This window comes from Symphalangus syndactylus, chromosome 10 (genome assembly GCF_028878055.3).
Source record: "Symphalangus syndactylus isolate Jambi chromosome 10, NHGRI_mSymSyn1-v2.1_pri, whole genome shotgun sequence".
Classification (NCBI taxonomy): domain Eukaryota; kingdom Metazoa; phylum Chordata; class Mammalia; order Primates; family Hylobatidae; genus Symphalangus; species Symphalangus syndactylus.
This window is the reverse complement of record NC_072432.2, coordinates 92696221-92840399: the sequence shown is the minus strand read 5'-3', so window position 1 is coordinate 92840399 and position 144179 is coordinate 92696221. Positions and strand designations below refer to the sequence as shown.

The window sequence follows — 144179 nt, the reverse complement described above, 5'->3', positions numbered from 1 at the left end:
ACCACCTTTACACTAACAATTCCTACATCTATCTCTTTTTAGGTATAACCTCTCTCCTGACCTTAAGCCTCACACATCTAACTGCCTCTAAGGCACCTCAAATTCACCATACCCAGATAAGCTTATCATCTTCCCCTGAACACAAACATGCTTTTATCACAGTAGTAGAACTACTATTCACCCAGTTTCCCAAGACATAAACCTAGTAAGTGTTGGCTCATCTCTCTCCCTCTCCATCTTCTCTCTATATTCAATCAATCATGCATTTCAGTTTTATTCAGCAATCTCATTTGCCTAAAATTTACCAGATTTTCTTCATACTCAAATTGGAGGACACCATATATTTCCTGGATTACTGTCATATCTTCTTAACTGAGATAGCTTCGCCATTTTCAACCCTACACAACGAATTTGTTTCTTAGGGAGACTGATCCTTAAAAAATGTAATGCTGATGACACTCACCTGGTAAAGCACTTCAATAACTCCCCATTGCTCTTGAGGTGAAGTCTAAGCCCTACGTGGTTTTCCCAGTTTAAGTGTTTCTACTGAGCCTTCAGCTTTGGCTTCCCATGGACTACTTCCTCATTTCACTCCATTTATTCTCTTCTCCCAACCTTAATTGTCTAATTTATTCATCAGAACTCAGCTTAGATATCACTTCCCTTGAAAGCTTTCTTTGATATTTCCTAAGTGCTTCACTGGCATAATGTATTTTCTGTATCTTGGCACTTATAGCACTATAATGCAATTACATGTTTCTTTATTCAACAAAGATTTATTGAGTGTCTATTATATATGCCAAGTGCTGTTTTAGATGCTGGAAGTATGGCAGTGAACAAAACAGACAAGTTGTCACTCTCATGGGCTTGTATTTCAACAAACACTATTGAATTAAGAAAGAAATACATGTTGGAGAGTAAGTGTCATGAAGAGGAGAGGGTAATGTGATAGAGTGTGACTGGGGCAAGAAGAAATCTTTAGTTCAAAGTAATGAGGGAAGGCTTCTCTGATAAGCCAACAGGGGAGCTGAGACATGAGAGTGATAAAACAAGTCACGTGAGTTTCTGAGGACGAGGATTCCAGGCAGTAGAATACACACAAACACACTAAGATGGAAATGATCTTGGCATAATCCTGGACATGGAAAGGACAAGCAAGAGAAAGACTGATGGAGTGAGGGCAAAGTGGTGAAGTGAGTGGCACAGTGGCACAATCATGGGGGACATGGATGCTCTGATGTAGACTGGGGGTTTAATTCTGCCTGGAATAGAAGCCATGGAGAGATGTGAATAGAGCTGTGATATGAACCAACTTAGAAGGATCACTCTGTCTGCTGTGTGGATAAAAGACTGTAAGAAATAAGGTAGGGAAAGAGACCATTTAGAAGACTGTAGCAGCCAATAGTTCTGACAAGAGATGATAGTCCCTGAGACTGCTGTGCAGTGTTAGATACTGCAGGAAGTAGATGTTTTTGGAACATATTTTAAAAGTAAAGTGCAGATGAACTGAATATAGGATATGAGAGGAAGAAAGTAGTCAAGGATCATACCATATTTTTTGTCTGAGCAAGTAGCAAGGTACAGTGATCATTATAGTAGTCCTCCCTTATCCACAGGTGATATGTTCCAAGACCCCCCAGTGAATATCTGAAAATGAATAGTACCAGAATCTATACTATGTTTTCTCCTGTACATATATAATGTATGATAAAGTTTAATTTATAAATTAAGGAAAGATATTAATAACAATAACTAATAATAAAAGAGAACAATTACAATAATATAGTGTAATGAAAGTTATATCAATGTGCTATCTCCCTCTCTCTCAACATATCTTATTTTGCTGTACTGACCCTTAGGATGATGATGATGATGATGATGTGAGATGATACAATGCCTATGTATGTGATGAGCTGAAGTGATGTGAATGACAGACACTATGATGGAGCATTAGGCTGCTATCAAGCTTCTAATAAGTCAGAAAGAAGATCATCTGCTTCTGGTGATCTTGGATCATTGAGCCATGATTGGATGGCTGGAGCAGAAAATGTGATGGTAGAGGATTCTATAATTGAAGTTTTTTGCCAAAATCTTTTGGAAGAACATTATAACCATAATAAAAATTTGTTGTCTCTTTCTTTATAACTCATCAAAGTGTTGCTGCCGAGGTTGTAATCCTTTGGTAGTCATAATCATGTAAGTGATTTTAATGCCGCATTTGATCCAAAGATTGTATTCCATAATTTTGTCCTTTAATGTCTTTGCAGCTGAAAACATGTCAGCAAATTGGTAATGTCCACATTGCTGATTCTGCTTCTGTTTTTTATTCTTCTTCATCTCCCTTTTCCTCTGTAGATGATTCAACAAGTTCTTCCAATTCCTTATTTGTTAATACTTCTTGATGGCCTTCAAAATGTTCTTCCACTTGAGCAAGTATGTTGGCAAATCCTTCTCCTTTGCTGCAGGAATTATTTTCCTAACTTCACCATCAATCTTCAGGAAGCTTTTAAAATCATTCGCAATTTAACTCCATATGTTCTTGCAGCAGACATTTGCAGTTTTTGGTTTTAATTCACCAATTACAACTTGATTAATATTATTGTGACAGCAATAGTGAGTGATTTTCAGCACTCCATAATGTCCAGATTAGAATCTGCATCAATTGCTAATTGAATTCAATCAAATACTGAGCAGGTTTATGTGGCCTTGACAGACTAGATGATACCCTGGTCAAGGGGCTAAAGCAATTAGGTTGTATTTGGAGGTAAAAATGCAACCTCAACATTTTCATTTTTGTAGCAAATATTCAGGATGGTTCAGTGCGTTCCCTATTATTAAAAAGACTTTAAATTCCAATCCTTTATCTTCCAAGTATTTTTCACTTCCAGGATGAAGCATTGGTGGAACCATTCCATAAACAATATGGCTATCATCCATGCGTTCTGATTATGTTACCATAACATGGGCAAATAATTTTTGGTTTTGGCATTGGTTTTGGATCTTTGCTCTGTACACTATGCTTGGCTTTATCACATGCCTTTCAGTATTGCCACACAGTACCCAGAGTTAATCTGTCCTTCCATGTTTTATCACCTGATGCCTTTTTTGTACTTTTATGAATGTAGGTACTATTGGTCATCTTCTTCCAGAAGAGCCAGGTTTCATCACAATTGAAGATTTGCTTTGGATGGTATCCCTTCTCCTTAATCAATTCCTTTAACTCTGCTGGAAATGTGCAGCTTCTTAATCTGCAGATGCAGCCTCTTCAGGAATTTTTATATTTTCAGGTTCAAACCTATTCCTGAATCTGTATAATTATCTCTTACTTGTAGTAAATGGCTTGGTGTCACTCATTTCAAAGAATCCCTTGCTGAAGTCTTTATATAGGCTGAATGAGCCCAAGTACAACAGGTTGCCTTCAATCAGTATATGTTTTATTTTTTGCTCATGACTTCTACCCACAATTTAAAGCCTTTTCCATCATAATTAAGCACTTATAGTGCACTGTGCCCATAAATTTTTCAGTTTGAGTAGCAAGAGCAAAACTGGCACAATTTTCTTTTTTCTATTGCATGATTTCATGTATAGAAAATGTATTATTACTGTATTAGTCAGTTCTCAGTCTGCTGATAAAGACATACCCAAGGCTGGGAAGTAAAAGAGGTTTTATGGACTTACAGTTCTACGGGGCTAGGGAGACCTCACAATCATGGCAGAAAGCAAGAAGGAGCAAGTCACATCTTACATGGATGGTGGCAGGCAAAGAGAGAGCTTGTGCAGGGAAACGCCCATTTTTAAAACCATCAGATCTCTTGAGATTCATTCACTATCACAAAAACAGTGCAAGAAAGGTCTGCTCCCATAATTCAATCACCTCCCACCAGATTCCTCCCATGACACATGGGAATTGTGGGAGTAACAATTCAAGATGAGATTTGGGTGGGAACACAGCCAAACCATATCATTCCACCACAGGCCCTCCCAAACCTCATGTACCCACGCTTCAAAACAAATCATGCCTTCCTAACAGCCTCCCAAAGTCTTCACTCATTCCAGCATTAACCCAAAAGTCCACAGTCCAGCATCTCATCTGAGACAAGGCAAGTCCCTCCCACCTATGAGACTGTAAAATCAAAAGCAAGTTAGTTACTTCCTAGTTACAATGTGGATACAGGCACTGGGTAAATAGAGCCATTCCAAATGGAAGAAATTGGCCAAAACAAAGGGGCTACAGGCCCCATGCAAGCCAAAAATCCAGAGGGACAGTCAAATATTAAAGCTCCAAAATGATCTCCTTTGACTCCATGTCTCATGTCCAGGTCACGCTGAGGCAAGAGGTGAGTTCCCATGGTCTTGGGCAGCTCTGCCCCTGTAGCTTTCTAGGATACAGGCTCCCTCCCAGCTGCTTTCACAGGGTGGAGTTGAATGTGTGTGGCTTCTCCAGGTGCATAGTGCAAGCTATCAGTGGATCTACCATTCTGGGGTCTGGAGGATAGTGGCCCTTCTCTCACAGCTCCACTAGTCAGTGCCCCAGTAGGGACTCTATGTGGAGGCTCCAAGCACATATTTTCCTTCTTCACTGCCCTAGCAGAGGTTCTCCAGGAGAGCCCTGCCCCTGCAGCAACCTTCTGTCTTTATATTCAGGCATTTCTATATATTCTCTGAAATCTAGGCAGAGGTTCCCAAACCTCAATTCTTGACCTCTGTCCACTCAGAGGCTCAACACCATGTGGAAGCTGCCAAGGCTTGAGACTTGCAGCCTCTGAAGCCATGGCAAAAGCTATACATTGGCTCCTTTCAGCCACGGCCAGAGTGACTGGGATGCAGGACACAAAGTTCCTAGGCTGCACACAGCATGGGGACTCTGGGCCTGGCCCATGAAACCACTTTTTCCTCCTAGGCTCTGGGCCTGTGATGGGAGGGGCTGCTGTGAAGACCTCTGACATACCCTGGAGACATTTCCTCCTTTGTCTTTGGGATTATCATTCATCTCGTTACTTCTGCAAATTTCTGCAGCTGGCTTGAATTTCTCTTCAGAAAATGGAATTTTCTCTTCTATTGCATTATAAGGTTACAAATTTTCCAAACTTTTATGCTCTGTTTCCCTTTTAAAACCAAATACCTTTAACAGCACCCAAGTAATATTTTGAATACATTGCTGCTTAGAAACTTCTTCCGCCAGACACCCTAAATCATCTTTCTCAAGCTCAAAGTTCCACAAATCTCTAGGGTAGGGACAAAATGCTGCCAGTCTCTTTGCTAAAACATAATGAGAATCACCTTTGTTCCAGTTCCAACAAGTTCCTCATTTCTATCTGAGACTACCTTAGCCTGGACTTTATTGTCCATATCACTGTCAGCATTTTGGGCAAAGCCATTCAACAAGACTCTAGGATGTTCCAAACATTCCCATATTTTTCTGTCTTCTTCTGAGCCCTCCAAACTCTTCCAACCTCTGCCTGTTACCCAGTTCCAAAGTCACTTCCACATTTTCACGTATCTTTACAGCAATGCCCCACTCTACTGGTACCAATTTACTGTATTAGTCTGTTCTCATGCTGCTGATAAAGACATTCCCAAGACTGGGAAGAAAAAGAGTTTTAATGGACTTAGGGTTCCACATGGCTGAAGAGGCCACACAATCATAGGGGAAAGCAGGGAGGAGCAAGTCACATCTTACGTGGTTGGCAGCAGGCAAAGAGAGAGCTTGTGCAGGGAAACTCCTCTATTTAAAACCATCAGATCTCATAAGACTCATTCACTTTCATGAGAACAGCTCAAGAAAGACCCACTCCGATAATTCAATCACCTCCCACCAGATTCCTCCCACAACATGTGAGAATTGTGGGAGTTACAATTCAAGATGAGATTTGGGTGGGGACACAGCCAAACCATGTCAATTACCTTCGATCTTACCAACTTCAGCATACAAATTTTTTCTTTTTTTTTTCTTTTTTGCTTTCCTTAATTCAACAGACTTCACCTTTTTACTTAAAGGAAGCACATTACAGTTTCTCTTTAGTGTATCCAAGTTGTCAGCATCATTACTCTTGTGCTTTGAGGCCATTATTAATTAAAATAAGGGCTACTTGAACAGAGCACAGTGATACAGTGATACTCAACAAGCTGGCTAGTAAGTGACTAATAGGCAGGTGGTGTGCACAGCAAGAATATGCTGAACAAAGCAATGATTCACATTCCAGTTACGACAGAGCGGGATGGTGTGAGATTTTATCACACTATGCAGAACTGTGTGCAATTTAAAACTTATGAATTGGTATTACTAGCATTTTCCATTTAATATTTTCAGACCACAGTTTGCTGAAGATATCTGAAACCACTGAAAGTGAGGCTATGGATAAGGCATACTACTGTATTATGAGACAAGGACGATTATGAAAAGGCCAGATTTAGAAGCAGAATATCAAGAATTCGATTGGGGATATGGTAGGTTTGAGATGCCCATTGTAGATCTAAGTGGAGATGTGGAGTAACAGTTGAGTATATAAATTGAAATTTGACCTAGGTGTAATCTCTTGCATTACTCCATTCTCAAATGGCTATAAAGAAATACCTGAGACTGGGTAGTTTATAAAGAAAAGAAGTTTAATTGACTTACAGTCCTGCAAATTGTAAAGGAGACATGGCTGGGAGACCTCAGGAAACTTAATAGTTACAGCAGAAGGAGAAGGAGAGGCAAGTATGTCTTACAATGGAAAAGCAGCAGAGAGAACAAAGGGGGAAAGGCTACACACTCTTAAACCACAAGATCTTGTGAAATCTCATTCAGTATCTTGAGAACAACAAGAGGAAAATCTGCCCCCATGATTCAGTCACCTCCCATGAGACCCCCTCCTCTAAAACATGAGAATGACAATTTGACATGAGAATTGTGTGGGGACACAGAACCAAACCATATCATTCCACCATGGCTCCTCTCAAATCTCATGTCCTTCTCACATTTCAAAACAGAATCATGCCTTCCCAATAGTCCCCCAGGTCTTAACTCATTTCAGCATTAACTCAAAATCCAAGTCCAAAGTCTCATCTGAGACAAAGCAAGTCTCTTCTGCCTACGAGCCTGTAAAATAAAAAACAAGTTAGTTACTTCAAAGATAAAATGGGGGTACAGGCATTGGGTAAATACTCCCATTCCAAAAGGGAGAAATTGGCCAAAACAAAGGGGCTACAGGCCCCATACAAGACCAAAACCAAGCAGGAAACTCACTAAATCTTAAGGATCCAAAATAATCTCCTTTCACTCCATGTCTTATATCCAGGGCATGCTTATGTAAGGGGTGGGCTCCTATGGCCTTGGGCAGCTCTTCCCCTATGGCTCTTCAGGGTACAGCCACCACAGCTGCTTTCACAGGATGGTGTTCAGTGTCTATGGCTTTTCCAGACACATAGTGCAAGCTGCTGGTTGAACCATTATTCAGGAATCTGAAGGACAGTGGCCCTCTTCTCACAGCTCTACTAGGCACTGCCCCAGTGGGGAGGCTCCAACCTCACATTTCCCCTCTGCACTGCCCTAGTAGAGGTTCTTCATGAGGTCTCCACCCTTGCAGCAGACTTCTACCTGGATATGCAGGTGTTTCTGTACATCCTATGAAACCTAGGCAAAGGTTCCCAAACTCCAGCTCTTGCCTTCTGCACACCCACATATCCAATACCATGTGGAAGCTGCCAAGGCTTGGGACTTGCACCCTCTGAAGTCATGACCCAAGCTGTAACTTGGTCCCTATTAGTCATGGTTGGAGTTGGAGTGGCTGGGACACAGGGTGTGCCATGTCCCAAGGCTGTACAGAGCAACGGGGCCTTGGGCCTGGCCCCAGAAAATGGGATTTTCTTGTCTACCACATGGTCAGGCTGCAAATTTTCCATAGTTTTATCCTCTGCTTCCCCTTTAAACATAACTTCCCATTTCAAACTATCTGTCTGTGAGCACATATAACTGAATGCTTTCAGCATCAACCAGGTCAACTCTTGAATGCTTTGCTGCTTAGAAATGTCTTCCAGCAGATACCCTAAATTATCTCTTTAAGTTCAAAGTTCCATAGATCCCTAAAGCAGGGGCACAATGCTGCCAGTCTCTTTGCTAAAGCATAGCAAGAGTGACCTTTACTCAAGTTCCCAATAAGTTCCCCATCTCCACCTAAGACCACCTCAGCCTAGACTTCACTGTCCATATCACTATTAGCATTTTGGTCACAGCCATTCAACAAGTCTCCAGGAAGTTCCAAACTTTTCCTCATCTTCCTGTCTTTTTCTTATCCCTCTGAACTGTTCCAACATTTCCCCATTATCCAGTTCCAACGTCACTTCTACATTTTCAGGTGTCTTTATGCTCCACTCGTGGTACAAATTTTCTGTAATAGTTCATACTCACCTTGCTAAAAGAACTGTCTGAGACTGGGTAGTTTATAAAGAAAAGAGGTTTAATTGACTCACAGTTCTGCAGGCTGTGCAAGAAGCATGGCTGGGAGGCCTCAGAAAACTTACAAGAAAAGAGAAGGGGAAGCAAGCATGTCTTCTCATGGCAGGGCAGGAGAGACAGCAAAGGGGAAAGTGCAACAGACTATTTATTTATTTATTTATTTGAGATGGAGTTTCACGCTTGTTGCCCAGGCTGGAGTGCAATGGCATGATCTCAGCTCACCACAACTTCTGCCTCCCGGGTTCAGTGATTCTCCTGCGTCAGCCTCCCAAGTAGCTGGGATTACAGGCATGCCCCACCATGCCCTGCTAACTTTGTATTTTTAGTAGAGATGGGGTTTCTCCATGTTGGTCAGGCTGGTCTCGAACTCTCAACCTCAGGTGATCCACCAGCCTCGGCCTCCCAAAGTGCTAGGATTACAGGCATGAGCCATCACATCTGGCGTGCAACACACTTTTAAACAAGCAGATCTCATGATAACTCACTCACTATCCCAAGTACAGCAAGGGGGAAATCTACCACCAAGATTCAATCACCTCTCATCAGACTCCTCCTCCAACACATGGGAATTACAATTTGACATGAGATTTGGGTGAGGACATAGAGCCAAACAATATCATCTCTTAATCACAACTTAAAAATCAATCTGTGTGATCACTGATCCTGTTTTTTGTTTTGGTTTTGCTTAACTGTTAAATGTCTATGCCTAGCATGTGCTCTGACACAGAGAAGGTATTCAATAATTGATATTTGGTGAATGAATGTACAAATTAATTTCTAGTTTCATGGTTTGAACAGAAATTGGGTATTTCTGATGATTTCTGAATTACCACCAATGACTCTATAATTTAAATTTTCAAACACAAATCAATGCGAATAGGGAATATGAGGAAATGTTGACTCTGGCCAAGTTATCTCTAAAACAACAACAAACCAAAAACAATTATTTTCTACTGGGAAAACCATTTGGATAACTGTTTAGTTAAACAAATTTTGTGTCCAGCTAAGATGTGGGTGTCTATAACCTTATATCCAAGACATACTTAACAGGCTTTGTTTCTAGAGTCCACCTTATGATGGCCTAATCATTTCTTCTTTGTAACCATAAGGAAATAGTGACAATTGCCTTGAGTCAATAGTCTAAGCAGAAATTTGAAAATTGCCCTCATAATATAAATCTGAGTTTCTTCAGTGTTGGCCTGAAGAAAGAAAAGTAACTGTCATCAAATAACGAAATAATTTTACTTGTATTTGAATTTCTGCTTCTTTAAAAAATAATAAAAAAATATAACATTAAGCAACGCTGCACCAGCCTTCAGGCAAGGCCCCAATTAGCTGACACTGAAGGGCTACTGTGACCTTAGGGTAACTGTGCACTCTCCTGCCACCATTGTTAAGTAATCTAATTAGTATTATGTTAGGCAAAGATTGCAGATAACCAAGAAATTCCTTCAGTAGTTAAAAAAAATCAGTAATTAAAAAAAATTATATGAGGAAAAAAATTTGCCTCCACCCATCCCTCACACCATACAGAAAAATTAATTTGGGATAGATTATAGATTTAAATGTAAAAAATAAATAAGACTATAGAGTTGCTAGTAGAAAGTATAACAGAATGTCTTGATAAACTTTGGGTAGGCAAAGATTTCTAAGACAAGATCTAGAATTAATTATCCTAAACTATTAAAAATTAACATTTTTAACTATTGACTATTAAGCATTAAAATAATTGATACAATTGATGTGATCAAGGTTCACATTTCTGTTCATTAAAAGGTACTACTGAGAAATTGAATGGGAAAGCCATAGAGTAGAAGAAAACATTTACACTACAGTCAGACCTCTTTATTCATGGGTTCTACATTCGTGGAATCAACCAACCACAAGCCAAAAGAATTTTTTAATTGTATGTTTACTAAACATGTACAGAATTTTTTCTTATCATTATTCCCTATAAAATACAGTATAACAACTATTTCACAGCATTTAATCTCTATTAGATATTGTAAGTAATCCTGAGATGATTTAAAGTATACATGAAGATGTACATAGGTTATATGCAAATACTGTGCCATTTTATTTGGAGGACTTGAGCATTTGTGGATTTTGGTCTCTGTGGAAGTCCTGGATCTATTCGTCCATGGATACTCAGAGACGACTGTATATATAAGCAATGGCAACAACTCAATAATAAGAAAAAACACCTAATTTAAAAATTGGCAAAAGACTTACATAGGCGCTTCACTGAGGAAGAAATACAAATGACTAATGAACACATTAAAGATGTTCAATACCATTTGTTTCCTGGTAAATGCCAATTAAAGTCACAATGAAATGCCATTACATACCCACTAGCATGGCTAAAATTAAAAAATAAAAAAACTGACAACACCAAATGTTGGCAAGGATGTGGAACAACTGGAAATCTCACACGTTACTGATATATAAATTGGTAAAGTTAGTTTGAAAATTGGTTTTGAAATGTTTTATAAAATTCAAGATGTGCTGACTTTATAACCCACAAAATTCATCCCTAGTTATTTGCTAAAGAGAAATGAAAAATATATGTTAACAAAAAAGTACGCAAGAATGTTCATCGTCACTTTATTCATAGTAGCCAAAAACTAAAATTAATCAAATGTTCATCAACTGTGAATGGATAAATTGTGTTTTATACAATGAAATAGTATTAGTAGTAAACAGACAAATAAAAAACCTGCTCATACATAGTAACAGCATGGAAGAATTTTAAAAATATTATGCTGCAAAAGAAAACAGGCACAAATGAGTATATCTTGTATGATTTTACTTATATAAAGTTCTAGAGCAAGATAACTAAGCAATGGAGAAGTAAATCATGAGTGGTTGCTTGAGTTAAAGGCAGTGACAAGGATTAACCTAAGAAGAATTTCTAGGATGCTGAGAATGTTTTATATCTTGATAGATTATGGATTATTTGGATGTATGCAAATATTCAAACTCTACAAACTTTGCATTTAAAATGTATGCATTTCACTGCATATTAGTTATTCCTGTATTAAAATATTTTTTATTGCCAAAAATATGCTATTAAAATCGCTAAATGCAATTAATTACCTTTGCCATGCACTAAATAAAACACGAATCCCAGTTAGAAAACTTTTAAAGAAAATAATGCAGTTTTTTTTCACTTTTTCTCATTGCCTTGGTTAGCAATTTATTTTAATAAACCTCAGCAAGTTTTCATTAAGCCATTATGTTGTTTTAATGAGCTTATACTTGTACATTTTAGCTGTGTGAGAAAATCAAACTGACAGGTCCAGGTATATAAGCCAGCAATACCAGGCTTCAAAGGAGCCCCAAGATGCAAGAGATATCACATACTTCTGCTAAACATCAGAAATTCTTCATTAGTATTTCCAGTTCTCAACTCCCATACCCTTTCTTCCCAACTGGCATAAAATGACAGAACAGATTAGGATCACTCAGTGGCCCTCTGTATAAAAAGCCAACAAAGTAAACTTCCCCCAGGTGTTTACTGTGTATTTTTTTGTCTGATTTCTTGTTTTTTGTTTGTTTGTTTTTTGTTGTTGCTGTTGCTGTTGCTGTTGTTTTTAGTGCCTAGGCTACCATAGCCTCAGATCTGATTTCTTAGGAAGCTTCTGAAATAAACGAAAGCTGAAGTGCAACAGCACTTTTTATCTACTGCCCTGCAGAGTGAATTTAACAACCTGCAACTCTTAACAGCTTGCTTTCTGATGCAGCCACTTTCTGAAACAGCTTGTGTCTCTTATCACAGATGATTACCTTTGAACAACAGTTTCAAACTAAAACTGAATTAGATTTCAAAAACTGATAAAAGTGGCTTTATAGTAAAAATTTTTGTTATATTTTTTACCTAAAAAATACAACTTTTTCTTGGTTGCTTTAATCTTGAGAATTAAAAACATCATATTCTCTTTTTTTCCATAGCACATCATCTAGGACATCTCTACAATCTTTTAAAATTCCATTTTTCAAAAATATAGACTTTAAATTCAGGGCTGATATGATGTCTTGCGCAGGGAAGATTGGAAATGGAATATTTTCACTTTTCAGCCTCAGTAGTGGAAGTAGGTTACACATTTAAACGGATTATAGGCAGCCAGAGGCCTACATCTGCCCATAAACTTTGACATTTAGATGACTTGATGAGGAGACAAACAATACGCCACAACTTATCTAGAAATAAAAATATTCTTTACAAATAGGGAGAATATTAGCCTTTTCTAATGCAGCCTTTCATAAATGTTTTGACCCCTGTTTACAATAAAAGAAAAAACACCAACTATGTAAACTGTTTAAATTAGGGGAAAAAACCTGGAGTGTTTGCACAGTGCCTTAATATACTGTCCATAAAATGTTGTTCTTCAGAAAGTACAGTTGATCTCTCAATAATACGGGACAGATGTTGGTCAGATGCTAGATATATCCAGACTTGACCCCAAATGTGACATGTTACTGTGGTTAAGCTTGAATTACTACTCTTTATGCTTTACTTAACCAAAATGTGTAAATTTGCAAGAAACGGTAGTCTGTACTCTCAAAAATGCATGAATGGAAAACCGTAGGACTGTCTGCGTGGCATAAGACCACAAGCATTTAGGGGCTGATAAGTTTCTCCAGGAAGAAGTAGTTGCAAATAAGGGTCACAATTAGAAATGGATTATAATGTGATTAAATTCATAATAATTATTTTTAAGTTGATTCTTGGTCAAAGTCCAGGACTTTTGTGAATGTAAATTCCTCTCTTTGCTTACCACCTTTTAGATCATACATATAATAGATCAACATGTTGACAATTCAGTGACTATTTTCCGTAATTATTTGTTTTACTTGGTGAATTTGAAATTTTAAACTGATTTATGAGATGTCAACACTTAATTTTCAAGATGTTAAATTCATTGTCTAAAGTTATACTGTCTTCATTTTCTTGTCTATGAAGTATAGATTCTACTCGCACTTTTTCTTAGTACAAACTTATTGACACAAATGTCTAGAAGAGATAAATTATTTTAAATGTTTCCCATTTTAACTCTTAAAGATAGGAAATAATTCGAAGTCCAACAAAGAAAGTGAGGTTACATTCATGAAACTTATTGTGTTATGCTTCTAAATTCTAAAAATTATTTTTAACTGAAAGAAGCAGGAAGTACAAATATATCAGGATTTAGATAAAACTTTTCTAAAGACATAAGTTTTATCTCTAGTATAAGAAATATACTGTAGTACAAGTGTGCGGCCTGGATTTTTATTGTAGTACCAAATTTTAAGAATATCTCTTAACTACTATCACACTAATAGGCCATGGTTTGAAAAATGAAGCCACAGAACATATTTATTTGAATGAAACATCAGGAAGATATGCAGATATATAATATTTTGCTTTGCATCTGTGTGTTTCTTTAAAACCCTATGTTACCCCCGAAATATCTTTTCTTTCTTTAGCCATATTTCTATCTATGAGCAAGGCTTGAAAGGTGACTTAAAGGGGGAGTAAAGTTCTGCCAAAGCTTATAACACTCTTATTGATGTTAAATATGAAGAATTTTCTAGAATGCTTACAAAATAATCATTCTGCATTTATTTCTGTTTAAGAGACCAATAGAAGATAAAACAGCTGAGAGATAAATTCTGAAATCTGTTCAATTATATCTTGGGAATTCAAAATGTACATTAACCTATCAGAGACTTCAAGAAGTTTTGCAGTAAGTGAATCTGTTTAGCTTTGTTTATGTTAGGGTTTCCCAACTTTTCAGACAACATAATGGAAGTTACATAACATGGCAGTTTCTACTTGGGAAATTGCCAAGAATGATAAAGTTGAAATGGAAAAAATATATTCAAACTATATGTATATTTATTAAAAGGTCAATATATTACCACTATCGCACAATCAATTTATGAGATACTTCCAAATATGCCATTTTATTTTACTTCCATAAATATGTTGTCAGTTAGAAAGGGCAAGTATTAATCACATTCATCTTGAAGATGAAGAAACTTCAACTTAAGTGACAGTTTCAGATCCAACGGAGATAAAGTAAGTGAATTCTGTCTCAACTGAATGGAATCAAGAGCCCTTCACAGAATGCATGAAGCAGCTACTTGAGAACTCTGAAAAGTAAATGATAGCAGGAGAATTGAGCAAGAAATCCAGAACCCAAAGTACAAGCAATCCAGTAGGCAGTTTTCTTGTTTTCCTGTTTTTTCACCCATATCTCTTTGCCTTAGAGGATAATATCCCAGAACAGATAATGTACCAGGCATAGACAGGAAGAGCTCCAAGATACACTTTTTTAAAATTATGATTTTATTTAATTTGGTTTTGTGCATGGGAAGTAGAGTCCCTATGAAGCAGAAAAACTTAGGGGAATTCCCTGACCTTCTCTTGTTTCCTCAACTTTGCCTACAGTAACCCTCACTCCTGAATCTCCAAATTTGTGGTGGTAGTCATGGCAACCAGGCAGGTACCTAAAACTTTGAGAGAGGAGAGTTCTTCTCTCTAACCAAAAAAAAAAAAAAAAAAAAGCTGTGGAAAAGAAAACCCTCCCTTTTCACCTCGTCTTCCTGCCACTTGGATCTGGAGACAGAATGAGTCAAACAATGTACAAAGCAGGGTGAGGAGACTTAGCCAGGCAACCAAGAAGGAAGGACTCTGGGAGTGAGGCAGTCTCGGGGAGATTGTGGAGATAAGGGGATTCAAGAAAGGAATCCCAAAAATTTTATATGAACCCTTGCTCTCACCTCTGAGTTGAATGGTGGATCTGATCCTAAACGGTATGCCTAAACTGCTTTGAGAACAAAAAATGTGAGGGAGACTACCACACACATCTGAGACCTGCCCCATTGGTGGCACACATGCAGAAGAGCTGAACAACATTGAAAAGGCTTTGAAAATATACTGATATTTGAACTACAGTACACATAAAGCATGTAAGAAATTGCAGCCAGCACCCAACTGAATAAATTCTCTACTAAAACAAACCTAACAACAATGAAATGTTATCCATATGATTTAATGTAGATCCAGACCCTAATTTAATACTCAAAATGTCCAGCATCCAATCCAAAATTACTCAACATATAAAAGAACTAGAAAACTCTGACAAATTACCAAGAGAAATTAAAACCAACAGACACCAACCCAATATGAAACAGATGTAGAATTATCAAAGTTTAAAAAGTTTTTTTAGCATGCTCAAATAAGTCACAACAAGCATTCTTTAAAAACTGGAAAGAAAAAAATGTCTTATCAGAGAGATGAACTTATAAAGGAGAACCAAATGGAAATTTTACAACTGAAAAATAAAACCACTAATGCTGTTTTAAATCCATTAATTTAAAAAAAATCAGTAGATGGGTTCAATAGCAGAAGGAAGACGATAGAGAAAAGTAATTTTGAAGATAAATTAATAGAAACTATTTAATTTGAATAATGGAATAAAAGTATTGAAAAAAAGAACAGTCTTGGGAACTTGAGGACAACATCAAAAAGTCTAACATTTGTATCATCGGAATTCCAGAAAGATAAGAGGAAGATGGTGGTACAGAAAAAAATTTTTGAAGAAATAATGCTGGAAAACTTCCCAAATTTGTGTAAAGACATAAACCTACAAATTAAAGTTTATCAAACCCAAAAGAGAATGAACTCAAAGAAATACATGCCCATACACATTATAATCAAACTGATGGAAACCAAAAATAAAGAAAAAATGTTTAAAGGAGCCAAAGCAAAATAATACATTCCATATAGGAGGATAACTATTCAAATTATTCTACATTTCTCATCAGAAAGAACACAGTGGAGGGAAAATTTTACTGTATTGAAAGAAGAGCTGTCAGCCTAGAATTATTATTCAGTAAAAATAACCTTCATTTACAAATGAAGATAAAAAATAAAGGGTACTCAAATTAGAAAGGAAGAAGTTGGTGAAGCCAAGATGGCCGAATAGGAACAGCTCCGGTCTACAGCTCTTAGCGTCAGTGACACAGAAGACAGGTGATTTCTGCATTTCCATTTGAGGTACCGGGTTCATCTCACTAGGGAGTGCCAAACAGTGGGTGCAGGACAGTCGGTGCCGTGCACCGTGCACCAGCCGAAGCAGGGCAAGGCATTGCCTCACTCGGGAAGCGCAAGGGGTCAGGGAGTTCCCTTTCCTAGTCAAAGAAAGGGGTGACAGACGGTACCTGGAAAATCGGGTCACTCCTACCCTAATACTGTGCTTTTCCAACAGGCTTGGAAAACGGCACACCAGGAGATTGTGTCCCGAACCTGGCTCGGAGGCTCCTATGCCCAGGGAGACTCGCTAATTGCCAGTACAGCAGTCTGAGATCAAACTGTAAGGTGGCAGCGAGACTGGGGGAGGGGCACCCACCATTGCCCAGGCTTGCTTAGGTAAACAAGGCAGCCAGGAAGCTCGAACTGGGTGGAGCTCACCACAGCTCAAGGAGGTCTGCTTGCCTCTGTAGGCTCCACCTCTGGGGGCAGGGCACAGACAAACCAAAAGTCAGCAGTAACCTCTGCAGACTTAAATGTCCCTGTCTGACAGCTTTGAAGGGAGTAGTGGTTCTCCCAGCACGCAGCTGGAGATCTGAGAACAGGCAGACTGCCTCCTACAGTGGGACCCTGACCCCAAGCAGCCTAACTGGGAGGCACCCCCCAGTAGGGACAGATTGACACCTCACTCGGCCAGGTATTCCTCTAAGACAAAACTTCCAGAGGAACGATCAGACAGCTGAATTTGTGGTTCACGAAAATCCACTGTTCTACAGCCACAGCTGCTGACACCCAGCCAAACAGGGTCTGGAGTGGACCTCTAGCAAACTTCAACAGACCTGCAGCTGAGGGTCCTGTCTGTTAGAAGAAAAACTAACAAACGGAAAGGACACCCACACCAAAAACCCATCTGTACATCACCATCATCAAAAACCAAAAGTAGAAAAAACTACAAAGATGGGGATAAAACAGAGCAGAAAAACTGGAAACTCTAAAAAGCAGAGCGCCTCTCCTCCTCCAAAGGAACGCAGTTCCTCACCAGCAATGGAACAAAGCTGGACGGAGAATGACTTTGACAAGTTGAGAGAAGAAGGCTTCAGACGATCAAACTACTCCGAGCTACAGGAGGAAATTCAAACCAATGGCAAAGAAGTTAAAAACTTTGAAAAAAAATTTGACGAATGTTTAACTAAAATAACCAATACAGAGAAGTGCTTAAAGGAGCTGATGGAGCGGAAAGCCAAGCTTCAAGAACTACGTGAAGAATGCAGAAGCCTCAGTAGCCGATGCGATCAACTGGAAGAAGGGGTATCAGTGATGGAAGATGAAATGAATGAAATGAAGTGAGAAGGGAAGTTTAGAGAAAAAAGAATAAAAAGAAGCAAACAAAGCCTCCAAGAAATATGGGACTATGTGAAAAGACCAAACCTACGTCTCATTGGTGTACCTGAAAGTGACAGGGAGAATGGAACCAAGTTGGAAAACACTCTGCAAGATATTATCCAGGAGAACTTCCCCAATCTAGCAAGGCAGGCCAACATTCAGATTCAGGAAATACAGAGAACACCACAAAGATAGTCCTTGAGAAGAGCAACTCCAAGACACATAATTGTCAGATTCGCCAAAGTTGAAATGAAGGAAAAAGTGTTAAGGGCGGCCAGAGAGAAAGTTCGGGTTACCCACAAAGGGAAGCCCATCAGACTAACAGCAGATCTCTCAGCAGAAACTCTACAAGCCAGAAGAGAGTGGGGGCCAATATTCAACATTCTTAAAGAAAAGAATTTTCAACACAGAATTCCATATCCAGCCAAACTAAGCTGCATAAGTGAAGGAGAAATAAAATACTTTACAGACAAGCAAATGCTGAGTGATTTTGTCACCACCAGGCCTGCCCTAAAAGAGCTCCTGAAGGAAGCACTAAACATGGAAAGGAACAACCAGTACCAGCCACTACAAAAACATGCCAAATTGTAAAGACCATCGAGGCTAGGAAGAAACTGCATCAACTAATGAGCAAAATAAACAGCTAACATCATAATGACAGGATCAAATTCACACATAACAATATTAACTTTAAATGTAAATGGGCTAAATGCTCCAATTAAAAGACACAGACTGGAAAACTGGATAAGGAGTCAAGACCCATCAGTGTGCTGTATTCAGGAAAACCATCTCACGTGCAGAGACACATATAGATTTAAAATAAAGGGATGGAGGAAGATCTACCAAGCAAATGGAAAACAAAAAAAGGCAGGGGTTGCAATCCTAGTCTCTGATAAAATAGACTTTAAACCAACAAAGAGCAAAAGAGACAAAGAAGGCCATTACATAATGGTAAAGGGATCAATTCAACCAAGAGCTAACTATCCTAAATACATATGCACCCAATACAGGAGCACCCAGATTCATAAAGCAAGTCCTGAGTGACCTACAAAGAGATTTAGACTCCCACACAATAATAATGGGAGATTTTAACACCACACTGTCAACATCAGACAGATCAACGAGACAGCGAGTTAACAAGGATACCCAGGAATTGAACTCAGCTCTGCACCAAGCGGACCTAATAGACATCTACAGAACTCTCCATCCCAAATCAACAGAATATACATTTTTTTCAGCACCACACCACACCTATTCCAAAATTGACCACATAGTTGGAAGTAAAGCTCTCCTCAGCAAATGTAAAAGAACAGAAATCATAACAGACTGTCTCTCAGACCACAGTGCAATCAAACTAGAACTCAGGATTAAGAAACTCACTCAAAACCGCTCAACTACATGGAAACTGAAAAACCTGCTCCTGAATGACTACTGAGTACATAACGAAATGAAGGCAGAAATAAACATGTTCTTTGAAACCAACGAGAACAAAGACAACATACCAGAATCTCTGGCACACATTCAAAGCAGTGTGTAGAGGGAAATTTATTGTACTAAATGCCCACAAGAGAAAGCAGGAAAGATCCTAAATTGACACCCTAACATCACAATTAAAAGAACTAGAAAAGCAAGGGTAAACACATTCAAAAGCTAGCAGAAGGCAAGAAATAACTAAAATCAGAGCAGAACTGAAGGAAATAGAGACACAAAAAACCCTTCAAAAAATTAATGAATCCAGGAGCTGGTTTTTTGAAAAGATCAACAAAATTGATAGACCACTAGCAAGAATAATAAAGAAGAAAAGAGAGAAGAATCAAATAGACGCAATAAAAAATGATAAAGGGGATGTCATCACCGATCCCACAGAAATACAATCTACCATCAGAGAATACTACAAACACCTCTACGCAAATAAACTAGAAAATCTAGTAGAAATGGATAAATTCCTCGACAAATACACCCTCCCAAGACTAAACCAGGAAGAAGTTGAATCTCTGAATAGACCAATAACAGGCTCTGAAATTGTGGCAATAATCAATAGCTTACCAACCAAAAAGAGTCCAGGACCTGATGGATTCACAGCTGAATTCTACCAGAGCTACAAGGAGGAACTGGTACCATTCCTTCTGAAACTATTCCAATCAATAGAAAAAGAGGGAATCCTCCCTAACACATTTTATGAGGCCAGCATCATCCTGATACCAAAGCCTGGCAGAGACACAACCAAAAAAGAGAATTTCGGACCAATATCCTTGATGAACATTGATGCAAAAATCCTCAATAAAATACTGGCAAACTGAATCCAGCAGCACATCAAAAAGCTTATCCACCATGATCAAGTGGGCTTCATCCCTGGGATGCAAGGCTGGTTCAACATATGCAAATCAATAAATGTAATCCAGCATATAAACAGAACCAAAGACAAAAACCACATGATTATCTCAATAGATGCAGAAAAGGCCTTTGACAAAATTCAACAACCCTTCATGCTAAAAACTCTCAATAAACTAGGTATTGATGTGACGTATCTCAAAATAATAAGAGCTACCTACGACAAACCCACAGCCAATATCATACTGAATGGGCAAAAACTGGAAGCATTTCCTTTGAAAACTGGCACAAGACAGGAATGCCCTCTCTCACCACTCCTATTCAACATAGTGTTGGAAGTTCTGGCCAGGGCAATCAGGCAGGAGAAGGAAATAAAGGGTATTCAATGAGGAAAAGAGGAAGTCAAATTGTCCCTGTTTGCATGCTAGAAAACCCCACTGTCACAGCCCAAAATCTCCTCAAGCTGATAAGCAACCTCAGCAAAGTCTCAGGATACAAAATCAATGTACAAAAATCACAAGCATTCTTGTACACCAATAATAGACACACAGAGAGACAAATCATGAGTGAACTCTCATTCACAATTGCTTCAAAGAGAATAAAATACCTAGGAATCCAACTTACAAGGGACGTGAAGGACCTCTTCAAGGAGAACTACAAACCACTGCTCAATGAAATAAAAGAGGATACAAACAAATGGAAGAACATTCCATGCTCACAGGCTGGAAGAATCAATATCGTGAAAATGGCCATACTGCCTAAGGTAATTTATAGATTCAATGCCATCCCTATGAAGCTACCAATGACTTTCTTCACAGAATTGGAAAAAACTACTTTAAAGTTCATATGGAACCAAAAGAGAGCTCCCATCGCCAAGTCAATCCTAAACCAAAAGAACAAAGCCGGAGGCATCACGCTACCTGACTTCAAACTATACTACAAGGCTACAGTAACCAAAACAACGTGGTACTGGTACCAAAACAGAGACATAGACCAATGGAACAGAACAGAGCCCTGAGAAATAATGCCACATATCTACACTATCTGATCTTTGACAAACCTGACAAAAACAAGCAATGGGGAAAGGAGTCCCTATTTAATAAATGGTGCTGGGAAATCTGGCTAGCCATATGTAGAAAGCTGAAACTGGATCCCTTCCTTAAACCTTATACAAAAATTAATTCAAGATGAATTAAAGACTTACATGTTAGACCTAAAACCATAAAAACCCTAGAAGAAAACCTAGACAACACCATTCAGGACATAGGCATGGGCAAGGACTTCATGACTAAAACATCAAAAGCAATGGCAACAAAAGCCAAAATTGACAAATGGGATCTAATTAAACTAAAGAGCTTCTGCACAGCAAAAGAAACTACCATCAGAGTGAACAGGCAACCTACAGAATGGGAGAAAATTTTCGCAACCTACTCATCTGACAAAGGGCTAATATCCAGAATCTACAAAGAACTCAAACAAATTTACAAGAAAAAAACAAACAACCCCATCAACAAGTGGGCAAAGGACATGAACAGACACTTCTCAAAAGAAGACATTTATGCAGCCAAAAAACACATGAAAAAATGCTCATCATCACTGGCCATCAGAGAAATGCAAATCAAAACCACAATGAGATACCATCTCACACCAGTTAGAATGGCCGTCATTAAAAAGTCAGGAAACAACAGGTGCTGGAGAGGATGTGGAGAAATAGGAACACTTTTACACTGTTGGTGGGACTGTAAACTAGTTCAACCATTGTGGAAGTCAGTGTGGCGATTCCTCAGGGATCTAAAACTAGAAGTACCATTTGACCCAGCCATCCCATTACTGGGTATATACCCAAAGGACAATAAATCATGCTGCTATAAAGACACATGCACACGTATGTTTATTGCGGCACTATTCACAATAGCAAAGACTTGGAACCAACCCAAATGTCCAACAACGATAGACTGGATTAAGAGAAATGTGGCACATATACACCATGGAATACTATGCAGCCATAAGAAATGATGAGTTCATGTCCTTTGTAGGGACATGGATGAAACTGGAAACCATCATTCTCAGTAAACTATCGCAAGAACAAAAAAACAAACACCGCATGTTCTCACACATAGGTGGGAATTGAACAATGAGAACACATGGACACAGGAAGAGGAACATCACACTCTGGGGACTGTTGTGGGGTGGGGGGATGGGGGAGGGACAGCATTAGGAGATATACATAATGCTAAATGATGAGTTAATGGGTGCAGCACACCAACATGGCACATGGATACGTATGTAACAAATCTGCACATTGTGCACATGTACCCTAAAACTTAAAATATAATAATAATTTTAAAAAAAGAAAGGAAGAAGTCAAATTATCCTTGTTTGCTGATGATATGATCTTACTTTTGGAAAAACCTAAAATCTCTACCAAAAACTATTAGAACTGATAAACAAATTCAGTAAAGTTGCAGGATACATAATCAACATACAAAAATCAGTAGCATCTCTATATCTCAACATTAAACAATCTGAAAAAGAAATTTAAAAAATCCAATTTACGATAGCTAAAAATAAGATAAAGAAATTAATTAAAGAAGTAAACGATCCTTACAATGAAAACTATAAAATATTGAAAGAAATTAAAGAGGACACCAAAAACCGAAAATATTTTCTTTTTCATGGATTGGAACAATCAGTATTGTTAAAATTTTTGTACTACTCAAAGCAATCTACAGATTCAACATAATCCCTGACAAAATACCAATAACATTCTTCACAGAAAAAAAAAGAATCTCAAAATTCATATGGAACCATTAAAGATCCAGAACAGCCAAAGCTATCCTTAGCAAAAAGTATAAAACTGGAGGAACCACATCACTTGTCTTCAAGTTATTGTACAGAGCTATAGTAACCAAAACAGCATGTTCATGGCATGTAAACAGGTACACAGACCAATAGAACAGAATAGAGAACCCAGAAATAAATCCATACATCTACAGTGAGCTCAGTTCCAACAAAGGTGCCAAGGACATAAGTTGAAGAAGAACAATATATTCTATAAATGGTACTGGGAAAACTGGATATTCATATGCAGAAGAATGAAAATAGACCCTTTGTCTTGCCATATATGACAATCAAATCAAAATGAACGAAATACTTTAACCTAAGATCTTCTACTATGAAACTACTACAAGGAAACATTGGGGAAACTCTCCAGGACACTGGCCTGGACAAAGATTTCTTGAGTAATATTTCACAAACACAGGTAACCAAAGCAAAAATGGACAAATGGGATCATGTAAAGTTAAAACACTTCTACACAGAGAAGAGAACAACCAACAAAGTGAAGAAACAGCACACAGAATGGGAGAAAATATTTGCGAACTATCTACCTGAAAAGGGATTAATAACCAGAATATATAAAGAGCTCAAACAAATCAATAGAAATAATCTAATAATCTGATTTTAAAATGGGCAGAGTATCTAAATAGACATTTCTTAAAAGAAGACATATAAACAGCAAAAAGTAATATGAAAAAGTGTTCAACATCACTGATCATCAGAAAAATCAAATCTACAATGAGCTATCATCTCACCACAGTTAAAATGACTTTTATCCAAAAGGCAGGCAATAACAAAATGCTGGTGAGGATGTGGAGAAAAGGAAACATTTGTACACCATTGGTAGAAATGTAAATTAGTACAACCGCTATGGAGAACAGTTTGGAGGTTCCTCAAAAAACTAAAAATAAAGCTACCCATATGATCCAGCCAGCTCACTACTAGAAATATACTCGAAAGAAAGGAAATTAGTATATTGAGGCAATATCTGCACTTCCACATTTATTGCAGCACTATTCACAATAGCCAAGATTTGGAAGTAACGTAAGTGTCCATCAGCAGATGAATGGATAAAGAAACTGTGGTACATATACACAATAAAATATTCAGCCATAAAAAAGAATGAGATCCTGTCATTAGCAACACTATAGATGGAAGTGTAGGTGATTATGTTAACTGAAATAAGCCAGACACAAAAAAACAAACTTCACATATTCTCACTTATTTTGTAGGAGCTAAACATTAAAACAATTGAATTCATAGACATAGGAAGTAGAATCACGGTTACCAGAAGCTGGGAAGGGTTATGGGGGCTCAGGGACATTAGTCAATGGGAACAAAAATATAGATAGATACAATAAATAAGATCCAGTGTGTCACAGCACAACAGTGTGACTATAGTCAACAAGAATTTACACAAATTTGTGCACTTTAAAATAAGAGTATAATTGGATTGTTTGTAGCACAAGTAAAGGATAAATGTTTGAGGTGATAGATACTCCATTTATCCTGATGTGATTATTATACATTGTATGTCTGTATAAAAATATCTCACATACCTCATAAATATATACATCTACTATGTACCCACAAAAATTAAAACAACAGCAACAATAAAAAACAAAGATGAAATAAAGGTGGTTTTGGATGAATGAAAACTAATAGAATTCATCACCAGCAAATCTACTATGAAAGAAATGCATAATTTTTTCAGGTGGAAGGGAAAAGGTACCAGAGGGAAACTTGAAAGAAGGGCAACACAAATGGTAACATCCACATGAACATTATAGACTGTTTTATGCCCAAGTTTTAAAAAGATGTATAATTGTTAAAAGCAAAAATTATAACATTTTGGATGGTTGTTTAATATACAGAGCTAATAAGTACTACAATTAAAACATGAAGGGGAATATTAATTCTAAGTAAACTGTGAAAAGTTAAGTATATATATATATAGAGAGAGAGAGAGAGAGAGAGTAATCGCTAGAGTAGCCACGGGGAAGATATACAAAAAGATATTCAAAAATCTAATAGATAAAATGGAATTCTTAGAACATTTGAATAATCCAAAAAGGCACAAACAGTGGAATTAAAAACAGAAGCTACTTACCATAGGATACTATATCATTCTTAGCTATCTATTTTAGAGTAATGAAAATCTATAGTCACAATAAACACGTACATGAATGTTTCTAAAAGTTTTGTTTGTAGTTAGTCAAAACTGGAAACAACTCAAATGTCCTTTAGTAGGTAAATGGGTTAAATCTGTAATTTATCCATGTAATGGATTACTACTCTGCAATAAAAAGGAAAAATTTATCTATGCAATAGCACTGTTGATTCCCAAAGGTATTATACTGAGTGAAAGAAGCATTTTCAAAAGGTTACATACTGTATGATTCCATTTATATGCCAATCTAGAAAAGGTAGAACTATATAGAAGATCAGTTTAGTTGGTGTTATGAGGAAGGGGAAGTTTTAACTACAAAGGGGCAACAAAAAAAATGTTTGGTGTGATTTGGCTGTTTATATTCTTATTATAGTGATTGTTACACAAATCTACCTTTATGTTAAAATTATGTTAAAACTGTACACCAAAAAAAAAAAGTTTTGTTGAGAAAAAAATCTTAATTGAATTGCCCAAGATTATGTGAGTTTTATGTCAGAAGAAAAGGTAAATAGTCTTCTGACTGAGCCCTCAAGCATTTCTTGAAAGAAATGAATTGATAAAGGAAAAATCATTTTACTAGTAGATGTCACAATGGTAATTTGGTAATACATTAACACATTAATTTTTATTTTTTATTTTTTTATTTTTTTTGGAACGGAGTCTTGCTCTGTTGCCAGGCTGGAGTACAGTGGTACCATCTCGGCTCACTGCAACCTCTGCTTCCTGGGTTCTAGCAGATCTCCTGCTTCAGCTTCCTGAGTAGCTGAGACTACAGGCGTGCACCACCATGCCCAACTAATTTTTGTATTTTTAGTAGAGACAGAGTTTCACCATGTTGGCCAGAATGTTCTTGATCTCATGACCTCATTATCCGCCCACTCAGCCTCCCAAAATGTTGGGATTATAGGCGTGAGCCACTGCACCCGGCCAACACATTAATTTTTAAATTGAAATCACAAATTTTAATGTATTTAAATAACACTTTATATCCAAAAACACTCCCAGGTTCAATATTTTCTGCCATATGACTTCACAGTTTCTCCTAGTAAAACTTCCAAGAGTATTTCTCCATCACTCAATTTGGGTTCAGCTATATAACTTGTTTTAGCAAAAGAATAAAGTAGAAGTGATCATGTGCCAGTTTCAAGCCTAGACCTTAAGAGGCCTTGTATGTTTCTATTTGCCCTCTTTTACCTCTGAGGTTGTCATGAGGAAAACATTGCTGGGGTTAGCCCACTTGCCCTGGGAGGGAGATGAGAGATGTGTAGTGGAGAAAATCCCGCTAAACTAAACCTAACTAACCCACAGATCAGTAAGATTAATTATCAGCATGTTAAAGCCCAACAGCTATGAGAATCAACATATCTAGGAAAGTGTTCCAACAAAAGGAACAAAACAAATCCAGTTCTAGTAAGTGGAGTACATAGTTTATCCATTGGCTCAAAACAGATGTTAACAGATGTGAAAGAAAAAGTCAAAGCAAGGCAGGCATCAGTGTTAACTTGTTACTTGACCTACTGGAGGCCCTTAAGCACAGATAAGATTAGAACTCAGAGTTGAAAGCAAGACTGAATCTCTTGGTGAAGTTCTAATGTATACATAGAATAGATGATGGTTAACTAAGAGGAATGCCTTTATGAAGATATAAGGAGGCGTCAAATACATAACCTATTGTGTTTCTTTTGAGCTGGCATCGGAAGAGCTTAATGACAGTTTGTGTGTGTGTGTGTGTGTGTGTGTGTGTGTGCAATTACAATCAGACTCTCACTCTTTGTCTCAGTGTTCTCTGACCTTTCTTGTCTTCATTTTAATAGTATTTACATTATTCCTTTGGACTACCTCTAATTCATTTTGAGTGTGACAGATAGTATAAATATCAATGTATGATACTGTAGCCTATGAACCAGTGCCTTTAGAATTGTACATCATGATCTCACCAACAATGTATGCAATATTTCAAGAATAATGGGGGATACCATAAAGGTTGCTACTTGCCTTTTATGTAAATGGCTAATAACACTGATTTTTATAAAATTCTATTCACTGTACTGAAATACTCAGGCAATCTTAAAAACTTTGGGGGGAAAATGCCTTTGCCAAATGATCCAGGGTCACAAATTTAAATCATTGCAGTTGTTCCAGGTAACTCTTATTCAATACCGTGATTAATTTCGGATGAGAGAGACTGAAAGTTTTCTGCCAGGCTTTATTAAACAACACTCCTTTTAACAGCTGAAAGATATCTAAAGTCAAAGGAATAAAAAGTAGTTTATTTTGGTTATGTCTTAAAACCCAATGTTTTTAATAAAAAGAGAAGCAATGAGCATAGCATTAAAATTTGTTTTACCAGTAAACTATCGCAAGGACAAAAAACCAAACACCGCATGTTCTCACTCATAGGTGGGAATTGAACAATGAGAACTCATGGACACAGGAAGGAGAACATCACATTCCGGGGACTGTTGTGGGTTGGGGGGAGGGGGGAAGGACAGCATTAGGAGATATACCTAATGCTAAATGACGAGTTAATGGGTGCAGCAAACCAACACGGCACATGGATACATATGTAACAAACCTGCACATTGTGCACATGTACCCTAAAACCCAAAGTATAATAAAAAAAAAAGAAAAAAAAAAGAAAATTTGTTTCACTTGGAAAGTCCTTAAATTTGGAAAACCAATTTTGGATCCCATGCTTGTGAGCTATGTCATTTGCTATCAGTGATGATACAAGTTCACAATGTAATCTTAAAATACTTTTATTTATGATACATATTAACCAAATTATATTATGCATAAACCCAACAATATAAGAAATATTAACACTAAGTTAATCTTTACTTTTTCAAAATCCTTTTCAAACTTTTCTAAACATTTTGTGGACATAAACAGTAACGTAAGTGTTCTAACTTTATTGCAATCTTAAAGAATTGCATTTGAAAATTCTGGGACTACTATTATCAGAAAATTAAACTAGAACAGATCAAAAGCCTGATATTTACATTCAAACAACAACAAAATATTGTATTTACCTACAAGTTGAGAGAAACCATATTTAGGGATAGAACTCACTTAGATGCATATTAGGGTCATCGAAGTACTTTTAAAAATCACTGTACCTGGGCCTTACCCCCAGAGATTCTGATTTAACTGATCAAGGGTAGAACAGGATATCGCTATATTTTTGCAAAGCTCTCCCAAGTGATTTTAATGTCCAGCCTGGCTGGAAAATCATTGATCTTTTAAATGAATGTGGTATGACCGCGGTAAAAGTTGATAAAATCTTGGGCTTCATTTCTAGAATACAATGACGAGATCAAAGGAGGCTTTCAGAACCACTATTATAGCCAGGTTGTTTGATCTGCTATCCAGGTGACACATTGTGAAAGGTGATGTTGACAAAGGAGAGAAACAGGTGTCACCGAGGACAGGATGATGATATGGTTTTGAAAACCTGAAATATTTTCTTGAAGAGCAGATTTAGGAAAATTACAATCCATCTGCATTGCTAACACAGGGAAAAGACAATCAACATAGTCTGTGTTCCTACAGGAGGCAGAGCCAGAATCAATGGATACAAGTTAGGATAGCAACTTTATCAGCTCAATAAAAGTAAGAGCATTTTGATAAGAGCTTTTCAGCCACAGATGAACAATCTGTAAAATACTCAAGCACAGGCCAGGTGATCTGTCATGAATATGGGAAAGTGGTTGAACTATAGATATTTTCTTCCCCATTGTACAAATAACCTGAAAGAACACCTTGAGGCTTCATGAAATTTCTCAAATCACGTCCTTGTGGTTTAGAGGCTAAAACAGAATGACTGAGGGGACTCAGACTATTGGGTAGAACCAAGCATGAGCTGCTTGTTCTTTGTGTGACCTCGGGAAGTCTACCACGCCCTCCTTAGCACTAGCCAAGTCTCTGGGTAGAGCATACCCTCAAAGGGAAGTTGGTTTTTCTTTTTGTCTTTACAAATAGAAATTTTAGTTACAGATTTCACTTAGATTGCTATTAAATGATTGATCAGACATTTTCCTCTTAAGATAGTTCCATTAATATACTGCAGTAAACTCAGTATAGAAGTGTTATGTAGTGGTAGCACTATAACCTTTAAGTGCTAAGCTAGATCAGATTCTCCCAACCTGTGCTGCACATTAGAAGCACTTGGAGAACTTTTAAAATAACTGATGGCCTGGCTTCACCCCAGAGAATGGAATTTAATAGGTCTAGGTAGGGTCACAACATTAAATGCTTTTAATAGTTCCCAGATGAATTTAATAGGAGGCTAAGGCTGACAACCACTAAAAATTTCTAAGGTCGTTCTCTAAAACTTCAGAATTCAATGCTTTATTTTCATTTAATTGCAAATAAGTATATTGTTTGTTGAAAAACAGAACAAGTTAAAAAAATACCCTGTAGCCATGATCAGACTTTCGATTATAAATTTATACAGAACACAGCAAGTCATTCGAATTTTGGTTTGTCTTTCTGAACAGTTTTGTAAATTACCAAGACTCAATTGTCGAAAGCCAGCTCATCATTTTGGGTGGCATGAGCCCAAGAGAAGAATAACTTAATTATGTTGAGTGATAGAATTAGCTTTCACAAAGATTGAAACAGGCTAAAACTATAATTTAAAAACAATAAAATTTAATTTAATAGCATTCTATTCTTGGCCCAAGAAAAATGTGAAAGTAAGTACTATAAACTGAAGTCATGGCTTAACAGTGTTTTTATGAGAAGGAAAACAAAATTGTTCCTGACTGCAAATTATCAGCAGTACAATACAGTTGCCCATCCCTCACCAAAAGTAATTTGATACTTAATTTTATTAACAAAAATACAAAATATAAATGAGTCTTCTCTTTGCTTCTATACCACTTATACCTAGTACTACCTGGCATATTAAGTTCAGATCTGGCCACCACCCTTCCACAGCTATGTTGATAAACCATTCCAAATGCAGAGGAGAATGATACTGATACTAGGACTTTGTAAAATCAGCAAGCCAGTCAGCTGGGAGGAGCAGTGAGGGTGGTCAGACAAAGACTAGTGAAGAATCTGGTATTTTTAAATGTGGAAAAGGTAACAAGGTGAGGCATAGAGGGGTGGTAGGTGGGAGGCAACTGTTGTGATTACTGCTGTTAAATATTTTATAAACCCATATTAAAAGGTATTAGGTTTTTCATATAATTTCCAAATGTACCCATACAAACATTACAAAGAAGTTACAAAAGACAGTCTTCATTACAGTTATGAAAAAAGCTTTGCTGTTTCTGTGTTAGAATGCAGTAAACTGCCTGTCACCAGATTGTAATGCAGGGTTGATATCTAAATCACGTTTGTAATTTCAGGTACATTGATGGGCTTATAACAGATACCCATAAGCATTCACTAAATGAAGTTTTCAAGTAAACCTGGGTGATCAACAACCAGGAAAGCTTGAAAGATGATTTGTTTAGGGTAGAGGTAGGACAGACCTTGGACTATATAGCTTTTAACACTACTTCCAGTCCTCAGATTCTATTGTTAGATGACACAAACTAAATCACAAAATCCTAAGATAACTCTAGATTTTTATTATTTGTAACTCAATACAAACCTAAATTCATCTTCTCCTAATAAAGTGTGTATCTTTTTCTCACACATGTGATTGTTGTTTTAGTCAGATTAAAATAAGCGGTCTTGCAAGCCTTGAAACTTCAGTGGCTTAACATAGGAAACTTCATTTCTCTCTCGCATAAATCTCTTGTGGTCCTGGCACCTATTAAGGACAACTTACTTCCAAATGGTGATTCAGAGATCCAGGCATCTCAATACATATGCTTCAAGGTCTCTAAAATGGGCTTATAAATGGGTGGCTTTGCAAGTAATCCACATAACTTCCATTCATTGGCCACTGGCCAAAAGCAGTTCCATAATCCCACGTAACTATTGGTGCGTAGGAAATCTGGGAAGCCCATGTATATTCAGCTAGCTATACATGTAACTGTCACAAAAGTAAACCATCAATGAAGATTAAGATTCAGAGCTACAAGCATCTGAGAGAGGACACAACTTAATTATGTCATACAGACAAGTACATGTTCTGTAATTCTTGTTCTGTCTTCATTGTAGAACTTAAAAAAATAATGTAACATTGGATTAAAAATTTGCAAGAAAATCTATTGGAGGATGAAACTGTCTAGAATACAATGTAGATGATATTCTGTCCAAAAATAATAGATTAGAAAATTTAATGTCAAAATAAATGTCCCAAATTAGATGAAACTCCTCTAATCAATGGCAAGTTAGATGGCAAGTTAGATGTGTGTTTATGTTCATTCTCCACATACCTACTTGAAATATAATTAATCATAACTCCTGAATCTCATTGCTCCCTCTTAATTCTTATTACTTTATGCACTTAAATTTGCTCTTTGGTACCTTTTAAATACCTCAGATTGGGCAATTCACTTACCAATTTTAAAAACAGCTCCTCTATATTGATTAAAAAATAGGACTTCACGAGAACCTCAAGAGAGGTTGTAAGTTCGATTTTTTCTCATATCATCCCAGTTATAACTTTCCTAAATAGTTCATATTTTGAACAGAGTCCTACAGGTCCATAATTCTGAAATTATAAAGTTTTCATTCTATTATTTATCACATTTGTAAGACCAGACTGGATAGATGTTAAAATGACATTTGGTCAAAACCAAGAGAGGCCACACCCAATGGGCAATCGAATCTGTAACTGGGGTAACAACACTAGTTCCAGAGTCAGTACATATCAAAGCTACACTTTCCTTGGCATTTGAAAATCCATTGTCTTCACATATTTCTATTTTAGAACTATTTTCTAGTTTAAAGTTAGAGGATAAAATATAGAGTTTGTAGTCACTATATAAAATAACACTTTTTAAAGCACCTTTTAGAAAACTGCTTTAAGATGTATAAAAGCAAATTCAATTTGAAACACTTACTGAATGTTTAATACAAATACACATAGTAAGCACATACTAAGCAAATTACTCATAAACTAAACCCTCCCTCTCTCAGTCCTTTAGCCCAGAATGCTGAGGATAACAGTGATAGCAGTTTCCTTTTATACTGTCTTAGTGCATCACTGTATCCAACTTGAGGCCACCTACATATTCCTTTATTCAGGGACAAACTGTACAATATTTCACACATCTTTACTTCACACAACTACAGTACACATAGGTTTATTTTTTGGCTACCTCTTAAATTCAAAACACCTATTCCCCCTCAGGGATCATTTTGATTCAAATACAATAAAATTTCAGACATAAAACCAACTTCCAGTTAACATACAAGTACCTACTATATGCCAGACTGCATGCTAAAACTGAAAAGATGGAATAAGACCCAGTCGTTGCCCTCAAGGAGCCCATGGCCTTATTGAGGAGAATGAAAGGTAAGTAAACAATCCAGTATGCAAAGTGCTCTGAGAAGGAAAGCCTATTAGAGATACACTATAGGCAATTAATCCTGTTTCAGTTATCCATTTCTGTGTAACAAACCATGTGGAAACTTAGTGACTCAATAAATTATCATCTTTTATAGTTCTGTATGGGTTTGCTTAGCTCAGCTGGGTGTTTCTTGGCTGAGGGGTCTCACATGTGGTTGCAGGCAGATGTTGACAGGAGCTATATTCATCTGAACTGGGATTTGTCTGAGACTGATGTCCAAATAATTCACTCATGTGGTAGAAGTGATGCAGGAGCTTGGTTTCAGCTGTTGGCCACAGTGCTTGCACATGGCCTTGCCATGTGGCATGGGCACAGCATGGTACCTGGATTCTACAGAGAATGCCCTAACAGTAAACATTCCAAGAGCTCAAAACCACAAAGCTTCTCATAACTCAATTTGGAAATTAGGCAGTCACTTCTACTGCATTCTATTCGTTATAGAGGACCCACCTGGGTTCACAATGGTATGAGTACTGGGAGGCATGGTTCACTGAGGACCATCTTTGTCGACTTGCTATCACAGGCACAAAATCATTTCAAAAATACATATTTTTAAAATTCCCTCTCTTCTTGACTCATAGGTCAATGGGAAAGCTGTCTGAGACAATATGAAAATCAATGATGCTACTCTAGCATGAGCTGAAGATCCCCTTGATTTCGTCCAGCAGCCAAGACACTAAGTGACCCAAAGGAAGAAAAGGGTGATCAAGGAGGCTGTGCGGTCAGTAAGTAAATGTGCAACAGCTGGAGTAAATTAGAACTACTTTAGTGCATAACTTCAGCAGGAATAAATTTTGTTAATCTTCAAAAAGTCAAAACAAAGATTATAACTTTCACAGTATCTGAATCACCCAGATTTTACTACCACAAGACACTTGTCCTCATTGTTGCACTTACCAGTTCCGTACTGATAATAAAGAAAAATTACGATTTACCTTTTCCTAACAAACAGCAATTTTTAAAATTTTGTTTTTACAATAGGACCCTATGGAACTGTTGTTTTAATATTACATAAATTAAGTAATTTTATCTACACTAAACAAATTGTTTTATCAGTTGTAGTCGAATCTGACTACTCTTAAGCTTATTTTATTATTAATCCAAGTAAATATTCTCTATTGGACATAGATTAGCAGTTTACAAATTAGATAAAAATAGAAAACAAATCACTTCAACAGTATTAACTGGAAATATGCTAGCTATCCCTTATTTCAGAATAAGGCGTCACAATTCTTCCTTTTAAAATGTTGTATAATACTTAAAAAAATATATAAATAATTCCTGAAAAAAAGCATCCAATATTTATCATTTTATTAGTATTAGCCTTTGGGAAAAAATTTGATAGCACGATTTTATAAAGCTCTTGCATTTGCTTCAAATTTAGGTTCTGTTAGCTAACTATTTTGACCACAAGGTGGAGCTGTGATGTCACAATTTGGCAAGATTTGTAAGCTACAAAAACTATGTAAATACAGACGAAAATAATTTAATAAAACAAATAGGATAATCTCATCTTGCAAATATGCACTATTTAAAATTAATCAATTATCCAAACATTAATTATCAGAAGAAAACTATCATTTAATTTGTCCAGTTCTCACTTAGCAGTTATTGAGTTTCATCATATATAAAATTGTCTTCAGTAGATGCAGAATTATTCTGTCATTTCACATCACGATCCCAAACAGATTTAGTGACTTTAAACCAGTGTTAAAATAATGTCTTTCAAAATTATCTTGTAATTAATCAGACTAATTCGTTAATCATTACAAAATGTACATTTTTTTCTCCTTCTCCATCCCTTATTTTATTATCTAATATTGACTTCAAGATCACCCATTATATCTTCTAAAATAATTCTTTCAGTTGATTATTTGTGTTTTGTATTTTTAAACAGGCTTAGAAATTTCTAACTTTCAAAAGAGAGTATTCAGATTTTGAGTCAACCAAATTTCAGTGAAGATAGAATAGCATGCTAAACTCATCAATTGTCTCTTGATTTATTAAATAAACAAACATTACCACCACTTCAATAATATCTGTCAGGAATGAAACCACTTTTCCAAATGAATGTTTCCTAACCTATTTTAATATATTAAGAATAAAACAAAAATATATCCATACATCTGTTGATGGACATTTAGGCTGTCTCCAAATCTTACCTATTGTGAACAGTGCTGCGATAAACACAGGAGTGCAGATATTGCTTCGGTAAACTGACTTCTTTTCCTTCTTGGTATATACCAAGCACTGGAATTGCTGTATCACATGGCAGCTCCATTTTTAGTTTTTTTGAGGAACCTCCAAACTGTACTCCATAGTGGTTGTAATTAATCACATTCTCAACAGCAGTGTGTGAGGGGTCCCTTTTCTCCGCATCCTCTCAAGCATTTGTTATCGCCTGTCTTTCGAATATAAGACATTCTAATTAGGGTGAGATAATATCTCATTGTAGTTTTGATTGGCATTTCTCTGATGAACAGTGATGTTAAGTTTTTAAATGCTATTGGAAAGATTTAAGACTTATAAAGTTCACAAATCCCTAGCCTGTTTACTTACCTTCCCAATCATTCTAATTTTTTATCAAAATAATGTAATTATGCAGTACTTCACATTTTTAAAGCATTTCTACATGTACAATTTTCTCTTCACATTATTTCTTAGTGTACTTCTCTTCCATTTTAATCCAAAACTCGTTGCATTAAAAAGTTTTATACATTTCCCTATTTTTCTTCCCAATGGCTTTTTCTTAATAATTATTCTTAAATAATGCTGTGGCTTGCTACTCTAAAAGACCACAAAACAAACAGTTCTGTTTGATACACTGCATTCATGAAGTCTTGAAGACTTCAATATTCCACAACAGTTAACATCTAGTCAGAGGGAATTATTTACACAGACTCAATTATGACTAAAAATTCTACTGGGCTCTTCTGCAACTTTAAGACATCTGTTAAATAACCATTCCAAATTCCGGATGAATGACAAGTTACCAGCATGTCATGTAAAATGGGCTTTAGGGCATAAAAAGCAAATAAGTCGAGACATACATATGTCAGACAGGAAAACAGAAGTGAGTATATAAAGAGATTCTGTGACGAGGATGGACCACTCAACTCATATGTTCATTGTTTTCCACTTTTCTATTCCATAGAAGGATATTTGACCTCTTAGTTGTTACCAATACAGATAAATTACTAGTGTTTTCAAAGATGAAGCAGAATGAAGATTAACGCACTGGACTACTACTGAAGTATTTATATTAAGGAAAATATTCATACTGATTCCTATGCACATTAAGAATTAGAAAAAATTCCACAACGGTGAGCATTTAAAGCACCTTGGTAATGTATGTATACACATACACACACATGCACACTTGTACACACACATGCGCACACACACACGGTACTATTGACATCCATATGCTTCCATTTATTCAAATTAGTTACGTGAATGTCTGCTGTTCCTTCTAGTCTTTTTTTCTTTAAATAATCAATACACAAATATATTTCTATAATATTTCGAAAACACAAGTGTAAAAGGAAAAAGGCATAAATCCCATTTGCTCCTCCATGATCTCATACCACTCTCCAGAGTTGTTCCTCTCTAGGAAATTTTCTGTCGGTTTATGAACACATATATAGTTTGTTTTTAACATAAATGGTATCGTACTCTGAATAGTGTGACTTTATCAGGTTCATCTGTCAGAGATATCTGATTGTTGGAGATACACAATAAGCCCTTGGACTACATGTTTTTGAACTATGCAGGCTCATGTATATGAGGGTTTTTTCTGTCTCTGCCACCCGAGATACCCTTCCTCTTCCCCTTCCTTCTCAGCCTACTCAGCGCGAAGACAACAAGGATGAAAACCTTTATGATGATCCACTTCCACTTAATGAATAGTAAGTACATTTTATCTTCCTTTATAATTTTTAAGTAACTTTAGCTCAGTGTAACAATACAGTGTATAATGCATATAACATATAAAATAAATGTTAATCAGCTGTTTATCAGTAAGGCTTCCAGTCAACAGTAGGTTATTAGTTGATAAATTTTGAGAGTCAAAAGGTACATGTGGATTTTCGACTGCTACAATCAGTGCCTCTAACGCCCACGTTATTCAGGGGATAATTGTTTATATATATGGGTATGTGTATTTTTTTCTTTTAAAAGCCTTTGCTATATTGCATAAAATGAATCAAACAATAGATGTACTTTCTGTATCTTCTACTCTGTGCGTTTCAAGCTGTATTTTTCTCCATCCTTCCAATTCTACTTGTTTTCTGTTTTTCAATTTTTTAAATCTACTTATGGGAACTTTTCTAATTTTCTCTCACTAATTATGAATCATCTTTTTAAAGCTACATTTTATATTATTTCATGGAATGTAGGATAGGAGGAAAGACAAAAAAAAATGTGCTCAATAGACTAACTGGATCCCATTTCTGAAAACATGGCATGAGACTGAAATAGTTATGCTAGGTAACCACCCATGGACACCAAAATGGAAAATAACTAGTACCTGGGAGATGTCTTTGAACTGTACCACAGGAGATACTAAGCTGGCTTTGCACTGGTAGGAACAGATCTGCTTTTATAACCAGAGTCTGTTCTGATGAGCTGGCATCTACATCATACCAGGTGTTACAAATTTTGAAAACCATTCCTGATGTACAGTAACATAATTCACAAATCATTACTAAAATGTCTCCTCATCCTAGTTGATGGATAGTAGAAATTTTCTTTGGTTATTAAGTGTCGCCAAAGAAGAGAACAGGAGTAGAACTCAATTTCCTTATCTTTTTAAGTCCATCTCCCAGTGACTATAATGTCTTCTTCATCAACATATCCTTGGTGCCTGGAACAGCACCTGGCCCATAATACAGACCCAGAAGATATTAATAAACAAATAAACCTATATTGAATAACGTTTGGCTTCTATTTTCTCACCTGTAAAACGAGTTAGATCAAATCCCTAGTCATCCTAAAATTGAAGATTTTCTAATTTCATTTATAATTTAATAGTTTCATATATCATTAAATCTACTAAGCAAAATGAAAAATCATAGGCTTCATTCTTTCAGACAATTCCATCATGTATTCACTTTGGAAGATAAACACCAATAATAAAGAGAACAACAAAACTTTCTAAAATTATTTTATTTTTTATAATTTTCTAACACATGGTGTTAGAAAATGAATTTTGGCCCCGTGATTAAGAATTTCTTTTCAAGTTTAACTTTTACATTAAAAACAGTAGCTACAATAAGGATATTTCAACCTTACTTAGAGAAATGATAAAACATCAAGTCAACAAATATTTTTGTTGGAGAATTTTTTTATAAGTGGGATAGAGGGAAGTTAACATAGACACTCAGAAGAATAAAATGGAAATTATGCTAGGAAGATAAAAAAGCAAGTAATCCTCCCCCAAAAAAAAAGGAGAGAGACAAAGGGCAAAAGGGAAGAAGCAAGGCTCAACAACTTTGTTTTCCTGATATAAAATTCAAGTACTTAAAAAGTTTTTTTAAAAAATAATTAAATGCACTACTCATCTCAATGAAATTTTTCGTTTTCCTCACTATTTTCTAGAACTTTCTAAAAAAAGGAAACAAAGCAAAAAAAAAAAATCTGTTTGACTTAAGGACACTTGCTGATCTTGACACTTGATAATACTTTCAGAAATGGAAAGGTTTTCCTAAATCTAATACCTGCTTAATATAATCCACTTTGGAAGATTCATCTGAAAGAAACATAGGGTTTGATTTTTAATACAAATATAAAATAATCTGCCTTACAATCAAAACAAAAATGTTTTCAACTGTATATGCTCCTCGGTTGTGTTTTATACTAATTTTCTTGAGGAAAACATTGTGTAATTTTTTGTGTGTTCCCTTTGTAACTACCATAAATAAGACCTGCATAGGTGTTCAGAAAAATACTTAGTTGCATACAAATCCAGTTAGAATCTGATTTTCAAGGTTTTAAAACATGGTAATTTATATCCATTTTGTCTACATTTCCTCTATATTTTGATAAATAAAAATCTTCCCATGCTTTTTTTAAATAAGAAAATATTATTAGTCTTGCCATTTGTACCTAAATATTTTATCAATTTGAAACACAAATTCATAAACTGTCATTATTCTCAGAGGCAACAAAGCATAGAAATAAATATTAAGTTTTTTCTTTCTTTTCTTCTTCAATCTGTGTTTTAAGGCTCAGAGCAGACATTAAGAAATATCAAACAATTTTTCATAAAAAGTTTTTCAAATGTTTGGCCCAAAGTGAAGTTGTTCTGTTGACATTATTTAAATATTCCTCTCATCTTCTCAGCCACAACTTCAAAGACGTGTTCATGCCAGTCATTCATCCAAAATAAATTTCAATTCGATGAAAAGTAAATAACTTAGGGATCTATAAATGACACTGCAATGTATCTTGTTCCATTTTTAACAGGAAGTCCTTCATGCAAGTGTGTGAGTCTCCCAGGATGCATGAAGCTCCAGCCTTTTCGTGGTGACTCAATAGAGCAATTGTACCTTAGAAATTTGCAACCACCTCCCTAAAAAAGTTAAAATGAAGAAATACATCAGATTATATTTAACCACTAGCAAAATTCAAATTATGTCATTTGAGCAAAATTTTAAAAAGAAACTAAGGCCTAAGGCAAAGTCCTTTTCATAATGATATATTTCTTTTGAAAAATCTAAAAACATAAGAGTCATAATTACCTGAAAGTCTTCTCCCACGTTATTAAGTGCAATGTTTATGGTAAATGTAGAAGCATCGTGATGAGGACGAAGAGAACGCTGTCTTTCAGGGGAGTATTTTACTACAAAATTCAGTAGCGCAAATCCCTGAAAAAGCAAAGTAATCCAGTGGATTTGCTTATTAATAAAAACATTAAAAAGAACACCTGTGTAAAAATGGGTAAGAAATAGGCTGGAGGGGTGGGAGGATAACCACCTTCGTATAATAGCCTGCAAAGACCTTCAGTGTAACTGGTGCAATGAACTCCCGGATAAAATGAAGCCATACATTCTCCAGATCAACTTGCTTCATGTGGATATCATCAGTTGGGACATTTTCATAACCACCAGATATACGGCTATCCTAGAAACAACATTAATGACATAATAAGCTGGACTCCACGTGCAATTCCCATTTATATTATAGTATTTTTTTCAACCACAGATCATAATAGACAATAAAAATAACAGTTGTTCCAATGTGGTATATCATCTGCTTTCACTGTAAAATTATCAAAATAACTTAAGTAACAGCTTTGTCAATGATACAATGACGAAACAGAGTAATGTAAGGTCAGTAGTCTCCTTTCCTACTTCTTAAATGTATATGGGAAGTTTAACTATAAAGTAAATAAAATTGACTTCCTAAGCCCTCACATCCCCTCTTAAAAATGAGTTTTTTCTTACAGTGACCCTTTAGGCAGTCTTAGCTGCTTGATGAGCATACACTTGGCATATCTGCTTTCTGTATTACCAAACACCGAAAACAAGCTTTCCCCGCCCTTCCTCACTTCTATTTGTAACACTCAAAAGTTTTTGAACGATTGCTTTTCATTATTTCACCACCTACTGACTGAAGTTCTTCCTTATACTTTAAGCTTCCCTCTCCCTTATCAGCTCATTACCTGGGGGACAAAACTGTGCAGAGGCAGTAATATTCTAGAGTATTCTGCTAAAATGGCATGTCTGTTCCCAAAGGAAAAGAAACAGATCTAACCACTGGCAGTAGTATTTCCTGCCAAGTCTTTGACACTGAATGCAAATGCAAAACTGAATTACACCTAAGGAACTCAGATCCCTCCTTCCTATCTTTACACACAATAACACAGTTTTGACAGCCAGATAACATTTGCCTTAGAATTTTCACCACAGCTCACTGAAAATGCAAGGAATAAAAAGTGGCCTTGGAAAAGAGTGATATCACTCTGTAAAGACATGTGTTACCTAACAAACTCTGGCCTGAGGACACAGACCCTTAGGGAACATCCAGTGTAATTACATGCATAAATGAGAAACCCGCCCAAACTGATGAAATTACTTAAGTGTTAAAAAATTGGTTGGTGGGAGAAGTAGACTGAAATCAGAGCCTTTGCTAGCCAATTTATCTAAGTCTAGAACTCAGAGACATATGAGAAAAAGTATATAACCCCTCCAAATTCTCTGAGTATCTACTTAGCCCCCACATACATTTTAGTTCCTAGTGTGAAATTACAACTTACATGATGTTTTCCCCCAGACCATTTGCCGTAATGTTCCATTTCTTCTACCAATTCATCACAGGCTTTTTCAGAAAATATGGGGAACCAAAAGACATCTGGACAGGGCTATAAAATATACATCATCGTTAGACAAAATAACTTCTGTGTCTTAATAGTCTAAAATAGTTATTTTAATATGTGTAAAATAAAAAATCCTGTATGACTAGGAAACATAGTTTTCTGTCATGGTTTATTGACAGTATTTTTTTTCTCATGGTACATAAATAATGGTGCACCTCAGAATTGATGACATCTTACATTCTCAAAAATTAGGTATTAACAATAGTTTTGAACACTAAGCTAAAAGAGAATTCATGTTTCGAAGATGTCTCTGAGAAGACTCTTTCAGAAACAGAGCCCAGTTTCTTCCAAAGATAAGCTTTCACTCCAAGAGTTCTACATCAGAGATCTGTCAACAGTTCCTATTTTTAGTGGCTTCAGAAAGCTATGACACATAGGATCACGCTTTTTAAAAAGGCATGCTTTTAAAATGTTAATTTCTATGTTCTACATTTTACAACTGTATGTTCCTTAAGGCTATTTAATCAGTAATTGAGTCATATAAATTTTACCTAAAAGGTAGTTTCTCCACTTTCACATCTTCTGTGAAAATAGTATTGTATTAATAATATTTCTTCTGGAAAATAACAGCAAAATTTTCTATACTTTGTAATCATTAATACAAACCTGTTCAACTATATTTTCAGTGAAAATCTTTGAATAATCACGGTTTATATACTTTTCCTTCCAGTCCTATAAAAAGAAGTACATATTAAAACAAATATCTTTATAAATACTTCACTGAAAAGTATAAAGCATATGCATTTTAGAAATTATTCAACTTATAAATGATTATGTATAGTGGACAAAATAGTAATTTTCAGAAACCACAGTATATAGCTTAATCTTTGCCTGGTTCTGAATATGCTTATGTCATTCTATGAAATACAAAATTTTTATTTATGAAATATTGTACCTCAGGATTTTAAAACTTAAGTAATCTTACGGTGAACAGATTTACACATTTTACAGACGCTCTTCGACTCACGATGGGGTTATGTCCCAATAAACCCATGGGAGGTTAAAAACACACAATACCCTGATAAATCCATCATAAAGTTGAAAATTCCTAAGTAAAGCCACCATAAGTTGGGGACCATCAGTATTTTAATATATACACAGAGTAGGTAAATAAATATGTGCTTAAAGGTAAAAGACAAGGAGCAAAATTCTACCAACAAATATTTGTAAAAATGAATTAGTGAATTAATTAACTAGGGTCTGTCTTATATGTCTATAGTAAATTATTCTAAATTTGATTTAAATAATACTTTAGAATTATTCTAAATTTTTTTAAATGAATTTTTAAAATTCCTGCCTTCACTTCAGTTATTAGGAATAATCATGAGTTTACTAGCACTTTCACTTCTTTCAGTTACTAAAATTAAGGGTTAGGGCTCTATATTGAAAAATGGTTTCTCTTTATTCTAATCCATGAATTTGATTCTTTTTGACCAATCTCTGGCATAAAATCCACACACAAAGATACCTAAACTTTTTTCAACAAAAGCTAAAGAATTATTTTATTGGGTCAAGTTCTTTATTCAAATATGGATATCTATTAAAATATTAATATATTAATATATGGAGTGATATAAATATTAATATATGGAGTGATATAAATATCCAAAAAGATCTCTTCTGAAATTTGGAATATTTCTAGAAATCATTAATTTTCTCTTTACAAAGTGCAAATACAGAGAGCCAGCAGGGAAGAAGTGAGACACAGACTCAAAATAATTCCAGTCAAAAGATGTTTCAAAAGATATTTGCCTTAAATACATCTTTTGAGGCTAGATTTTAGGGGCTGAATATTCATATCATAATTTATGTCACTGGTTTTGCATATCTGTTTATATGTAACTCAAACATTTTTTATGTGGAGGAAACAAAGGTATCTTCAAAATTTTAATAAATTTCATGTTTATATAGTATATATGGATCAGATTTCTATATTATCTCATTATTCCCTCTAATATTAATTAGCTTTCTGATTCTAAACTATGGGAAGAAATTCAATAATCATCCATAAGATTTAAGAATTTTTACCTATAGCATTTTTCCTGTGCATCAATACTGATTTTTCTTCAAGTAAAAAAAAAATCCCCTAAGATTTCATTTTAGGGCATTAGTATTAACATTTCATTTTAGATCACCTTTCAAATTACTGAGTAAACTGTGACTTTATTAATTTCTTAGAAATTCTGATAATGGGATAATCAGTAAGCATTTTGCTATGGGGTATCCCTCACGAGGCATATTAATCAGGCTGATTTAACAGAGAAGAAAGCAAGCCATGGAAAGAAAAGTTGTTCCTACTCAGTTCTTATATTTTCATTGCTTACTTTCCAAAGACTTGAATTCTTACACAAATATCTACAATTCAGGATATAATTCAGGATATCTTACCAGGAACCTAATGTCACCCAAGAAATCAAATAATTCTATCCCTCAAGACACCAAGAGATTCAATGGTGAAGTGAAATATGGAATTCTACCCTCACGACTAGAAAACACCTCTTTTCAACTTTACTTCTGTGAAAGAGGAAGGTATGTGGCTAAAATGGAACAAAAGTACTTTTAAAATAACAAAATGTCAAAAGATATTATTTTCCTATTTAGAATATTCAGCGACTACTACATTTACTATCCCCATATCTCAACTATTCCTACAAAATAAAGGACAATTCTCATCAGGTGGATTGAGTCTGCAATTTAAAACTTTACTATTGGCAAGAGGAAAATCATTACAGCAGTGTTACAGGTTTGATTGTTGAAGAGAGCATTTTCCCTTGAATAAGTGTGCCACTTGCCTAAAAAAAAGATGTCCCTGTAAAACACAAAAGGAGCTAATTACTGTACCATTCAAATGTTAAAAAAAAAAAAAAAAAAGAAGAAGAAAACAGATTTTAAAAGGAAATTGTTTCTTCAAGTTAAGACTCTTCATATGCTGAATCAGCTTTCTCTGTAATTCTCTGGCTATCTTTGATGTACATTCACAAAACTGTCAAAAAATAATTTTAAAAAAAGTATTTTCCTAAACAAAATTCTTGAATTTTCTTCTAAAAAATCAAACTATTATAATATGTGAGCTATTTGTAAACATGTTTCTAAAATTATGATTAAAACTGGATGGTGCTTTTGAATTTGCAAAACAAAAATATTAGAATATTGGAAGAGGACAAATTGATAATTCCCTTCCCCAAACCTAATAAGTGTCTTAATAAAAAAAAGTTATTGGTCAAGTTAGGATCTACTCTATAGATCATGAAATACAATTAATTATGTCATTTTTATTTTTTTCTTTTTATTTACTTTTTAAAAACAATTTCAGCTTTTGGATTCAGGGAGTATACTTGCAGGTTTGTTACAAGTGTATAATGCATGATGCTAAGGTTTAGGGTATGACTGATCTCATCACCAAGGTAGTGAGCACAGTACCCATTAGTTGGTTTCTCAACCCTTGTCCCCTTCCCTACTCCCTCACTCCTCTATAGTGATCCCCAGGGTCTATTGTTCCTATATTTATGTTCACAAGTACCCAATGTTTGGCTCCCACTCATAAGTGAGAACACGCAGTATTTGGTTTTCTGTTCCATTAATTCACTTAGGGTAATGGCCTCCAGCTCTCTCCATGTTGCTGAAAATGACATAATATTGTTCTTTTTTATGGCTGTATAGTATTCTATGGTGTGTATGTAACACATTTTCTTTATCCAATCCACCATTAATGAACACCTAGTTTGAGTCCATGTCTTTGCTACTGTGAATAGTGCTGCAATGAACAGATACAGGTTCATGTGTCTTTTTGGTCAAATGACTTACTTTCTTTTGGCTATAAACCCAGTAATGGAATTGCTGGGTCAAATGGTAGCTTTGTTTCAAGATCTTTGAGAAATCTTCAAACTGCTTTCCAAATTGCTAAACTAATTTACATTCTGACCAACAATGTATAAGCATTCCCTTTTCTCCATAGCCTCACCCATGTCTGTTGTTTTTGACTTTTTAATAATAGCAACTCTGACTGGTGTGAGACAGTATCTCATTGTGGTTTTGATGTGCATTTCACCTTATGTCATTTTTAAAAGCCTCTAACCACATTTCATATTATTAACCAACTGATTTATAACCACTTACAGTTATAGAAAAATAATAAAGTTGAGTATGAAATACATACCACAGGATTTTCAAAAATCTGCCAGAGGTCATTGTTATAATGAGAAGTATTGTAATTAGCAGTGGATAATAGCCTTCCAAATTCATGTCTATTAGAAATGTACATAAATACACCCTATATGCCAGAAAATAACAGTATTAATCTTAGAGGTAGGTACAAAAGTAAATTTTATCATAGGAAAAATATATAGAAGATATTAATTTCAATTTTTATATTTCATTTATGAACATGCATTTTTAGTGTTCATATAAAATGTGCATAGTTTAAAATAAAAAACTCAAATTTTGATTATGAATTCAGACACCACACAAAACTAGTAGATAGCACTGACACTCAACTGAAAAAAAGAAGAATGGACTGTTTTTGTCCCTTTCTCATTGATCCTAGATGTAGACATCGGGGAAAAAATTCCTGTTTGAAAGCAGAAATATTTTTGAGACACAGTGCAATGAATTATACCTCTTTTGGCTTCTTTCTCTTTCAAAGAAAGCACCACATTTTTAATCAAGAATTCACTGCCAGTCATATTTCACCAGTCTGTTTCATTCCTTTTTCTAATGTTTAAAGGCTAACATGCAAATGAGTCATACATTATAAAGGCAGATAAAACCAGTCTCATATTCTTGCCCCAAACCAGACAAATGTGGAAAACACCACGAGGTAATGTTGTTTCTTTTTGGACCTGTTTTAATAGTAAAAGAGTTAGTGATTAATAACTCAGTAAGGTGCACCTAAACCTTACTGTAATCAAATTCTATTTTATACCTACTTCTATCCTCTTCTCTCCCTTTAAAAAGAAATAAAAACCTAAAAAAAGAATGAAAGGGGCTTAGGTTTAACTTTCTCACCTGTCAACCATAAAATATAAATCAGCTCAAAGAACCAAGAGTTGACTATCGCACAAGACCCATGCCCAAGTCACACAAAACATGCACACACATACACAGATGACTGATGAATATCAACATTTTACCAAGCTAAATGCAAATAAGGCCCTTAAAGAAACTTTACTACTAGGCAATATACTATATCAAATATTAAATAAACAAAAATAAATAAAATAAGTAAAAATAACACCTTTGGGGGGCTGAGCATTTGGAATGTTTCCGGAGTAGGGGAGTCTTTTTCCCTTTGTAAAGTCTAAAATGAAGAGAAGCATTGGGTAAGTTGATCTGTACACCCGCTCTCTCAGGTATTCTTTGGTAAATAAAAATAATAGCAGCTGTTGATCAAAAGCTAACATTCTGAATGTCCTTCATAGACAACATGCAGAACAAGCAAAGCTTATAGCGCACACAAAGAAACATCTCCAGCTCTTTCAGCCCTTCTTTTCTTTTCTTTTTGGGAGGTGTGGTGGGGTCAAACATAAGTCTAAGCTCATTCCTTAGCAGAACTTTCATTAGACACATAAGACAATGGAAAAAATAAGTAAGAGAGGCCATTCCATGATGCGCTGTCGAGTCAAATTAGCCAAACATGAGCACAAAATACAATCACAAGTACTGAGGATATTCAATAATAATGCACATAGGTTTGTAGAGAAAACAAACATATTCAAACAATACATGCTTTGTTAAACTAAGAAGAAATACTTGCCAACTTTTCTGATTTTTCATCAAATCACAATTGCTTATATAAATTTGGAAATCGGAAATAAAATGGCCCCATCATTTCTAAAACCAAAAATCATATCAATATATTCTAAACCATATTTATGCATTTTGAAAAATTATTTTCTAGTCATTTTAAGTTTTATAATAAAAGTATATTTGTAGTGCGGCAAAGTATCATTAGTATTTTACTTAGAGTAAATACACTATGTATCTCAACCCTTCTACTAGTTTGGTGGTAATAATCCTGCTTTTTAAGAATGTGAAGTTAATAATAATTTTAAAATTTTACCTAGTTGGAGAAAATGTGGACATTAATTTTAGAACAAAAATATTCTTAAATCTGGAAATATTGTTTCATCGAAGCTTATCTAATTAATTTTAATTAGGTCAAGTTTTCACTATAGAATTTCAAATTAAAGATGTATTCTTAAAACAGCAAAGCTAATTTGTAACAAATACATCTTTATTACTGAAATCCAACTCTGTTGCCTATGAATTAGCCTGAGCACCAAAACTAACATTTTTCATACCATTTCTATAAGTAAATGTTAAATTATCTCCAAAATTGCTCCCAAATTTTTAACACAGAACCAAAAAAATTGGCTAGTACTTACAAATTAGCAAGACAAAGGGCATCAAAACACAGTGACACACCAACTGGTAAAGCAAGCCATCTTATAAGAACATTCAAGCAAGCCATCACTGCATATCTTACCATTTCTCTAGCATTTCGGCAAAGAGCCATATCAGGATCCAATTTATCACGAACAAAATAGTTCCTTTCATTCATCTCTGATCGGAGTGTCTTTCCTTTAATTAAGTACACATTAGCCATGTATGGGACATTCCATACTCCTCTGAAAGTAACGAGAAGACATTCTTACATACCACAAATACAAACAATTTTAAGTTTCATTTTTACCTTTTTAAAATAAATGCTTTGTGTTTAGATTTTGTATACATAAATTATTGAATCAATATACAAATATATTCAATGATATATATATGATTACATTGTATACACTATATTTAATGAGATTTAGGAGATAAACCACTGTCCCTTTGGATACATTTCAATTTTGGGTTGGTATCTGTTTGGCATTTGTATTATAGCTATCATATCTCAATCAGTTGTTACAATTAGACTATTATAATCTATTGTATAGAAGGTGTTTCTATTTAAAATTAAAGAATTTGATAGCATGAATCATAACATACAACCAGCGGTGCCCTAGACCCAGCTCATACTGGCTCCCCAAAGTTAACTTTTTCTGCCAAGTCCATGTTCAGTAATTTCACATTGGAAACTTGAAATCAGCCATGGTAGAAGTATTTACACCAAACAAATGGGCAAGCACTTTAAATCAGGGAATCCTCCACCTCCAAAAGCCAGTTGTTACACATTTACCAGCATACCACTGAATATAGCCTAAAATTCTCCAAAATTATATTCTCTTACCATTCATTAAGCCATCTTAAATATTTTATAGAAAAAGGAAAACATGAAGAAATACAGCTGGGAGCACATGAACGTTGCATCCTTTCCCACATCTATATTCTCACTCTGAACATGACTCATTTCATAAAAACTGCAAAACAAGTTTTGCCCCTAAGACTGTGTGCCTTTCTTTTAGAGAACATCAAGGCAAGATCTTGACCAAGAAATGCAGTTAGATATTAAAGGATATATGATATTGTGTCTTACTAGACTAGCCTCAAAGAAAAATGCCTTAAGGAGTACAGCAGTCCCCACCTTATGTGAGGGTGATACATTCCATGGACCCCAGTGGATGCTTGAAAGCAGATAGTAACAAACCCTACACATGCACTACTATGTTTTTTCCTACATATATATACTTATAATAAAGTTTAATTTATACATAAAGTACAGTAAGACTAACAACAATAGAACAACTATAACAATATGCTGTAATAAAAGTTACATGAATGTTTACACTTTCTCTATCTCAACATATCTTCGTATTTTCAATCCACAGTGGACTTGAAACCATGGAAAGCAAAACCATAGATAAGGGGGAATTACTGTATACAACGTGTCAGCTAAATTCAGAAATTAATCTCTGGGGAATTATTCAGTGTTTCAACTTACACACACACACACACACACACAGTTGTTCCTTCATGTAGCTTTTGGACATGAAGTGTATTCCAGATCAAAAGCCTCTGCCATATTTTTTTCCTTATACTTTAGACAACAATGACAGGAGGCTGGACAGAAAATCACCAACGCCTAAAGCAACTTGAAACAAATTTTCCATTCTACTTTCACAAACCGTCATTTCTGATGTGCCCAAAGATACAATCAGGTATACTGTCTATACAACTCACCCAGAGTCAATACAACTGCATAGAAACAACAGAATACGATCTTAATAGTCTTTTCTCCTCCACTGTGCATTTTAATTGCAGCTAACAAAAACCTTTATTGTATTTACATCATTCAGATTGAAGCTTTCCACACCAATTACTATTTCCACAAGCAACACATCTTTTTACCACTCAACTGTTTGAACAGAAACATGTGCCTTTTTTTTTTTCTAAATTTAGGGGCACATCCTTTCAGTCCTGAGGGTGTACTGCCCCTTTTTAATCAGGCTGACATGTTTCAGAACTAAGGCAAAGCATGTAATGTCTTAGTCACTCTGGTCCATCATATGTATGAAAAAAAGAATGACATTCTTCCCCAATATTACCTTAGCAAAACTACTTCAATTGTGATTATTTTTAGTAATCAACCATTGTCTCTGAAATAAATATAAATCATGCACACACTTTTCAGCAAATATATTCTTTTCAATCTCTAGAAGTTAAAATCTAATACTGGTGAAAAAAACTTGTATTTAAAGCAGAATAATAGCTATTTCACACAAAAAAAACTCATGCAATCAGGAATACTGGAATGTTCTGGCTGTTAGTGTTATTGTTGGCTTAATTATAAATTTTAAAACCTATCAAAACAACCCTTAATTATAACCATTAAAAAGTTAGTAAACTAAATCCCCTTTCCAAACTTTTAAATAAAGAGTATTACTCTTCTATCAACCATAATGTGAGTATGGTAAACATATATTATCTCTTAGTATTCCCCACAGCAATGAGCTTGTTCCTTTGAAGATTTGGGACTTCAAAAACATTTTTTTTAAATATTAGTTTTATACTGGTATTTCAGGATTCCAAGTGGTCTTGGGTTCTCAAATTCCCATTAACTATAAAGAAAAGAGATGAATGCAAAAGAAATTTCAAGTAATATTAACAAGACTACATCTTTAGATTATGGTATTTCACATTAAAATATTAAACCAAGTAACTTACACTCTATTCCCTTGAACAATATCCACATAATCTTCAGATCGTGCATAGTATCCATCAGGACTCAATGCTCCCCAAAAATTGGACCATAGCTTTCCATGACGAGTTACAAGAGGAGCAATGATCTTTCTAAAGACAGACAGAAAGTGTGAGAGAGAGAGAGAAACCTATACAATTATTTATTTTTAAATTACCACAGAATTATGTATTTTGGGCTTAGCATGACATATAACACAATAAAGCTCATTTAACAAACTGTAGTTAATAAAAATAAAATAAGGATCTTCTTTCCCAACATCTTTTCTTAAATACGTATATTGCTAATTTTCAATCATATTTCTTAAAAAGAGTAACAAAGAAGGAAAAAGTAATTGAAAATGCTAATGAATACATAAAATTACATCCAACAGAGGGAAACTACCTTAGTTATTTAATTATATTTAAGTTTAATTAAAGTATTTCAGAACCTATACTAAATGAAACCAAATATTTTCATTGTCACTGGGTGAACAACAGCCCCTGGTGCATTTAAGATATTCAATTGGCCGGGCGCTGTGGCTCACGCTTGTAATCCCAGCACTTTGGAAGGCCGAGGCAGTCGGATCAAAAGGTCAGGAGATCGAGACCACGGTGAAACCCCGTCTCTACTAAAAATACAAAAAATTAGCCGGGCGTGGTGGCGGGCGCCTGTAGTCCCAGCTACTCGGGGAGGCTGAGGCAGGAGAATGGCGTGAACCCAGGCGGCGGAGCTTGCAGTGAGCCAAGATTGAGCCACCGCACTCCAGCCTGGGTGAAAAAGCGAGACTCTGTCTCAAAAAAAAAAAAGATATTCAATTAATATTTGTTGAATTTGTAAAAAATGAATGAAGATGAACTGAGACGTTTGTAAATAGGCAACGTTTTCCTGTAATTAAGTCTCAAATTACTTACGTATGTTTCCAGTTTTCCATGACTTTAAAAAATGACTTGTGATTACAGTAAGCTAGTCCTGGCAACACTGAACTTTCCTTTAACTATTTTAGAAAGCAAATTTATGGGACAACTATTCTTTATAAGAAAAAAGAAAACATATTTCACCTCTATCTTGTGAAGACCAGCCAGGCCCTTTCTATTATATGCACAAAAGTGAAATAAATAAACACACATCGGGCCAGGCGCGGTGGCTCATGCCTGTAATACCAGCACTTTGGGAGGCCAAGGCAGGCGGACCACAAGGTCAGGAGTTTGAGACCAGCCTGACCAACATGGTGAAATCCCATCTCTACTAAAAATACCAAAAAAAGTTAGCCAGGCATGGTGGCGCGCACCTATAATCCCAGCTAAACAAGAGGCTGACGCAGGAGAATCGCTTGAACCCGGGAGGCAGATGTTGCAGTGAGCCAAGATCATGCCACTGCACTCCAGCCTGGGCGACAGAGCAAGACTCCGTCTCAAAAAAATAAATAAAAATAAACACACATCATGCAAAATAATAAATTTTGGTTTATTCTTCCAAATTCCTACAAAAATATTAATCAGAAACATATTTTGTTTTGTTTTGAATACCTACAATATTGGAAATAACATGAATTAGAATCTACATACATTAATTTGGGAAATAATTCAATATGAATAACTATCAAATATTTAATTTAAAAAGAACTTGTAATTTATAATCCAAGCTGCCTCCTGAAAAGGTTTAAACCAACAAATTTGGGAAACCAAAATTCATCTGCTGCATACCTCAATGTTCTTGTGAATGAAAACGTATGGATGGCAGCTGAGGAATGATTCATATTATTATACAATTTAAGGAGTAAAATTTAGAGCAAGGGAGCAAATAGAGACAGGAAGAGAAGAGGAATAAAGAGAGCTGATGAGAAGCTAGAAAGCCACATGCCCAAGATGTGTCAAATCTCTTTCTCTACCCTTCAGTCCCATCTAGTAAATCATCCAACATTCCCGGCATATGAGTAGACTATAGAAACCACATGTCTAGATACAGAAGCAAGAACCATAGGTATTACATAAACCTAAACCTTTGATTAACTAACCGAATTCCATGGAGACATAGCCTGAGTTTTACTCTTTAGGGGGCAAGGGCCCCAGATGGCAGGTAAGTTTTTTTTCTTTTTTCTTTTTTTTTTGAGACGGAGTCTCGCTGTGTCGCCCAGGCTAGAGTGCAGTGGCACAATCTTGGCTCACTGCCAGCTCCGCCTCCCAGGTTCACACTATTCTCCTGCCTCAGCCTCCCGAGTAACTGGGACTACAGGCGCCCGCCACCATGCCTGGCTAAATTTTTGTATTTTTAGTAGAGACGGGGTTTCACTGTGTTAGCCAGGATGATCTCGATCTCCTGACCTCGTGATCCGCCCACCTCGGCCTCCCAAAGTGCTGGGATTACAGGCGTGAGCCACCATACCTGGCCAGGAATTTTTCTTCTTTTAGAAGGTTTAAAATGTTTAATATTAAGAGGGATATATGTCAAATACATAGCGTAAATTCATTAAATAGTTCACTAAGAGAATAATTAATAAATATCTAAATTATAGTCATAAAATGAAAATATCTAAATATTATTTAAAAGCATATGTGCATTACACACTATAGCATTTCAATCAAATTAAGAGAAAACAATACAAATTCAAGAAAATAGTACTGAATTAAACTAGGTTTCAAGAGTTACAAATCATATACCATTTCATATCTCTAGGGTATCACAACTGATTTCCTTGCCAAATGATCAAAACCTGATTCATACGCTTTGGAAAATTACCTACAATGTATATAGATAGTTAACTTAGATATTGAGCATCTATAACACAGCTATACAGTTGGGTTGTATATACAGGTTGCTACAGAGAGGTCTTAGATTTTTGAAGTAAAAACTAAATTCTCAAATTTACAAATTCTAGTGATATATATATAGATAGATAGATAGATATTATATATAGGGTGGGTTAATAAAGCATACTAGATTTCCCATGTATCTTATTTAATAAAATAAAAACAATCATTCTAACATTTCATCTGCTAAACATTCTATTTATTGTGAGAAATAATTGTGTTAATACATGTACTTACAACAATACCTGGCACTTAATAAGCACTTGTTAAAGGTGAGTTCTTAGTAGGAGTACTAAAAATGGTATTATTAGTATTAGCAGTAGTATTGACAAACAAACATTAATATCATTGTAAGCTGATATACATGGTGTCTTTTTCCCATTTCAATTGAGTTAAATGAGCAAACAGACACTGTTAAGCAATAACTAGTTCAATAGTAAATAACGCTACACATATGACTGTGGGATGATTTGTACCTCTGAAATTTCTTTCTGATACTAAGGACTACAACTCTGTATGCAATAACTATTTTGGTCAGAAGTTTTGTGAAATTCTACTTTAAAATATCTATAGAGAATAAAACAACTCTAAATTTTAGTATCAGATGTATCATAATTTCACCTAGCTTTAAACAGAAAAATGGGCCAAGTAATTGTATTTGTGATTATAACTAATATTAAATAATTCCAGATGTATTCAGGTTGTTTTCTATGACTCCTTTAAATGAAAAATTATTAACTTGAATTGAAAGTTTATTAGCTGTAGAACATAACTAAGTTCCCTCAACTTACTAAACACACAATAACTACAGTATGTTCACATCAATATGAAAAATGATCATTTTAACAATAAATTGATACCGAATTTTAGAAAGTACCTGTTTTGTTCTATCAAAATTTTTAAAGTCCTTGGATTTGTCAAAACAACATCTGCATCCACACTGAAGTAATAATCACACTTTTCATCCTGACGGCAAAAGTCCCTAACATTGAAAAAGAAAATGAAATGGGCATGAGATAAAATAAATATCTGCTGACTGAAAAATGTTAACATAAATATTCTTATATGTAAAATATGGTTCTCTAGCATACTTTTCTGATCAAAATAGCGAAACAATGTCTGAAACGATATATATATTGTCTTAAATTTCAAAATGGTCAGTTTAACACAGATATTCACAGGGAGATCATCTCTAAAATTTTAGGCCAGTTAAAATATATTTTCAAGCCAGTAAATATTTTAAGGCATAAAACATCCATAAATCAAAATGTTTCTGCATACATACATACATACACATGCACACAAATGCAACTTATACCCCACAACTCAGTTTTAAATGAATGTTGGAGATATAAGTATATGACTTTTGAGGTATTAATATTTTACAAACTTGATTTGCATCAAGTTTTCTAAGATAGTTATTCCCCTGCCTTCTTACCAAGGGCAGCGACTATGTTTGCTTTCCCTGGTACAGTTTGTAACACTATCATCAGGAATATCAAGGAATGAACAACTGCAGATACCAGATGACATTTATTTGGGTTATCAACTTTCTACCTCTGGGCTCCCCTCCCTCACTGTCGGTCCCAGTCAGCACTTTTTGCTATTGTCAGTGTGTGTCTCCACACCATATTTGTTCCAAGCAACTATCAAACAAAATACCAGACAGGAGCATTTGGTACAATCATGAAAAATATTAAAGAAAATATGTTCCGAATGTGGACCCAGAGGATTCTCCAGTGAATAAACTACGGAATCACTAGTAATAACATCAGTTTGGTTTTTCAGAGGCCTCTTTTCTGTCTATCCCTACACCCCTAACCTAGTCAGAATCCATCCCTCTGGGACCTCAGCTTCTGCAGCACAGGCATGAGGGTTCGTAGTAGATAAGATTATTTCCTGATGAGAATGGATCATGTCTTCACCTTTTTATCAGCTACTCTTAACACAGTTCCTGGCATATTCTATTAACATTCATTGAATACATGATTTTTTTTTTTTACTATTACTAGAGTTTTATTAGTAGAATGAAGTATTAATAGGGCTAAACAAAAGGCCTACAATACCCCTTCTTGGGATTACAGTATTATCTAGCTCAGTGAGTAACTGGAGAGTAAGAGCACCTGTTTCCCCCACAGTCTAAAAACACACTTTTACTACACACAACCTTCAGAGTGTACATTTAAATTTAAGTCACTGCTATGAAAGTCATACTATTCATTTATCTGCATTTAAAAAAATATTGATCTTACTTTGATTCATCATTTCATTAAATATGTTGACTCATAGCCATTAAAAGAAAAACATAAGTAACTTCTACAGCCCTTTACGTATAAATACGTACAAACATAGACACAGTCTAAGTTGGCTACTGCATACACAAATAGTTTAAGACACCCAAATTTGGCATAACAATTTTAATTTAAAAGTTTATTTTTTCTTAAAGTTTCCTTAGTAAAATAATTTAATTTAATTTTAATTTATTAAAACATACATTCCCATGTTCCTGGCTTCCGCTTGACTTAGATTTTCTTCTGGTCCTACTATTTTTATAGTTTTGATTTCATGCTTAGCTTTATCAAAAAATACCTTGATGTCCTTTTCATGATAAACTTCCTGTAACATATTTTAAAAATCAAAAATTAGAGAATAAGACAACAAGATGACTGAAGTATTCAGATGTAGAGAGTGCTTCACATTCAAGGTCATGAATTCTACAATTCAGATATTCAATTATGTATAAAATAATAACCATATTAAACATGGTATATTTAAATATCACTTAAATGTCACACAAAGAATCTTAAATACATATATATCAATATTCTTAAAGAGAAGATGCTTCAAAATTCTGTCAATCTCTACTGCTAGACAAGTCTTTGTATAAATACTTAAATCTTTAATAGGTGTTTGCATAAATACTTAAATCCTTAGTAATATAAAATGTTTCCAATTAGAGAAGAAAAACATGGCCTGTAGCCTGGAAATCTTAGATGTATGTTGTAAAATATCTAGAAAAAATGTCTACTAAGCATAATAGCCATCAATCTGAGTTATAAATTCAAATAATCACATTTTACAAAATACTCTTTGAAACCAGAGAGTAAAATAAATGGTCATATATAATAAAATTTTTTATTTACCAAAAAAAGGAAAAATTTAAGAAAATTCTATGGACAGATTGATGGGAAAACCATCAACATAAAAGTTACCAATTTTAGTGTGATTCGGCTGTGCTAAAATTCGGATAAAATTATCTGTCTCCATCATTAGAGCATTTCAGAGATTTTTATTTGTCAAGTCTCTAAGTTTTCTGAAAAGCTGTTGCTTTTTGCAGATTTTTAAAATAACTTATCACATAAAAGCAACATAGAGTTAGTACTAAATAACTGAAGATAAGACAAAAACTTCTGCCATCAAGGATTTTAAGGCCCCATGAAAGCAGGGAAAATATAAATAAAAGACAATACATAAAAACAAAATACTTTAGTGAAAGTATATATATTACAACAGATTTTACAAAGCAAATGCTCAATTTTTCACCATTTTAAATCCATTTAAGCTAGTTTTCTGCAGTTAAAATATTCTCTGGACAATGTGAACGGTTAGCTGACATTTACATTAAGGAAAAAGAACAATGGTAAACAAACAGTATTAGGACAGAAGAGAGAAAATCCCACACTTCACAGCTATTGAGTTTTTCTAGACAATGTTAAATACCAGTGGTTTTAGTAGACAAGAAATAACTGTAAAAATACTGAGGAAAAACATCTTCAAGTTTAGATAATATGTGGGAGGTATGTAGGAGGTTCTGAATATTTTTGAAGAAAATGACAGTATCAAAATCCTTTGGGGAATGGCATGCCCTTGTGTGATTAATCAAAACAGTACTCTTTTTTTTTTTAATTATTATACTTTAGGTTTTAGGGTACATGTACACAATGTGCTGTTATCTGAAAACTGCTTCAAGTTCTTATGATATGTTATTGTCTTAAATCACAAACAGTTTAATGACCAATTCTATAGAAGAAAGTACCAGAACTAACCCAAAGGCAAAGGGATTTAAGGCCCTTTGAATCTCCTTGATTATATATTAATTTAAGCTATATGATGATGGCTAATATTCAGCCATTTTTGATCTACAGAAACTGGCAGTTTCATGTGGCTCATATCAATATTGTGGTGCTAGTCTCCAGACTCTAAAATCCTTAGGTCCTAAAAAGGCAGGGCTGTAATTACTCCAAAAATCCTCCACTGAACTTAACCCAATGAATTTTATTAGACATAAATAACAGTTCCAAAAAAGACCAAAAATAGTTTTGACGTAAAATATTCATTTCTCAAATACTTACTTTGTTATGAATAAAAAGTTTAAGTGCTTCTTTTGGGTAATCCAGTGCCAACAATATGTCCAGAAACCGAGGTAGGAAAGGGGTTGGTTGCTCAATAAAAACACCTATTGTTACGTTTGGATGGACCTTTGTTTTACAGCAAACATAAAAATAAAATTATCATTAGTATGGTTTTATTTTAAATTTTATTCAAATCTTAATCAGCATGACATAAAAAATACTAGAATACCAATTCAACATAATCTGCTAAATTTGAATCGCCCCATGGCAGTTCTCTAACACTTGAAACAAATTTTTGTGGGCCCCCCATCAAAGTGATTTTACTGAATCCCATCTTGGTTATGTTAGGTTTAAAGATGAAATTACCATATTTATTACATGAATGTAATTCATGGTACTGCCTACACTACTAGTCAATGCTTCCTTTAAAATAGCCCTTGCAGAAACTTCTTCACATCTGGAAGCTATTTTGAAAGCTTCGTCTAAGAAACCAAATACTAATTGTGTTTCTCTTTTTGTTTCCACAGCTTAAAGTTCAGGGCTTAATTTTGAGCACAAAAAAAGCAATCATGGGAGACCTGAGACTTTATCCTTTTATTTCCTTTCATTATTATATTATGTATAAGGAGAGCTATTTTCTTTCATTAATATTAATATATCTTATCTTAATGTATATATTTTAATATATTTTCTTAAGTTCTCTTTAGGTATGTTTTGGCGTGGAGTTTATCCTTCATTAATTGCACAAACAATTCTGAAACAGCCATTATACATTCCAATGCACATGATGGGCAATATTTAGCAAAATGAATGAAAGTTCCTGGCTTGAAAGACTTACAAGTATATGGGGAAGACAGAAACATAAGTAAACACCCATGTAACTGTGTCATGACCAGAAATCTATGGAAGACTTGTTTATAATGTCTTACTAAAGCCATGTCTTAAAGTCTGAACAAAAGAATTACAAATATTTTTAAATACCTTATACATTAAGTGCTGAATTAGCAACCTTCTTCCATTTTTTCACACATGGTACCTCACACATTCCTCCATTATCTGTATAATAACATATGCTTGCATAAAAGTACACCTTGTACACTATCATATTTCTTCATCTATTCTTTCACTTGCCCAAATATTTATTATTAAATGAATAAACAAATACAAAGAACACAACATATCTACTCTCTAGTAGTTCTCGATATAATAGGAAAAATAATTTTAAAAGTAGGTCATAACTCTCCGTTATCAAATGAGATGATGCATTTCACTTAATTTTCATAAAAGCCTTAGAGGTTATTTTCCCAAATATGCACATGAGGAAAATGAGATTTAGAGAAATTTAAGTAACCCTGAACGCATATATTTGAGGGTAAAGTGCTGGGTTTCAATCCACTACATCACCATGATTAACCTAAGTTCATGTTTATGTAACAACAACAGTGTAACAGTTAACATTTATTGAAGACTGACCACTTCGTATATGTATACTAAATTTATACAAATATCATTTATATATTTGTTATATATATTCATACATATATGTGTGTGCAAAATTTCATTTAACATTCCTACCAACACTCTTAGATAGTCACTATGACTTTACATATAAAGAAACTTGCCTATGGCCCACATCTAACATTATGATAGGCTTGGGATTTAATTACCTACACAATTTTAATTTTTATATTCCTATTGAAAAATAGCTGTATATAGCACGTAATTTTATTGTGCATAATGGAATGAATAGTTTTCCTTTCTATCGAATTTTTTTTTTTTTTTTTTTTTTTGAGACGGAGTCTCGCTCTGTCGCCCAGGCTGGAGTGCAGTGGCGCAATCTCGGCTCACTGCAAGCTCCGCCTCCCGGGTTCACGCCATTCTCCTGCCTCAGCCTCTCCGAGTAGCTGGGACTACAGGCGCCCGCCACCACGCCAGGCTAATTTTTTGTATTTTTAGTAGAGACGGGGTTTCACCGTGGTCTCGATCTCCTGACCTCGTGATCCACCTGCCTCGGCCTCCCAAAGTGCTGGGATTACAAGCGTGAGCCACCGCGCCCGGCTCTATCGAATTTTAACAAGCTGTAAGACAAAATAGCTTAAGTATTAAATTACATACTCCTACATGCAAAAAGAAAAAATGTCAATATAAATATTTTTCTATCTTTGCACCAGAAAGTTTATATAAAAGGAAACAAAACAGATAAAAAGTATTAACTCGCCCTCCAGAAGACAGCACTACTTTCAGCAAAAAAAGATCAGGATAAATTTTTAAACATCTTCATGATGCAGCTTCATTCAGAAATATTCTGGCATTCTTTCCAGATAGGAAACAGTTTGCTATCTGAAAGACTGGCCAAAAACCTTACTTTCAAGTAAAATAGGACTCTATTCATAAGCTCCTACATGTACACAAGTTACTCTTTATACTCCTTTCAGACAATGATAAGAATAGAAACTATTGCCGGGCGCGGTGGCTCACGCTTGTAATCCCAGCACTTTGGGAGGCCGAGGCGGGCGGATCACAAGGTCAGGAGATCGAGACCACGGTGAAACCCCGTCTCTACTAAAAAAATACAAAAAATTAGCCGGGCGTGGTGGCGGGCGCCTGCAGTCCCAGCTACTCGGAGAGGCTGAAGCAGGAGAATGGCGTGAACCCGGGAGGCGGAGCTTGCAGTGAGCCGAGATCGCGCCACTGCACTCCAGCCTGGGTGACAGAGCGAGACTCCGTCTCAAAAAAAAAAAAAAAAAAAAAAAAAAAAAAAGAATAGAAACTATTTAATTCAGGAGCTTGAACATATTACAGTAAAAGTATTTTGCATTTGCATGGGTTCAGGAGTTAGTAGTACTATATTCCTAAGAGCTTTATTTTTGCCTATATTGCTTCTACGTTTCTGGCTGCTGTAGGTACTCAATGAACTTACGGTGAATGAAGGAAAAAATCAGTCTTAATGGCAAAATAACTCCCTAGAATCAACGCTTCATACATATAATCTTCCAAGTTATGTGGGCAATTTTTTGGAGGAAAAATGTTATAGTAGGTATCAGCTCTGGCTGATGTTAGAACAAAGATACATAAAAATGTTTTATAGATTAATGATGAATATTTTCAACTCTTTGTTCACTCTCAAAACATGAATGATAAAATATAACTATAACTATCTATGAAATACATACAAGTAGCACCATGCCTAGAATATACACATCACACAGGTAAAAATGCACAGTGTCAAGAACATAGAGTAGTCTGGAGCCAGACTCCCTATATTCAAATCCCAACCCCAACACTTAAAATTGTGCACCCTTAAACACGTTACTTAAATTTATGCACCTCAGTTTTCTCGTCTGTAAAACTGAGTCAATTGTACTACCTGCTTTAGGAGTTTTGTGAAGTTTAAATGAGTTATTATATGTAAAGTAGTTAGAACAGTCATTTGTTATATAATCAAGTAGTATTAATGTTACATATCAATTTTGAAAATCCAGCACAGATAAAATTGGTCAATAAAAATGCTGCAGCCTTGTAATGATTTTTTCTCAATGCTTTGACTAAGCTAACAGACTAAACACAAGAGCATCCAATTGTAGTAAGCTATTAAATATTAACCACAGGACTCTTTCATTGGGTTCAATTATTAGCTTGTTTTTCTTTCGAAACACAATTCTGAAACACAAATCTAGCAAATGGCTGAAACATCATGTTTTAACACTATATCCCCGTTATCTATCATCAAATCAAAACTATAAAATAATTTGCCTTTTTTCCTATAAATCACAGTATTTCATGACAATGTACTTTCTATTACTACATTTCACACATAATCAATTCCACTTACATCTACTGCAGACAAGTCGACTGTATCGAATTCACAAAGAGTGCAGCCATTATCCTGTGTCCATGAATTGGGTACATAGTTTCCAAAATAATTTAGGAGAATCTTGTAAATGAAGGAAAAGGTTATTAATGAAAGCAGGCCTCTCATCAATGTGGTTTCATTCTATAATCATCTAATTTAAAAGCATGTTTTCTGCAGCAGGTATATTCCTTTAGTAATTCTACTAATATATCATCTGTAGGTGCACACTGAATAGTTTTCTCCAGAATACGAATTGTAAAGCAGGACAAAGTATGTCTAGAAATGTCAAGAAAAGTCATAAATCATAAAGGTCATTTTATTTCTTATTATATTAGATATAATACTGGAAAGGATGATCAAAAAAGAAAAAGCAAACAATGAAATAGAGTTTTAAATGGGCTAGTGAGACTTATTAGGAAAAATACAAATAGGAGTCACATGAATAGTAATTTAGTAATAAGATAAACCTGTTTAAAGGCTGAGCACAGACACCTACAGTAAATAGGGCAGTAGTAATGTGACCTCTAACTAACACAACGCCACACAAAATAAATACTAAGTAAGCTTTGTCACCAAAAGACACTAAGCTCTTCCAGGAAACTATGCTATCATAAGCTAAGCTTCAGGGCAGTGATTCAGGGGTACTGATTCAGGAAAAGACAGCTTGCAGATCAAAATAGATCTAGGGCAACCCCTAATAACAGTCACCTGACAAATCCTAGTGACAGTAAGCTAAAGTACAATATTATTTCTCTACCCATCTTCTTTCAGATCTCTCTGAGGATCCCCTTTGTGAGGTATCTGTCCTTAAACAGATATTGGCATTCATTTTAACTGTAAAAAAAAAAAAAAAAATCTGTGCTCTTCTGTTTTGGGGAGGGGTGGTGTGAGGGAAGAAAGATAGGTGACGGAGGTAGACACACTTAAGATTTGCTCTGAACCCTCAAACAAAATTTTTAATATCCTTAGAATTTGAACATGTTAGGGAAAATCCTGCTGAGTAAATAGTAAGTGAAATTACTACATCTTCTGCAATTTTAATACCCAGTAGTGGTATGAGCATTTATATTAATAGGTTTTTTAAATTTTCTTTCCACAAACTATAATTTTGCCTCATGCTATTAAAAAGCACCTAAAATCCCTATTATGATTATATGATCAATAATTTTTCATTGGAAAGGTAAAATGAAATCAAAAGAAAAAAATCCATGTTAAACATGGGGATCAAAAAATGTAAAAAAGTGTCAACCAGAGTTTTCTAGCTTCTTAAAGTCCTGAAGGGGATGTTAAAGTGTGGAATACATGAAGTAGTTGGGTACCATTTTGCTAGATTCCTCTCAAATATTTGGGATTCTGTTGAAATATTCTTATCGTATTGAAACACTGAAACAAATACTGCTGAAACAAGAACTTTAAAATGGGAAAAACTTTGTGTTGTACAGATATTATAGATATAGCTACATTTAAACTCTACAGCAAAATTAGAAGACATGGACAAGTAAGCCATTCACATTTCTGGACTACAGGATAATTCAGGAAACAAATTACAAGGCAGGAAAGATGTAGTCATAATATTAATGACATTTCAAGAGTCAATGTGGTCATTTTAATGTGTCTTGATAATAAAAACAGAAATAAATATTTTACTGTTGTCAAATGACAAAGGCAAACATTAATCATTTGTGTTCTACAAAATATCATGGTTTTGAAGGAAAAATATCTATGTGGAAATGTATCCCCTATTTAGCATTATTTCTTAAAAAGATAAAGAATATGCAAGGGTGAAAAGCATAGTTTTGTTTAAAATATCCTGAGAAAAAGTTCTTTTAAAAGACAGAAAAAATTTCCCAAATATTTGGCCATATCTAAAATCTCCACTATACATAAAGACTGGTATTTCCATCATCTCAGAAATCTTATTAAAAATGTAAAATTTATTTCATGAGTTACTGATCAGTCTACTAGAATCCCTATATGAATATTAAAATGATCACTAGTTTTAAAATGTTAGAGCATAGGCCGGGCGCGGTGGCTCACGCCTGTAATCCCAGCACTTTGGGAGGCCGAGGTGGGCGGATCACCTGAGGTCAAGAGTTCGAGACCAGCCTCAACATGGAGAAACCCCGTCTCTACTAAAAATACAAAATTAGCTGGGTGTGGTGGTGCATGCCTGTAATCCCAGCTATTCGGGAGGCTGAGGTAGGAGAATTGCTTGAACCTGGGAGGCGGAGGTTGCAGTGAGCCGAGATCGCGCCATTGCACTCCAGCCTGGGCAACAAGAGCGAAACTCCAGCTCCATAAAAAAAAAAAAAAAAAAAATGTTAGAGCATAAAAGACAGCACTTTTAGTTTTCAGAATTAAACCTGTCACTTTCCTACCTTCTTCTTTTTATCTCAATTTGTTTCCTAGATAACTAAGATATTTTAGAAACATTACTTTTGACTAGAAACTTCCCTCTTTTGGACCTCTCACCACACAGGCAGAGGTTTTCCACCATCACCACCCCCCATTTACATCTGTTTTCCTCATGAAAACTAGAGACATTTTTGCTGGCAGCTCTAGACGGTGCAGAAGGCTGTTTATGCAGTTAGGCTGCTCTGGGCACTCTTAGGCTACTAGGTGATAGTATTTTCCTGATTCTTCTTTCACAATATCAAAATGTTTCCAAGTATGATGTCATTTTCATTGACAGAGAAACTTTTCCACCCAAATCCTTTCTCTTTCTTCCTTTTAAAAATCATATCCAATTATTCCAGGTCACAGTGACCCAAGTACTACAGTTTTTATGCACAAAATTAACATCTCTATTTTTATTACAAATCAAATTAGTTTCAGAAATGAGTTATGTTCATGTGTAGATCAGGTGATTAGCTCTTCCCCTGTTTATCTTTTGTAATCAATGTGCAAAAATTGCAAGCATTCCTATACACCAATAATAGACAGCCAAATTATGAGTGAACTCCCATTCACAACTGCTACAAAGAAAATAAAATACCTAGGAATACAACATACAAGGGACGTGAAGGACCTCTTCAAGGAGAATTACAAACCACTGCTCAAGGAAATAAGAGAGAACACAAATGAATGGGAAAACATTCCATGCTCATAATATCGAGAAAATGGCCAAACTGTCCAAAGTAATTTATAGATTCAATGCTATTCCCATCAAGCTACCATTGACTTTATTTGCAGAACTAGAAAAAACTACTTTAAATTTCATATGGAACCAAAAAAGAGCCCGTATAGCCAAGACAATCCTAAGCAAAAAGAACAAAGCTGGAGGCATCACACTACCTGACTTCAAACTATACTACAAGGCTAGAGTAACCAAAACAGCATGGTACTGGTAACAAAACAGATATATAGACCAATGGAACAGAAAAGAGGCCTCAGAAATAACACCACACATCTACAACCATCTGATCTTCGACAAACCTGACAAAAACAAGCAATGGGGAAAGGATTCCCTATTTAATAAATAGTGCTGGGAAAACTGGCTAGCCATATGCAGAAAACAGAAACTGGACCTCTTCCTTACACCTTACAAAAAATCAACTCAAGATAGATTAAAGGCAAACCTAAAACCTACAACTATAAAAACCCTAAAATAAAACCTAGGCAATACCATTCAGGACATAGGCATGGGCAAAGACTTCATGACTAAAACACCAGAAGCAATTGCAACAAACGCCAAAATTGACAAATGGGATCTAATTAAACCACAGTACTTCCGCTCTGCAAAAGAAACTATCATCAGAGTGAACAGGCAACCTACAGAATGGGAAAAAATTTTTGCAATCTATCCATCCAATATCCAGAATCTACAAGGAACTTAAACAAATTTACAAGAAAAAAAAAAAACAAACCACTCCATCAAAAAGTGGGCAAAGGATATCAACAGATACTTCTCAAAAGAAGACATTTATGTGCCCAACAAACATATGAAAAAAAGCTCATCATCACTGGTCATCAGATAAATGCAAATCAAAACCACAATGAGATACCATCTCATGCCAGTTAGAATGGCAATCACTAAAGTCTGGAAATAACGGATGCGGGTGAGGATACGGAGAAATAGGAATGCTTTTACACTGCTTGTGGGGGTGTAAATTATTTCAACCATTGTGGAAGACAGTGTAGTGATTCCTCAAGGATCTAGAACCAGAAATACCATTTGACCCAGTAATCTCATTACAGGGTATATATCCAAAGGACTATAAGTCATTCTACTATAAAGACATATGCACGTGTATGTTTACTGCAGCACTATTTACAATAGCAAAGACTTGGAACCAACCCAAATGCCCATCAATGATAGACTGGATAAAGAAAATGTGGCATATATACACCATGAAATACTATGCAGCCATGGAAAAGAATGAGTTCATGTCCTTTGCAGGGACAAGGATGAAGCTGGAAACCATCATCCTCACCAAACTAACACAGAAACAGGAAAACAAACACTGCATGTTCTCACTCACAAGTGGGAGCTGAACAATGAGAACTCATGGACACAGGGAGGGGAACATCACACACTGGGGCCTGTTGGGGGGTGGAGGGAAAAGGGAGGGAGAGCATTAGGACAAATACATAATGCATGCAGAGTTAAAAACCTAGATGACGGATTGACAGGTGCAGCAAACCACCACAGCACATGCATACCTATGTACAACAAACCTGCACATTCAGCACATGTATCCGAGAACTTAAAGTAAAATTTTAAAAAGCTACCAAATTCATAATTAAGATGTATATTGTTTGATATTTAAAAGAAAAGGCTGAACATTAAAATACACATCTTATACATTACTAACGATAAATGGGTTTCAAGAATAAAAAGTAAAGCTTCAAATTAGAAACCAGTTTCTCTCTAAAAATTGATTCATATTAGATTTATACATACCAAGTATGAAAATAATTATTTAAAATACCTAAACATGTTTTAAATAAAATGTTAAGAAACACAAAATTGTTTACATACTACTATGAAAACAAATGAAAATATAAATGTTCGTAGATATATACTGAGGAGACATAAAAACTGAAAGTAGCTATGAATTAAAACCATATGGGAGGGCAGTATAAATGATTTTTAAAATTATTTAAAATTGTTAAAATTATTTTTCTAATGGCATAAAATTTGGAGAAAGTAGGAAATAAGCTCATTTTATATATTTTAGTATTATCAACATACTATAATCACTTCACCACTTATAGATTATAAATATTTTTAATGAAAAAATTGCTTAAATGTTTAGTTCAATATTATGACTCAAAACCACTGTCATTATAAACATCCATTACTAAACAAAATAATAAGTAAAACTAACTTACAAAAAAGTCATACCAAAAAATCCTTCCACCTTTTATAAAGGTTAAAAAATATTTGTAATAATCAGCTTTCTTTCCCCATCAGCCTGGATAAGAAGAATATGTGACATACTCATTTGAATTTATTTAACTTTAACCTAATATTATAAAGTATTAGTGTTCTGGCTAACACGGTGAAACCCCGTCTCTACTAAAAATACAAAAAAAAAATTAGCCGGGCGAGGTGGCAGGCACCTGTAGTCCCAGCTACGCGAGAGGCTGAGGCAGGAGAATGGCATGAACCCCAGGGGGCGGAGCCTGCAGTGAGCCGAGATCGCGCCACTGCACTCCAGCCTGGGTGAAAGAGCGAGACTCCATCTCAAAAAAAATAAAAAATAAAAAAAAATAAAAGTATTAGTGTTAGTTAAATGTTTACATATTCAAATTTTCTCAAGCTTTTGTATTATATCAAATATAATATTTATAACAAAACTTCATATTTTATTGTCTAATAGAATAACAAAATGAACTAGATACGATCATATCAGAGAAAACATAATAGGAGCATCACATAGCTTGAAATGCCAGAAACAGTGATAACGCAAACTGAAAATGTTTCCAAGAAGACTTAATATTTCTTAGTACACCTAGGTCTTTCTAAATGATTAAGGATTAGTGCTCCTTTTCTTGTGATATGTCCTTTAGTCACTTTTTAAAGCTCCAGTCAGCATCATCCTGGAAATTTGGAAGGAATTGGTGATCACGTTGAAATCACTGAACATAAGGCCTTATCCATAATCACTAAATTCTCAGGACCAAAATCACTCATCAAAAACATTTAAATTTTTGAGACACAATCTTGCTTTGTCGCCCAGGCTGGAGTGCAGTGGCCCGATCTTGGCTGACTGAAACCTCTGCCTCCCAGGTTTAAGCGATTCTCATGCCTCAGCCTGCCAAGTAGCTGAGATTACAAGCACCTGCCTAATTTTTCTTTTTTTCTTGTATTTTTAGTAGAGACAGGGTTTTGCCATGCTGGCCAGTCTCGAACTCCTGGCCTCAAGTGATCTGCCCGCCTCAGCCTCCTAAAGTGACAAGAGGCGTGAACCACCGCACTGGCCTAAATTTGATTAAAATATTATATTACCAAGGAGGAACAGAACACTATGTAGTTATGGGAAAAGTGGGGTTCTACCAGCTCTTGACTAACTGGCACTGACAGTATCACAGACAGCTAAAACAGTGAGTACACACACATAGTAAAGGGATTCATCTATCAAATTTGCCTAGGGAAAGTTACAGTGACCAAGAGTAATTTTTTTTTTTTGAGACAGAGTTTTGCTCTTGTTGCCCAGGCTGGAGGATAACAGCGTGATCTTGGCTCACTGCAACCTCTGTCTCCCAGGTTGAAGCAATTCTGCCTCAGCCCTCTAAAGTAGCTGTGATCAAAGGCATGTGCCACCACCCCCGGCTAATTTTGTATTTTTATTAGAGACGGGGTTTCACCATGTTGGTCAGGCTGGTCTTGAACTCCTGCCCTCAAGTGATCCACCCACCTAAGCCTTGCAAAGTGCTGGGATTACAGGTGTGAGCCACCGTGCCCCGCCGACCAATAGTAATTTGATAACGCTTTTGCCCTGCCAGAAAATAATCTGCCTTACTACTCCCAAGAATAATGCTGGGTCATTATATTATTGACTCTAACATTCAATTAAGATTTGTTGAAAGCGTAGTATTTGCTACACATGTGCTGGACCCTGGGGAAACAAAAGTAAACAAGACAGATAAGATTCTGTAATTCCTAGACCAAAGGCCTAGTAACAGAGACCAGAAAACAGGCAAATACCATTCCTGTCCAGTGTGTGATATGTACTGTAACAGAAGTACTTGCAGATATTACAAAAACATACAAGAGACCCGTAAAGTAAAGACTACACTGACACCTAAAAGATAAGGAGGACTTAGCAGGCAGAGATGCAGCAGGTGGGAATTAGGGAGAGAGGATTCCCGGATATATAAAAAGCATGTACAGAAGACTTGCAGACACAGCAACATGAAACTTCTGCAAAGTTGAAAGTAATGTAGTATTGCTGAGCGGAGAGGGAGAAAGGAGAAGAAATTGAATGTGAAGAGGGTGTGAATGTGTCATGTTGGGAGTGGGAGAGTGAATGCGGTGGTAGATTGGAGGCCACTAAGTCAGGAGCAAAATAAAGAGCCTTGTAAGACAAGTTGAGGATTTTCAACTTCATACCTAAGTTCACAGAAAATCATTATATAGGTGAGTAGAGTGACAGGGTTTCTGCTTTGGCAGAATACTCTAGTTCCAGGCTGCTGGGGGTGTGATTGCTACTAGAGGGAGGTTGCAGGTGGCCTGAACTAAGAAAGTTGCTATGGCCACTGAGAAAATTAGATAAAACCAGCATGCACAGGAGTTAGAACAGAGGGCTTTTGGAGTGGGAAGTGCCTAGAGCCAAAACAAAACCCAGGTTCTGGTTAACCACTGGGTTATAAGGGGAGGTAATGCTGCAAGTCTTAATCTCTGGGTATATGTAACACAGAGATCTACCACTTGAGTATTCTGACCTAGAGCTTAGGAAAGACACAGGAGTTACAGCAAGGATTTGAAAACCACCAGCACTGAGAGAATTCACTAATGAGGAAATGACTCAAATTACCCAACGATGTATATGGAAAAGGAAGAGGCCTCAGGCCCCTGTGAACATTTACTAAAACAGTAAGGATGAAGGTCACTACATGCACACAAACTGAGTTGTAAAATATTAAAAATAAATATTTTGAAGAACAATAGAGATTGAAGAGGAAAGCCCAGAAATTAATAGACAATTTAATCGTGGAAGCAAAGGGAAGGAGCATTCAAGTAGGACCAAATGAGATCAACAAATTGTCAAATGCTGTCTTTAGGTGAAATAAAAATAAGGGCTGAACAATGTCCACTACTCAACAAAGATTTCACAACAGACCTTAACAGGAGCATTTCTTAGTGTGACGGGAAGAGGTGGTGTAGTGACAGCGAGTTATCTATATTTTAAGAAAGTTTGGCTGTGAAGGGGAGGAGAAAAGCCAGGTGCTGCCTGGAAGGCAGTGTGGATTGAAGAGGATGTTCTACCTTGTGTTGGCTTGGTTGGGTTTGGTTTGGTTTGGTTTGTAAGATGGAGGAGACTTACGGGTCTTTAAAATGCTAATGAGGAGATGACAGAGCCGGGGAAACTGATTATAAGATAGAGACTGAAGGAGGGCACAAGAAAGAGATTGCTTTGTAGGAAGGCTGGAATGGGATGAAAACCAAAGGGGAAAGATTAACTAGAAGAGACGGGAATCTACTTCTTTCCGTTTGATGGAGCAGAATTTGCCAGCATGGGTTTTCCTTGCATTTCTTTCCATTCACATAGCTTTTCCTGGAATTCAGATCACTCACTCCTCTGGAACAGCAGCCCACAGCCCCCAGCATTTTCTTCCCACAACAAAAATCTGTTAATCCCTTTTCTAGGTACTTAAACCAGGCATTTCAGCATGTCAGAAGGTTGTTTTAAGCACAGTATTACTATATTTTTTAAATGCAATTTATGTTCCAGCTTGATTGGACCCAGGCAAAACAAACTTTTCATCTATAAATTTTGCAGTCAATAACATTTTTAGCAAGCTCAATTATACACATTTGAAACAGAAAGGCATCCAAAATTTTACTGGTCAAATTATGTCACTTTCATTAACTGTAGTTAATGAAATAAGAGAAAGAGGAAGCTTTCTGGCCATATTGTAATATCCCAATCTTAACAGTGTTGTTAACTTAGAAAACGGCAAGTCAGGTGAAACAAATGACCTCTTAATGTCCTGAGCAATTCCTAATGAGAAAGGATACCCACTATGAGAGAAATGTGGCTCACTCCCAAGTTAGTTGTTGTTATTTAATAAAACACCAAATGTGCTATAAATAGAATAAAAGGCTGTCACTCTGCTGAGGAAAAATCAGTTTGATTAATTAATTAGTATAAAACCAGATGACATACTGTGTAAAAGATGAAGTCTTTATTTTAGCACCAAAATAAAGTCTTTGAAAGAAATTTTTAAAAATAAAATAGATGACATTCCACATATCAATCCATAATCTATCTCCAAGAAATAGCCAAATAAAAGTAACTGTTACTTACCTTGGTGGGTCCATTTCCATTAATTGCCACTGGTAATGTTTCATAAAATGTATTCTTAGCTCTGGCTTTGCCATTTTCAAATTTTAAAACAACTTCATCTGGGTTAAAAAGAGAAAATAGGCTTTAGTAATTTAAAATATGTGTGTGTGTGTCTGTATTCATGTGTCTGTGTGTGTATGTGTGTGTATCATCATTACAAAATTTCTCATGGATGTAATATTCCAAGTGCTACAACACTTCTAGTAACTTCATCTACTCCAAGTCAGCATATACCCAAAATGGAGGATGACAGTGACAACAGATAGATACCAAACTCACTCTAACCTGGCACCAGTAAAGTGATTGAGGTGCTAAGCCAGTGAGCTGTCTGTCAGAATAATTCATCCTGCAATCCTGCCTTTGCCCCTTCATAGTAATGTTATTCTTGCCAAGTTAAATTAGTAACTCAGTTTAGTCATCTATCAAATGGTATCCATGCCTGTCTTTTAGGGTTATTATGAAGATAATAACAATATATGCATGGTGAGTAGAATATTGTCTGGCATAAGCAAGGGTTCTACAACTGGCTACCAATGATAATATTTCCAGTTCTTAAAAATCAGACTTAGCACATTAATCAAGATAAAACTCAAGTCAGAGGGGAGCAGAACCATCTTCTTAAACTTTCCTGAGCACTCCAAACTAAACATTTTGCATTGTGGGAATCTCTTTTTTTTTTTTTTTTTTAGAGACTGGGTCTCACTTTCTGGCCCAGGATGGAGTGCAAGGACACGATCACCGGTCACTGCAGCCTCGAACTCCCGGGATCAAGCAATCCTCAGCCTCTCATACAGCTGGGATTATAGGCACGCACCACCATACCTGACTAGATTTTAAGAATCTTTTTACTAAATGAACTGACTTGAAGTATTGATTGAATTGCAATATACTCTCAATTTTTATACGTATATTTTAAAGTATGTGTTAATAAATTATATTTTAAATTTTACTGTATTGATTAGTTTTAATGTATTTTATCAAGATATATGTATCTATAATACACAGGCACATATGCATATCCACATATGAGCATGTACACACACACACACACACACACACACACACTCTTCCCCAGTCTACCTGTCTAGTTGTCACCAGTTATCTTTCAGCTGGGTCAAAAGGATCTACTCTAATACTCTGGGTAATTCATGATACAAAGAATTTCACTAGAAAATGTGTAACAATAAAGTGTAATTAATTCATAAACTTATCTAAAGTTCCCAAATGGTGAGACACTAAATTTTAAGTTACCAAAAGCCAGAAGCTTATCTTTTTTACACTAGTCATAGGAAATGATTTTAATTTAATGTACTGACGTTAAGTTCAAGTTTGGTATTTTTGTTAAATTACAATAATTACAATATTTACACTGTCGACCTTAGTCACAGCCCCCAAATGGACATAACAAAGGAAAGATAGTTGAAAACACAGGTGTTTGTTTGTATAGTTAAGCAATCCGGTATTTAGGAAGCATACCTACAGCTCCATTTAAGGTCTGGAAAATTTTGCATTTGTGATCCAATGTGATGTTAATAGCTTCCTAAAACATAAGAATAGAAATGATACTGAAAATGACAACAAAAACAGCAAACATTCCTATCATATTAATATAGTTTGTTCTTTGAGGGGACTTAAAGTTTAATATTCTTATATCTTAAGTGTCTAATCAAAATATTTAGATGACTAAAGTATTTAGCTAAAACATAGAAACTGCGACAGTTGCAACTCATTGCAAAATACACTTAAAGAAAATCTTGTTTCCTAATGACAGCAACTACAAACACACAAGTAACTTTTATATCTGTATCCAATATATATAGTAAATTTATTAAGTATCAACTTATATTGGTAAATATAATAAAAGTATTCTCAAATTAGAAAATCTTGCTTTACTGTACTCCAAAGTTTCACTCACATCAATTTCAGGAATATTCTCTCTAGGGCCTATGGAAGACTGCTTATTGTACCCAACATTCCCTCAACTCCCCAATAAGGGAACTCAGATTTCAGTAGCATACATCTGCTTAAAATAAAAAAACAGATTTTCCTTTGGGTATTATGAGTGGGCACATACATATGTTCTGATCAAAGTACAAGAAACTATTCGGTAAGACTTCTAGAAAGGCTACTTAAAGAAAGTGATGAAACTGAGATGGCCTGTTTTTATTACTGTGCCTCTCCTAGCTGCCCAGACTATGAATGCAATGACTGAAACTCAAGTAGCAATTTTAGACAAGGAAGTAAGATTAAAACTGGGAGCTATGGGCTAATGGTAGAGCAACAAAAGAGCTATCCCTCTTGACAGCATAAAGCCTCCCTAGCAGCCTTGTGCCCCCTAACTCTTAATTACTTTTAATGCGACAGAAGGAAAAAAAATAAAACATCTTTCTTATTTAGACCACTGCTATTTTGAGTTGCTTTATTTATTAGAGTTTAAGTATTCTGATGAATAAAAGGCAAAGCCTGTGTCTATAACACAGTCCCGTGGATCCTCAGGCTCTAGCCTCTTAGGGATTTCATTATCATCTCTTTAAATCTTCAGGCTCCATATTCTCAAATATTTGAAATCCACAAATTGGCTATAAAGTCTCCTAAAAAGGATCACACCCATCCTTACAGGCTCTATCCACTCTGGGCCACCAAACACTTGAACAATGACCAGGGCTTTTGGCTTCAATGTTTTCTCAACATGCATAATCTCCAGGCTCCAAATCTCAGAGGAAGGTCTCTGTCCTCAAGGGTATCACAGGTAGTTTTCAAATTAAAAACTGTCTTTTGAGTGGCTTTATTCACATGTCATTTCAAAATACCAGAAAAGGTGTTCTTTTACAATTGTAGCCAATTAAACACATAAAGTCTATGTTATTATCATATGAAACAGAAAAAAAGTCCAGATTTTGGTTTTCAGGTAACCAAGGATCCAGTCCCTACAATGTCACTGACTATGTGGTCTCAGTTTCTCTACTGATAAAGTGTGGACACAGAGTCTAGCCTCTAGCCTATCTAGGATCAAAGAAGCTCAGACAAGTACAAAGGGCTTTGCAAGGCTAAAGACTATAAATGACAATACACTGCATTTTTTTAAACTGCAAAAGTTCATTCTGTTATCAAATGGCTTTGGTGTAGCTTATGAGAAAAAAAAATTATAGCTGCAAGATGGAGTGAATACAAGAATACACATTTCTAATGCTCTATATTAATAAATGACAGCTATTTATTCAAGAATATGAAAGAAGACATTCTCTAGAATCCTTAGGATTTCATTATTGTCCCTTTAAATCTCCAAGCTCAGAAGTTTTGATAATGTAACATATTCTGCTTCACTTAAGAATCTTAGTTTGGCTGGATATGAAATTCTGGGTTGAAAATTCTTTTCTTTAAGAATGTTGAATATTGGCCCCCACTCTCTTCTGGCTTGTAAAGTTTCTGCTGAGAGATCAGCTGTTAGTCTGATGGGCTTCCCTTTGTGGGTAACCCGACCTTTCTCTCTGGCCGCCCTTAACATTTTTTCCTTCATTTCAACTTTGGTGAATCTGACAATTATGTGTCTTGGAGTTGCTCTTCTCGAGGAGTATCTTTGTGGCGTTCTCTGTATTTCCTGAATCTGAATGTTGGCCTGCCTTGCTAGATTGGAGAAGTTCTCCTGGATAATATCTTGCAGTGTGTTTTCCAACTTGGTTCCATTCTCCCTGTCACTTTCAGGTACACCAATCAGACGTAGGTTTGGTCTTTTCACATAGTCCCATATTTCTTGGAGGCTTTTTTCGTTTCTCTTTATTCTTTTTTCTCTAAACTTCCCTTCTCGCTTCATTTCATTCATTTCATCTTCCATCACTGATACTCTTTCTTCCAGTTGATCGCAACGGCTACTGAGGCTTCTGCGTTCTTCACGTAGTTCTCGAAACTTGGCTTTCAGCTCCATCAGCTCCTTCAAGCACTTCTCTGCAATGGTTATTTTAGTTATACATTCGTCTAATAATACTTTACAGACAAGCAAATGCTCAGAAATTTTGTCACCACCAGGCCTGTCCTAAAAGAGCTCCTGAAGGAAGCACTAAACATGGAAAGGAACAACCGGTACCAGCCACTGCAAAAACATGCCAAACTGTAAAGACCATTGAGGCTAGGAAGAAACTACATCAACTAACGAGCAAAATAACCAGCTAACATCATAATGACAGGATCAAATTCACACATAACAATATTAACTTTAAATGTAAATGGGATAAATGCTCCAATTAAAAGACACAGACTGGCAAACTGGATAAGGAGTCAAGACCCATCAGTGTGCTGTATTCAGGAAACCCATCTCATGTGCAGAGACACACACAGACTCAAAATAAAGGGATGGAGGAAGATCTACCAAGCAAATGGAAAACAAAGAAAGGCAGGGGTTGCAATCCTAGTCTCTGATAAAATAGACTTTAAACCAACAAAGATCAAAAGAGACAAAGAAGGCCATCACATAATGGTAAAGGGATCAATTCAATAAGAAGAGCTAACTATCCTAAATATATATGCACCCAATAAGGGAGCACCCAGATTCATAAAGCAAGTCCTGAGTGACCTACAAAGAGACTTAGACTCCCACACAATAATAAAGGGAGATTTTAACACCCCACTGTCAACATTAGACAGATCAATGAGACAGTTAACAAGGATACCCAGGAATTGAACTCAGCTCTGCACCAAGCGGACCTAATAGATATCTACAGAACTCTCCACCATAAATCAACAGAATATACATTTTTTTCAGCACCACACCACACTTATTCCAAAATTGACCACATAGTTGGAAGTAAAGCTCTCCTCAGCAAATGTAAAAGAACAGAAATTATAACAAACTCTCTCAGACCACAGTGCAATCAAACTAGAACTCAGGATTAAGAAACTCACTCAAAACCGCTCAACTACATGGAAACTGAACAACCTGCTCCTGAATGACTACTGGGTACATAACGAAATGAAGGCAGAAATAAAAGATGTTCTTTGAAACCAATGAGAACAAAGACACAACTTACCAGAATCTCTGGGACACATTCAAAGCAGTGTGTAGAGGAAAATTTATAGCACTAAATGCCCACAAGAGAAAGCAGGAAAGATCCTAAATTGACACCCTAACAGCACAATTAAAAGAACTAGAAATGCAAGAGCAAACACATTCAAAAGCTAGCAGAAGGCAAGAAATAACTAAAATCAGGGCAGAACCGAAGGAAATAGAGACACAAAAAACCCTTCAAAAAATTAATGAATCCAGGAGCTGGTTTTTTGAAAAGATCAACAAAATTGATAGACCACTAGCAAGACTAATAAAGACGAAAAGAGAGAAGAATCAAACAGATGCAATAAAAAATGATAAAGGGGATATCACCACTGATCCCACAGAAATACAATCTACCATCAGAGAATACTACAAACACCTTTACGCAAATAAACTAGAAAATCTAGAAGAAATGGATAAATTCCTTGACACATACACCCTCCCAAGACTAAACCAGGAAAAAGTTGAATCTCTGAATAGACCAATAACAGGCTCTGAAATTGTGGCAATAATCAATAGCTTACCAGCCAAAAAGAGTCCAGGACCTGATGGATTCACAGCCTAATTCTACCAGAGATACAAGGAGGAACTGGTACCATTCCTTCTGAAACTATTCCAATCAATAGAAAAAGAGGGAATCCTCCCTAACACATTTTATGAGGCCAGCACCATCCTGATACCAAAGCCTGGCAGAGACATAACCAAAAAAGAGAATTTCAGACCAATATCCTTGAAGAACATTGATGCAAGAATCCTCAATAAAATACTGGCAAATCAAATCCAGCAGCACATCAAAAACTTATCCACCATGATCAAGTGGCCTTCATCCCTGGGATGCAAGGCTGGTTCAACATACACAAATCAATAAATGTAATCCAGCATATAAACAGAACCAAAGACAAAAACCACATGATTATCTCAATAGATGCAGAAAAGGCTTTTGACAAAATTCAATAATGCTTCATGCTAAAAACTCTCAATAAATTAGGTATTGATGGGATGTATCTCAAAATAGTAAGAGCTATCTATGACAAACTCACAGCCAATATCATACTGAATGGGCAAAAACTGGAAGCATTCCCTTTGATAACTGGCACAAGACAGGGATGCCCTCTCTCACCACTCCTATTCAACATAGTGTTGGAAGTTCTGGCCAGGGCAATCAGGCAGGAGAAGGAAATAAAGGGTATTCAATTAGGAAAAGAGGAAGTCAAATTGTCTCTGTTTGCAGATTACATGATTGTATATTTAGAAAACCCCACTGTCTCAGCCCAAAATCTCCTTAAGCTGATAAGCAACTTCAGCAAAGTCTCAAGATACAAAATCAATGTACAAAAATCACAAGCATTCTTGTACACCAATAACAGACAAACAGAGAGCCAAATCATGAGTGAACTCCCATTCACAATTGCTTCAAAGAGAATAAAATACCTAGGAATCCAACTTACAAGGGACGTGAAGGACCTCTTCAAGGAGAACTACAAACCACTGCTCAATGAAATAAAAGAGGATACAAACAAATGGAAGAACATTCCATGCTCATGGGGTGGAAGAATCAATATTGTGAAAATGGCCATACTGCCCAAGGTAATTTATAGATTCAATGCCATCCCCATCAAGCTACCAATGACTTTCTTCACAGAATTGGAAAAAACTACTTTAAAGTTCATACGGAACCAAAAAAGAGCCCGCATCGCCAAGTCAATCCTAAGCCAAAAGAACAAAGCTGGAGGCATCACGCTACCTGACTTCAAACTATACTACAAGGCTACAGTAACCAAAACAGCATGGTACTGGTACCAAAACAGGGACATAGATCAATGGAACAGAACAGAGCCCTCAGAAATAACACCACATATCTATAACTCTCTGATCTTTGACAAACCTGACAAAAACAAGCAATGGGATAAGGATTCCCTATTTAATAAATGGTGCTGGGAAAACTGGCTAGTCATATGGAGAAAGCTGAAACTGGATCCCTTCCTTACACCTTATACAAAAATTAATTCAAGATGGATTAAAGACTTACATGTTAAACCTAAAACCATAAAAACCCTAGAAGAAAATCTAAGCAATACCATTCAGGACACAGGCATGGGCAAGGACTTCATCTCTAAAACACGAAAAGCAATGGCAACAAAAGCCAAAATTGACAAATGGGATCTAATTAAACTAAAGAGCTTCTGCACAGCAAAAGAAACTACCATCAGAGTGAACAGGCAACCTACAAAATGGCAGAAAATTTTCGCAACCTACTCATCTGACAAAGGGCTAATATCCAGAATCTACAATGAATTCAAACATATTTACAAGAAAAAAACAAACAACCCCATCAAAAAGTGGGCAAAGGATATGAACAGACACTCCTCAAAAGAAGACATTTATGCAGCCAAAAAACACATGAAAAAATGCTCATCATCACTGGCCATCAGAGAAATGCAAATCAAAACCACAATGAGATACCATCTCACACCAATTAGAATGGCCATCATTAAAAAGTCAGGAAACAACAGGTGCTGGAGAGGATGTAGAGAAACAGGAACACTTTTACGCTGTTGGTGGGACTGTAAACTAGTTCAACCATTGTGGAAGTCAGTGTGGCGATTCCTCAGGGATCTAGAACTAGAAATACCATTTGACCCAGCCATCCCATTACTGGGTATATACCCAAAGGACTATAAATCACGCTGCTATAAAGACACATGCACACGTATGTTTATTGCGGCACTATTCACAATAGCAAAGACTTGGAACCAACCCAAATGTCCAACAACGATAGACTGGATTAAGAAAATGTGGCACATATACACCATGGAATACTATGCAGCCATAAGAAATGATGAGTTCATGTCCTTTGTAGGGACATGGATGAAACTGGAAACCATCATTCTCAGTAAACTATCGCAAGGACAAAAAACCAAACACCACATGTTCTCACTCATAGGTGGGAATTGAACAATGAGAACTCATGGACACAGGAAGGGGAACATCACACTCCGGGGACTGTTGTGGGGTGGGGAAAGTGGGGTGGGGAAAGGGGGGTGGGACAGCATTAAGAGATATACCTAATGCTAAATGACGAGTTAATGGGTGCAGCAACCAACATGGCACATGGATACATATGTAACAAACCTGCACATTGTGCACATGTACCCTAAAATTTAAAGTATAATAATAACTAAAAAAAAATGTAACATATTCTGTTATTTTAAGGCAGCCTAAGTGAGTATGCAGTGGAGGTAGGGCCATGACAATGGTGTGAGGGCTGCCATTTCATTTTATTATCAAGTAATTTCAATATGTGTCTCAATACATACAGCACTGCATTACATAGTTCTTCTTTCCTTCTGCCTGATCCAACCAAGTTTCGCAAGTTTGCCAACTTGGCCACAAAAGAGAAGCCATAAAGACACACTAAGCTAGTGCTGATATCCAGCCAGGTGACATAAACCAATCTCACCTATTAAAAATATGTTATCAACAAGAACATTTTGAAATTCAGTTTACCAGTTGCCATACTATCATAAAACCTTTGTTTCTGACCACTCCACATTAACACAATATAACACACAAAACAACCAAATCAATAAAACAAAAAAATTGCAGCTGTTACACACCCTTTTCAGTGAATCAATGTAAATTTTAGTGTAAAAGAGCTGATCATCATCATTATCCTGGAGATTCCATTGTTGAACTATACGGTTGACATATGGAGCATAGCCAATAAATCCTGCAACACAGCAGAGAGAAAGTAGATAATTTAGGATTCAAAGACCAAAACTGGTGTCATGTTAATTTCACTGACCAGTTGAACTGAGTTGTGAAGTCATGAAGCCTAATTCTTAGGTTGGAATTTCACAGCTCACCATGAAAGAAATATGAATTATTGAGTGCCCCTTGTTTTATATATAAACTCCAATAGAGTGTTTGCTACCAACTGCAAAACAGAAAATAACCGAACTCTTTTTAAATAAATGTGTCTCCAAAATTAATTGACAAAAGAGGGAGAACTAATGTTTTCCAAGGCTCCTAAGGGAAACAGATTTACTAGGAAAAGAATAGACTGAGACAAGAATTTTTTCTCTGACCTTCTAAAAAGCTCTTCTTGGATTCTCTGCGGAGAACTCACTCCTTCTTACAGAATAAAATCTCTACTGCAGTGGTTTTACTGTCAGTGCCAGAGATGCTAATGCAATCAAAGGAATGCTGGATTTGTCACTAACTGCAAACATCCCAAAGAAATTTTGTATCTAAGACATTTTGGAAATGTTTCCATTACTTTGGCCAGTCATTATTGTGCCTGCTAAACCATTTTCTGGCTAGGTTTTTTGTGTCATAGTCTGGAAAAAGGAAGTCTAAAATTGGATTGTTCTCCTTGGCCTTAGAGCATAAGCATTAAGACCGCCAATAACATTTGTCTGTTAAAGACACAAACAGAATCATTTTTCCTGTCTGAATCTTCCTCTGAATTATGCAAATGCAGCCAAGCTGCTATGTTTCATTGACATTCAATACTTTTAAAAAGGAACCAATGTTACTCCCGTGAGTTGAAGAAAAATCTATTTTTTTAACCGGCAAAATTAAAATTCTCTTAAAAGAATTAAAAAAATAGGTCCAGGGAAATTACTGTTACTGGAGAAAAAAGACAAAAGGAAAACATGACCAAAACCAATCAATGGTTGCTCATTTTTTGGTTCTTGCCATATAAATTTTTTTTTTTTTTTGGAGACAGAGTCTCGCTCTGTCACCCAGGCTGGAGTGTAAAGACACAATCTTGGCTCACTGCAACCTCTGCCTCCCGAATTCCCCTCCGCCTTCCGCCTCCTGCCTCAACCTCTCAAGTAGTTGGGATTACAGGCACCCACCACCATGCCTGGCTAATTTTTGTATTTTTAGTAGAGATGGGGTTTCGTCATGTTGGTCAGACTGGTCTCGAACTCCTGACCTCAGGTGATCTGCCTGCCTCAGCCTCCCAAAATGCTGAAATTACAGGCGTGAGCCACCGTGCCTGGCATCAAATAAAAAAATTCTGGGGAGAAGATAATACATTTTTTAAATCCCATGACCAATCTTCTATGATGAAAAATGTACCACACAGAGACACTCAACATTTTCCAATGGTTTATATTACTGTTCTTCAAAAATTGTTTCCTTATTTTACAGACCCCAAATGTCCTCAATAAATGAAAAAAATACATCTATTTTCACATTACATATTTTATGTGATTTATATTTTTCTATTAAAAACTGTTTTTGTTGTTGTTTTTGGAGATGGGGCTCTCACTCTGCCACCCAGGCTAGAGTGCAATGGTGCACTCATGGCTCACTGCAGCCTCGACCTCCTGGACTCAAACAATCTCCTCACCTCAGTCTCCGAAGTAGCTAGGACCACAGCCATGTGCCACCATGTCCAGATAATTTTTAAAAAAAAATTTTTTTTAGTAGAGATGGGATTTCCCTACGTTGCACAGGCTGGCCTGAACTCCTGGGCTCAAGTCATCTTCCTGTCTAGGCCTCCCAAAGTGCTGAGATTACAGGTTTGAGACACCGTGCCTGGCCAAAAACTATTTTTAAAAACTAAATAGTATGCCCACAAACAACTCATGTCCCTTAAATAACTGTAAATATGTGATCCATGAAATTATTCAAATTTTTATTAAACATTTATATTTTCTGCCATTCTCTAATTATTCTGACTATAGAAAGCATAAGGATGATGCTTTGATGTCCTTTTATGATTACTTTCCCACTTATAAACACCTTTTCCTTAATTAAACTGACTTACAACTGCACTTGCTTGCTAATTTCTTGCTGTTTCCAAAGCACTGTGAGTCTGTCTGAAACCTAACCACCTAAGTACATACATCACTATCTGAAATAAATTTACATGAGATTTCACTATGCAAGTCGTCTTCAGAAAAATTTCAACAAGTATAAAATAAAACATGTCTCAGAGTCCCATAGCTACATATTTCCTTTAAAAAACTGGTTTTAAACAATGGAGGACTTAGAATAAGTTGCAAGATTAGCCATATGTTACTGAGGTCTTGACAGTATGGAGGCCATGATGTGGAAGCAGCACCCATCCATGAGCCGAATGCTCAAGCAGAGAAGTGAAGGTGGGTAGCCGTATTAGAGAAAAGCTTTGACGGTTCACGAACTGGAAATCCAACAGAGAAAGACTGCTAAGGCAAGAAGCACAGAATAACCAATATGATAAACCTTGGGTTCTCACTTGAATATGGAAGTTAAATCCAAAGGTACTAGATAGATTTGGAGAAAAGAAAATGGTCAAGAGATCCCAGAAAGCATTATCTGTAGAAATATTGAGACGAAGAGGAAAAGAGATTTCAAGCCAGGCAGTGCAAATTGGAATTTAAGGTTTCAAAAGTACAAAATCTATATGAGCTATCAAAGTTCCAAGGTACAACTGTGGGAATAGGTTGATAAAATAAAGTGCAGGTGCAAAGAGCTGAAATTGAGGCATTACCAAGAAACTAAATCACTTCCTAGTGGCTAAGCAAAGCCTAGAACCCAGATATGCTGCTACCTGAAGCAGCACTTATTTTAACTAGCCTGGATAGTACTGGTTATATACACGTAGATCATCCCCAAAATCCATTTTTCCAGTGTGGTTTGCAATTTGTACCCAATTTGTTTCTCTAACATGTCCTTCATCCTATTTGGTTATGTCTTTTGTCCCTATGTTTACATTAATCTCAAACTAGTAAAAATAAATCTGTAGCCATCATAATGTCCAAAGTCAAATTTTATTTAATTTTCTAAAGGCTGGACTGAGGAATGTGGTAATTCATTCCTTTAATCCACGGTAGCACAGCTAATGCAATATTTTAAGTACACCCAGACACTCAATGTTAGATATTTTTCACTACTGGGTTCAAGACAAATCATTTATTTAATCCCATAATGTTTAAAATCAGATAATGTTAAGTAATACCTGTTCTTAAAAGCTACTTGATTGTGGACTGAGAATAATTTTTTTTCAATTAAGGAAGCTTACTAAACTTATTATCCTAGAGCAAGAAAATTCTCAATGTGTCATAATTAAAGGAACTGGATCCATACTTTTCTTCCTTTAACAACGGAATATCTCTAGAAGTCACTTAAATTTGAAAAACATGAGTTTCCTCACTTATAATGTGGAAATTATAACATTTATATTACCTAGTGTTTTTAGGAACACCAACTCACATAATACACGGGAAAATGTTTTGTCAATATACTAAGATAAGGGTTACTTAAAACTTCATATCTAAAGTTACTACATCTACAAAAATGGTTGTTTCATTAGTCTTTATAATTTGCATTAAACTTTTCTTCCAGTATCTAACTCACCTCCTGAATTCAGATAGCGTTTCCCAATGTGCACAACAGGATACTTGTCTGCTAGTCTTTTATCCGGCCACAGAATTCCATCTGCTGCAAAGACCACTTTGTGGTTTGCCTTTTGGAATTTTTTTAGAACTTCTTCTGGACCACCAGCAAATATGACATCAAAGCTGTTCAATGAGGAAAAAATGTGTTTAAAATACACTTGTCAGAATCTAGGCACATAAACCATGAAGAGTTCTCTAACAAAAGTCAGAATCTAGAATACAGTGCAAGATTAATACCTGTGCCAACTATTTACACAGAACACCAAACAAAATTTCTCTCAAATTATATGAATTGTATTGAATTATTAGTTTACATTACATTAGCAAATGAAGTCCAAATAAAAGTCAGCTTTTCTAGTGTTAGCCTTAATTTTTTTCAATAATCACTTATTCCCAAATTGAAATTCTAAAACAGTATTGAAATGTTAGAAATGCAGTTACTTGTTGTATAACTTAATGATATAAAGTCATTTACAGAAGTTGCCATAACTGCCTAATATTTCAAGTAAATTTGTACCAGTCCATTACAGTTTCTGAAGAATTATTTTTGACAAAATGTGTTTAACTGCTAAATGTCATCAATGTATGTTTAATATTTGAATGACTGTTTAGCATGGAATCTTAAAATAAGTGCATTCAGACAACTGCAGGTTTTTAAAGCTCAATACACTTGGGGGAAAATTTTTGTAAAAACTGACACTATAATTTAATATCTGTAATTTCACTGATTTTTCTGATGACTTTCTTCCTCATGGTTCATTCACAGAATCACAATGACTTAACAAAATGTGAAGTATAAAAGCCACTATCTAAAATTTTTCTACTCTGCAATAAGTTCTTTATTCATTACAATCACAAATTATTTTACATTTTTATTTTATTTTGCACACAAAACAATAAACATTTTCTAAAAGTACATACGAACAAAAAGATGCATATCAAACATATTAGGAAGGTTGCACATGGGAAGACGGGAAATAGAAATGGGGCGCGGGAATTAAAGAAAATAAATGAGAGAGGGACTTTGTATGGATCAATGATAATAACTCAATCCTCCATTTGACAAAGAAGAAGGAGAAGGAAGAGGAAGAAAAAGAAAGTGGGATAAAGGATCAGAAAGGGAGGAAAATAGAAAAAATTAGAGTATGACTCCAGGGTAGACCTGCTTTGTTGTCGCTTGGTTCGTTGGTTGGTTTGTCTGTTGTATTTTTCATATGTTTCGCCATGTTGGCCAGGCTGGTCTCGAGCTCCTAGCCTAAAGTGATCAACCCGCCTCAGCCTCCCAGAGTACTGGGACTACAGGCATGAGCCACCACATCCAGCCCCCACATTGCTTCTGGCTCTGTGGTAGACCTCCCAGACGGGGCGGCCGGGCAGAGGCACTCCCCACATCCCAGACGGGGCGGCCGGGCAGAGGCGCTCCTCACATCCCAGAAGGGGAGGCCGGGCAGAGACACTCCTCACTTCCCAGACGGGGCGGCCGGGCAGAGGCGCTCCTCACCTCCCAGACGGGGCGGCCGGGCAGAGGTGCTCCTCATAACCCAGACGATGGGCGGCCGGGCAGAGGCACTCCCCACATCCCAGACGGGGCGGCCGGGCAGAGGCGCTCCCCACATCCCAGACGGGGCGGCCGGGCAGAGGTGCTCCTCATAACCCAGACGATGGGCGGCCGGGCAGAGGCGCTCCTCACATCCCAGACGATGGGCGGCCAGGCAGAGGCGCTCCTCACATCCCAGACGATGGACGGCCAGGCAGAGGCGCTCCTCACATCCCAGAAGGGGCGGCCGGGCAGAGGCGCTCCCCACATCCCAGACGGGGCGGCCGGGCAGAGACGCTCCCCACCTCCCAGATGGAGCGGCCGGGCAGAGACGCTCCCCACCTCCCAGATGGGGCGGCCGGGCAGAGACGCTCCCCACCTCCCAGATGGGGCGGCCAGGCAGAGACGCTCCCCACCTCCCAGATGGGGTGGCCAGGCAGAGGCTGCAATCCCAGCACCCTGGGAGGCCAAGGCAGGCAGCTGGGAGGCGGAGGCTGCAGCGAGCCAAGACCACGCCACCGCACTCCAGCCCGGGCAACACCGAGCACCGAATGAGCGAGCCTCCGTCTGCAGTCCCAGCAGCGAGCCGAGGTTACTCCAGCCTGGGCCACAGAGAGAAGGAAGGAAGGAAGGAAGGAAGGAAGGAAGGAAGGAAGGAAGGAAGGAAGGAGGGAGGGAGGGAGGGAGGGAGGGAGGGAGGGAGGGAGGGAGGGAGGGAGGGAGGGAGGGAGGGAGGGGCAGGCGGGCAGGCAGGCAGGCTATTTTACATTTTTTTACATCAGTGCACCTTAAGACCAAACGTTTCCAATGATGATAAATTAATGACTTACCATCCCAGATAGCTAACAGCATAATTGTAAAGCCACTTACAGCATACAATTTGAAGTCTGCCAAGTGGGTTTCTAATCCCACCTCTGCCACTTGATATGAGAATAACCTTAGGACAAGTTACTTAACCTCTTTACACTTCAGTGTAAAGTATAAAATGGAGGGAAAAGTAGTATCTATATCCTCAAGTTATAATTTAAAAAAATTAAAAATAACTCCTGGCACACTGTAAACACTGAACAAAGTTAAAAATTAATATGAAAGGGACTAGAGTGAAGGGAGAGATAGAGGAAAACTCACTTCAAAGTTTTTACAAATCTGTAGGTTAAAATAATTTTATTTTTAGCCAAATACTTGTACTTTTGAAACTGAACTTTAAGTTACAATAAAATTTTTCTGACTGAAACCTCAAACTTGGCCCTGTTTATTTAAAAAAAAACTGATTAATCTGACATTACAAAACATAACACTGTACTTTTTCTGCTAAGTACAACTGATTTCCTCAACCCGATTTAATGGTAGTATTTTCCTCAAGACTATAAGTTGTTGATAATTTTTTTTTTAATAATGAAGACTGGGAAATAAGGCCAGTTTTATGGGTAATTGGGCCATGAGAAGTGAGGCAAATAAACCGAAGTCTCTGAAACAGAGACTACCGTGCAAGTGATAAACAGACCCTTTGTGCATTGCCTGGAGATGGGGAAAAACAGCTTGTGATGTCAGAGCATCTTATGATTGGAGACTCCGACTAAACTGAGTCTGAAATTTTGCAGGTAGCAGCATGCATACAGTGTGGCAATTCCTCAAGGATCTAGAATCAGAAATGCCATTTGACCCAGCAATCCCATTGCTGGGAATATACCCAAACAATTACAAATCATTCTTCTATAAAGTTACATGCACACATATGTTTACTGCAGCATTATTTATAATAGCAAAGACTTGGAACCAACCCAAATGTCCATCAATGATAAACTGGAAAAAGAAAGTGTGACACATATACAACATGGAATACTATTCAGCCATAAAAAGAATGAGTTCATGTCCTTTGCAGGGACATGGATGAAGGTGGAATCCCGTAATCCTCAGCAAACTAACAAAGAAACAGAAAACCAAACACCACATGTTCTCACTCATAAGTGGGAGTTGAACAATGAGAATACATGGACACAGAGAGGGGAACATCACATAGTGGAGTTTGTCAGTGGGCGGGGGGGCAAGGAGAGGGAGAGCATTAGGACAAATACCTAATTCACGTGGGGCTTAAAACCTAGATGAGGCCGGGCACAGTGGCTCACGCCTGCAATCCCAGCACTTTGGGAGGCCAAGGCGGGCAGATCATGAGATCAAGAGATCAAGACCATCCTGGCCAACACAGTGAAAACCCATCTCTACTAAAACTACAAAAATTAGCTGGGCATGGTGATGTGCACCTGTAATCCAAGCTACTTGGGAGGCTAAGGCAGGAGAATTGCTTGAACCCGGGAGGTGGAGGTGGCAGTGAGCTGAGATCGCGTCACTGCACTCTAGCCTGGCGACAGAGTGAGACTTGGTCTCAAAAAAAAAAAAAAAACCCTAGATGATGGGGTAATAGGTGCAGCAAACCACCATGGCACATGTATACCTATGTAACAAACCTGCACACTCTGCACATATATCCCAGAACTTAAAGTAAAATAAAAATAAAATTTAAAAATTTTTAAAAGTTATAAATGCACTTTTGGAATGTGAGTGAATATTTTTTGTCTTTGAAACCCTAATGATGGATACAGATTATATAAATAGTATAGCTCAAACTATTAATAAATGTCAGTTGTTTGAAATGGAGTTATGGCAACTTTTATAATTTAGCGTTTTATAAGCCTGGATTATCTTTATAACAAAACACAATTATTTTAAGGCAAAAAGTCAAGACAAAAGTTATCACATAATTGCCTTTGAAGAAAAATTTCACATTGCTGAAACCTTTCCTATCTCATTCTAGTAGCACTGCTATTTCTGTGTTTAAATACTTTAGAAAAGTTATTTGAACTTATTTAAAACTTCTCAAAGGGCAAGGAAAGTTTCCTACTTAAAATTATTTTGGCTGCAAAAAGTCAAATTGCCAAATTTTAAAAAATGCACACGGGTGTTGTGGGAAGTCAGGGACCTCGAACAGAGGCAGTGGCTGAAGCCATGGCAGAAGAACATAAATTGTGAAGATTTCATGGACATTTATTAGTTCCCCTAATTAATACTTTTATAATTTCTTATGCCTGTCTTTACTGCAATCTCTAAACATAAATTGTGAAGATTTCCTGGACATTTATCACTTCCCTAATCAATACTCTTGTGATTTCCTATGCCTGTCTTTAATTTCTTAATCCCGTCATCTTCATAAGCTGAGGATGTATGTAGCCTTAGGACCCTGTGATGATTGCATTAACTGCACAAATCGTTAGTAAAGCATGTGTGTTTAAACAATATGAAATCTGGGCACCTTGTAAAAAGAACAGGATAACAGCGGTGTTCAGGGAACAAGGGAGATAACCATCAGGTCTGACTGCCTGAGAGCCAGGCGGAAGAGAGCCATATTTCTCTTCTTACAAAAGCGAATAGGAGAAATATCACTGAATTCTTTTTCTCAGTAAGGAACAGCCCTGAGAAAGAGAATGCTTTCCTAGGGGGAGGTCTCTAGAATGCCCGCTCTAGGAAAGTCTGTCTTACACGGTTGCAGATAAGGGATGAAGTAAGCCCCGGTCTCCTGTAGCACTCCCAGGCCTATTAGGAGGAGGAAATTCCTGCCTAGTAAATTTTAGTCAGACCAGTTGTCTGCTCTCAAACCGTGTCTCTTAATAAGACGTTATCAATGACAATGTGTGCCCGAAATTTCATTAGCAATTTTAATTTCGCCCCGGTCCTGTGATCTCTCTTTGCCCCCATTTGCCTTGTGATATTTTATTGCCTTATGAAGCATGTGATCTCTGTGACCCACGCCCTATTCATACACTCCCTCCCCTTTGAAAATCACTAATAAAAACTTGCTGGTTTTGCAGCTTGGGGGGCATCACAGAACCTGCCAACATGTGATGTCTCCCCCAGACACCCAGCTTTAAAATTTCTCTCTTTTGTACTCTTTCCCTTTATTTCTCAGACCAGCCAACACTTAGGGAAACAGGAAAGAACCTACGTTGAAATATTGGGAGTGGTTCCCCCGATACATAGGTCATAAAAATATTCTCACAGAAATTGAGTCCATCTACATATGAAGAAAATAAGATCTTCCACATATAACTGTGGTAAGTATGCCTGGGTCCTGCAATAACCGTAAGATTCTACTTGATGTGGTCATACTGAGTCCCCTGCCAGACATGTCAGTGTTCTATCTCAATAGATGATTGAGATTTTCCTAAGTGTTTTTCCTTTTTGTCCTTCTGTGTTCCCTACTTCTGTGACACCATCAACCACATAGTCACCTAGGTTGAAAATCTTTCATTCAGCCTTCACTCCTCTCTTTCCATGGCGTATGTCATGGGATCTTTTCCCTAATCCTATTGATTCCGTCTACTTAATTTATTTTGCATTCAAATCCTCTCCACTCCCACTAGAAGGCACAAGGATAGATTAATTTTAAAACCCTAGAGACCTCCACATTACCCATCTCTTCCCCACTCATAATTAAGACTGTCTGACAAACTATTTTGAAAATGATTCTGTGCCAGTTCCCAGACTGTATCAATGGTTCTCAACTATGGCCTGAAGCAGGAGTCAGTAAATATTTACTCTCTGGCCTTTTACAGAAAATATTTTAGGTCTTGATGACCATATTGTCTGTCACAGTGATTGAACTCTGTCGCTGTGTTGCAAAAGCCACATAGATAATATGTAAACAAATGAGCACAGCTGCCTTTCAATAAAACTTTTTACAAAAACAGGCAGTGGTACAAGCCACAGAATCCATCATCTTGAGTGTCAACAAGAAGCAAAAGCTCCTATATAGCCAAAAAAGAAAGCAACAGAAGGGTTCCCTAACCTTGTCATTTAGCCCCAGTCCTTTATCATTATTGGCATAAACTTCAGCAAAAAATTATAATCACCCAAACTATTAGCAGCACAGAAGTAGCTTCACACCTGATAATTCTTTCATCATATCTTCACCTGAAACATGTCTATATTTCCAGAGGTAATTAACATCACAAACCAATACTATGGATCCACTCCTAACCACTCACCCTCAAAACACACAGACACAGACACACACACACACACACACAGTTAAAAACACCCACTTACCCAGCTGACCTTGCACAACAGATTATGATAAAATCACAATGAAATGACTAAAATTATTTTATAAATTTTGGAGGGAGGGAAAGGGAGTTAGCTGGCATAAAATGAATACTATTTTAACAGCTAAATATTGAACCATCCTGGCATTCCTGGGATAAATCCCACTTGATCATGGGGTAATTTTGTTGTGCTGTTGGAAAGAAAATAAGTGTATCAACGGGATACCTATACTTTCATGTTTACTGCAACACTACTTATAATAGCAAATATATGGAACAAATCTAAGTATGTATCAACAGATGAATGGATAAAGGAAATATGGAGTACATACATAATGGAATATTATTCACCCATAAAAAAGAAGGAAATCTTGTTATTTACAACAACAAAATGGTTAGAACTAGAGGTTATTAGGTTAATGATATAAGCCATGCACAAAAAGACAGTATCAGATGGTCTCACTCATATATGGGTATCTTCAATTTTCCTTTTGTTCTGAGAATAACCTAAACCCTTGCCAAATATTTATTTTTATCTAAATTAAATATAATAAATCTTACCCTACAGATTATAAAGAGCCAGTCTCTAATTTTAAATGTGCATCCAAAAGTAAGTTTAGAATACATATTCCATGGGAGGAATGCAACAAAATTGTTTCTAAATTAATTCAGGCTTTTTAGTATGTCTAAATGGCATATGAGATAATTATGGGGTATTGGAAATGTTCTAAAATTGAATAATGGGGATGACTGCATGACTCTGTAAATTTAATTAAATTCATTGAATTTTACACTTACAAATGTTTATGGCATGTTATATAAATTATACCATAACAAAGCCATGTTTCTTAAAAGGCTCATCTAAACCACTAAGTATATAAATCTGTGTATATTTTCATATGATAGTGACCTATGCTTCCATAAAACAGTTGAATTGTCCTTAAAAATACTACATAAAAAATAAGAATGTGTTTGCTTTATTAAAATGAATATATCCTGAATTCTGGCCCTTTACCAGAGCTAACCTTAATTAAGAGTTTAGGAATTGTGTTACAGAATGGGCTTCATATTTCAAACCATTTACAAACAGTTTAATTCATTCTCCCAGGCCCTAGATTACAATTTTCAACTAGATTCATCACTCTGTATATACTTTTTAAAAAGGGTGTTGTTTTTAAAAAATAAGAGGGGTAAAAACAATTTCTTATGTGGCTTCCATTGCTCATTCCTCTTTACCCTCCTGGTTACTTTCTCATGACCCCTAGGTTTTCTCCACAGGACAGTCACGGTAGGTAATGATGGAGAAAATGTTAATGACTCCTCTTAGACAATGACTTGGCTGAGTGGGCACCCATGTTTTCAGTTAGCTGGCTGTTCTCACAGGAGTTGTCAGAAATTTTATCTGTTTGTTTCCGTGATATATCCCAAACACTAACAGTGCCTGGAAGACACTGTGTCTTCCATCAAAATTTTATTATCTTTTCTGTCAAGCTGGGTCCTAAAGTATCATCTAAATCAACAAACTCAACCTCAAGCAGGCTTTAGGTATCTCACAGTGTCCTCCTTCTCATGAAAAAAAAATAGGTCCCTCACTATACCAGTTGTCCACAAAGATAAATGTTAGATAGCGGGCCAGAGGTGGGGGATGGTGATGCGAGAGTGATGGTAGAGAAAAGTTCTTCCTAACACCCAAAAGGAAGCTTGGGGATCTAAAATCATTTCTGACTCATATGTTGTAACTCTTACAAGGAGAATCTGCCTCAGAGCCAAAGTGAAAATGTACATGTGGCAAGTTGAAGCTGACTAATATGGTTGTTTGAAATCCATGGTAATTTTAAACCAAAACATACTCAGTATTTATTCTACAGAGCTATTTTAATGAACTTGGTATTCTTTTTCTAAGTGTAAAAAAAAAAAAAAACAAATGCTGTAGAAAAATTCCCAGTACACTATGGCTAACACTTGCCTTACCATACTTCATCTTGCAAAATAGGTAACCACAAGCAGAACTTAATTTTTTGTGTAAAATATAATAGGAAAATTTTACAGATGCAAGTGTTACATATCTTTGGAAAATTTTTAAGTGTGTATGGCACTGGGACTTCATTACATTAATATCTATTTTCATTTCATAATTTACAACTTTCTTATTTATACTAATGCATAAAAATGTTACTCTTATTTTCATCTGCAAATAATGTGTGTCTTTATATTTTCAAATTGAAAAAAATATGTAAGACTTTCCTAAGTTAGAGCGGAAAATTCATGGGGACTTAAAATGAGCAATCAATAACAAAAGCAAATAAGATACAGAAAATAAAAGAAAGGAAGTAGTAATTAGTAACTCATGACAATTTGATGTTATTATAAAATTATAAGAAGATGGCAAAAAAAGACAGTGGATACTTTAATTAGGAGAGGGAAATATTACACAAAATACATTTACATTAAGAAGGTTCTTCTTTCTTAGTAACACAGGCTTTCTTATGTCTCACTTGTATTTATAACTTTGCCTGGTCTTTTTTCTTCTGTTTAACCAGAATCCATTAAGTTACCCATCTCAATAGTAAAGCTCACTATGATCTTTATTCTTAACTCAAGACTGAAGTATGAATTTCACAAAAATGTTAGCTTTTGCCATGTTGTCTCATTAGTGTTTATGGTAATTCATCATCTTTGATGGCATTACATCATGTCAGACCATAGTTGATATAATTTGAATCTATGTCCCCACCCAATTCTCATGTTGAAATGTAACTCTCAGTGCTGGAGGTGTGGCTGGGTGGGAGGTGATCTGATCATGAGGGCAGTTTCTAATGGTTTAGCACCATCCCCCTAGTGATGTTCTCATTATAGAGTTCTCATGAGATCTGATTGTTTAAAAGTATGTAGCACCTCCCCTCACTTCCTCCTGCTCCAATCATGTGAGACCTTCATTCCTCCATCGCCTTCTGCCATGATCCTAAGTTTCCCCTGAGGCCTTTCCAGAAGCCAAGCAGCTGGCCAGCATCATGTTTCCTGTACAGCCTGTGAAACTGTGAGCCAATTAAACCTCTTTCCTTTATAAATTATGCAGTCTCAGGAATTTATAGCAGCACAAGAACTGATTAATACAATAGTTTCATAACTAGGAATATCTACTTTTTAAAACAATGATTCCTTGTCAATAATTTGTTTTTGAAATGGAGTCTCACTCTGTCACCAGGATGGAGTGCAGTGGCGCAATCTCAGCTTACTGCAACCTCGCCTCTCGGGTTCAAGCAATTCTCTGCCTCAGCCTCCCAAGTAGCTGGGATTACAGGCACCCGCACCACACCAGGCTAATTTTTTGTATTTTTAGTAGAGATGGGGTTTCACCACCTTTGCCAGGCTGGTCTTAAACTCCTGACCTTGTGATCCACCTGCCTAGGCCTCCCAAAGTGCTAGGATTACAGGCGTGAGCCACTGTGCCCAACCATATTTTAATACATCATCTACAAATATAAATCTCAGTTCTTTAAAAAGTAATTTAATATAGATTTTAAAATCCACAGGGTGTTTCTCTTACCATTCAGTAAACATGACAACGAGATCATCTTGATCAGCATAGTGTTCCATGACTTCTTTCATTAATCTCACTTTCTGGCCCCCTCCAATACTATTAATTCCATCACCACCTCTCCATTCTTCTCCTTGACCAAGGACCTATAAACAAAATCAACATTTCATTCCTGAGCAAAACTCAAATTATGAAAGTACTATGAAAAACTTAAAGACATCATCAACTTGAACAGTACTGTACCATAACCACTCTTCTAGTGTTTCATGAAATCACGATTCTAGAAAAAAATCTAGATGCCTAAATCAGATCATAATTCTTCAATGTTATCATCCCCAAAATGCCCTTCTCAATTTTACCATCTCAAAAGTTGTGAGTCTAATCCAAGAAAGTAGACCCAGAAAGTATTTCTCACATTGTATCATTTTATTCCTACTTGTTTAGACCATAAAGAAGAAAAATGAATAAATTTCCCATATCACTTTTTTTTCAATCTGGCAGGAAATCTGTATGATCAACATTGAAGCTCAGTGACTCCTTGATGAGAGGCCTTTAAGTGATTTTCCTACTGAACCAAAATGGGTTTTTCAGGGAATTGCAGAGGGCAACAAGAAAAAAATCACCTGCTTTACCGTATACATCCTAAACTTATGTAATTGTCTAAAGCTTAATAAGGATTTTTCAATGCAAGATATTGCCTAAGTATGATTAATTTAATTTTAATTACCCTGTACCCTTTCTCTTCACTATTTGCTTGAGCCTTGGCAGCTGCGCCCTGAATTGGAAATGCATGATGACACACTGACTCTAAGGGAGCAGAAAGTACAATACACATCCCTTCCCCCACGCAACACACACCTTTTCTCTTTGTTTCATCAAAACAAAGTCTGAAATTGCCATTATAATGATCTACTAAGAGATCAGGAAATTAATGGAGAATGAAATTAAAAATAAACACACAAGAAAAGGATAAAGTAAAATTTAATAGTAAATACCACTAGTTCTAACTTTACTTAATACCGAGCCGGAGATAAATCTTGCCGGCAAAGCCTGTGGGGCTCCCAACCTCAAATGTCTTGTTATAACTTATCACTTCCTATGTGGCAGGTTGAGGGAAAAACACAACCCAAGAAAACTCAAGCTGTTTTGGATCTGGATTCAAACTAGGCTAATCTAGAAGCATTAACAGTACTTGCTCTAAAAACTGGCCTCCTCTGGCCCTGAGATTTGTTCCACAACCCATCTGGAATCCCTAATCCTGAAGCAACATTGACCAACGACATCTGAGAGTCTATTCTGTGCAATACACCAGTTAAGCACCACCCTCTATGTTCTTTCCACTACACTAGTGGTTGTCAAATTTCAGTGTGCCTCTGAATCTCATGGAAGCCTTGTTCAAACACAGACTTCAGGGTATCACTCCCAGGATTTGTAATTCAGTCAGTCTGAGGTGGAGCCTGATTATTTTTTCTTTCTAATCAGTAGCTAGGCAATGCAGATGTTGGTGGTCTGGGGTCCACACTTTGGGAACCACTGCATTACGTGAGGAGAGAGCAAAAGGATCATAAACTCCAGTAAGTTAAGTGGGGATGGGGTCCAAGATCTGATATTATACTTCATAGTTATTTGCCTTGGGACAAGTTTTCCTCATCCAGAAATAAAGTAGTATCTACCTTACATGGTTCATATAGTGACTTAACAGCATACCATATATAAAGTTCCTTACAAGGCGCCTTGCACAAAAGAAACATTCCACTCTCTCTCCAGTCTGAACCCTAATGATTCCCCAACTAGATTTCAGCATTATTTTATCCTAATTTTATTTCCACAGTGTCTCCTATCAGTGCATACTACTACATTTTCCATCTATCATAGTAACATATTTCTAACATGTTTTTCATTTATCCTATATTAAACATCTAGTTGTTACCACTATATCTCTTTTTCAGCAAAGTTTAGCTGTTTATTAGCTGTTCCATATTAACATTTAGCTGTCCTATATTTACATCTATACTTAGTATTCCAGTGGTTATTTAATAAAAACTACCTTTTTAGTACATTACATACTCAAATGGATCAGTTTTTCTCCAAAAAGTAATCTTTCTTCTTTTTTTAAAAAAAGTTTTTTGCTTTTTGTGTTCCTACCTAGGTATCTCCTTGTTCTCCTCTTATTTGTAGAAAAGACTTGGCTGACAGATCCTTCTTTCTATTAAAAAAAACAAGTAAGTAAATAAAATGGCAGGCCTCTCATAACTAAGTTTAATAGTTCTATCAATTTCCCCAAGTTTCCTCTGATCACTTGTCAATGAGATGTTCACCGGGGATAAGTTTTCTAAAATGCTTTCGTTAAAAATACATTAACAATGCTCCCAAATTCCTCTAAATGAAAACAAACAAACAAACAAGCAAAAACAAAAGCAATTCTCAATAATAGACAGGAAAGGCACCCTCTTCACATTTATGTTTCTAATTCCCTGTAAACAAAGAATCATCCTACGATAGCAAAACCCATTACAGAAAAAATTATTCAGTCAGTGAAAAAAATCCCTGCCAAATCTTATTTACATTGTATTTGTACATAACCTGCCAGAAAGAAATTATATATATATGCAAATACATATTAACTTTTTTTGCTGTTTTATAGAATATATTTATACAAAGCATTGGCAAAAATTAAGAAATTATTGTTTGAGTGGCACAGCATTATTTTAATTATTACAGGTGCATAATAGTTGCATATTTATGGGGTACGTGTGATATTTTGATACAGGCATATAATGCGTAATGACCAAATCAGAATACTTTGGCTATCCCCTCACCTCAAGCATTTACCACCATTTCTTTGTGTTAGGAAATATTAATAAAGCCAAAAACTACATGAACTAACAGCAATTATGTAACCAAATGCTACTTCCTTGTGAGGATTACAGATTGTAGTGATGTTATTATGAAAAACGTACTTTAGGCACATATTATAGGAACTTTATAGGTTAAAGGATATACCATACCTTCACAGTATAATTGAAATATTTGGCTGACTGCATAAATCGATGGAATCCATCACTTTCTTTTGTTGCTACAGTTATGACTAATAATTTATCTGCAAAGACAAAAGGAAACAAAAGAAGGTTTACCAAGAGATCAAATGTTCACATTTTACAACTCACTACAGCAATTAGAGACCTCACTAAACCCATGGGAATATTCTGGTTTACTGATCTACACAAGACTAAACAAAGAGCTGCTGAAAAAACAGATGACTCAAATTGGTTGTATTACTACCAAATGATGAACCTTCAAATGATAATTATTTCAATGCAAAAAAGTACATTGATGATTAAGAAAAATCGTGCCATCAATAGAGTATTTCAACATTGAGAAAAACTTCCATAAAATTAACATTTTTTATAATCCATGATTAAGATTCTCTGACATTATCTAATCAACAAACTTCACCATCATCTATAAATCATACCTGATTTATGACATCATCAGTGAGGAGATCAGCAAATTACATTTATCAAAATAATGACATATACAAAAAACAGATACAATCATTAAATCTGATCCTAATTTTCTAAAATAAATTGTGACAACTGGGAGCAAATATTTAAAAACAAAATCTTAATTATTTTTCCTATCCGGGATTGGTATTTTATGAAAATTCTTACAAGAAACAACATTATTTATTGTGTTTTGGTTTCTCTTTAAAGAACAAATGGAATCAAAATAACCACTGCCCTAGTAAATATACAACTGTTAGCTACCATTTTATAATGAATTATTATTTTCAATCCAACATAACACTTCTTTTTAGTAGAACTAGATAGATTTAAGGAATTGTCTCAAAACACCTACATAAGCTACTACAGATAATGATTAACTCTAATAGGAAAATACATGTTGGAAAATGCACAAAAGAAACAAGTGCATCAACAAATGCCAAAAGAGCTGGAACACTTTTTTTTTTTAACTGAAGATTTAGAAGGACCCATACACTAAGAAAGCAAAACTAACATCTTTTCAACATTCTCTGAGTAACATCATTTGTCTCTCACTTGCCCTCTATTTATAACGAAAGAATTCAGGTTTTGAGTATCCCAGAAGCAACAATCACCAAACATGGTAATAATGCATTATAGGATTCAGTTAAAAATTATAGATGAACCAATGTATTTATCCGTCAAATTCTGAAAATAACTACAATAAAATATAAGTAAGTACAATATACAAAGAAATACTAAATTCAAACATTTATTAGTCAAACAAAAAAAAAATTTCCATGAAGATAAACATCAACATTCTTAGATTCTTTTCTAAGAAAAAGGTATTTCTTGGCCAGGCGCGGTAGCTCATGCCTGTAATTCCAGCACTTTGGGAGGCCGAGGTGAGCAGATCACTTGAGAGCAGCAGTTTGAGACTAGCCTGGCCAACACGGTGAAACCTCATCTCTACTAAAAATACAAAAATTAGTCGGGTATGGTGGCACACGCTTGTAATCCCAGCTACTCAAGAGGCTGAGACAGGAGAATCGTTTGAACTCGGGAGGCAGAGATGGTAGTGAGCCAAGATCACATGGCTGCACTCCAGCCTAGGTGTTGAGGCCCTAGTAAATGTATTTTAAGAATACTTTTAAAAATTAACTATTTAAAAAAATTTTAATTTATAAAGTTTCAAACACAGCTTAACTGATTATGAAAATTTAACATTATTCAGAGTAAATTTCAAAATAGGGAATACCACATTTTATAAGAACAAAGAGCTTTTTAAAGTCTATCTGTAATAAAATTACTCTATTTAAAGTTACATTTCTTACTTAAATTTTTCTATATAAATCATAAGAATTAACTACAAGTTTCAGTTTTTACTGGATGGATTTTCACACTTACAATTCCAGTATAAAGTTAACAGCAAGGATTTCATCATACTTAATAGGAAAAGTTGGCCAGACCCTTGAGTAGACAAAAATGTTACCAAATCCAATGACTCAGAAGGCAAAGCTTAATCATGTGTAGTCTGACCATGTCTAGCAATCCTATGCCAAATAAGAACTCCTACTGTTTCAGTACTGTTGCTCTTTATAAACAACCTCAACCAAATCACAAATAGGTAATTTTGTTAAAGAAAGGTCTGGTTAGTAATATTACACATCAACAGCTGTTTCCTCTAAGTTGCTATTCAGTATCATGACTATGATAAGAAACAAATCTTAGTTGGAGAAAAAAAAATATTGTTGACATGTATCACCCACATGCTTTTTTTTAACCAATTCAAGAATTCAACCATCTCACCATTTATGAAGTATTACTGTTAGAAAATGTAACCTAAACTGGATACGTACTTTTCGGATTTCACTACCATTTACGCTACAAATTTATCAGAAATAAAGAGACAAAGATATGGTGACAGGAAAGAGATGTCAGCAAGAAAATTCAGAACATGAGAAATTCTACAGGACAAATGATTTATGTAACCGATGGCAAAAGGCACAAAAGTGAAGGGAAATATATAGAACATTAATATAAGAGACATTTCAAACAAATGTTAGTCATGGACCTGAGTTGGGACCTGATTTGTAAAAGCTATAAAAAAGCATTTATGAGAAAATTAGAGAAATTTGAACACTAATTAGATATTTGGTGATGTTGAGAAATTAGTTAATTTTTTAGCATGCTAATTTCATTTACATTTTTTTAAAAAAGAGTCCTTATAATTTAGAGACACATACTGAAGTAACACCCAATCAAATGATATCATGCCTGCAATCTGTTTTAAAGTTAATTGGGATAGATAGATTAAAACAAGACAGGCCATATGTGATAAATACTGAAACTGCATTTTTTGTATGTTTAAAAATCCCTATAATTATTATTTTTCCATCTATTCGTTCACTTATTGAGTCAACACGTATTTTCCAAGTCCCTCGTTCAGTTACTCATTGTTGCATACAAACACAAAATTCAGTGTTAAAAAACATAAAACTTTATTTTCATATGGTTCTGCAATATGAGCTCAGCTGAATAGTTCTTATTTTTATTATTTATTTAAATTTCATTTTAGATTCAGAGGATACGGGTGCGTGTTTGTTACATAAGTATATTGCATATTGGTGGGGATTTGGCTTCTAGTATATCCATTACCCACATAGTGAACACTGTACCCAACAGGTAACTTTTCAACCCTTTTCAACCCTCTCCCAAACTTCCGCTTTTTGGAGTCTCCAGTGTCTATTTTTTCCATCTTTATGTCCATGTGTACCCACTGTTTAGCTCCAACTTATAAGTGAGAACATGTGGTATTTGGTTTTCCAAGTTAGCTCACATAGGATAATGGCCTCCAGCTCCATTCATCCTGCTGCAAAGAACATAATTTCATTCTTTTTTATAGCTGTGTCATATCCCATGGTCTGTGTGTGTGTATATATATATATATATATATATATATATATATATATATATATCACATTTTCTTTATCCATTCAACCACTCCACTGATGGACTTTTAGGTTGGTTCCATGACTTTGTTGTTGTGAATAGTGCTGCAATAAACTTATGAGTATAGGTGTCTTTTTTATAGAATGACTTCTTTCCCTTTCAGTAGATACCCAGTACTGAGATGGCTGAAGAGATATTTCTCAAAAGAAGAAATACAAGTGGTCAAGAAATATATGAACAAATGCTCAACATCACTAATCATCAGAGAAGTGAAAATCAAAACCACAATGAGATACCATTTCACACTGGTCAGAATGGCTATTGTTAACAGGTCAAAAAACAACAGATGTTGGCATGGATGCAAAGAAAAGGGAACACTTACACATTGCTTGTGGGAATGTAAATTAGTTCAACCTCTATGGAAAATAGTATGGAAAGTTATCAAATAACTAAAAATATAGAATTCCTATAAAGACAGTACAACTTTATGCAAAATCTCTAAACTTCCAATCAAAAAAAAGATAGAAAATTATGCCATGTAAATCTTTTAGCAGACTGAATCATCTAAGGATAAGGAAAGATAAAATATTTATTTAACCAAACAATATTATAATTTAAATAACTATAATTAATACCTTTTCCAATCCACCCTCCACAAGCCAAATGAATGATAAAGTGAGATGACTAAAGAATGGTGCTTCAATAACAGGCACCTGCCAACCACTGCTACCACCAATCTATAACAGCAACAGCTATCTCACTTTCTTCGTTTCAGCAAGATACCTGGCACCATGATGTTAAAAAACAAGCAAATGGAAGCTCATCAGTAGCCAAATGTAACCTCTATTGCCACCTTCAGACTCTATTAGACAACAGATCAATACAGTTTCCATGAATAAGAAACAGGTGATGCATCTATACAGTGTGGTAGATTTGAACAACCACTTACCAAATTAAAATCAGTAGCAGACTATGTAATCATCTTTACATAATCCTCCAAAATGCCTATCACTGCAGTAAGATTTAATAAATATTTGTTAAATGGCTGAATATTTTGCTCTGTCTGAAAATTCAGATGAATTTCATAATTTCTCCAAAAATCAAGAAGTCAATTTGTTTAGAAAGGCCAAAACATGCTATGTCCTCGGAGCTCTGGAAGAAAAAAAAAATGCATTGTTGGAGTCATTTTTTTCTCCACATAGCTGTTGATATCTGAACACAATTTACCAATATTCAGTGGTGACACAATTTTTGTATTCAAAAACAAACCGTGGTTTTAAGACAGAAAATGTTTTTGCTAATATATCCTGTCACCAAATGCTAAAGCAGCTTATAAAGTCCATCTGAGGCCGGGCGCGGTGGCTCACGCTTGTAATCCCAGCACTTTGGGAGGCCGAGGCGGGCGGATCACGAGGTCAGGAGATCGAGACCACGGTGAAACCCCGTCTCTACTAAAAAATACAAAAAATTAGCCGGGCGCGGTGGCGGGCGCCTGTAGTCCCAGCTACTCGGAGGCTGAGGCAGGAGAATGGCGTGAACCCGGGAGGCGGAGCTTGCAGTGAGCCGAGATTGCGCCACTGCACTCCAGCCCGGGCGACAGAGCGAGACTCTGTCTCAAAAAAAAAAATAAAAAAATAAAAAATAAAGTCCATCTGAAATCCATTTTTTTTTTTTTTTTGAGACAGAATCTCAGTGGCACTGAAATCAATTTTCTTAATGAGGGCATCACAGTTAAGTAACTCAGCACTAGCCCAGCTGCCTTTTATCCATATCTTCTCAGGTAACTTTAAACACAGTTCTTAATTTTAAACTGGCAACAATAAGAAAAAAATTATTGTGCCACAGAAGTAACTGTGAATACACTGTTCTTATTCTACAACTAACTGATTTTATGACCGGACATGTCTTTTATCTGTAAAGACTACTGTTTCTCAACTTTCTACTAAAGAAAAATGTTTTCGTAGTAAAAGATAGCATAATAGAGATGTTGAGAAACTTCTTCTGCAAAAGGTCAAATAGTAAATATTTCAGGCCTTATGGGCCACACACACTCTCTGATACAATTTTATTTTTTCCTTATTTTTTTACAACCTTTTAAAAAGGTAAAAAACGTTTGTAGTTGTCTGGCTGGCTGTGCAAAAACAGCCAAGGGCCAGAATTGGCCTAAGGGTCGTAAGTTTGCTACTTATTCATATAGTTGGTCATATGGATCTGAAGGCAAACTGGTTAAGCTTAAATCCCAGCTCTCCTATTTCTTCTTGGTTTTGACTTGGTCAGTTACTTAAACTCTGTGTCTCAACTGTAATATGTCTGTAATAATAGCAGACAGTATTTCCATGAGAATAAAATGAGTTAGTATATATAAAGCAGTCGACACAAACTCCTACATATGTGTTAGGCAGTATCTTATATATATATTCAAAGGATGCATGGGCAAGATAGATTACAGCTGATGTGCAAAACTCTGCGGTTATAACTCCCATCCCTTTCTCTACCAGAGATACTATCCAGATTGTTTTTAAAAATTATGGAAAAACAGTCGTGAAGCTGTTTATTCAAACAGCTTAGCAAGTAACTCTAGATACACCTTCTCAAATCTTTACATTCCTCTCCATCTCCCAGCAAGCTATAATAACTCTAACTCAAGTTATAATCAGCACTAGCTCAGGCTTCTGCAATCGCCTCTTAGGCCAACTTTGTACACTCTAAACCTCTGTTTACAAAGCAGCCAGAGTGATCATTTCAAAACAGTTAGATATCTGACCATGTCACTTCATTGGTAAATACCCTCTTAGGATAGTAGAGAAACTCCATTACCACAATGTGGTCCTAGGTTACTTCTCTCCTCTCCAATCTCATCCACTTTCTCTCTCCCCTTTGTTCTCTCTTCTCCAACCACATTGGCCCGTTTTTTATTTTCTAATAATTCCTGCACCCCCCCCATTCAAAGAGAAGAGCCTTTTCAAGACCATTATCTAATATTCTTCCCTGACATCTTGATGTGGTCACTGCCTAGGTAAACTTGAGATTCTTACACATATGCTATTTCCTTAGAGAGACCCTCTCTGACCTAACTAGAATAGGCCAGTACCCATACAATGTTTTCACTGCACTTTCTACCTCTCTTTCAGGGCACTCACCACAAATTGTAATTACATATTCATTTGCATAATCTCAAATTATGTGAGATTAAAGTCTCTCTCTCCAATGAGACTGTAAGTTACAGAAAGGCAGAGAACATTATTTTGCTCACAATTAGACCTCCAGAGCTTATCACAATATTAAGCACACAGTAGGTTCTTAAAAAACATTTCAGAATGAGTGGACTCAGGGGCAAGTAATATCATATGTCTTGCATGTACGTGTGCATAAAATAATTTAACAAAATCCCTATGTAGTTAGCATCATCATCTCAAATTCACAGGTGAAGAAGGTTAAGCTCCAGTAAACTAATCGACTTAGCCAAAGTCACCTAACAAATTACTAGTAGAGCCAGAAGTAGAACTTCAGAGTTATTCCTCAATGTCATGTGGCCTCCCTTGCTGACAACAGGTAAGTTTTATTATGTTCAGAAAAGAGACAGCAACTTAATACTTCTATCCTTATAAAGATCTGCTTGTAAGGTTGGTCCTTGGCAGGCATCTGAAAAGTTGGATTCCATATGGCTTCCAGACGGTTTTCCAATGGGAAGGGTTCCCATCATTCCTAGATAAGATGGCTCACTGTGGCTAAATTATACGAACAATGAGGTTTATGCTGAACACCTGCCTTCCTTCTGGGTGCTTGAAATTTTGGTACAGAGGCTGCCTATGTGACCATTCTCCAGAAAAGCTATGGGCACTGAATCTCTAATGAGCTTCCATGGTAGGTAAATATTTCACACATGTTGTCACAAGTAGTTAGTTGCTTGGAGAATTAATTAAGCACATCTTGTGTTACTTCACTGGAAAAGAACTGTTAGAAGCTTATTCCTGGTTTCCCTGGACCTCACCCATGTGCTTTTTCTCATTGCTGAATTTGCTTTGTATCCTTTCACAATAATAAGTCATAGACATGAGTACAACCATATGCTGAATCCTGTAGGTCCTCCTGGTGAATCACTGAACCCGCAGGTGGTCTTGGGGATGTCTGACATATTATCCTAGCTACGGTCAGAAAGTCTTATCTGAAAGAGGTACTATGGGGATAGTGCCTTATGCTGTGTTCTGTACTCATAGGCAAAGCTAGAGAGATACAAAAATGACTCCAAATAGATTCCAGAAAATAAGTATTTGGTACATAAAGTAATCATACCCTGCTCTTCCACTGACTGAAAGTCATTTCCTTTAATGTGAATTATGACCTCAGGGTCAGTCTAGCAAAGCCCACTTCTTTCATGAAGGAGGAAACCATAATCTAAAGAGAAAACAAGACTTGTCCAGGATCCTGCAGTTAAGTGGTAACCGATCTAAGACAACTCGGGATTCACAATTACTAAAAAACTTGGTTTTCCTAGGTTTCATTGCACAATTTTGTTGCTTTGTTAAGTACTGAGTCGCCAAAAACTACAACAAACTGAAGCCATGCAGTCTAATTTTATTTTGTGGAATTGCTGAAGAGAATTAATTTTATTTTGCAGAACTGCTGAAAAAAATTCAAGACAAAAATTCCTCAAGAGTAATTCACGTCACAATTTCAACAAGAAAAAAAAAAAACCTAAAAAGGATGTGTCAAGAGAGATCCAATGATTTCCTACCATTTTTGTAGAAAAAGAGGGGCAATGGAATGCTTAAAGAAAAAAGTCACTTCCAACCTCTAACGCCACATACAGGGCATTTTCACACACATTAGCTTTCAGATGGATGCCTGGGCTTCCACAGCCCACTCTGGACAATGAACAGACAAACCACAAATTAAGAGAAGTGCTGAAAAGTGGAGGGTAGTATGCAGAATGACTCACCATCCCAGTTTGCCCAGGGCTGAGGAGATTCCAGAAATACACGGCTTTCAGTTTTAAAACTGGAAAAGTCCTAGGCAAACTGGAATGAGTTGGTCACCATTGCAGGATGTGCAGTGGGATGGAGAGGGCAAGTATCACCAGTTATTTACAGAAAGGCTGTAAGACAAATTGTCCTGGATAAGAGTCATGACGTTAAAAATAAACTCTTCTAGAACCATAAGGTCCAATACTAACTAGATGCCAAATGAAGAAGGATAGATCAAGACTTCCAGAGATAACAGATATGTGAAAGACCAAGGTGCATCTTGACCATCCCCATCCTTTATAAATACTTCAAACCAAACCCCATCCTTTATAAATACTTCAAACCAAACCATGATATATCTTTATCATTTTTTTCAAATAAAAATTTTATACATGCCAACATTAAGAACTTTTTTTTTTAGGTTTCCTGATCATCCCTTTGGATATTCATTTTTTCCAGTGATATACCCACATGTGTGCTTTTGTCTGTTAGCTAACCTAATAGTGAATGTTCGACAAATTTAAAGACAGAACTCAAAGGAATATTATGATCAAGAATTTCTAGTAGCTAGTTACTTTCAAAATGCTATGAAAGCTTCAAGACATTTTTTAAAACATACAGATTACACTGCAAAAAAAAATCAAAATTCGTATATTTATGGTCAATAAAACTTGAATAAATATTAGACAAAGATTTGAATTTTAAAATAAAAGCCTGGCCGGATCCGGTGGCTCACGCCTGTAATCCCAGCACTTTGGGAGGTCAAGGCGCACGGATCACAAGGTCAGGATATCGAGACCATCCTGGCTATGGTGAAACCCGGTCTCTACTAAAAATACAAAAAAATTAGCCAGGTGTGGTGGCTGGCACCTGTAGTCCCAGCTACTTGGGAAGCTGAGGCAGGAGAATGGCGTGAACCCAGGAGGTGGAGCTTGCAGTGAGCGGAGATCACGCCACTGCACTCTGGCCTGGGCGACAGAGTGAGACTCTGTCTCAAAAAAATAAAAATAAAATAAAAGGCTCCATTTTCCTAGTATGAGGTGTAATTTTTAATATAAAATATTGTGGGCTGCTCTATAACCATGTTATAGCAACAACTGATCAAGAAAATTATGAGAAAACCTTGAAATAAATACAGTGACATTTAAATACATTTACATTCTCACAATCTCAACAGTATCCATATACTTTAGAAAGTCATTAATAGATACATATGAACCATATAATTTTTCCAATCTGTACAAAAAACCACTTTACTTAGAACTGCTTGTAATAACTCCCTTCAGTAAATCCCACAGGCCCTCATCACCCCTATACCTCTCTACTTCTGCATCTCAACAATTGTCCATGACCTAAATGTTAAGAATTCAACCTAAACATGATAAGCAATTAAAAAGGGGGGGAGCTGCTCCTCATGTATGCCAGTCCCTTCCCAGAAACACAGAGATGAAATGAAAGGGCTGGATTGCAGCCAAGGACTATACACTGAGTTTCAGCAAATTCTTTCCAGAGTTCAGAAGGGAAAAGTAAAATTCAAACAGCAAAGAATGATCACATATGGCGGGGAGGAGGTTCAATCAGAGTCAAACTGGACTTTAAAAAGTTGGGGAAAAAAGTGTGTTATGGGCCTTACTTGAATACAAACTCAAAAATGAGCCAAAATGTGAGATGGCTGACCAAACCAAACAAACAAAAATAAAAGCTATCTTAACAAGAGAAGTGATGATTACACTGTAATCTGTACAGCCCATCTGTGGAAAATTATAAGAGCTTGGGATGCTAAATTAAGGAGAATTTTGACAAATAAGGAGTTTAACCAGTAGGTTCAGGGGTCTTGCAATCACATCATTACTGAATAGTTGAGGGATTGAGAATTTTTTTACATGAAAAAAAGAAGAAAGACTCACTACCTCCCCACCAACTCATTACATTTGAAGAGAAAACAATACCAGATTTTCTCTATATGATTTTAGCAGAAAGAACTGGCTGGGGTGGAAATAGAGAAGGGAATTAATGAGGAGTGCGGATTACATATCAATACAAAGTACAATAAACAATATCCAAAATGAAAAGATTATCTTGGAAAAGCAGTATGTTTCCTATCTTTATAAAAATTAAAACAAAGAGTATAGGACCATTTTCCAGAATTTATGACTTGGAAAACACATTTGATCCCTTCAAATGTTATAAAAATGTATATACTAGATATAATTTTAATGTCAAAGGAAAATGGATCTGCCCCTTCGCAAATAAAGCAGACTTTAATCTGTTGAATTCCAAGGGTTCAAAGGTTTCAGCAGCCTCCACAAATGAATGAGAAACCTTCTTTGAGTGGGATGGGGTAACCCATCTGCTGGCCAAATGCTTTATTAGAGAATATGAACTGCCTGCCAGAAATCTGGTACCAAGGTTATGTAGCTTGCTGAAACACATATGATCTGTTACTGTTTATTTCATATTTTACACAGACACTAAAAATATTTCCAATGCTTATATGAAAAGGCGATCAATAGTAAAGTTAGGAACCAGGACAAACCAGCACAGGCTGAGGTAATATATTCCTGCCAATTCGTATATGAATAAGGAGAGTTGCCCTGGAGCAGAAAGCTTGAGTTAGGCTTATGTTTAGGCAAGCCATGCTCTAAGAGAAAGTTGTAAGGATGAGGTGCCTGAATCAAGATAACATTTTATTCTTCAAAACGGAAAAAAAAACAGCCTTTATGTACAAGTCTGCCGAAATTAAAGCAATGAAAATAAATGAATCAGTTACACAAAATTAAAAGCAGACCTGATAAAGTGTGGTATGACTGAAACAGGAACAAAAATGGAGAGAAGTCATAACTTTTATTTACCACCTTCAATTACAGTGAAATATTTGCTTACTTTACTCCACATTGCCATGAACACACTATAATAGGATTTTTATAAGGAGATATCTTCCACTGTATCTACCTTGCATAAAATGAATACATTTAAATTGAGGAGCAGCCCATCCTCATACTGTCTTGAAAGTTTTATGGCATCAGTTTTGGCAGCTCAGAATCCTCCCCTAACAAGTTGCTGAAGTTCTCCACATTGTTCCACGAGTTGAAGTTGCTATATAAGATATTACTAGAAAATTGAATCTGTATATTATGTATTTTCAGTACATAAAATTAAATGATGATTTGATGAAGACAACTACAAATATCATCTTCTATGGAATTACCACAAGACTCCAAAAAAGTTTATTATTCACTCTGTGTTGAAAACTGTCATAAATTCTCATCTTTATGTAAGAAGATATCTTTTTTTGGAGTATATCCCAGAAAATACCAGAAACATTCTAGCATCCACTGTGCCAAGTTGGAGATCTAAAAAATGTATTTATATATGTGACTGATCTTTCCTTATTTGTAATTTAACTTTTGGACTAGGGAAAGTAGAAAGTGATCATCTTTACCAGACATTTAACTGACTTCCCTTCAGAAAATCTCAATAATACTGGTTCTGATGTATGCTTTAAGAGATATTTTAATGCATGCACAAGTAAATACTTCTCATACATGTGCATACTCTCTATTCCACTCTGCATCTTTTTAAAAATTTTGTATTTGAGATATTTCCAAATAGAGTACAGACATATAATATTCCGTTGTGTGAATGAACCATCATTTAACCAGCATGCTAGTAAAAATTTAAGCTGTTTCCATTCCACTGCTGTGCTAAAAAAATAAAAATTAAATATTAAAAAGCTGCAATTGATAAAGATGTTCACAAGTAATTTCTTACATGTAAGATTGTATCTCTACAATAAATTCCAAGTAAACCTTGTGGGTTGAACATTTTCTTCCCACTTACCATTTATCTTGCAACTTTGTTTTGACTGTATGATTTTTTTTCCAGATAGAATTTTTATTTTTCTATGACTTTTTAAAATCAGCCATTAATTCTTACATCTTCTGGGTTTTGTTTCTCACACTTCAGAAATGCCTTCTACATGTTGCAATTATAAAGTAATTATTCATATTTTCTTCCAGTACTTTTATAGTTTCATTTTTTACACTGATATCTTGTCATATGCATAGTGCTGAATAAATGAAATACTGAACCTGATGAGAGTTTACCAATTCATATTATACGTTGAGCATTCCTAGCCCAGAAATCCAAAATTCAAACTAAAACTTTTTGAGTGCTGAAAGACAAGAGTAAAATTCCACACCTGATCTAATGTGAGGTGGACAATGAAAACTTTGCTTCTTGCATAAAATTATTTAAAACATTATATAATACTGCCTTATATGTAAAAGGTATATATGAAACATACACAAATTTCATGTTGAGACTTGGGTCCCATCCCCAAGATATCTCATTATGTGTATATAAATACAGTAATGTGCCACATGAGGTTCCCATCAATGATGAGCCACATATACAACACTGGTCCCATAATATTACAATGGAGCTGAAAAACTCCTGTCATCTAATGATATAGCAGCAGTCATAGCACAATGGGTTGCCTTTTTTATGTTTAGATATATTTAGACACGCAAATACCATTGTGTGACAACTACCTAAATATTCGGTACAGTAACATTATTTACAGGTTTGTAGTGTAGAAACAGTAGTGTAAACTATATTGTCTAGGTGTGGTAAGCTACACCATCTAGGTTTATATAGGTACACTCTATGATGCTTTTACAATGACGAAATTGCCTAATGACTCAATTCTCAGAAGATATCTTTGTCGTTATGCAAGAGATGATTGTATTCCAAAATCTGTAAAAACTGGAAATCTGAAACACTTCTGGTCCCAAGCATCTTGCATAAGGGATATCCAACCTGTATTCCAAACAATGAAGTTCTTCGGTTCCATTCTGAATTACCAAACTTATGATGAACTGACATGTTAATGCTTTAATGAGAAATACTCTTTATTCCAACTATGATTCCAAGATGACCTGTGAGTTTTTAAAAAAGATGGAATTGACTAAAAGGTATTTTCTATATATCAAAGCATAAAAATTCTGAAAATAACAGGAATACAGCTCCATAATGTTGTTTCTAAATAATTGGCTTTATAGCACCATTTTGATTCAGTAAGAAGCTCTATCTGCCACATTCACAAAAACTCTCCTAAGATGTAATGACCTCTGATTCAATTAGCTCCCGCTGTTTAAGTGTGATACTCCCACCTCAGCCTCCTGAGTAGCTGGGACTACAAGTGCTCACCACCAAACCCCGCTAATAACTTTGTATTTCTGGTAGACACAGGGTTTTACTATGTTGGTCAGGCTGGTCTATAACTCCTGGTCTCAAGTGATCTGCCTGCCTTGGGCTCCCAAAGTGCTGGGATTATAGACATGAGCCACAGCGCTGGCCCCAACTGGACCCTTAATCTCAGACATTCCCAGTGTGGAAACTGGCCTGTCATGCCAATGTCCTTGCTAAGTGCTTTTCAAGCATTAGCATGGACTAGAACAACTCCAAAGCCTTGTAAAAACAAGAGATTGTTGGGTCACACCCCAAGAGTTTCTGATTCAGTTTGTATGGGGAGCTCCAGGGGAATAAATACCGAGTACCAGGCATCATCATGAAGAGATGCAGACGACGCTCAACAGGGATCACACTGAAAAAAATACCATCCTAGGTACGCCAAATAATAAAAAATTGGTATTTCTGATTCTAGATAACAGCCCAATGAGGAGGTTAAACAATGAAAGGCAACAATAAATCAGAGGAGGAAGAAATCAAGACAAGTTGAGGTAATACCACAGGGGGAAGAAACAGTTAAGTGGGTCTCAAAGACATGAGAATATTTTGCTAGTCAGAAATGGAGAGGGATTCGTGTTTTCATTATTCAAAAGACAGAATTGCAAATTACCATTTAGAATTAAGAGCGGACAGCTGGAAGCCAAGATGGAGCAGATCACAGACCACAGAGGGCACAGCTAAGAGAATACTGGGTATGCATGGGAAAGATGATACCACATGAGGTTTTGAGCAGAGAATTAACCAGGTGCCATAAGTTCACTAATTCCTTCAATGCTACTGTGTGCCTACTATGTGCCACTGTTCTAGAGACTCAGCATTCAAGACAGGACAAGAGACCAAACATAAGCCTCTGCCATCATGGAGTTTATATTCCAATACAGGGAGACAAAAAAAAAAAAAATTGCACTTAACTTTCAGGACTAAACATAAAGAATGCAGTGTCATAGAGTGTCATAGGGAGTCTTGAATGGGTTGCTATCTTGGATAACATAACCAAGTTTCACTGAGAGGATGACCTGAAGCAAAGGAAGTGAGCTATGCAGATATTTGACGGACATCTTTCCAGTAAAAGGAAACAACAAATACAGAGAATCTGACTGAGCTGGGTTCAGGACTCATATATTGGCAGTGGAAGAAAAGGGAGGACAGCAGGCATCCAGAATGGCCAGAAGAGACCACGCAAGGGAAAATGAGATGAGTTCGGAAGTCAGAATGAATAGATTGTGCAGGGCCTAGGAGGTCATTGTAAGGATTCTGGTTTTTACTTCAAATGTAATAGCAAGCTAGTAGAGGATTCTGAGTAAAGAGATGATATAATAGCTACTAAAATAATAGTAATAACAATACAATAATAACAATGTCTACCATATAGATACTATGAACTCATTTAATCCAAGTACTACTGCTCTTCCAATATTACATTTAACTGTGTTGCCCAACTTTAAATATATGGTGAGTGGCAGAGCTCATTTTGAACCGAGAAAGACTAGCTCCAGAGGCTGTGCTCTTAACTGCTATGCAATACTGCATCTCATAATCTGACTCAAGTTTAACAGGATTACTCTGGTTGCTATCACAGAAAGAGGCCAAGGACAAAATTAGGAAGTCTGTTGAAGAGTGTTTTGAACAGTGTTCTAGGTTAGAGCCCATGGTGATACAGACAAGGAATGGTAGTAAAGGAGGTAAAAAGTCATCTGTTTGAATGTGTTTCTCAGGCAGACTAAACAACATTGATGGACAGATTAAATGGGGTTTGTGAAAAAGAGCACTGAAGAAGGATTCCAAATTATTTCATAAGACTAATCTTAAAAGATGAGTCTCCTGCATCAATAAAATTTTAAGAAAATGTTTAAAGTAGTGAAGGACTCCAAATTATCTCATAAAACTAACCTGAAAAGATGAGTCTGTTACACAAACAAAATTTTAAGAAAATGTTTAAAGTATCTTCTGTGACTTTCTGAACAGTAAGAATTCTAAATGCCACATTCCCTATCCTGAAGGAACACAAATCTCTACAATTAATCTTGATAAATGCTCACCCCGGTAGCGTTATAAATGCCAACTATCAAACAACCTAAATGTTGGATTAAGGGTTTTATTATGATGCAGGAAAAAGACAATAATGCAGCTCATCCTAAAGTGTAAAGCTTTTCTGCACATCCAGTATTTTACTGAGATTTCCACTGGTCTTAAGCAGAAATGAATATTCAGAGGATTTTCTCTCTTTTTCAAACCAGTTTGTAAAATAAAATCAAGCCAACAGTTACACATTCCCGTACAAATGCCATCACTTTAAGTCATTAGCAAGAAAATTATTACAAGGCTTAGAATATATACATTGAAACAGCACTAGGGAAGAAATATCAGCTGCTGGAAAAAAATATTGTTGAAGAATGTCACTGTGTAAAAGCTGGTCCTTCCCTGCCTTCCTCCCTTTCTCTTTCCCCATCTCGTATACAGTCAAATTCAACTAATTCCTAGCTATAACACATTACAAATGAATGGTTCACCACCTGGTTCTTCAAGACTGCTCCACAAAAACATAGCAAGGCATTAATTAGTCATAAGCAAGATGCATATTTAAAGTAGATGTTCATAAAATAGCTCTCTTTTGAATGCAATTTAAATTTTCTCAGCAGTATAAATCCATACAGGGTCAGGACGCTCCAGTATGACACAGTGCACTGGGTCAGGTTGTATCTGAAAGAGTCAATGGTTCATTTGGGGAATTTGTGTAGCAGGAAATAAGAATCCCCTTGTTAGAAAGCTGAGCCAGTGCTATATGGGGCCAGTTCTTATGACAATTTGTCAAAAGTCCAGCCTCTCAAGATGCCTCTACATCACAGAGACAAACGCAGAGACGTTCCCATTTCTGAAAGGATTCATGACATTCCTCATCAGAAAACTGCTCCCCAGTGAAGTCTGATTTCACTGTGACCTAGAAACAAATGTAAGCATTCAGTGTTTTGTCAGCTTCAACGACCTCTCCCCAACAATCCTCACTCACTCTTAATTCCAGAATTTCTCAAAGGAGAAGGAACTCAATAATTTCATAAAGTAGTATATAATTAGAAGTATATACAGCTCAAAGAGTCTGAATTAAACTATACTATGTGTGCTTTTTCAGAAATACACAATACGCTTTAATAAAGATAGGATCAGTTTCGGAAAATTCACAAACTACTCTCTGCATTTTTAGTCATAAAGTATTCCAGTCAATTAAACCATGGTGCCTTTCAACTTTCTCTAAACACTTTCTATTAATAATGTTAATAATGCAAATCATTCTGTAAAATGTGATAATTAAGCAAAGAATACCAAACAAATATAACCTCTTCTCAAGGACTCATGATCACTTACCATGTTTTCCAATGATAGGGTACTTCCCCAGAACATCTAAATCTACAGAGCTGTTTATTCCTATAATAAGTGGCCCCAGACAGAATGTTTTCCACATGCTGCTTCTGACCTTTAATTTCTTGGTCTCCATTTTAATGTCTGAGTGTCCACGTACCTGCTCTGTCAAAAACACAACATGTTTCTTCATTTACTGCCCCCTAATAAGTTTTATTATGAGGTTTTATTAAGTTTTATTACGTACTCTCAGTACATAATAAACTAAATAATAAATTAGATAATTTAATACACAGTATGAACAAATGAGTTATCTAATGGCTTTCCTACCTTTAATTATAAGTAACATAAATAGCTGGATGTTTAGATTAATTACAGCCCAAAAAAAGGACAAAGTTAACTACATTAAAATTTAAATTGCTGTATTCTATTAATGTGGACCACTAATAAAATGATCACTACTGCATTAACTCTTCTGTGATTTATCTTGCAGTTTACTTAAACTGCATACATTCCCCAGACGCAGTTTAGAAAATGGATCTAACACTATGGAAGTTCTCACTTTTATTGAAAGAAAAGTTAGAACAGGGACAGTTGGAAATTTCAGATTGAGATGGGGAAAGAAATCCCCAACCTTGGGAGAAGTTCGTGTTCGTCAACTACAGATTTAACCCCTTACTCCACACCACATTTGAGCCCTGCAAATACTCCTCAATGGGCTTTCGTCTTTATTCTTTCAACAGGTATTGACATTCACTGTTTATCAGGCACTGTGCTACATGTTGGAGACATAATGGTAAACAAAGTAAATGCTGGAATTGAAGAGAATGTAAACCTAATATATCCCCAAATCCTAGTTGATACATAGTAGGCACTCAATAAATATTTTTGGAAGGAACGAAGTCACTCAATAAACATTTTTGGAAAAATCAATCCCTGTCTTCATGGGTCTTACAATACAGTTGTGATGGGAGACAGTGGCAAATAATTCCACAAACAATTTAACATGGAAACTGCAGTAAATACTAAGAATAAGTTCAACAACACGAAGAGGATGAAAGGTTTTAACAGAGAAAGTTATTTTAAATTGGAAGTTTATGAAAAAAAAATGTGAGGAATTTGCAGTAAAACTGAGGACAAATGAGTTCACCAGGTGAAGAAATGTGTGTAACTGGGGAATGGGATTCAGCATTCTCCATTTCTGTTCCCAGAGAGTTAGAAAATTGGTAAAAACGTCATTTACTGTATCATTAACCAAATGTTCCTGTCAGAAAACAGCTGCCAAATTATAACTTTCAAAAAGATGAGGAAAGTATTTATCCCTTGAAAGTATCTCTAAATAAACTACAAGTAAAGCTATTATCCACTGATATTTAATGTCCTTTATTAAAAGGAACTAATTTTTTTATTCAGATTTTTGTCATCAAGAAAAATAATGCCTAAATTAATATGAATGCAGTGTTTTCTTTTTTAATAGAAATTTATGTAGATCCAACAAGTTTTAAGTTAGTAAAACAGATCAGTGCCAAATTCACCATCCAGCTGTATGAATCTACCCCTCCTGGTGCTTCTCTCTACTGTTTTTTCCATCTCTCTGCCTATTCATTCTCAGTCTGTCAGTTTTTCTTCCTTTACCTGTTTCTGAAAGCTAAGGGTGGTACACAGAAAAGTCATCAGGGATCTTTTTCCAGCTACATGGTAGGTGTACTTTTATGTAAAGGTTGGTCAATAAAAACACTACAAACCTGAAACCTTTCATATTACAAGATTAATTGCCCACTGACCTAAATGGAAAGTGGAGGCAGAGTAGGGTCTGTTCCAGGCACATAAATCTCCAGTTCTTGCCCTTAAACAAAGTTTAAGCACACAAATATCCCAGTGCTTGCCTTTAAACATAATTTAAGTACAATAAATAACAAACAATAAAAGCTACATTCAAAATAAAGCTTTGTAATATACTGCCTAAGATTATAAGAAAGGGGCATTGTCAGCACATTCCAATCTCTTGTCAAACCAAACACACTTGATGCCTTGGCACAAACCAAAGCTGACTCAGGGACTCTCTGCAGCAGCACTGATCTTAGAGTCATGTAGCCAGATTTCCCCGGCCATTTGTTCCCATCTTCCATGCTTTGGTTATAACACAATGTCTGTAAACTGAAAAATCTGCTTCGAGCAGCTCTGCTATTTTTCAACGCTATCGGCTAACATTTTGCAGAACGCTTTTTCCCAAACTCACGGCTCAGTGAATCACAGCAGCTATTTTGGCCTACTTCCTAGAGTTAAACACTCCGACCGCCCTTGTAAAAATATTTTTAGGGTCCTGTTTTCTACCACTAGCATTCTACTGAATAAACATTTAGATAACATTATAGACACAAATAAGACTATAAGTTTTAATAGCAATTATTAAAATAAAAGTAAAGCAGTCACCAGAGTCCCTCAAAGTTGTTCCAACCTATGTAAACATGAGTGAGAATATTAAAAAACAGCATGTAGAGTATATACTCAATTGGTGTAAGACTTAAACAAATTAAAACTTCTAAGATGCAAAATTTTAAGAACAAAATTTGGAGTCATCCTTAACTCCTGTTTTTCTCTCACATTCCCCATCTAAGTTGACCACAAATTCTATCAGCATTACAGGATCCAGCCTCTCCTAACCATCTTTTCTGTGACTAGCCTAAGCCTAGGCACCATCCTCTTCTCCCTAGACTAATCATCTCTTAAAGAACTTCCCTGTATCTACCCTGGCCATTGTCAGTCTCTTCTTTCTACTGGCCAGAATGATACAGCTGTAACTCTATCAATTCAGGGCCACAATGTATATAGTTCAGCAACTGTACTATATAATAGAGCCACCCTTTAGAGAGGCTAAAGGGGAAAATGGGGCTGAAATCAGCCTGTACTACATTCACCAACCAAAAGTCCAGATAACATAACCTATTCTAATTCACACACATATCTTGAGTTTCTCTCCAAAATTTTTTAAGGGTTTACCTCTTGTACTCAATAAAATCCAAACTCCTTACCCTAGTCCACACTCCAAGCACCTAAGAGATCTAGTCTTGACTGTCAATCTGATCTCTTCCATCACTATCCCCTCCTTGTCCCTACTGCAGGCACACTGTTCTCCTGGCTGCTCTGCAGACACATCAAACACATCCTCAGCTAAAAGCGTGTATACTGTGGTCCCTGCTGCCTGTAATCCTCCTCTCTCAGAAAGCCTCCACCCTTCTATGCTCTAATGTAACCAAAGATAAAAAGCATCTCCTGAAAACAGCACCTATAATGGTATTCTTCAACCTAATCACTCTAATCTCAATTTATTTTTCTTTTTAAGACTTTATACCTTCCCAATACATTTGTTTACTGTCCTTTCTAACTCCACTAGAATGTACACACCACTGATATGAATATGCAACTCACATAAGAAACAGAAGTGGCAAAAAATATTTTAGCAAGTAAATAAATCACTATAAATTTAAGAAATAAAAAAGGAGGATAAAGAGAATCAGCCACTATTTTCCCCTAAAACCTTGAAGAAAGTATTTTGAAAAGTAATGCTTGCCAAGATTTCCATACCATTTTGTACACTGCTCATGGAAGTGAAAATCCATAAAACCTTCTGGAAATCAACTCCACAATATGTAACAAGAGACAGAAAGGGTACGTATCTTTTTATTTAAATATTTTGTTTCTTGAACTTTTCCTATAAAAATAGGTAAAAATGGAAACCAAAACTTATTTTCAATAATACCCTTACAATATTATTTTTGTTAGTGTCAAATGGCAAACAAGCTATATATCGAATAATAAGGTAATGGTTATAAAACTTATGGTATACTCCCGTGACAGATATAAAAATGTTACTTAAAAATCATGGCTTGAAGAGTATTCAATGCCGTGGGAAATGCTTAAAATATACTATTTTGTAAATAAGACAAATACAAAACTGTGTCTTTATGCTTATCAATATGTATGTATATCCTGATTTTATAAAGAAAATATATGAAGACATACAAACAGAAAAAAAATGAATACTATCACAGTGTTTTACATTGTTTACTAATTGATAGTGTGTTCATGGACAAATTTAAATTTATTCTTAACTATCTCTGTTTTCAATTACAAGCATTTATTGTCATTGTAACCGAAAATACAACTCTTAAACGAAGTTATGCCATCTTCATTAGATCTACTACATCCTAGTTCTTACTGATTTCTACTGGTACTTCAACATTTTTTATAGGAGCCCTGTCATTTCTTACTAGAGCTTTCAGAATAATTTAGATGACAAACATCATTGAAAGGGCTAAACTGACTACATCCTAGGCATATCATCAAAATAAATCCAGATTCCCCAAATATTTTTGTCTTCATCAAAATAAAAGCAAATGTTTTTAGCTGTATCATTTTAAACACACACATACAAAACCAAAAACTAAAACTGCCATGGTGGCATAATAAACCTAGATAGGCATATATTAATCTAATCCAGCCATTCCCAATCTAGTTTTGTCTACGTGTTAATTTGAACACTAAGGTACATCCACCTACCACCTGAAATTATCACAATGAGCAAAACAAATGAAATTTTAAAATAAATAAATACTATGTGTAGTTGGGGTGTCCCAACTCCAAATAATGTGAGGAAGATCAACATTCTAATTTGAATGCAAGATACTCCTCTGTAGATTTGTTCAGCAGGAGTTTCAGCCATAAGCTTAACTATAGTTACCGTTACGAGCAAAGAAACTACAAAAGTAAAAAACAATTACATAAAAACCAAACTTTCAAATAAAAATTGTGAAACATAAATTTACAATTAGAAAGTACAGTTATGGTAGTCCACAAAGTTTTCCTTTGTACTTTTGTTATCATGAATTTTTAAAAGGCTGAGTCAAATTAAATCCCTCCTTCCTTAATGAGCCAGAATTTTATTACTGACATTCTCAAAATCCAGAAGCTGTGAGTAAGCTCCACTGGTTTTATCTCACAAAAGTGACATTAGTCAGCTAAGAATTTACTGAAAGTTATAGGGTGCTGTATAAAATAAAAGCACTAGTAAATAAGAAATGAATGAATAACTATAAGTCAAACAAATATCATAAAATTGTAACTAGGATTAAGTTGTACCATGCTGTCTCTTCCATAAAAGTTACGATCCACTGGCCTTAAAACAATAAGGATGGTGAGGGGACATAAATTTCTATTACTTAGTTGCCTCTATTTCATAAGTTTCTTTTTTTCCCATGACTTTCTTAGAAATTGCTCTTCTTAAAAGCTGAGAAAGTATTCAACATGCTTAGAACTTTATAATAGAGCTCCACATTAAAAAGCCTGTATTTCATGTAATGCTAAGCCCTTACTTGGGTCCCTATTGTCAAAAACATCCATAAAAATTTAAAATAATTTAATGCTTTGCCAAGCTTCAAGAAGAACAATTACTGAAGAAAGTCATGATAAAATCAAATATTAAAGGTGCATTTCTCCAAGTTCTTTGGAGATAAACATTGGGATGTAAATCGTACCCCTCCTCTAAGATGTATTCCTGTGAGATGTGAAAAACAGATGGTCCTATCCCTATCACTTTTGGCCATTTCCATTGGTAAGCATGGTCAGAAGGATACGGCTTACCATTCACCAGTGTTCTAGGGTCAGTCTCACACTTTGTGGGAACTGGGAAAGAGGGTGGGTGGAGCGTGAGAAAGAGAGAGAGAGAGAGGCAGAGAGACAGACAGACATATTGACAGCAGCAAAGGCTGCAGCTGAATTCTGCATTGTTGCTATAGTCACCAGCCTCATGGGCATAAGGAATCAATGGAGACAGCTTCTCCATCCCTGGGTTACATTTATGGAAGCCTATTTCTGAATTCAATACTTCCAATGGTGGGCTCCTGATTCCCCGCTGGGACAGAGGTAGTAGCCTCCTAGTTTGGTCAGCTATTTCTGCTATTCTAGAAGTCACCGCTGAAAGCTTTGCTAAAGCCCATTCTTCCAGGCTTTCCAATAATTGTATAAGCTTGTAATTACTTTTGTTAAATCTGCTTTTGCTCAAGATATCTAAAATGGGTTCTTCGTTTGAATAGAACCCTGACCAACATAGGGTGCCCACTTATCTTGTTAGTTGTGACTAGGGCAAGCCATGGGTTAATGGACTATCCCTCTGTAAGGCCTATAGGCAAAGAAGCTTCTGAGGTTGGGAGTTCTAAGGCACAGCAATTCAAGAGATATGATCTCTATCCTCTTCCAGGTTAAAATCCAACTAAGAATGTAAAGTTAGTTCATATGAAAAGACTGAGAATAACATACTAAATACTAATTTAAATCACAGATTATATATTTGCAGAGAATACTGTAGGACTTCAACATTGAAGGGACAATAAAAATCTACAAAAAATAACTAGAAAAAAACTAGAATATAAGACTTAATATATCTATGTTCAGTTTCTTAGACTGGAGAAGCAGAGACTGTAATGAGGGAAAGAGTTCAAATAGATTTTCGAGGAATTTTCCAATTATAACAAAATGATTTTTTGAGAACACAGCTAGCTAAATGAGCTAGATAGAGGCCTTAAAAAATGACAAACAGTATTTTGACAGCCAAGGAACCTGGAAATATAATCCCCTCTCCTCCAAAAGATGGGTAAAAGCATGATCTCTTCACTGGATAGTGAGGAATCCAGTATGAATAGAGAGTGTAAATTGGGAAATGATAATCAATACATTTGGAAACAGAGAAGACACTAGAAGCAGGGCAGTGAAATTAGAAGTGTGCCATCAGACTGTAGCAGAGTTTCCCAACTTCAGCACTATTGACATTTGGGGCCAGATAATTCTTTCTTGGGGTGGGGGTGGGAGAGAGTGATGGGGTCATGCTGTGTAATGCAGGACGCTTTAGCAGTGTCCCTGGACTCAACCCACAGGATACCAGTAGCACCCACTGCTCAAAACAAAATGTCTCTAGACGTTACCAAATATTCCAGGGGGGACAAAACCACCCATGATTAAGAGTCACTGGACTCAAGAAAGATGAGACAAGAAAAATAATTTCAGAAACAATGATAATTATCTAATTCAGTGATGTATACTGAGAGGGGGCTGCAAACACATCAGTGAAGAGGCCAGGCACCTGCTATGGTGACTGGAGTGCACAGGCACCCCATCCAAGGAGAGGACTCCTCAGAGTCAGCCAGCTGTTGTTGCCATATGGGAAGGAAAACCCAGGGTTTCCAGGCCTTCTTTTCCTTTTTTTTTCCTCCAAAACAAGAAAAATTCTGGTTTTTAAGTAAAATTTCCTGAAACATAGAACTTAATTTGAGACTTTTGAGAAACAATATGCAGGCTAGATTTGACCCTGAAGCTACCAGAGTCCTGCAGTGTAGACTAAGGTAGTGACAGCTTGGAAGGTGTTTAGGAAGATAAATTTATGGATCCGGATCAAACAAACCAACTATAAAAAGACATATTTGAGAAAAAGGGGCAAAGGTGAATTTGGATAGGTATTAAATAACATTAAGGAATCACTGTTGAATGCAATAACAATATTAAGATCATGTTAAAGATAATCTTTACCTGTTTCAAATATCTAATAGATATCTATTTATACATGCAGTAGGCACACGCACACACACACACACACACACACTTTTCACTACAGATGAAACAAACAAAAAAAGACAGAGACAAAATAATGAGCAAAGCACTGTACCTGAATACCAAGAATAAATCAGAGGAATGAGAAAAAACAACTTCAAAGTTTTGAAGTTCAAAGTTAGAGGTCTCTAGTCTCCTTGTATAGTGAGGGCCCTCTGGCTATATCAAGAAAGCAAACACTCTGTACTGTTTCTGCATTTACCCTAATATTTTAAAAACATCATCCTCAAATTCTTGTAATACGCTTAATCATAATAAAAGAGGAAATAACACAACTCTCCAATAATTCAAAGCACAACAGACTTGTACCTCAATTTATCAGAAATACCAAGTGATATGAAACACATCCATGGTTGCATCATAATATTACAGCATCTATATTTCTGAATCTCTGCTGATTACTCAAGTAACCAGCTGACTTCCTGAAACCAAATAAAAAACAAATTCAGCACTATACACTGTCTCAGTGTATATGTTGCAAGAGGGTCCGTGCACACTGGACCATAGGCTGAGAGTCACAGCATGCAAAGAATGGCTGGGATATTCCATTTGTTATGGTTAATAGGAAATGCTACAACCACAATAAGCATAATCCAGATAAATAAATCCCAAGGATGAAACTACCCAAACCATATTTCTGTTCAGGGAAGAATTCAGTGTCACATTTTACATAAGCAAAATTTCCCTTGCCAGCACTCGGCAGTGGCTTCTAGTTCAGATTTTTCTGAATTAATTGTGAACTCATTCAAGTCACGTATTTTGTAATTTTGTACCACACTTAAAAGCAGCTTCCCTTCCTCTATTTCACTTACCCTCTCACTCCCATCACCTTCTTCAAACTGAATAGGACTCTTTTTCGAAAGAATTTTCTACAAACCAAATATGTTTTTAAACTAATTTAAGTGTGGGATATTCTGAGAATTACTAAGAAAAATTCATACCTTGCATCAATAAAGAATTTAAATCTGGTTATAGAAAATGAGATATAATTATCAATTATAGTTATTTTTTAAGTTTGTGTCTATGGTTCAAAAGTAGACTTCTTAGTTTATCTTTTATCTCAACATGAAAAAAAAAATCTCACTTATCCCCTCTGCCATAACCTACAGAGTTGATGGTACTGGTGTAACAGAGCCATTCAGTGAGGAGGAGCTTGGTTTTTTAGGATATCATGCTAGCTGTTTAAAATGCAATACTTCATTTAAAAAAAAAAATGTTTATGCTTGAGGAACATAAAATATCAAGTGATATTAAATAATAAAAGTTAGTTTATCATTTTAATAAACCACATTTTTCTTCAACCTAATATACTGTACAAAAGAAACAGCTACTGGTATTTATTTGCTTATTCAATAAATAACAGTTAATTTCCAAAACCAACACCCAAGATAAATACTTCTGTTAATATCTGCTAATCTTACACTTAAAAAACAACTGTATAAGTAACTATATATGTTTTTAAAATTAAGTCACCCTCTTTCCCTTCCAATTGTTCTGTTTGAACTGCTTCCTTCGATTTACATAAAATCCACCTGGAAACAGTAGAAAAAATAGCTAGAAAAAAAAAAAGCACTGCGCACTACCATCTTCTCCAAGGATTAAGTCGCAGAGTGTACCACTCACTAGATATGCTCCATTCTAAAGATGCAAACACATGTAGAACAAATGCTGCTGTGACAATGACCTAGCAACATATCAAAGAAGAAAAGTCCAGATTAAAAGGTACTCATATTTTCTATTCCTTTCTTAAGGCTCAACAATAACCTCCATGGCTAGTAAACACAAATGTGTACATATACATATGCACATAAATACTTTGCTCCCACAAACTTATTTCGTTTTTATTTACCGTGTTTTCAGTTCACTAAATGCAATCATATTTTAAAGATAATTAATGAATCTAAAAGTTGAATCTAGGTATTCTGATGACTATTTATGTAACAAGTTAGAAAAGGGTCCCCAATTTTAAGCAGCACATATCATAAAATTTTGCTTTAACTTCTACGTAGCCATTAAAAAAATGAGATCATGTTTTTTGCGAGAATATGGATGGAGCTGGAGGCTATTATCCTTAGCAAACTAACATAGGAACAGAAATCCAAATACCGAATATTCTCACTTAGATGTGGAAGCTAAATGATGAGAACTCATGAACACAAAGAAAGGAACAACAGACACCGGGCTCAACTTAAGGGTGACGGTGGGAGGAGAGAGAGGAGCAGAGAAGATAACTACTGGGTACTGGGCTTAATACCTGGGTGATGAAATAATCTGTACAACAAACTCCGTTATATGAGTTCACCTGTGTAACAAACCTTCACATGTACCCCTGAACCCAAAATAAAAGTTAAAAAAAAGTTACCAGCATAATTGTTATTAATTTATTTGACTTAAAGGTCAGGACTGAAACAGATGAATATAAGTTTATTTTTTTAACAGCGTACAATATTTAAATGTACTGAAGAGGATATGGGTCCTCTCTGAAAACAGAAAACAGCTTCATAAAAACACCAGACTGTTTTCTCTTCTCATATAAAAACACTTGGAATATTTTTAAATGTAAATGTATTCTAGTTATTCTTGGCCTACTGTCCTGCATCTAAATCAAAAGCTAATTAGAGAAGAAACACCAAGTCCTGGCCAAGTCCAGATCTTGACACAACAACTAGTAGAAAAAGTAGAATTTAAAACACAAAACAACCTTATATCTATGCCTTCTTTGGCCTAACAAATAATAAGTTTTCTTGAGACCTCTTTTCTGATTCCTGCAGCACTCTGTCTCTACCACCATTCTGACACTTAAAAGTCAAGAGACATTGGCCAAGCACAGTGGCTCACACCTGTAATCCCAGCACTTTGAGAGGCTGAGGTGGGCGGATCACCTGAGATTGGGAGTTCAAGACCAGCCTGACAAACATGGAGAAACCCGATCTCTTCTAAAAATACAAAATTAGCTGGGCATGGTAGTACATGCCTGTAATCCCAGCTACTCAGGAGGCTGAGGCAGGAGAATCACTTGAACCCGACAGGCAGAGGTTGCAGTGAGCCAAGATGGCGCCATTGCACTCCAGCCTGGACAAGAAGAATGAAACTCCGTTTCCAAAAAAAACGGTCAAGAGACATCAAATCATAGCACTATAAAGATCACAAATTACAAGTAAAATCTGAAGAGGCTCAAGAATCGGCTCAAGGTTTGTGAGTGGAACGATGAGAACTTAGATGTAGGTTTCCTGATGCCAGAAGTGTGTGTTCTTCCCTGCAGCCCAGGTTGCTTACCCATAAGTGCTTTTTTGATTTGCTCAGTTTTATATATACATTATTTTCCCTGTAAGAATCTTAGAATCTCAATACAGAACAGGAACTGAGCCTTGTGTGGTTTTTGTTTGTCCGTTCTGGTTTGTTTTTCTGTTTTTCCTTCACACAAAGCAACAGAACACAGACTAGCCAGTCAATAAATACTCCAATTATATTTTAAAATATTAATTACCAAAATTTCACAGTATTACACAATGGGAATTATTGTTGGCATACATTTGCATCTAAAAATTTACAATGCTGTTAGTTACCTCTAAAAAATTGTATTATGAGAGAATTTGTAAAGCTTAGCTAAATAAACTAACGTAGATTTACTAAATTATGTAAGTTTATAAAAGCATACACAGATTACTACTAAAATCAAGAATTAAAGCAATACAAAAATAGTTATAGGCAACAGCACAAAAATTTTGTATCTATTGGCTGGGTGCAGTGGCTCATGCCTGTAATCCCAGCACTTTGGGAGGCCGAGGCTGGTGGATCATCTGAGATCAGGAGTTCGAGACCAGCCTGAACAATATGGTGAAACCCGTTTCTACTAAAAATACAAAAATTACCTGGGCGTGGTGGCACACGCCTGTAATCCCAGCTACTCAGGAGGCTGAGGCAGGAGCATCGCTTGAACCTGGGAGGCAGAGGTTGTAGCGAGCTGAGATCGCACCACTCCACTCCAGTCTGGACGACAGAGCAAGACTCCGTCTCAAAGAAAAAAAAAAATTCTACCTATTGAAGAAAATTAAGTGCCCAATGGCTAGAGTTATGCTAATATGTAATGTAATACATCCCTAAGAAATGACAAATATACCTAGACCATCTATTAGCACTTGTCTACCCATGGATCTCATGGACTCCAACCATGGAGAAGAGTTGTCTGTGAAAAGAAAGGGGTAGGAAGAAGTGGGGAATGAGAGTGAAGAGGGGAGAAAGAAACGCTGGGCAAGGACACAGAACTCATGAACCCTCAAAAATCTGCCAGGTGTGCAGGTATCCAGGTTGCTTACCCATAAGTGCTTCTTTGATTTGCTCAGTTTTATATATACATTATTTTCCCTGCACGAATCTTAGAATCTCAATACAGAACTATACCAAAGTCAGAGGAGAATAAGAACTCTGAATCTCTACATTGTAAGTCTGTTCATTTCTTTGCTTCGGTGATTTTCCAGTGTGGGGTTTTGTTTTGTTTTGCCCTTGGTTACCTAGTAAAGTCACTGTTTGAAAAATTCCAACCTTGTCTAAACTAAACTAAGAAGAAAAGGAGGATTGTCCTTCTCTAGACGTGGCCGGCAGGAATTCCAGAGGCCCTGGACCAGCAGGGCATTCTGGTCACCACTGTGGTGCCAGCTGGAGGCCAGGAAAGAACCAGCATAGCCAGAGCAGGAGAAAAGGCCTCTGAAGACAAGGTGCCTCAGAGCTGGCTTGGGCAAGACTGGAAAAATCCCATCAAAGAACCCATCTGCCCTCTTCCTAACAACAGTGCTCTAAGACCTCCCCAGGTGATCACATTAAGGAGATCATTTTAGTCTACCAGCAAACTGTTAGCTGGTGCCTTTTTTTCAAAAAGAAATAATGTAAATTCTGTATTTGCAGAATTTTTAAAGATGAAATAGCTGTTGGTGTTTAGTACATTGCTAGAAACAGGAAGGAAAGATTTAAATGTTTAAAGAACCTGTTAGAGAATGCATTTAAAAAGACCTAAATGTTACTGGCCCCCTTCTTAGCCCTGTGTGCAGCACCTGTAAATATTTCGCACCTGAAAGCCCACAGAAGTTGTGGCTTCAAACCATTTAAAACAGAGGAGTCAATGACAGACCAGCCTTGCCTATGAGACACTGTGTGCTGGGGCTCTGGAATAAAGTGTAGCTTCCAGAGCTTTTCTTCTCCCAGGCCAGATCGATGCCCTAGCATCAGAAAGCCAAGGTTGCCAAAATCCACTTTTCTATTTCACTTGTTGCTGTGCCTGTGGGAGGGTCAAGCTGTGGAGCATGATGCATATTCAATATCTCCTTACAGCACTTGAGTGTCCGAAACTGACCAGGAGTACTGTCAAGAACATTAAAAATTATGTGTACTTGAAAATTCCTTTATCCCATAAAGAATTTTTACCTGTCCACAGCAAAAAAATAAAATAAAATAAGAAGAAAAAAAGAAAAACAGCATTTAAATCAGAGGAAAGTCCTATCTCTCACCTACCCTTTGGAAGGAACCCTAAAATAGGTTAGCAGTAACTAGAAAGCAAATGAGAAAGTTCTTTGTAAAAATTTGAGAATATAACCCCAAATTAAACGAGCAGATGATTAGTTAATGCACCAGAATGTCTTAGGCACACAATAAAAGCAATATTAAAATCAATAAACTATCAGTATAACAAATGATACTTAATTTCAACTCTGGCCCATTTTTGAAAATTCACCAATGTTTATATGAAACACTTTTCCTGACCACTCCCCTGCCTCAAGTAGCCCCTCATTTTAGCCATATGTTCACCAAGACTTTTATTTGTATTAAAAGTCTATTGAGTATATTTACAGTAATAATCATGTTCTTTATCGTATTCAAACTTGAAATATGGTTTTTTCTTTAAACTTCTGGTGTAGATTTTTATTATAAATACAGTAGTTCTTCAGCCAAAAAAGGAAAGGACACTCCAATGTAGTATACCTTGTCACTTCTGTATTGATAATGCCTGAGGAGTATCCCCATCACTCATGAACTTGCAAAGAAACTGATATTCTCTTGTGAGAAGACTAATAATAAAAAAGAACAGCAAAAAAAAAAAATAGTGTTAATTGCTCTTGAAATGAAGAGCAAAGGTTATCCAGTTGCTGTTTATAGATTTTTCCCTGGTTAAAATTTAATTACAAACCTAACTTTAAACCTAATTTCTTATAGCAGAAAATTGTAAACATGAAGCATGTTTCCACACTAACAAATTACACATTTTCTCACTTAATCACATCTCCTTTAAGAAATAAATTCAAGAAAGGGGGAGTATATACATATTTTAATAGAAATTTTTAAATGATTATTATTTTCCTAAATCTGCCACAATATGCTACTAAAACAATCAAGGCCTGAAAAAAATGCATGAGTCAGTAACTAAGTATGTAAATGCATAAACCTGATTGTATTGTTTTGAAGAAAACCAAATTAAAATTAACAAAAGTACATTTCCCTCTTTTGATACACAAAAAAAATCTGTAATGAAAATCTTCCTTCTGTGTGTAAAAACAATGTATCTTTGCTCTTTGAATTGCTTGTAAAGTTACTCTGAAAACAAAAACTTATTTGAAGTTACTATATTTTTAAATTATAAACAGTATTGTTTGAAGAGGTATCTTTGTGACACAGTCGGACAGTAATCAATTCTGTACTGCTACACCATCTTTAGTAGTATAATTACCAAATACGGGTGGCAACATGTAGGCTTTAAGGTGGTAAGCAGAATAAAGGTAACAACAACAGAGTTGTAGTCCCAGCTACTTGGGAGGCTGAGGTTTGATAAGCAGGATCACCTGAGCCCAGGAGTTTCAGGCTGCAGTGAACTATGATAGCATCATTGCATTCTAGCCTGACCCACAGAGTGAGACCCTGTCTATAAATAAATAAAATAACACAGTCTCTATAATGCTACTATTCTAGATAACTGTTTTTAACTGCAATCTCAACAGCTTTTAAAATTAGTTTTGTTGGCCAGGCGTGGTGGCTCACGCCTGTAATCCCAGCACTTTGGGAGGCCAAGGGGGTTGGATCACGAGGTCAGGAGTTCAAGACCAGCCTAGCCAAGATGGTGAAACCCCATCTCTACTAAAAAAAAATACAAAAATTAGCCGGGCATGGTGGCAGGCGCCTATAATCCCAGCTTCTCAGGAGACTGAGGCAGACAATTGCTTGAACCCAGGAGGCAGAGGCTGCAGTGAGCCGAGATCATGCCACTGCACTCCAACCTGGGCGACAGAGCGAGACTCCGTCTCAAAAAAATAAAAAGAAAATTAGTTCTGTTCAGTTTAGTTTGGCAAGGCAAGCATTCTACAGCAAATGCAAATGAGTGAGATGTAAATTAAAAAGAATATGTCATTTTAAAAGCCACCAAATTCTCAGTTTAGCCTAATTTATAGCAATGATTAAAGAAAAATAAAAATACTCATTGATAAATGTGCTAATTATTTCCTCCCAGGAGCTCAGCCACAAATTCATAACCAGGTTTCTAGAACAAATTTATAGAATATACTCAAGCTCTGAAGAAGAAATATGCATCTCCTTTCCAACTAGCCATCAGTGTTTTATTCATTTTTGATCATGAGAACACTATTTACACCAAAGAACATGTCTTGTTAGCTTCAAGTGCTGTGTTTAAAATGATGTAACAGAGAAGCTCTATGTTTGAATGCAAAACACCATAGGAATCACCGGCAAATTCTAAAATGAAAAACAGGTCTCTGAAATGCCCAGAGCCAGCTGCTACTGTCCAGAAGCCAGCTCCTTCCCACAGAGCAGCAGATCGGCATGAGCCACAACTTAAGTGGGAATGTCATCTCCTAAGGCAAGGTTCGGCAAAGTTTTTCTGTACAGGACCAGCTAGTAAATATTTCAGACTTTGCAGGCCTCATACCCTCTGTAACTACTACTCAGCTCTGCCTCGTAGCACCAAAGCAGCCAGACAATATGTAAACGAATGAATGTGGCTGAGAGCCAATAAAACTTTAATTTCATATAGTTTTCATGTTTCATAATACATTATTTTCCTTTTGATATTTTTCAACCATTTAAAAACGTAAACATCTGTGTTAGTTCACAGACCACACAAACACAGATAGCTGTTTGGGGGTCTGCTAGATTTGGCCTATGGGCCATAATTTACCACTCTGGCCTAGGGCCCAGTTTTCCTTCGGCCTGTGCCTACTCCTTTCTCCTCCTTTTACATAACCTGCAAATTATGTCTTTTCCCTTTTAGCAAAGCTTTCCTTTTGTTTCTCTAAGTCACTGATGGCGAGTTTCTGTTTCTTTCCCATAGGTCCCAAAAGTCCAAGACAACAATTATGAGGTCAGGAAAGACAAGCACAGCCTGAAGAAGGGGCACAGGCCCCTCTTCTACTGCTTTCCAGCTATGTGAGCTTGTGCAAGGTATGTAACCATTCCAAATCTCCATCTCACCACCAATAAAAAAAATGATGGCACCCAACTACCTGAAAGTAATAGTGAAGGTGCCACTTTGTATTGAGTCAAGCAGGTAAAGGGGGAAATACAACCTGTGGAGAAGGGTTGCCAAACACGGTTCAGAAACAAGGCAGCAGATATTTCACTTCTAAGCTGTTAAATCATGTAGCATATGGGTTCCCAAGCAGAGAAAGGAAGCTCAGTGAATTCAGATAAAGTTCTGGGGGAAGAAGAAACTAGCAACCTCATTGACTGCATGCTACTTTTCATAATTCTCAGAACAGGCCAGAAACTCAGTAAACAAAACCTGAGAATGTCTGTGGCAAAAGAACAGTGTGGACACTGAAGAGCATAAAAATGAATGAAACTCAGCCCTTCACTTTAAAGAGTTTATAATTTATTAAACATAAGGACCTATGGTACAAACTAAATATGATTTGTTTAAACCAACCACATTAGGAAGTTAAAAATAAAAACCAAACAAAAATAGCCAGGGGAAGAATTTCCTAGGAGCTAGACTTAAACAATAAACAGAATTTCAAAAAACTAAAAAGGAAGGAACAGAAATTTGAGAGTGCTATTCATGTACATATCTAGGATTACAGGACATGTGGATTCTCAATTCCAGTAGATATTATTAAATTGTTTTCCAAAGACACTGTGCTTCCATCAATGGTCAATTCCCATCCTGACATTTGGTACAATCAGAGTTTATTTTAAGATGCTTTGTCCCATGTGATGGATAGAAAAGGGTAGCTCAATTTAATTTCCATTTCTTGTCTTCACATTCTCTACAGTTGTTTTATATGTCTGTTGTCATGTGAAATAAAAGGCACAGTCTGTTTATGGATGATATGTCATTCTGTGTGGCTGAAGCACAGAATACAGAAAGTACAGAGGACAGGACCCTCTCTCTTCCAGAGGTTTCTCCAGGCCCTTGCTCTTTCCCTCTCCGCCCCGTAAATTGCCAGTTTGCATCAGTAGATAGGGACAAACCTTTCCTTTTTTCCTTGAATGTACCACAGTAAATTAGAGAGTTTATAAATGAATGAATGTGGTAGAAAAATACTGGTCTTGACAGAAACATTTGAAACCATTTCCTTTATTTTTGCCCAAAACTTGGTTTCTGCCCAATTTGGATCATAGAACAGTAAGGTGCCTTAGAAAACACACACAAATTTGATCCAGGTCTGCAGACCTGACGGCAAAGACTTGGCAGGAATACATCCACCTTCTCCTTACCCCATCTAGAAGGCAGAAAGGGCAGGAAAGATAAATCAGGGTATGAACCTGATTTACTGGCACTGATTAGGAAGGTTCTGCCTCTGAAAGCTCCTATAAGGATATAATTTTCAAGTAACAATTCCTATCCATTATTTTCAGAGAAAATGATCATTTTAGCCAAAATCTTTAGTCTTTCCATGCTAAGAATAAAGTGGCAACCAAAAGGAATCAACACAGCACACAGAACTCTCAAAAATTTAACAAAAAGCTAGGTTCTCAACTCTGGTCAACAAAGCACCAGAGCTAGGAAAAATTATACTCCAAAAATTGATGAATGTGTATCACATTCCCAACTACAGTGAGTAAACTGAAAATCACTATAAATATTTGTTTTCAAAAATGATTTGCTGTTATCATTCCAGTAATGCTATAATGCCATATTGCCTCAAATATAAATAGATTAGTCTAATCCAGTGACTCTTAAGCCTGGGCAATTTTGTCTCTCTGGGGACATTTGGACTTTTTTTTTTTTTTTTTTTTTTTTGGTGCTCAGATTAGAAATGGAATACTACTGGCATCCAGTGCACAGAGGTTAAGGACACTGCTAAACATCAATGCACAGGATAATCCCCCAAAGCAAAGAAGTGTCTGGCTCAAAATGTCAATAGGGCCAAGAAATTGTGATCTAAACCATTTCTTAATTAGTTAGCTGGGACACGCTGACAAATATACAGGGTTAGAGATGATAAGCACTCTTCTTAAAGAACTATTAAGCTAGACAATTTAGGGTCCTATAGAAGATCTTGATATTTATGTCAGCCAATAAGTTTCTATTTAGTAATTTTCAGTTGAAATATGTAAAGAATAGACCACAGTCCATGATTCTGCCCACCTTATCAAGCAGTTTACCTCTACATTTATTAGTTTATCACATAACCTATGAGAACACCTACCTACACCGAAATTTGTAATCAAACTGACTACTGCTGGCTTCACCTATCACAAATTAGTATTTTCCCACATTTCCACCCCAACCGAATTCCCCAGGCCTGATTACCAAGTGACCAGTCCTCAGATTTAAACAGTGGGTTTCATGTGGTCTTTTCCTGAGGAAACTTTCATATTTAAAATTCTCTTTCTCTGATATCACAATCCATTAAAAGTTTACTGTCCAGTTCCATGAAATTTAAAATCCAGAGTGAGAAGGGAATTTGATTTTGACTATAAATATAAAGGCAGATACAAAGGGATGTCCTCTATTAAAAAGTTAGGGGTGTTGGCAATGAAGTGGAATAAAATACACAAAGGTCAGAGAGGCCTCTCTAAATATTACAAAGTCCTTAGAGGTTATTTTATTTCCCAGTTAAAATTTCCTTGGGTGTTTCAACAAAGAAAGACATTTTTCTGGGGAAGTCTTTTTGTTCTGTTTTTCCTTTTTAAATTTCTCTACTTCCAAATTTGCTGAAAGTATTTACTTTCTGCTTTCTAGATATTATGTTAAAAGAAATATTTTTAAATTATGCAAAAGTTTAGTTCAAATTTAGAGGAATCACACGGGTTCAGAAATCCATTTTTAAATGGTCACATATACCTAACAGAAAGAAAAGCATCCTGTAACTGATAGAAATCCATCTGAATGCTGAAGTTTCTCAAGCTAACAAAGCAAGCACTGTTTTGTAGAAAGATAGGCAAGTCAGACTGCTGACGCTTTCTGAAACACTTAAAGATGAAGACAAAACTATTGCTACATGGATTAGCTGGACTGCAAACCAAATGTCACTTTCTGAATGTAACTCTGAAATAGAAATTTCTGTCCTTAGGCTTAAGAAAAGTTCAAGTAGAAAAGCACTCTATTATAAACTTGGGGGAAAAAATGGTGCCAAAATGACTTAACAAAAAACAAAACAAAACAAAAAGGACATTAGAAGGTCATTTAAATGCAAGATCTAATTTCAGAGAGTTGAGCACAAAGAGCACAAATGTGGAAAACTCCAAGGATTTTTCATGTGCCACAAAAGGCAGCAAAGCATGTTTAGACAGACGTGGTGAAACTCTCTTTAATCTGGCTAAATGCAAAAAGTTACACAGCTTCTGAAAACAAGAAACGGCACGGGGCTCAAGAAAAGGGTAGGTAAGGGGAGCAGCTGTGTGTCCACAGCTTCCCCTTCAGATCCCAAAGGAGGAAAGCTGCCGCCTGGAGGTACTGGGTAGCCAGGCAGCCTTACCGAAAACAACTAAGGTTTTCGAGCGAGCGTTGTTTTTGGCAAGAGGGAGGTGTTATCGGCTGCTTCCTGGAGTGCTGGAAGGAATGTGTCACCATCAATTAGAAAGTACACTAAGCCCCGTGTTTAGGTCACAGAAGGAGTACTGCCTCGTCCATCACGGATAAATCCATGCCAGCTCTCGGAAAGGAGGGGAAAGGAGAGCTGCAGGAAAGGTGTTGGTGCCCGTGACCTGCAAGTCCAAAAGGAAACTCCAACTTGTTCTGCAGGGAAATTCGGGCACGCTGAGTTCACCGAGAACTCCAAGGAGTCAATGAGGGCGGGTGCCCCTACACTTCCCCTGGGACCAGCGCAGCCCGACCGCAATTCTGGGGAAGACCCCGGCGGTCCCGGAGAGGAGGGACAGGCCCCCACGACTCACCTGGCCAGCCCCGCGAAAGGGCTGGTGGATGAATGAACTGCCCGCCCGCCCCTCCCCGCCGGCCGAGCCTCGCGGGACAGCAGCGGACCGCGGGGTGCTCACCTGTGGGGATGCTCGAGGGCTTCTCCGAGTCCGCACCCAGACAGGGATTCCAGGGGTGGAGGACGAGCGCCAGGAACAGCAGCTGAGGCTTTACCGTGCGCCTCCCCATATTCGGCCCTCGAGGGCCGCGCGGGCTCAGGCGCCCACGGCCCCGCAGCGCCGCGCTTCTCGCGAGAACGCAGAGACCGGGGTCCTCCCCGGGCCGGCGATTGCGGGCGGGAGCGGGCGGGAGCGAAGGCGCGCGGCCGGCAGCCGGAGCGGCGCGTAACGCAGCAGAGTGAGGTCGTCGGCGGAGGCGCGGAGCAGCAGGCGCCCGGGGCGCTGCGGAGGCCTTATAGGCTCCCCGAGGGGAGGCGACGGGGCGGGCCGCGCCCTGGCTATTGGCCGCCCGCTGACCCGCCGCCGCTGCGCGCCCGGTGCGGTCGCCTCAGCTCGCCCTCCTGGGCCCCACGTCTGGACTGTTTGCTCGGCGCGGACGCTATTTAAGGAGCTGCCTGCGGCTACGTGTGGAGGCTCACGCAGCGCTTCTGGCTGGAACGGGGAGGCCTGCACTTAGCTTTGGGAGTGGGTTTGGGAGAGGGAGGAGGAGCCGCCGGGAGTCTGGCGGGAGGGCGGTGTTCCCGTCTGGGTTCCTCTCTGCTGTCCCAGCCCCGGTAGCTTCCACAGCAGCCTCGAAGGGTGAGAATTTGCTCTTCTATGGACCTGGATACTCCACCCAGTCTGAAGTGACTGCAAATCTGCAGCAATCTTGGCTGACTGGGACCTCGCCAGACTCTTAAGCCATGGAAATGGATCGCCCCTCATTAATTCAGGGGCAGGTTCGTCACCCTGTAAAAGGAAGCCCGTGCTTTTATTTTACACCGTAAACCGAAAGTTTTATTGTCCAGTGAACATTTCTTGCTCCGCCGCTTGTGCCAAGACAGCCTTAGACTCTTTCCAGTAATGAGGCTTGTAAATCCGGCGGAATCGGAGCCCAGCGTGTGTAATCCCGGGGCTGTGCTTACAAGATCTTCCTCCAGTCCGCATGGAAAATTACTCCCAAAGACGTGGTCGGAGAGGTCGAGATCTCTGAGCCTTGGCCCCCACTGCTTCCACTTTTGACTGATGTCTAAGAAAATTCCCTTTTTTCTGTTCTCACATTTTAACTAGCCAAGTCTTTAATTTGTTGGAATGAGTGGGAGCAAAAGCACAATTAAGAAAAAAGCTTGACAGTTTTGCCTCGTACATTTAATGACTTAAGCTATCCTACAGGAGAAAGAGAACCAAACTGCTCCCATTCTGGAATCTCCTGCCTAAATTTTCGTGAAATTAGGAAAAAAAAAAAATCGAGACAACACCCGTTATAACTCTGGGCCTTTGAAATTAAGACAGAAAATTATGGAAAAATGTGTTCCATTATGATCACGTTTTGTCTAAAATTAACATATCAAGATAACATGAACTTAATGCTTTCATCGTATCTTGATAGCATTAAAAACAGGTGGAAAACCCTGCAAAGAAATGTTGCCTGGGATGTGACATTTTAGAAAAGAATCATTTCCTGTGCCCAGAACTAAGCCAGTTATTACTCTCTTTTGAAGGTTTGGTCTCAGTTTTTTAAAAGAAGAGGAAAACTGGAGAAAGTTCTGAGAAGAGTAACAAATAATTAAAGAAGTGGAAACTATGACCTGTGAGAAGAATGAAATAGGTTTATTTAGTCTGAAGGGGAAAAAAGAGCTAAAAGATGGATTCCTTAATAACAGCCTTTCACGTGTGGCAAGTACAGCTTCATAAAACTAGGCACAAAGCAAACAGCATCAGTCCTCTAAGGCCAAGGACTCTGCTAGGAATGGCTGGTGTTTTGGCCAAATCTGTCTCCAGAAAGCCAAACCTGCAATTGCCAAACTCCTTGAACTTGACTTCTTGCTTCCTTGGTTCTCCAGTATCTTTAAGAACTTGCAGAGCTACAACCTGGCTTCCTGCCCTCTCAAGCCCCCGTTCCCCTCATGAATGCTTAACGGCTTCTGTGCATCACAGGTGTGTGTGTGTGTGTGTGTGTGTGTGTGTGTGTGTTTAAACTCCAAAAGTCCACTAACAATTTCAGGTTATTTTGACATTCTTCCTTCTCTGTTAAGAGTCACAACGTCTGTGCTGTGAGAGTCGTATAAAGCAAATGTTTCTTTGGGAGTTTCAAATACCTAGACATTTCTAACACAGTCTGAAAGAGCCCCAACTCTGAAACCAAATCCTTCCTGCTTTCTTATATTTCCAGCCATCTGCTGAACATTTCTACTTGGATGTTCCATTGGCACAAACTCGATATGTCTTTTTTTTTTTTTTTTTTTGAGACAGTCTCGCTCTGTGGCCCAGGCTGGAGTGCAGTGGTGCGATATCCCCTCACTGCAAGCTCCCTCCACCTCCCGGGTTCACACCATTCTCCTGCCTCAGCCTCCCGAGTAGCTGGGACTACAGGCGCTCGCCACCAGGCCCGGCTAATTTTTTTTTTTTTGTATTTTTAGTAGAAATGGGGTTTCACCGTGTTAGCCAGGATGGTCTCGATCTCCTGACCTCGTGATCCTCTCGCTTCGGCCTCCCAAAGTGTTGGGATTACAGACGTGAGCCACCAAGCCCGGCCCGATATGTCTTTTAACTCATCAAATCCAGATCCCACTCAGCTCCCTCATCTCTGTTGATACTACTGCTCTCTAACTCATATGGCCTCAGACATTTTTACTTCTCTCTTCCCATCCCCCACACCCGCCAACTCACAGAGCTGGACTCCAAATCTTGTCATTTTTTCCCTTCATGTTTTCTCTTCGTCTATTCCTTTCCATTCTCACTACTACCCACTAACTAATGCACTCTTGAGTGTATGCTATGCCATTTCCTGTAGACTTTCCCTACCATCAGTGTAATACCACTATATACCACAACTAGATAATCATACTCAGATATCCTTTTGATTGCTTCATCCTCAAACAGATTTCATAACAGATTTGGAAACAATCCACATTCCCTAACCTAGTATTCAGATTCCTTCATGCCAAACTAAACCCAACCAACGTAGTTTGCTTTATTATCTCCTAAAGCAGACCAAATACTTTGTCACTTTAACTCTCTAAAGTTTAGGTAGGAATCATTTGGGTTCCTCCAAAGCCCAAGCATGAGCCCAAATTCAGTGACTAGCGATTTGTGGAGAGTCTTGAGAAAACAAGATAGGTGAGGCTAAAATGACACAGGAAAGGGAAAATATCCAATTAAATCAACCACAGTGGGTAATGGGAGCTTAATCCCACAAAATTGATGTACTCAAAAATATCCTGGTCAATGGGTCAGAGAACTGGGATATATATTCCCAACACCCATCAGTCATTGATTTAAGGGCTGAGGGACACTCATTAATTCCCAGGCATTCCCAATCTGCTATGGTAGCAGCCACTCCGATGATGTAACTCTTGATCATAAGAAGTAAGGGTGACATGCTCAGAAATGGTAAGGAAATTTGAGGAGAAATGAGAGAAGCAGCATTTGCTCAGCAACCATACCTCTGTTCATGTTATCCCTATATCTAAAAAAAAAAAAAAAGGATGACAAAACCTGTCTTCCTTCCTTCATTGGGCTAATGTCTGTCAAGCTCAAGTGCCACCTCCTACAGGAAGCCCAGCTGGGGTACCTTACCCTACCTCAGGATGGGTTTAGATGTCCTCGTTCCATGATTTCTAACTTCTGAAGCAAACCTCTCTCATTTGTGACTGGGTCTTTTCTTAGAATTATTATTAGACAGTGTGTCTGTTAAGGTCAGGATTCAATTATTTTTCATCATTGAAGAGTAAGTACCATAGTAGCATATTTGTTTATTCATTGATTCATTCAAAAAATATTCCATGACTACTATATCTCAGGCATTGTTCTAGATAGATGTTGGTAAAAACAAATTTATTAGTGACAGAAAAAACAAAAATCTACTATGCTTTAGTTTCAGGTGAAACAGAGATAAACATATAAGGTAATAAGTGCTAGAGAGAAAGTAAATCAGGAAAGGTAACCGGGAAGGACCAATAAGGAGGGGAGGTATACCGAAACCTTAGTAAGGAATCCTGGGAAAGCCCCACTGAGAAGACGATTCTTGAGCAAAGATCTGAAAGTGGTGAGAAAAAGAGGGGGCCAGGATGTACAGGGGATCTGTGTTCCAGGCAGAAGAAACAGGAAGTGCAAGTACTGTGAGACCAGAAATACCTGGGGTGTTGTGAGGAGGCAAGAGGGCAATTGAGTGTTCAGTGACTGTGCATAAGAACAGTAGGAGATGAAGCCTGAGAGGTAAAAAGCAGGGCGGAGGCAAGCAGATAAACAGATAGTGGGATAAGGTTAGAACCTAGGAACAGCTTTGTCCTTTACCCTGGATGAATTGAAAAGCCATTTGGATGGTTCTAAGCAGAGCAGTGACATGATCTGAAGTAGGATTTAAAAAGGATCACAGAGTCCACAGCTGCCACATTAGAGGAAGATAAGGGAGAGTGAGTGGAGAAATAAAACAGAAAGTCTGTAGACCTGTAGACCAACCTGAAAACTAATGCAGTGGTCCAGGAGAGAGATGACGGAGGCTTTAAGCAAGTCAGTAGCAGTAAATGAAGGTCAATTTCCAGATAGATTTGAATGTAGAGTCAACAAAATTTGATGTCTGAATGTGGGCGTAAGAGAGCAAAAGGAGTCAATGAATATTTATTCCATGAATATTTGTGGAGTGAGTAAGAAGTAAAGCTTTGGGAATTCGTGTAATAACCCTGGAGGTACAGAGGAAGGGGGATGTTAAATGAATTAGAGGACAAAGAAAAACCACCAGACATCCAAGAGCTGAAACGCAGAGAAGGCGGACCCTTTTGAGGAAAGAGGAAAAAAGAAATCAGCAAAGGAGACTGTTAAAGTCAGATAAATAGGAAAAGTGTTACAGAAGAGAGACTGGGGAATAGGAGGAAGCCTCAGAGAGGTAATTGATTATAGCATTGGGAAACACAAGTTTAAGATCAGAACTTAGATGGCAGTAGAAACCACAGTGAATATAAGATAGAAACTGGAGATGAGGGCTTAGAGAACACCATGAAGCAGAACTTTTGTGCTATGACTCTTCATTCTAAATCAGGTCTCTGCTGCAGATGTCAGGGGATGACCTCTCTAATTTTAGGATGATCAAGTTGCCACAAATCTGAAGCTCCCCTTTATATATGAGAGGTTTGCAGTATAGTCCATGGGCCCCAGCAGTTTTCCCTTTTAATCTTTAAGCTGTAATTTGACAGGAATGATTTACCAGGTGACTTTTTCAAGGCTGAACATCCATTCAAACAAAGCCTATATGAGACCAACTACATTTTAAGAAGTTAAAAATAAAAAGAACCAAACAAAAATAGTAAAGGGAAGAATTTCCTAGGAGCTAGACTTCATACAATGACCTGCTTAACACATAAGTAAAACAGGTTTCCTTGTGCGACAAAAACAGTAATTTATCACAGGGAAAATGAGCATGGTTTATTTTCTGAGGTGTTTTATTTCTTTCATTTCTTATTTGTCTTGAAGAGAAGATAAGGACACTTTAAAGTATATTTTTTAAATAATACTAATTCTATGTTTTAGTCATCTTAGTGTGCTTATCTGGAATCTTCTTTATGTGGATATGAGTTGTGAAACCCTTGTACCTAGCAAAATGATGTCAGATGTAAAACTAAACTCAGCCAAGTTCAAAGTAAGAAGAGCATGCCAGGATAGGAAAGAATGCCAGCAAACACAAGTATTTTGAGGATGATTCTAGCAGATGTTTGTGACTAGTCAAAATGATTGGGCAGAACTGTCTTGGCCATGAGTCATCCTTCAGGGTCAGCAATCATTGTGGCATTCACATTCAGTCTTCCAAATATGTTTGACCAAAGTTCCACACAATGACATACTTGTTGGCATAGGTAACACCAGATTAGCATTAATTATGAGTAATCACCATGTATAGTCAACATTTTCTTGTTCAACAGTAGTTTCTAATGATTTTTTTTTTTTTTTTTTTTTTTTTTTTTTTTACTGACTCTCTGCCCTTATAATCTTTCATTCTCCTGCTTCTCGGGACCATTTAGCTCCATTCTCTGGCATCTGCTCTGCCCAGAGGCAGATTTACCCTGAAACTATTAATGCTTAAATGTCAATGCCCCTCACTTGCAAAGGCCCCTGTAAGTGTTAGGAGTGTCTGGGAGTTGTACAATATGCTAGGCTGGAAGGGAAGCCAGGCTGTAATCAGGAACAATCACTAAGAAAACACTTCTCAGAAACTGCCTGGGGAAATCTTAGAAAAAAGGGGCCTGAGCTCCAAGGATTCTCTAAATTATTGGGCTTTCTTTTCTTATTCTAAATAAGTATTCACTTCTTTATTTTATACTTGTAACTCATATAATCTTTTTTAAAAAGATCTCTAATGCTTTAGACCCCTGTAAATTTTGACTGGCTTCTCGTCCTACCCCTAGAATCTAAAACCAATCCTTTCCGTAAGTATTGAGAATACAAGGAGTCTATGATCAATAATTCTTGGGCTCAGCATGCAATTGAATCTTTCTAAGTCAGTTCTGATTGTATGCTATGCTCAATTTCCAATAATGATATTGTTAACTTTATTCCTCTATGATTAAGCATGCCCTTATATACCTTGGTTCAAGTATTTTAGTCACTATTTTGGATCCCTGTCTGATTGCCTAATTCATCTCAGACTGAGATCTTTCCTGATCTTCTAAGTTTTCCAGAAAATGGAGTTCTGTCACTTAATTGAATCTCTGAACCTCCTCAAGGCCTCCTGCCTGCATTGTCTTACCATCTGCTATTAGGTATTTCTTTACCTGTCTTTCCCATGGCTCTTAGTCTGCTGGTTCTGATCATCCCTATTCTGGCAGAGCTTTTTATGACAGACATGAGATTAACATGCATTGATTACAAGTGTTTGATTCAACCAGAAACTTTCAGTTAAACAATTGTATTATAATTCTACTTGGTGAGATCTCTAAGGATGCTATCTTGAAATGAAGTATAGTCTACCTAAGAAAATATTGAGATCTATTATGTAATAGAAACAGTTGTAAAACCTAATATTAGATGTTATTTTGTTAAAGAAGTAAATAACTCTAATATTAGATGTTATATAAAGAACAGAAAGGATAAAATCATAGAAATTATAAAACTTTGGTCTTAGGGAAGTGGATATCCTTCAGAAATATGGCATAAAAGTACAAATGGTATTCTTAATCTGCTATTCTTAAAATCTGGGTAATGCATTATGTAGCTTTTTTTTTTTTCCTAAATAGGAAACATTTTTGCAATAGAACTGAAAGTAAGGAGAATTTACTTTAAAGCATATACCAATAGAGAAAAGCACAGCATTGGCCAGGGTGCCACACCATGCCCAGTCTCACTGCAGCACCTTAGAATTATAAGTGTTGTCTTCTTTAGAGTATTTTTTCATTACAGGTTTCTAAAAGGGATGGTTTACATCAGGTATAATTTTCTGTATTATAGGCACAGATCACAATGCACAGAGCCACTTCATCCTTTTTGAAGATCACTATAATGATCATGCAGCCCATTTGCTGAATGCATGTGAAATGGTCGGTGAACTCCCTGCAGACATCTTATTTTGCAAAGTTCTCTAACATTATATCACGCCACTCTGATACTGAAAGGTAATCATTTGGTTGCTGCCCTCTAATTTATCTTTTACTTCAACCACAGTATTTTTCTTAATTACTGCTGCAGTGTTACTTTGTTAATGTCTATGGGCCCTCTTTTTTGTTTTCCAGCTGTTAATATGGTTCTTAAAAAATTGGAATTCAGAGACTATTGACACCAATTTTATCCTAAAAACATTATTTAAGTGCAAAGGATTATCAGTATTTACCAAAAAAAGGTTTTAGCTATAATAAAAGACAAATACTTATTTGAAAAAGTTATTAAACAAAAATTTTTTCCTTAAACATTTTAAATTTCAAGAAATGAGAAATATTATCAAATCAACTACTTTAATGCCTTCTTTGAATTCTTCAGTTTTTCAATAATTATAATTTATTGCCTAAATCAAAATAAATAGATGATACAACTAGTATCCACACAGCAAATTTGGCCAGAATCAACCCCAAAAGTCAAAAACCTCTTTTTATCTTTATTCCACTCATGATTTTCTTAAAGTAGAGGCACAGTTTTCATTCAACAAATAGTTTTAGTGCAGGGACCACATTCCAGACACTGCTCTTTGTCTTTCAGCTTTCAAAATGAATTAGATCCTGCTTTCTCTGTGAATACCTACATACAAAAGCAAATCACTCTGCTAAATAATAAATTAAATTGTTATAGCTTGATTTAGTCTGTAATATATCAAAATTAAAACATATTAAAGAAAAAATAAATTTTCTGAATTTGGGAAACTGGATTATTTTGAATATATTACAGTGTCCCAGATAAAATAATAATTGGAATTATCTTTTTAAGGTAATAGTTTGTTGTTATTTGTTGTTGATATTGCTAAGGTGTATTTGACAATGGTCTATAATTAAGTAATTAAAGTTCCGTAATTATTTCATAGTCCAGAAAATAATCAATTTTGATACTGCAGCCACCTGAAACCAAAAATGCCACTTTTATTGTGAGAATAAATCAATAGAAGGTAAGTTATTAGAGTTTATTTGTAGTCTTTATTGTTGACAATAGGGCACATCCCCTCACTTTCACATGCACTAATTTCTTTCTCTATTACAAATTTGATTTCCATTTTTAAGAGGATACTTTAAAGACTGCTCAACAATGACAGTATGAAATTATGTTTACCTCAGGTCTTTGACTCAGGCCAGTCTGGGTTCCAATCCTGATTTTGCCACTTATTATCTATGAAACCCTGGGCTGTTTCTTAGCCTCTTGATTTGGCTGAAATTAAATAAAACTTATTATTGCACAGATGAAATTGTCCACAGACAGGGAAGTCCCCAGGCACAGTCTATTAGGTCTCTGCCTCTCTTTCTCTCTGATGTTATTGGCCTGCCCTCCTATGGTTCTTGTACTGGTAGCAACATGTTTGCAGAAGTCCTGGGCATTATGTTGACAGGAAGTTACCCAGAAAAAGAAAAAGAAGTGCTTTTATTTCTGTCTTTACCCAGAAACTGCCCAGAAGACATCCCCTTGTGTCACTGGCCAGAATTAGGTCATGTGGCCATTTTTAAACCAATCATGCCAGAGGAAAATGATTGCCATTCATGTTTAGCTTCATATCTATCCCTAGAGCTGTAGATGATGTCAGCTTTCTCTGCATCACACGGGAGACAGCTTGATTTGGAAACTTAAACAAAATTTAGGACCCATGAGCAAGAAATATGAATGGTTGGGTAACCAATATAGTCCATTACCTATTAGTTGACTGCCTACCAAGGAAGATGGTAGATTGGTAGAAGTCTCTCTTCTCTCTCTCTCTTTCTGTCTCTCTCTCTCTCTCTCTGTCTCTCCCTCCCCCCCGCGCCCACACACACACATACATACACACATTCACACTCACACACATACCATCGCCAATCCTCTGCATGTGTGTCACAATTTTAGTTGGATTAATATTTAGCGTTTGCATGATTGTGGTTATATAAATAATATTTATTGTTAAGCTAAGTAATTTACCATAATTCAGTTTCCTTTCTTGTATGTTTTCTGCTTTTCCTGGAATTAGTAATTGCCTTTTAAATTTATTTACTGTGTAATAAACTATCATTAAATTCTTTATTCAGTTGCTTAGTTTTCTATGTGCCATCACTACATTTTAATTCTTTGGGATAAGCTGTAAAACTTCAACCAATGTGGTCAATCACATCAAGCAATTTCTTTTTCTTTTTTCTTAGAGATGACTCTCCTAGAGGAAACCTTCATCCTTCTCCTACCTGGACTGATGGAGCTGAAATTCCCATGGGATTTCTTATCATTGTAATCATTGGAATCCCTTAACCTCTCTCCTTTATTAGATCCTCAATCCTGTGATTCATTCCATTGTTTTGGTGGAACACATCCTCCAGTAACTTTCTGAGAAAACGTTCATGAAGTGTAAATGTTTTGAAACTTTTCATGCCTAAAAATCTACTCATTCCACTCTTAGAAGTTAAATGCTAGTTTCAGTGAATATAGAACTTTAGATTGGTTTTCACTTTCCTTCAGTATTTCAGATTGTTTCATTGTTACAATGACTTCTGATCAAGCTTGTGTTTACAACCTATATCTCTTCTCTGGCTCTCTGTCTCCCTCCATAATCTTTTGTATTCACAGTGTTCTAAAATTCACAGTGACATAATGATGCATTTTGGGGTAAATCTTCTGTCATTCATTGTTTTGTGTATTCAGTGAACCATTTTTTGAAAAATTTTCCACTCCATTTTTCTCTATTCTCTCTCCTATATTGATCCTCTAATTTCCTTACCTTCTCTGATTTTTCATTTATTTGCCTTTTTATTCTATTTAGAATATTATTTCAATGTATCTGCCACTTTCAAATTTTTATTTCATAATTTAAATTTTAGAAGCCATTTCTTATTTTCTGAATGTTCATCTTTAAATGTCAGTCCATTATTGTTTTATGAATACACTGTCTTTTAATTCTCCAAATATAATAGAGTGGTTTTTTATAGTTTCCTTCAATTTCATGCCTGCGCTCTGTTTTCTTCAGTTCCTTTGTTTTGGCCACTATATTTATGTGAAAGCTTGCCTCATATTGTCTGCTTATCCTTGACTTTCTAGTCAGAAAAGGTGTTTAAAAGATGACAGCTCTATGTGC

The 144179-nt window shown here is 36.5% G+C and overlaps 1 protein-coding gene across 3 annotated transcripts; it reads right to left on the bottom strand.

The window, feature by feature from the left end:
- Window positions 1-37801: 37801 nt before the first annotated feature.
- Window positions 37802-133842, bottom strand: PLOD2 (procollagen-lysine,2-oxoglutarate 5-dioxygenase 2). Of its 3 annotated transcripts, XM_055295139.2 has the most exons (20): window positions 133388-133842; window positions 96294-96385; window positions 93295-93431; window positions 83074-83237; window positions 79335-79447; window positions 72153-72216; window positions 70638-70735; window positions 61141-61242; window positions 57309-57434; window positions 55451-55572; window positions 53834-53938; window positions 50134-50259; window positions 47516-47657; window positions 46265-46327; window positions 45188-45301; window positions 41638-41703; window positions 40912-41016; window positions 39630-39776; window positions 39395-39520; window positions 37802-39225 (listed from the first exon to the last, which is right to left on the bottom strand). In XM_055295139.2, exons 1-20 carry the CDS (start codon window positions 133494-133496, stop codon window positions 39070-39072), a joined length of 2277 nt encoding a protein of 758 aa, XP_055151114.1. In that variant the 5' UTR covers window positions 133497-133842; the 3' UTR covers window positions 37802-39069. The 3 variants fall into 3 exon arrangements, with proteins under 3 accessions (XP_055151114.1, XP_055151113.1, XP_063467362.1); XM_055295138.2 differs by lacking the exon at window positions 46265-46327; XM_063611292.1 differs by lacking the exons at window positions 45188-45301; window positions 46265-46327.
- Window positions 133843-144179: the final 10337 nt, after the last annotated feature.

Excerpts from the sequence above, each read along its gene's own strand:
- PLOD2 (XM_055295139.2), bottom strand. The coding sequence starts at position 133,496 with ATGGGGAGGCGCACGGTAAAGCCTCAGCTGCTGTTCCTGGCGCTCGTC. Across the intron at positions 79,448-83,073 it reads ACGCTATCTGAATTCAGGAG|GATTTATTGGCTATGCTCCA; the intron begins GTGAGTTAGATA and ends GCTGTGTTGCAG. Across the intron at positions 61,243-70,637 it reads ATGGAAATGGACCCACCAAG|ATTCTCCTAAATTATTTTGG; the intron begins GTAAGTAACAGT and ends TTCATTTACAAG.